Genomic DNA, 144,179 nt, shown 5'->3' with positions numbered 1-144,179 from the left:
GGGGGAGTAGGTGCCTGTAGTTCAGTGGTTAGGGCGCCAGCCACATGCACCAGGGCTGGTGGGTTCCAACCCAAGCCCAAGAGCTAGAGGTTGCTGTGAGCTGTGATGCCACAGCACTCTACTGAGGGCGACAGAGTGAGACAGAGTCTTAAAAAAAAAAAAGACAATAGGTGATATTAGTAGAATAATGGTTACTTTGATGATATGTTTTCTTTAATGATTCTCTTAGTAATGTATTACATGAAATTACCTTTTCATGTTTAAATATTTTGCATTCTCAGAATGAAGACTACTTTGATGTTACTTCCTATCAGAGAAAATTAAAGTTTTCTAGGTTTGTTTCCTTGTGTTCCCATTATAAAAATTATCAAGTTTTCCTTGTATTCCCATTATAAAAACTATTAAGTTTTCCTTGTATTCCCATTATAAAAACTGACATAGGTGCTGCCCGTAGCTCACTTGGCAAGGATGCCGGACACATACACCTAGAGTGGCGGGTTTAAACCCCCAGCCCAGGTCTGCTAAGCAACAATGACAACTGCAACCAAAAAATAACCGGGCATTGTGCCGGGCACCTGTAATCCCAGCTACTTGGGAGGCTGAGGGGAGAGAATCACTTAAGTCCAAGTGTTGGAGGTTGCTGTGAGGTGGAAGGCCACGGCACTCTACCCAGGGTGACAGCTTGAGACTCTGTCTCAAAAAAAAACAAAAAAAACTGTTCTACAGAATTGCTGGTCTTCTGACAATAAAGCTTGTTTGGACCTAACCTCTGTCTCTGCATATTGGCTGAACAGTGACAAGTGGCTGGATGCTCTTTGTCCAGTAACATAATTATTTTTCTTTTCCCTTATTTTCTTTTTTTTGAGACCGAGCCTCATTCTGTTGCCCTCAGTAGGGTGCTGCAGTGTCAAAGCTCACAGCAACCTCAAACTCTTGGGCTTAAGTGATTCTCTTGCCTCAGTCCCAAGTAGCTGGGACTACAGGCGCCTGCCACAATGCCCAGCTACTTTTTGTTGCAGTTGTCATTATTGTTTAGCAGGCCCTGGCCAGGTTCAAACCTGCCAGCCCCAGTGTATGTGGCTAGTGCCCTTAACCACTGATCTTGAGTGATGAGCCTCTTTTTTTTTTTTGGCAGAGTCTCACTTTGTCACGCTTGCTTGTTCCGGAAATTTCCTGAAAAGTCCATTTAAATGAACTGCTTAATCAAAGACTGTTTATTCTCTAAACATCTCAAATCTTTGCCTTTGAAATACACATCTCATAGCCGGGCGTTGTGGCGGGCGCCTGTAGTCCCAGCTACTCGGGAGGCTGAGACAAGAGAATCGTGTAAGCCCAAGAGTTAGAGGTTGCTGTGAGCCGTGTGACGCCACGGCACTCTACCTGAGGGTGGTACAGTGAGACTCTGTCTCTACAAAAAAAAAAAAAGAAATACACATCTCAAATCCCTGCCTCGATTTGCCTACCAATTCTTTTTTTTTTTTTTTTGTAGAGACAGAGTCTCACTTTTTATGGCCCTCGGTAGAGTGTCACGGCCTCACACAGCTCACAGCAACCTCCAACTCCTGGGCTTAAGCGATTCTCTTGCCTCAGCCTCCCGAGTAGCTTGCCTACCAATTATAAATTAGATCATAATTTTTATGTGACTCTAATCAAGTTCCCACAATGAAAGACCTACCGTAAGCCTGAATCTCAGCCCTTCTGAGCATCCCAGCTTCACCCTCTCTGGCTCCAAGACTATGTGAAAGTAATGCAGGTTCTTCCTTTCTTATCACAATATGAATACACTCAGCTTTTCTTTACCAAAAGTTTGTTTCTGGGAAGTTAGCATTTGACAAGGATACATTTCTTTTTTTTTTTTGAGACAGAGTCTCACTTTCTCACCCTTGGTAGAGTGGTGTAGCGTCAAACTGTTGGGTTCAAGGGATTCTCTTGCTTCAGCTTCCCAAGTAGCTGAGACTACAGGCACCCACCACAATGCTTGGCTATTTTGTGTTGCAGTTGACATTATTGTCTAGCTGGCCCAGGCTGGGTTTGAACCCACCACCCTCAGTGTATGTGGCTGGAGCCTTAACCACTGTGCTACAGGTGCCTAGCTGATATATTTTATTTTATTTTATTTATTTATTTATTTATTTATTCATTTTTTTTTTGCGTGTGGTTTTTGGCTGGGGCTAGGTTTGAACCCGCCACCTCCGGCATATGGGACCGGCACCCTACTCCTTGAGCCACAGGCGCCGCCTGCTGATATATTTTATTTTAAAAACTGCATAATCATCAGGGCCAGGTGCAGTGGTTCACGCCTATAATCCTAGTAGTCTGGGAGGCTGAAGTGGGAGGATCTCTTGAGGTCAGGCGTTCCAGACCTGCTTGAGCAAGAGAAACTCTCAGCTCTACTAAAAATATTACAGAAAAAATTAGCTGCCTGTGGGGGCGAGCACCTGTAGTCCCAGATACTTAGAGGCTGAAGTAGGAGGAGGGCTTGAGCCCAGGAATTTGAGGTTGCAGTAAGCTACAATAACACCACTGCACTGTGCCCTGGGTAACAGTGACATAGTGTCTCAAAAAAAAAAGAAAAGAAAAGAAAAAATTGGGGTGTGGTGGCTCACACCTGTAATTCCAGCACTCCGAGAGGCCGAGGCCTATGGATTGCCTGAGCTCAGGAGTTCGACCAGCCCAAGCTAGAGCCAGACCCCATCTCTAAAAAATAGCCTAGTGTTGTGAGGCAAGAGGATGGCTTGAGCCCAAGAGTTTGAAGTTTCTGTGAGCTAAGATGCTATGGCACTCTATTGAGGGCAACGAAGTGAGGCTCTGTCTCAAAAAAAAAAAAAGCTCAGTGGTTAGGGCGTCACCACATTCTTTGGAGCCGGTAGGTTCAAATCCATCCTGGGCCTGCTAAACAAACAAACAAAACATAGCCAGGTGTTGTGGCGGGCGCCTGTAGTCCCAGCTACTTGGGAGGCTGAGGCAAGAGAATCACTTAAGCCTAAGAGTTTGAGGTTGCTGTGAGCTATGACACCATGGCACTCTACTAAGGGTGACAAAATGAGACTCTGTCTCAATTAAAAAAAAGATTATGTGGGCGGCGCCTGTGGCTCAGTGAGTAGGGTGCCGGCCCCATATGCCGAGGCTGTGGGGTTCAAACCCAGCCCTGGCCAAACTGCAACAAAAAAATAGCCGGGTGTTGTGGCGGGCGCCTGTGGTCCCAGCTGCTCCGGAGGCTGAGGCAAGAGAATAGCTTAAGCCCAAGAGTTAGAGGTTGCTGTGAGCTGTGTGACGCCATGGCACTCTACCTGAGGGTGGTACAGTGAGACTCTGTCTCTACAAAAAAAAAAAATTATGTACATATAATCATCAAGATAGACCTTGACAGGGTTTAGGATATGTTATCCCCAAAATAGGCACCTTGGCATTCCTATCATTGTCCATTGAGGCAGACTATAAAGAATTCTCTGGGGGCTGGATGTGGTGGCTCATTCCTGTAATCCTAGCACTCTGGGAGGCTGAGGCGGGTAGACTGCCTGAGCTCACAGGTCCAAGGCTAGCTTGAGCCAGAGCCAGACCTTGTCTCTAAAAATAACCGGGTGTTGTGGCAGGTGTAGTCCCAGCTACTTGGGAGGCTGAAGCAAGAGAATCGCTTGAGCCCAAGAGATTGAGATTGCTGTGAGCTGTGATGTCACAGCACTCTACCAAAAGTAACATAGTGAGACTCTGTCTCAAAAAATAAATAAATAAATAAATAAATAAATAAATAAAAATAAAAATAATTCTCTAACCTTCTTCTAAAGCATTTCCTAAGACCCTCATTCCAGAAAGGTCCTGTCTATACCCAGAAGAAAGAAATGAAAACACAGAGACATAGGGAAAACTCTAAACAAAGAGGAACTAGCCACGTCCCCCAGTCTGTTACCATGGATCATACACTTTTGTCCTCCAATCACATTTCTGCACAGTTCTCCACAAAAATAGTTTTCTGTTTCTTTGAGTCTTCGATTGTGAAGGTTCTCATGTCACATAAAACTCATGTTAAGTACATTCGCATGTTTTCCTCTTGTTAATTTGTTTGTTATGGGGATGTCAGCCATGAACCTTGGTATGAATGAGGAAAAGATATTACTTTTTCTCCCTTACAGCCTTCTTAAGACAGTATATTTGAACAAAGACTCAAAGAAAGGGGTTGGCCCTAGGGGTTTGTTGGGGGAAGGTGGTCCAGGCACAGAGAATTGCCAGAGCAAAGACTCTAGTGGGTCTTGGGTCTGTCTTGATTGCGCAGAGTGAGCAACTGAAGAGTTATAAGATCCAAGGTCAGCGATGATGTGTGAGCCTGAGCATGCATGAGTGCGTGTGTACAGAGGCTGGTCACGTAGGGTCCTGCAGCCAAGAATATGTGCTCATTTCCACCTACCAGCTGCCAGCCATGTGTAATGCTCTAGACTTAAGACCCCTAGATAGAAAAGCCCACGTGGAGACTCCCAAGTGAGTTCTTTAGTTCTTTCCCCACCCAGAAGCTTTTTAGTTCTTCTATATTCCTTTCTAACTTCTAATAAAAGTCCTATCTTACCACTTGGGGGCAGGGGGGAAGAATATATGCACGTGTGTTTCCCTAAAATTAGGCCTGATAATAATTTCCTCTTTCAGGATATTACTTAGATACATGTTACCCTCAATTTTACTTCTCCCAGTATTTTGTCTAATATTTTACAGGCCACAGCTTCCTTAGAATTTTCTCACCATTATCTTTGCACATTTAGCCCGGTCTGGACTCCGAAAATAACCATTTTCTCTCTCAAAAAGCACTTAGTGAACATGGTTACCATCACAGAAGCTGAGAAGTAGTTTCAATATGAAACCGTTGGCAGCCAGGTCCCCACGCAGGCTGCGTAGGCCTCCGGCACAGTGTCTTCTGGTTACAGAAGACAAGAATGAACAAGAGACATTTCTATTTGACTGGGAAGATTGCATTAACTTTAGAGAAATGAGAGTTGTGGAACAAAAGAAGAAAACAGAAAACCAAGAAGCCAGAGTGTCTAGGATTAAGTGCTTAAAAATAGAGAAAATAACCTCAAAATGAAAGGAGGATGGGCAGCAATTGGAGAGAACAGAAAAGTCTAAAGATTTTTCTAAGCAGGTAATTTTACAGTATTTAAATATTATTAAATATCCCATATTTAAATACAGAACAGAACAACACTGATGAATGACATTCTGGCTAGTTCTAATGAAATGATCTAAGTCTGGGCAGCACCTGTGGCTCAAAGGGGTAGGACGCCCACCCCACATACTGGAGGTGGTGGGTTCAAACCCAGCCCCAGCCAAAAACTGCAAAAAAAAAAGATCTAAGTCTAGGATAATGACTAAAATCTCATCTTGACTGATACATTTTTTTTTTTCTGAGACAAAGCCTCAAGCTGTTGCCCTGGGTAGAGTACTGTGGCATCACAGCTCACAGCAACCTCCAACTCCTGGGCTTAAGCGATTCTCTTGCCTTAGCCTCCCAAGTAGTTGGGACTACAGGCACCTGCCACAATGCCCAGCTGTTGTTTGGTTGGAGTTGTCGTTGTTTGGCAGGCCCTGGCTGGATTCGAACCCAGTAGCTCTGGTCTATGTGGCTGATGCCTTAGCCACTTGAGTTACAGGCACCCAGCCAACTGATACATTCTTTAGTGATTTAGTGAAATCCTAAAAAGGTCACATTCATCTCCAAATATGCTGACCTGGAGCAGATCTGATCTAGTGGGTAATACAAGACTCATTCCAGAAAGTTCAACGGTGAAAAGGTTAAAAAACATCCTAGCAATTATCTGTCAAAAAGTTTCACAAAGGCCTCTGGGCAGAAACATCTAATTATATCAGATAAAAATGCAACACTATCAAGATAAAAATATTCCCTATGCTACAGACTGAATTTTTGTGTCCCACCAAAATTCTTATGTTGACTCTTAATTTTCAATTTCATGGTTTTAGGAGTTGGGATCTTTGGGAGGTGATTAGGCTATGAAGGCAGAGCTCTCATGAATGTGACCAGTAACCTTATTAGTGTGACGTTGGATAGGCTTTACTTGTAAGTGAGAGATGTAGATAGTGTTTGCATGTCCTTGCTTATGGGAGGTTAGCAAAGAATTTTGTTTTGTTTTGTTTTTAAGACAGAGTCTCACTCAGTTGCCCTGGGTAGAGTGTCATTGCGTCATAGCTCACAGCAACCTCAAACTCTTGGGTTCAAGTGATCCTCTTGCTTCAGCCTCCTGAGTAGCTACCCTGTTTCCCCGAAAATATCCAAATATAAGACCTTACAGGAAAGATAAGACGTCCCCTGAAAATAAGACCTAGTGCATCTTTGGGAGCACACCTTAAAATAAGACACTGTTTTATTTTCGGGGAAACAGGGTAGGACTACAGGCACCTGCCCCAATGCCCAACTATTTCTTTTTCTTTTTTTAGAGATGAGGTCTTGCTCTTGCTCAGGCTGGTCTCAAACTCATGAGCTCAGGCAATCCACCCACCTCAGCCTCCAGAGGATTACAGGTGTGAGCCATAGCACCCAGCAAAGAATTTTTTATTTTTTTTTATTTTTGGAGACAGAGTCTCACTTGTTGCCTTCGGTAGAGTGCTATGGCATCACAGCTCACAGCAACCTCCAGCTCTTGGGGATAGGCTATTCTCTTGCCTCAGCCTCCTGAGTAGCTGGGACTACAGGTACCCGCCACAATGCCTGGCTATTTTTTGTTGTTGTCGTTGTTGTTGTTGCAGTTTGGCCGGGGCCGGGTTCAAATCCGCCACCCTTGGTATATGGGGCCGGTGCCCCACTCAGTGAGCCACAGGTACTGCCCAAAGAATTTTCTTAATCATCTGTGGGGACAGTTCTTCATAGGCGCCTGAGGCTTTTATCTTCTCTTTTGCACAGGAGGTGTCTCTGGACTTTGATTTTCTTTTCATAGGGGAGATATGCCTGCTCTCAGAACTCCTGCCAGAGCTTCAGGGCAGGCTTGGAGAGTGACAGGGGTGGCTAAACCCTAAAGCTGGTGGCAAGGAAGCAATCTTAATGGTATTGGGTGAAATCCTCTTATATAGAGAAAAAAGAAGGTGAAACTACATCTTTTTGACCAGTAATGCCTGAGAAAGCCCCACTATCCTGAAGAATCTATCCTTCCGGCAAGGAATGGTGGCTGGCGCCTGTAATCCTACCACTCTGGGAGGCCCTGGCGGGTGGATTGCTTGAGCTCGGAAGTTGGAGATTAGCCTGAGCAAAAAAATAGAAAAACTAGCTATAGTCCCAGCTACTAGAGAGGCTGAAGCAAGAGGATCACTTGAGCCCAGGAGTTTGAGTTTGCTGTGAGGTATGATGATGCCATGGCACTCAACCCAGGGCCAATGGAGTGAGACTGTGCCCAAAAAAACAAAACAAAAAAAAAAACTCTTTCCTTCTTGAAAATGTGCGAATAGGGCGGTGCCTGTGGCTCAGTGAGTAGGGCGCTGGCCCCATATGCCGAGGGTGGCGAGTTCAAACCCAGCCCCGGCCAAACTGCAACAACAAATAAAAATAGCCGGGCATTGTGGCGGGCGCCTGTAGTCCCAGCTGCTTGGGAGGCTGAGGCAGGAGAATCGCGTAAGCCCAAGAGTTAGAGGTTGCTGTGAGCCGTGTGACGCCACGGCACTCTACCCGAGGGCAAGTTTGTGAGATGAAAAGTTCTAAAGAGTTCACAACTATGTGAATACTTAACACTACCCAAGGGCATGCTTAAAAATGGTTAAGATGTCAGGCCTTACACTTGGGAAAGATAGCCACCACCTGCTCTAATCATGTAGACTTACTGCAGCCTGGTTTCTCTGTTACAATAAAATTACTTTAGACTCAAAAAAAAAAATGGTTAAGATGGTGGCTCAGCGCCATTGCTTATGGCGCCAGCCACATACACCGAGGCTGGCGGATTTGAACCCAACCCAAGGCCAACTAAATAATGACAACTGCAACAACAACAACAACAAAAATAGCTGGGCGTTGTGGTGGGCACCTGTAGTCCCAGCTACTTGGGAGGCTAAGGCAAGAGAATAATTTAAGCCCAAGAGTTTGAAGTTGCTGTGAGCTATGATGCGACAGCACTCTACCCAGAGTGACATCTTAAGACTCTGTCTCAAAAAAAAAAAAGAGGTTAAGATGGTATATTATGTTATGTGTATTTTACCACAATTTTAAAAAAAGGAGGGGGGAGGTAGAGATTTCTGAACAGCACACAGAGGTGCTTGGGCTGAATATACCAGTTGTTTTTCTCCACGGGAGAGGAGACAGGAAGTATGAGATTCCTGGATGATTAATGAGATGTGTGGGATGGAGAGAGATGTCAAAGGATTAGGGCACTGTCTCACGTTTTTGCTTCCAAAGAACTATACCGTGTGAACTATTTTATGTCATTTCAACTTTCCCTAAGTGTGTTTTTCCATTTTCCTGATAAGGTTTTATCCTATTCTCAGACATAGTTTTTGAAAGCTTACAATCCATGAGGCCAGGCCCAGGGCCTCTTTTCCTGCCCTTACAGGAGATAAGGTTCCTGTGAGGAAGATAGCACAGCACACAACTAACTTGTGGTGACTGTCAGACATCAGAGACTATAACAGGTCTGTGACTTACGCTGGAGGTCAGGAAGGCTGCTGTGATCATAGTAGTTTAAAGATGGCTGTAAATTCCTTGCCCCTCCTCCCATGTAGAGGGGGGTTCTATCTGCCCTCCCTTCAAATCCAGGGTTCTCCTGTGACTTCTTTAGGCCCACTGAATATAGCATAAAATGGGGCTTGTCATTTCCCGGGCAGAGCAGTAAGAGATCTCACATTCCTGCCTTCACTGCTAGTATTTTCCCTTGGAAATTGGTTGCCATGTGAAGACTATCCTAAGATCACCAGGCTGTGAGGAAGCTCAGGTCAGACAGGTACTGGAGGAAGGCCACATCCAGACACAGGCCAGTACCAGACCTGGGAGCCCAGCCCAGCCCAGCCACGTCAATGACCTCAGCTCACTCTACAAGGGGCAGAAGTGCCTAAACCTGTCTCCTAGAGCCTTGGGCAAATACAGTGGATGTTGTTTTAGCCACTACATTTGTGTAGTTTGTAACACCATAGCTAACCAAAACCTTGAAGAAGTGATCTTAGGTTGACAGAGGAGTGGTGTTTGAGTTTTGGCACGTGGACAAGATTCCTAACATTGCATCACAGCGGTGGTTATCAAACTGTGCTTTCTAGAACCATTTTTGGACCTCTAAGGAAGAGCAGGGAAAGGAGAAGTGGCCTAGCAACTCGCAGTAGAGTGAGAGGCAATAGATCTATTTGAGAGTCATGGCTGCAGTGGCAGTGGGATGAATTTATAACATCTGAAAGCAAAAAGATTTGAAAATGGCTCATAAGGAAATTAATATAATCCAATGCATTCTCTTGTTTGGGTTTTTTCTTTCTTTCTTTTTTTTTTTTTGAGACAGTCTCACTATATTGCCCTTCGTAGAGTACTGTGACATCACAGCTCACAGCAACCTTCAACTTTTGGGATTAAACAATTCTCTTGCCTCAGCCTCCCAAGTAGCTGGGATTACAAGCGGCCCACCACAATACCTGGCTATTTTTTGTTGCAGTTGTCATTGTTGTTTAGCTGGCCCAGGCCGGGCTCAAACCTGCCATCCTCTGTGCATGTAGCTGGCACGGTAACCACTGGTACTATAGGCACCGAGCCTGTTTGGTTTTTTTCTTTTTCTTTTTGAGACAGAGTCTCACTTTGTCACCCTTGGTAGAGTGCTGTGGCGTCACAGCTCACAGCAACCTCCAGCTCTTAGGCTTAGGCGATTCTCCTGCCTCAGCCTCCTGAGTAGCTGGGACCACAGGTGCCCGCCACAACGCCCGGGTATTTTTTTTTTATTGCAGTTTGGCTGGGGCTAGATTTGAACCTGCCACCCTCAGTATATGGGGCCAGCACCCTACTCACTGAGCGACAGGTGCCACCCTCTTTTTCTTCTTCTTGAGACAGAGTTACTACACTCTGTCACCTGGGCTAGAGAGCCTTGGTGTCAGCCTAGGTCACAGCAAGGCTTAACCTCCTAGGTTCAAGTGATCCTCCTGCCTCAGCCTCCCAAGTAGCTGAGACTACAGGTGCCCACCATGACGCCTGGCTTACTTTTTTCTATATTTAGTAGGGACCATTTCTCACTCTTGCTCAGGCTGGTCTCAAACTCTGAGCTTAAGGGATCCTCCCACTTCAGCCTCCCAGAATGCTAGGATTAGAGGCAGAAGCCACTGCACCTGGCCTATTCTCCTGTTTTGTGTTACCAGCTTATCTATAAACATGTAAACTTTTTTTTTTTGAGACAGTCTCACTTTGTCCCCCTGGTAGAGTGCCGTGGCATCACAGCTCACAGCAACCTCAAACTCTTGGGCTTGAGTCAATCTTTTGCCTCAGCCTCCCTAGTAGCCGGGACTATAGGCACCACTACAATGCCCAGCTATTTTTAGAGATGGGGTCTTGCTCTTAGTCAGGCTGGTCTGGAACCAGTGAGCTCAGGCAATTCACCTGCCTCGGCCTCCCAGAGTGCTAGGATTACAGGCGTGAACCACTGTAACCCGGCCTAAACATACGAACTTTTCATCTCTTGGGTACCTCTCTGGTCTATGGCACCCAATTCTTTAATTCTAGTTTCCTGGGATTGCTATATGCCTGCTCCCAAAAGCCCTACTGCATGGATGGGGTGCCAGGTGCCTATAATCCCAGTTACTCAGGAGGATGAGGTGAGAGGATCACTTGAACACAGGAATTCAAGGTTACAGTGAGCTGTGATCTTGCCATTGCACTCCAGCATGGGTAACAGAGTGAAACTTTGTCTCAAAAAAAAAAAGAAAGAAAAAGAAAAACGCCTAGCTGCAGCGGGACATTATATTGTGTCAAAATGGAAGAATTTTCTGGGCTCAGCGCCTGTGGCTCAAGCAGCTAAGGCGCCAGCCACATACACCTGAGCTGGCGGGTTTGAATCCAGCCGGGCCCGCCAAACAACAATGAAGGCTGCAACCAAAAAATAGCCGGGTGTTGTGGTGGGCGCCTGTAGTCCCAGCTACTTGGGAGGCAGAGGCAGGAGAATCGCTTGAACCCAGGAGTTGGAGGTTGCTGTGAGCTGTAAAGCCATGGCACTCTACCCAGGGTGACAGCTTGAGGCTCTGTCTCAAAAAAAAAAAAAGAATTTTTTGGAAGACCTGAAGGTCTGCTTCTACCAGCCACAACACCAGGCCCTGTTACCCTCCAGAAGGTCTCCCTTGTAAGTCAGGCCTTCTCCTCCATCTTCCTCGGGAAAGAGGCTTAGAATGAAAAGAGATAGCAGACAGCCTCTGTGTTTTTTTTTTGTTTTGTTTTGTTTTTTTGTAGAGACAAAGTCTCACCTTATGGCCCTCGGTAGAGTGCCATGGCATCACACAGCTCACAGCAACCTCCAACTCCTGGGCTTAAGCGATCCTCTTGCCTCAGCCTCCCAAGTAGCTGGGACTACAGGCGCCCGCCACAACGCCTGGTTATTTTTGGTTGCAGTTTGGCCGGGGCCGGGTTTGAACCCGCCACCCTCAGTATATGGGGCTGGCACCTTACCACTGAGCCACAGGCGCCGCCTGCCTCTGTGTTAATAACAATCACTTCTATGTAACACACACATCCTGAGTCCTAGTATTCCATCTTTGACATCACAATGACATGAGGAAGGAAGGATTAGCTCTAGGTCATAGAAGTGAGACCTGAGGCTCAGAAAATTTAACAATCTTGCCCAAATTTATACTGCAAGTAAGTGACAGGGCCAGGAGTGAGCACCTTAAAGAAGGGATCTCCTGGGCAGCGCCTGTGGTTCAGTGGGTAGGGCACGGGTCCCATATACTGAGGGTGGCAGGTTCGAACCCAGCCCCGGCCAAACTGTAACAAAAATAATAGGGGGCATTGTGGCAGGTGCCTGTAATCCCAGCTACTCAGGAAGCTAAGGCCAGAGAATCACTTAAGCCTAGGAGTTGGAGGTTGCTGTGAGCTGTGATGCCACAACACTCTACTGAGGGTGATAAAGTGAGACTGTCTTAAAAAAAAAAAAAAAAAAGGGATCTCCTAGTATGTGCTCAAACCACTCATGAGAAAGGCCATCTCTCTAGTGGCGGGCATACATATTGATTCAGATAAGGTGTTTCTTTTAAAATGGGGGTAGAGGGGGGAAAGAGTTAGTACTTGAAATTCTGCTATCCTGACACAAATAGCCTTTTCTGAAATGATCAATCTAATTGCTAATGGAATTCAACCATTTATAGACAGCACATGCTTTGTATGTGGTGCCAAGCGTTATGAGCCAGGAGACCTAAGGTCCACTTCCAATATGAGCTGGAACTCTGCTATGAATGGCTTTATCATTCAAAGTTTTCAGACCCCAGCTTCTGTCTACTTTATTAGATTGAGAACAGTTTGAGAGCAGGGATTGTTCTGGTATTCTCTGTATCTAGGACAGGGCCCCAAAATGTTTGAGGGCAGAAAGACGAGGGAAGGAGAAAAGAAAAGGAAGACGGGATTTATCACTCCACACCTGTCATGGGGTTAGCAACAGGAATCAAAACAGTTTGCAGGGATTGCTGAAAAGGTTTGATGTTGGACTGGGTGGCAAGCTGTTTAGGCGGAAATGGGATCTGTAGCAAGGGCCTCTTTTGCATCAAGGAAGGGTACAGAAAACAAAATTGACACTCACATACGATCGATCGCCTTGGCAACCTTCCCTTTCCCCTTCTTCTTTCCAGAGCAACTGATACTACAAAGTGACAGAGAGGTCAGCAAGAGGAAGGCTGACAACAACACTCTTACCTGACTGCTTCCTTTTTGGTTCCCTTTGTGGATGGCAAAGAACGCAGAGGTTGGAGCTGCCCCTGGCACCACCTGGAACTGCAAGTTAGTTTTGTGCGGCCTAATTCACCTGGTAGACGTTCTTCAGTGTCCTCAATTCTTTTTATCTTTGCAGAGCTGATCCCATTTCAGGGTTGTGCCAGGTTTTAAAGTGGGAACATCAGCTGCAGAGGACAAAGGAGTCAAGCTAATAAGCTCTCCAATTCTGCTTCTTGCAGACTGCTTCAGTTTTGAAGGTGAAGGTGTTATTTTTAGAATTCCTACTTGCTTTCACCCTGGACCCTGGAGGATTAACTCCTAGCGTATCCCTTAAATTTAACCCATGTTTCCCCTCTGGTTGCTCCTGGAGAATTGAGTGCTGTGAAAGAATTCCAGATAGAGACCAGAATTTTTTTTTTTTTTTTTTTTTTGAGACAGAGCCTCAGGCTGTCACCCTGGGTAGAGTGCCATGGCATTACAGCTCACAGCAACCTCCATCTCCTGGGCTCAAGGGATTCTCCTGCCTCTGCCTCCCAAGTAGCTGGGACTACAGGCATCCACCACAACGCCCGGTTATTTTTTGGTTGCAGCCATCATTGGTTGTTTGATGGGCCCGGGCTATATTTGAACCCACCAGCTCAGGTGTATGTGGCTGGCGCCTTAGCTGCTTGAGCCACAGGCACCAAGCTGAGACCAGAATTTTGAAAAAATCATTCTCGGGTGGCGCCTGTGGCTCAGTGAGTAGGGCGCTGGCCCCATATGCCGAGGGTGGCGGGTTCAAACCCGGCCCCCGCCAAACTGCAACAAAAAAATAGCCGGGCGTTGTGGCGGGCGCCTGTGGTCCCAGCTGCTCGGGAGGCTGAGGCAAGAGAATCGCGTAAGCCCAAGAGTTAGAGGTTGCTGTGAGCTGTGACGCTACGGCACTCTACCCGAGGGCGGTACAGTGAGACTCTGTCTCTACAAAAAAATAAAACAAAACTGTAAAAGAATCATTCTCCATCCGCTTTCTCCTTCCCTGTCTATCTCTTCCTCTCACCCTCCCCCCATCCCCATTAAAATTGTCACCATCAAACTCCTGCCTTCTTTGGGAGCCAGTAGCATTTTGAAAGAAACCCTAAATAATGCTTACAGTCCATTTGAACTCTTCTGGTGTCTGTAAAGAGTGACATCATTGGATGTCCAAACAGATGATAGCATTAGTCACTGTATGTCATTAAAATTCAGAAGTGGGGGTAAAAGGGTGAAGGAAGACAAAGCTCAGCATTTGGGGAGTTTATTTAAAACTTTTGTGGTCTTTCATAGAGTAGTGGATGAAGTCACTGCAGACTTATAAATCAACAAAATACTTTTTAAAATGTAACTTCACTCCGTGGTTATTGCTAAATTACCCTGGACTGATCTTGAAATAAAACACAAAGAGGAAATTACAATTTTCCTTCATCAAGTTCAATCCTGTGAGTATCTTTCAGATAAATCAAGAGAAAAATACAAATAGTTATATTTTGGGAATCTTTGTGTCTAAAACCATAGACCATGGGAATAATGAAGTTCCTAATGTATACTTATCTGATTAAATTGTCTTTGTTTTAAAAAGATGTGACTATGGCGACCAGGAAAGGAGCCAAAAAAGAGGTTTGAGATTAAATGTAGAACCTTAAATTTGACCTTGCAGTGAAAGCAACTGTACACTATCCTGGTGATAGGGACATGAAAAGCCCTGACTTCAGCAGTGTACAATTCATCCATGTAACAGAAAAATGCTTGTACTCCCTAATTGAAATAAAATATTTAAAAAAAAAGAAAAGAAAAGAAAAATGGATGCATTTGTTGACATTCCCCAAATTGGGTGATATGTTTCTAACATTGTATAGATTCTGGTTATGATGCCTTGTAAGGTGGTAATCATTAAAATTTTAAGTAAGCATATCTTATCCTTTAGTCTTTTAAAGCAGGTTTTAAATATCTGAGTCTGACAGGGAATTTTAACTATTTATTCTTTTTTTTTTTTTTTTTGTAGAGACAGAGTCTCACTTTATGGCCCTTGGTAGAGTGCCGTGGCCTCACACAGCTCACAGCAACCTCCAACTCCTGGGCTTCAGCGATTCTCTTGCCTCAGCCTCCCGAGTAGCTGGGACTACAGGTGCCCGCCACAACACCCGGCTATTTTTTGGTTGCAGTTCAGCCGGGGCCGGGTTTGAACCCGCCACCCTCGGTATATGGGGCCGGCGCCCTACTCCTTGAGCCACAGGTGCCGCCCCTGAGACAAGAGTCTTACTTGGTCACCCTTGGTAGAGTGCTATGGTGTCTTAGCTCACAGCATCTTCAAACTCTTGGGTTCAAGTGATCTTGCCTCAACAACTGGCTAATTTTTAGAGACAGGGTCTCACTCTGGTTCAGGATGGTCTCAAACTCCTGGGCTCAGGCAATTTACCTGCTTCGGCCTCCCAAGTGCTGGGATTACAGGCATAAGCCACCATGCCCATCTGGTTGTTAAGATCTTTTTTTAAAAATTTATTATTAAATCATAGCTGTGTACATTAATGCAATCTTGGGGCACCATACACTGTTTTTATATACCATTTGACATATTTTTATCACACTGGTTAATATAGCCTTCCAGGCATTTTCTTAGTTATTGTGTTGAGACATTTACACTCTACATCCAGTAAGTTTCACATGTACCCTTGTAAGTTGCACGGTAGGTATGATCCAGGTTCTTAAGATCTTGAAAGGGTAGGGTGCGGTGGCTCACACCTGTAATCCTACCACTCTGGGAGGCCGAGGTGGGTGGATTGCTGAAGCTCAGGAGTTTGAGACCAGCCTGAGTGAAAGCAAGACCTCTTTTCCACCAAAAATAGAAAAACTAGGCAGGTGTTGTGGTGGGCGCCTATAGTCCCAGCTACTCAAGAGGCTGAGGCAAGAGGATTGCTTAAGCCCAAAAGTTTGAGGTTGCTGCGAGCACTCTGCCAAGGGTGATAGAGTGAGACTCTGCCTCAAAAAAAAAAAAAAGAAAAAAGAAAAAAAGAAAAGAAAAAAATAATCTTGATGAAAAAAGTGTCTAAGGAAGCCAGTGTGAAAAACTCAGATGAAACATCATTGATGAGACCTTGAGACATACGTCTGTCCACCCTGGTCCACCTCTGCTCATATGCTACAGAAGGAAATGGTAGCTGAGAAACACATATCCCAGTGCACTCTGTGAATGAAGAGAATGCTGCAGTGGTGTAGGACAGAAGGCACTGGCTCTTTCCATTTAAGCACATTGTATAGTCCTTTACTAAGTTTAAGGCTTGTCTAAACAAGTGTAAACACACACACAAACATCAACTTTCTTATTCTTCTGTTAAGCCAAAAATAAGTCAGATCTGCTTGAAATGATTTAATAGCTCCCATAGCCCTCAGGGTTTAGTCTGATCTCCTGGCAAAGCTGACTCAGCCCTGCAAGAGCTGGCCCTGCCCTGTCTGTTCCATCTGCGTCCTCAGCCCCTTCCTCCCCTGTCCCCCAGGCCTGCCCCATGTTGGCTTTGAGCGTCTTGAATGTACGTGATCTCTCTTTACACCTCCAAGCCTTTGCTTTTTCTGCCCCTTTACCTCCATGTCTGCCTCCTCTGACTTGTCCCTCCACATTTAGTCCTGACATCCCCTCCTCCTGAAAACCCTCCCAACTACGCCCTTGCTCAGTCAGGAGCAGTACCTAGCCAGGGTGTGCCCAGGTAAGCTGTCCATGACCATGTCACAATGTTATAATAAATAGAAACCATTCTTTTTTTTCCTGTTTAGCATTTCTTTTATCCCAGTACAAAACCTGTCACAGAGGGCCAGGCTCGGTGGCTCCTGCCTGTAATCCTAGCACTCTGGAAGGCCAAGGCAGGTGGATTGACTGACTGAGAGCATAGGTTTGAGGCCAACCTGAGCCACAGCAAGACCCTGCCTCTATTAAAAAATAGCCATGTGTTGTGGTGGGCATCTGTAGTCCCAGCTACTCGGGAGGCTGGGGCAAGAGAATCATTTGAACCTAAGGGTTGGAGGCTGCTGTGAGCTGTGATGTCACAGCACTCTACTGAGGGTGACAAGTGAGACTCTGTCTCAAAAACAAAAAACCTGGGTGGTGCCTGTGGCTCAGTGAGCAGGGCGCCGGCCCCATATACCGAGGGTGGTGGGTTCAAACCCAGCCCCGGCCAAACTGCAACAAAAAAATAGCCGGGCATTGTGGCGGGTGCCTGTAATCCCAGCTACTTGGGAGGCTGAGGCAGGAGAATCGCCTAAGCCCAGGAGTTGGAGGTTGCTGTGAGCTGTGTGACGCCACGGCACTCTACCGAGGGCCATAAAGTGAAACTCTGTCTCTACCAAAAAAAAAAAAAAAAACAAAAAACCTGTCACATAGCAAATGCTTAATGTACATTTGATGAATGAATTGTTTAATCAGAGTTTGTTTCTAATTTTGTTTTCTAGACATATTAGCTTAGTCACTTGGATGCCAAAGTGGGTGAGGACTAATAAATCTTAAATAGTTTGCTTGACAAAGACTACTTTCCTTATAGTGATTTGGCAACCTGAAAATTAGTGAGAGATAGTTATTGAAAAGACTGTCAGGCCGAGCGTGGTAGGCTCATGCCCATAATCCTAGCACTCCGGGAGGCCGAGGCAGGTGGATAGCTTAAGCTCACAAGTTCGAGACCAGCCTGAGCAAAATCAAGACTTCCGTCTTTACTAAAAATAGAAAAAATTAGGCAAGAGGACAGCTTGAACCCAAGAATTGGAAGTTACTATGAGCTATGATGACATCATAGCACTCTACCCAGAGCTACAGCTTGAGACTGTGTCAAAAAAAGAAAAAAAGGGGTGGCGCCTGTGGCTCAGTCGGTAAGGCGCCGGCCCCATATACTGAGGGTGGCGGGTTCAAACCCGGCCCCGGCCGAACTGCAACCAAAAAATAGCCGGGCATTGTGGCTGGCGCCTGTAGTCCCAGCTACTCGGGAGGCTGAGGCAAGAGAATCACTTAAGCCCAGGAGTTGGAGGTTGCTGTGAGCTGTGTGAGGCCACAGCACTCTACCTAGGGCCATAAAGTGAGACTCTTGTCTCTACAAAAAAAAAAAAAAAAAAAAGATTGTCAAATTGGATTCTGATTATGTATTGTGAATCATTCATTTAACCTACGAATGCTTTAAGTTCCCTTTTCTAGGCATAAAAATAAACTGACTAAAAATAATAAAGATAAGATTTACTGTGGATATAGGCTGAACATCCCTTTTTTGTTCCAAGTGCTACAATCACAACCTCCAAATTTATCACCAATACACACACACACCCAGAGTCACCTTAACAGATTTATTTAAGACAAAATTTTTTTTTTTTTTTTTGTAGAGACAGAGTCTCACTTTATGGCCCTCGGTAGAGTGCCGTGGCCTCACACAGCTCACAGCAACCTCCAACTCCTGGGCTTAAGCGATTCTCTTGCCTCAGCCTCCCGAGTAGCTGGGACTACAGGTGCCTGCCACAACGCCCGGCTATTTTTTGGTTGCAGTTTGGCCGGGGCGGGTTTGAACCTGCCACCCTCGGTATATGGGGCCGGCGCCTTACCGACTGAGCCATAGGCACCGCCCTATTTAAGACAAATTTTATGGATCATAGAAAGGAAAGCTAAATACAGTGATAGAGACACACTTAATTGGCTTATGAGGATCTCTTCTGATCTCTTCATACAAACCAAGGACTAAAAATGAGGCTGGGTGCAGTGGCTCACACCTGTAATCCTAGCCCTCTGAGAGGTCAAGGCAGGTGGATTGCCTGAGCTCGGGAGTTCAAGACCACCATGAGCAAGAGACCCCCGTCTCAGGCATTGTGGTGGGCACCTGTAACCCTGCAACTCAGGAGGCTGAGGCAAGAGGATTGCTTGAGCCCGAGTTTGAGGTTGCTGTGAGCTATGATGCTAGGGCACTCTACCCAGGGTGACAGAGTGAGACTCTGTCTCCAAAGAAGAAATGCATCAAAATCATCTAAGAAGGCAAAACTTCTGAAGTACTCCTATTGTATTTAGTCATGTGGCTTATGTCAAGTACAAAGTTGTTAAGTCAACAGGTAGAAAGAAGAATTATTTCAGGAAGATTATTTCAGGCAGCTGATTATATGCCCTTTGAAGTAATGGGATCAATGGACTCAAACTGGGGAGTTTAAGTCCCTGATTTCCACTACCACTTGATAATTTTCTGTGTAATTTATTGGAAAGTGACAAATATGGTTGAAAATATTATTAGCTGGAATCTTGGCCTGTTTTGGTAAACATCAGATAAAAAAGTCTTTTTTTTTTTTTTTTTGAGACAGCCTCAAGCTATCGCCCTGGGTAGAGTGCTGTGGCATCACAGCTCACAGCAACCTTCAACTCCTGGGCTTAAGTGAGTCTTCTGCCTCCGCCTCCCAAGTAATTGGGACTACAGGCGCCCGGCATAACGCCTGGCTATTTTTCGGTTGCAGCTTGTCATTGTTTGGCGGAGCCGGGCTGGATTCGAACCCGCCAGCTCAGGTGTATGTGGCTGGTGCCTTAGCCGCTTGAGAACAGGTGCTGAGCCAGATAAAAAGTCTTAAGGGTGGGGTGGCGCCTGTGGCTCAGTCGGTAAGGCGCTGGCCCCATATACCGAGGGTGGGGGGTTCAAACCCGGCCCCGGCTGAACTGCAATCAAAAAATAGCTGGGCATTGTGGCGGGCGCCTGTAGTCCCAGCTACTTGGGAGGCTGAGGCAAGAGAATCACTTAAGCCCAGGAGTTGGAGGTTGCTATGAGCTGTGTGAGGCCACGGCACTCTACCGAGGGCCATAAAGTGAGACTCTGTCTCTACAAAAAAAAAAAAGTCTTAAGGGTGGAGCCTGAAAGTCTAATTAGACATTAAAAATAAATGGCTTAATAGCAAGCATAATGAGTAATTTCAGATGAATATAAGGAACACTTTACCTAAAGCGATTCTGTTTCAGAAAAAACAAGGATATAGATCTGGCCTAGTATTGTTATGGAATCTTTTCCCAACAAGGCATAGTGTGAAAGAGCATTGAAACAAGAGTCTTAAGACTTAGTCCCACGGAGAAGGAAGGACAATTGGCAAGATCTCACCTAATGTCCAGAAAGTGAGGGTGTGCGGCACATCCCCTGGGTGAAAGGCTCAACTACAACTTGAACTTTATATTAGAATTGAAAACAATGTACCCTAACCATTTGTGCCCTCATGCGAATTTGAAATAAAGAAAGAAAACAACAGTCCCAGTTTTGCCTTTGTGACCCTGGCCAAATCTCTTCACTTTGAATTTGGTTTTCCTTATCTACAAATTGGAGTTGGACTTTTTAGTCCCCTACTGCTCTGTGTTAGATTATTACATATCTAGATAAAGGCAACCAAGTGTTTTTGGTGACACCAACTACCATTTAAACAAATAGCCTTCCCTTATCTGAATAGAGGAGGAGGTTACAGGAGTCTCTTGCTGCCTCGCACCCTGGGGAGTGCAGAGGAATTCCAAACAGCAGCCGCTTGGCTGACTGATTTGTCCACAGCCAGTTCTGGGTTCATATTGTGGGAGATTTTGGAGGCAGCTGGGTCATGTCACCTTGACCCAAACTGGTAACATGGAAGGGCAGCCAGATGTGTTAGTAGTTCCATCACCCTCAGGAGGGAAGAGAGGGCTCATTCAGGTTATTTGTTCTACGTGGGGAGCCCAAGACCCTTCAACTGGCCTCAACCCCACCTGTCCTGACTCTTCTGTTTTTCCCCCACCCCGTCCTCACTAGTATAGCTGGCTCCTTGATGGCTCCTATGGCAGGAGTCAGGTGCCACCCTAACCCTTCTGCATGCATTTTTCTTATTGCCAGGAACCTGGTTTTTGGCAAAAATGCCTCCCACCCCTGTGACCAAGTAAAGAACCCCCAAGCCTCGGCACCGTGGGGAAGCTCCCAGACAGGTCCGGCAATCACTGGGCACTCTCGAGTTCTCCCAGTGTACTCACCGTGGTTGGTTTAGTGGGGCCACAGACTGCAGTTCTGGCCCCTGAATGCCAGTCAGTTGAGAGGCTTCAGGAGGACAACTCATATTGCCATGTCTGCCCGAGACGGCCTGAATACTGCTGCCATCTTTAAAAAGAGAGAAGGGCAGGCTGACAGGCTGAGTGTGCCCGGCTGAGCAGAGCAATGGCAACCACCTGGGTCCTGAGCGGCTTTGTTTATCAACCCCGGAATCCCTCTGCCTCTACCTCTTGAATCCTTCTGCAAGATTACAATCTTTTTTTCTTGCTGTTTGAGTCAGAAGCATCTTGATTTTGCTCATGCTGGCACACTTGAGAGGCAAAGAAGAAACCCCATTTAAAATTAAAGTGAGGAGTCAGTTCCTCCACTTAGAAGTTGTTACCGAGGAACAAGTTACTTCAGAACTTAGGGGCCTAAAACAGCATAAGCCTATGTCCTCTCTCAGAGTCTGTGGGTCACAAATTTGGGAGTGGCTTGAATGGACAGTCTGGCTTAGATTCTGTCCTCTCATGGGGTTGCAAACAGGTGTCAGCTGGGGCTGCCATCATCTGAAGGCTTCACTGGGGCTGGTGGACCTGTTTCCAAGGTGGCTCCCTCACATGGGTGGCCAGTGGGTGCAAGGCATGCTGTAAGCACCAGTTCCTTTCCATCTGGGCTTTTCCACAGAGCTGCTTGAATGTTCTCAGTTTTACAATACAGGTTTTAGCTGAGCATGAGGTTTGTGCCTATAATTCTAGCACTGTGGGATTCACATGAAGCCAGGAGTTTGATATCAGCTTGGACAACATGGTGATACTCTGTCTCTAAAAAAAAAAAAAACAGGATATAAGCCTGTAGTCCCAGGGAAGTGGAGGTAGAGGTGGGAGGATCACTTGAGCCCACACTACTGAACTCCACCCTGGGTGACAGAACAAGATCCTAAATCTCAAAAGAAATCCCAAAGAGGGCGGCGCCTGTGGCTCAGTCGGTAAGGTGCAGGTCCCATAAACCGAGGGTGGCGGGTTCAAACCCGGACCTGGCTGAACTGCAACCAAAAAATAGCCGGGCGTTGTGGCGGGCACCTGTAGTCCCAGCTACTCGGGAGGCTGAGGCAAGAGAATCGCTTAAGCCCAGGAGTTGGAGGTTGCTGTGAGCTGTGTGATGCCATGGCACTCTACCGAGGGCCATAAAGTGAGACTCTGTCTCTACAAAAAAAAAAAAGAAATCCCAGGCTCGGCACCCATAGCTCAGTGGGTAGGGCTGGGGGATTCCAAGCCGGCTCAGGCCTGCTAAACAACAATAACAACTGCAACAGAAAAAATAGCCAGGCATTGTGATGGGCACCTGAGGTCCCAGGTACTTGGGAGGCTGAGGCAAGAGAATCTCTTAAGTCCGAGTGTCTGAAGTTGCTGTGACGCCATGGCACTCTACCAAGGGTGACATAGTGAGACTGTCTCAAAAAAAGAAAGAAAGAAAGAAAGATGACTGCTAATGAAAAGATAGATTACTCTACTCACAATCCCAAGATAACCCTTGACTTAATGCTATTATTGCTGGCCTGCTTGGAAACTCCTTATACCCTATCTAGTATTATAATTGCTTTTTTTTTTTTTTTTGTAGAGACAGGGTCTCACTTTATGGCCCTCTGTAGAGTGCCGTGGCCTCACACAGCTCACAGCAATCTCCAACTCCTGGGCTTAAGCGATTCTCTTGCCTCAGCCTCCCGAGTAGCTGGGACTACAGGCGCCCACCACAACGCCCAGCTATTTTTTGGTTGCAGTTTGGTCGGGCCCGGGTTTGAACCCGCCACCCTCGGTATATGGGGCTGGTGCCTTACCGACTGAGCCACAGGCGCCTATAATCGCCTTTCATTACAAAAAAGGCCAAAAGAATACCCAAAGAGCAAAATTACATGATACTCAGAAATAAATATTAAAATGTTATTTTCAATGACATTGGGCTTCATGGAACATAAACTTGACTACTGGACCTTAACCAGATGGCAGTTCATTTTTTTCACTTTCCCATGAAGACCAGAAGCTGTCCAAGGCTGGTGAGGTGACCTCACCTCATCAGGGACCCAGGCTTCGGCTTTCTGTCTTGCCCTCACGGTTACAAGGTGGTCTCTACACCTCCACGTGTCACCTCTGTCCTCTAAGCAGGAAGATGAAAGGTAAAGAAGAAATGCATGTGTGAACTTTTTAGGAAGCTCCTCTAAAGTCATCTGTTCCCATTGTATTGGCTACAACTATGACACACCCATACACCCTCAGCACTCATAGACCCAACTAAAATGGGTTCTGTTGGGCGGTGCCTGTGGCTCAGTGGGCAGGGTGCCAGCCCCATATACCAAGGGTGGCAGGTTCAAACCCAGCCCTGGCCAAAATAGCCGGGTGTTGTGGTGGGCACCTATAGTCCCAGCTGATCCGGGAGGCTGAGGCAAGAGAATCGCCTAAGCCCAGGAGTTGGAGGTTACTGTGAGGTTTATCTACCGAGCGATAAAGTGAGACTGTCTCCAAAAAAAAAAAAGGGTTCTGTTAATGAGGAAGAAAGGGAGAATGGATGGTAGCCAGCAGCCTCCATGACAGCGCTCACCTGCTCAAACCCCAAAGAGTCTCACAGAGTGCACCAAGGCCACCTATGGGACTGAACCAGTCACACAACAAATGAAAAGGGCAAAGAAAAGACACGGAGAGCCTATCTACACTAGCTTTGCTTGTTGCATGTTAACATGTGTCATGTGAAAGGGCAAACTCTGGCTAGAATGTCTATACTGAGAATGTCTGCCCTTCTGAGAAGTTTCGTTACACTTAGATACGTCATTACTTTCCAAAGGAGGCATAAACACGCTGCATTTCCCAAGCTTCTTTAACCACAGAGGGTTTTCACAAATTTTCCTGGAGCATCTCGCTAAATTAAGTTCCATGGAACTTTTGCCAAGAAACCTTGATATCTACATACGGTGTCAACTGTCAGCATGTTTTCTAAGCCCCCTTGTGAGGAAAGAATAAGTATGTTCTTAAATCAATCGGCTAGACCTATTTTTATCAAGGGTAAGGTGATGAAAATAGGAGCAGTTGGTGAGTCAGAGTTTGGGGGTGGTGCTGATCTACCTTCTGGGAACTGTGCGACCTTGACAGGCCCTGTGGCCTCTCTGGAGTCTCCTATTCCTTATTTGCAAAGCAACATCTGGCCGATCACCAGGATGCATCCCAACAAACCAAAATTCTGCAATTTCACAGCTCCTAGAAAGGTCCAGAGGGAGATAAGAGAAGTAAAGACGAAGATTTAAGTTTCAAAAAAGGCTTTTAAAGTCAAGAATACTTTGAGGGGGAAAAATAATTTAATGAATTTAAGGAATGAAAAATGTGGGATTGTTAGTTTCCTATGACTGCTACAATAAATTACCACCAAATAAATAAATTTGGTGGCTTAAAAAACCCCAACAAGTATATTATCTTACAATTCTGGAGCTCGGAAGTCCAACAAACACAGTCTTGCTGTCTCCACCAGAGGTGCCTGCAAGCCTGCATTCTTTTTGCAGGCTCTAAGGGGAGAACGCATACCCTGGCATTTTCTGGTTCTTGCAGGTGACACACATCCCTAGGCTCACACTTCTATCCTCCATCTTCAAAGCCAGCATCTTTTTTCTTTGAGACAGAGTCTCGAGCTGTCACCCTGGGTAGAGTACCATGGTGTCATAGCTCACAGCAACCTTCAACTCGGGCTCAAGAGAGCCTCTTGCTTGGTTTTTCTATTTTAGTACAGATGGGGTCTCACTTTTGCTCAGGCTGGTCTCCAACGTCTGAGCTCAAGCAATCCACCCCGCTCAGCCTCCCAGAGTGCTAGTGAAAGACTTGGGACAGGACCCCCCACTCTGCCCTGCACGATGACGACCCCAATCAACCGCAAGAGATGGCGCTTGATGCAAACAGCAAGAGGATTTTATTCCAGCATGCTGGGGCTTGACTCGCAACTCTTTTAGGAGCCGAGGAGTCAAGCCCTGAACAGCAGGTTTTACAAGCTTATAAAGGCAAAAACCACAAAGTAGGGAGGAGTAGCAGACATAGCAGGGGCTTTAGGGAGGGGTAGCAGACATAGGGGCTTTTCCAGATAAGAAGAACTCTGGTTCATTACTCATCTGTCTTAAGACGAGATCAGCAGTTAAGCATTTGCTTAGCTTTTTTCTTTCAGAACCAGTTACCAGGTTATCTGCTTCAGCTCGGGGCTATTTCCTAGGACAGTTACAAAAGGTCACATTCTTATGGTAGGGGGCGAGGGGTGCTGCTACATATCTGCCCCCCTCCCCCTTTTTGGATTTGGTAGTACTTTCCTTCACTAGGATTACAGGTGTGAGCCACTTCGCCTGGCCCAAAGCCAGCATCTTTGCACCTCTCTGATCACAGCTGGAAAAGGTTCTCCCCTTTTAAAGACCCACGTAATTAGATTGGGCTCACCAGATAGTCCAGAATAATCTCCACATATCGTCACATCTGCAGTCTCCTTTGCCATGTGAGGTGACATATTTACACATTCTGGGGATTAGGACATAGACCTCTTGAGGGTAGGGGGTATCGTTTTGCCTGCCACATGGATGAAATCTATTTTTTAAAGAAGTATAGGTCAGGTGGTGCCCGTGGCTCAGTGAGTAGGATGCTGGCCCCATATACCAAGGGTGGCAAGTTCGAACCCACCCCCAGCCAAGCTGCAACAAAAAAATAGCCATTGTAGCATTGGGGCGGGTGCCTGTAGTCCCAGCTACTTGGGAGGCTGAAGCAAGAGAATCGCTTAAACCCAAGTGTCTGAGGCTGCTGTGACACCATGGCACTCTACCAAGGGTAACATAGTGAGACTCTGTCTCAAAAAAGAAATAAAAATAAAGAAGTATAGGTGGTATTGAGAATTTAAAAACATCTCAAAAAATTTTAAATGAGACTTAATAACACTTGTTTTTTGTTTTTTTTTTTTAAAGGAATGATCATGCCTTTATTTATTTATTTATTTATTTTTGTAGAGACAGAGTCTCACCTTATCGCCCTCGGTAGAGTGCTGTGGCGTCACACAGCTCACAGCAACTTCCAAATCCTTGGGCTTAGGCGATTCTCTTGACTTAGCCTCCCAAGCAGCTGGGACTACAGGCGCCCGCCACAACGCCCGGCTATTTTTTTGTTGCAGTTTGGCCAGGGCTGGGTTTGAACCCGCCACCCTCAGCATATGGGGCCAGAGCCCTACCCGCTGAGCCACAGGCACCGCCCGAGACTTAATAACACTTGTATGTGACGCAAACAGTACAAAGAGGTAGATGGGGTTGATATGAACAAAAATCCAAGGAAGGAGATAAATTATGTAACAACACAAACAAACATAGGATGATGCTAGTTAACAGTGCTGGGAGCATGGTAACTTTGTGGAAAAAGCCAAAGGCAAGAGCAAGGTCTAGTATGGGATTTTTTTCTCTGTTATATAGTATACCTTCACAAACAGAACTAAAAATCTAAAATCACATTATTCAAAAAGCAAGAATGCATTCACATTAGCTAAATGGGCTGTGAAGGATCTTGTTTGATCTTCCCAGGTGAAAGGGGGTAGGAAGAACACAGAATGGCCTACAGTCATCCCAGAGCTCAGATGTCTGGAGGATTTATAGGAACCTGGGGGAGGTGAGGGCAGCCTGGCCTTGTGTAGTGGCTTCAAGATGTGTAACAAAAAGAAGCCGTCTCACTATGTTGCCCAGGCTGGCATGCAGGGCTATTCACAGGCACGATCCCACTACTGATCAGCCCAGGAGTTTTGACCTGCTCCGGTTCTGACCTAGACCAGTTCACCCCACCTTAGGCAACCTGGTGGCCCTGTACTCCCAGGAGGTCACCATATTAAAGCCGAACTTAGCTTTAGCCGAACTTAAAGCCGGACACCTGATCGGCATAGCGTACGACATCCCAGAACTCCTGGACTCAAGCGATCCTCCTGTCTCAGCCTCCCAGGTAGCTGGGACTACAGGAGCTTTTTTTTTTTCTTTTGAGACAGAGTCTCATTTTGTTGGCCTGGGTAGAGTGCTGTGGCAACCTCACAGCAACCTCAAACTCTTAGGTTCAAGTAATCCTTTTACCTCAGCCTCCCAAGTAGGTGGGCCTACAGCTGCCTACCACAATGCCCCACAAGGCTTTCTATTTTTCGTAGGGACAGGGTCTCATTCTTACTCAGACTGGTCTCAAACTCCTGAGCTCAGGTGATCCACCTGCCTTTACCTCCCAAAGTGCTAGAATTACAGGTGTGAGTCACCTCACCCAGCCAACAAAAAGGAACTTGACATTTCCATCCAGTTGAGAGCAGGCTCAGGATTGAGGGTGCTGAGGTGTCAGTCAAGAGAGTAAGAGCCAGGGCTGGGTGCCATGGCTCACACCTGTAATCCCAGCACTCTGGGAGGCTGAGGTGGGCAGATGGCCTGAGCTCAGGAGTTCAAGATCAGCCTGAGCAAAAGCGGTGCCTGTGGCTCAAAGGAGTAGGGTGCCAGCCCCATATACCAGAGGTGGTGGGTTCAAACCCAAGCCCAGCCAAAAACTGGAAAAAAAAAAAAAGAAGAGAGACCCCATCTCTTAAAAAAATAGGTGGGTGTTGTGGTGGGAGCCTGTAGTCCCAGCTACTCTGGAGGCTGACGCAAGAGAATCTTGAGCCCAAAAGTTTGAGAAAAAAAGAAAAAAGAGTAAGAGCCAGATCCAATCGAAGGGTGTGCAACCTTGGATTTTCTCAGCCCTGGCTTTGTTGCCGTGGTGGAGCAGATAGTTCTTCATTGTGTAGGTCTGATTCTCTGCCTCATAGGAAGGTTAGCAGCATCCCTGGACTCTACTCTTTCCTCCAGATTGTGACAACCAAAAATGTCTCCAGGAACTGTCATATGTCTGGGTCAGGTGGTACAGATCAAAAATCACCCTGCTCTAGAACCACTGGTATAGAAAGAACGGCTAAGGGGAGCAGCAGGACAGAAAGTGGGGTCCACAAGCCTGGAGAGATTCTTTGAGGCTGCAAGGACACAAAATGATAGAACCTTTTTTTTTTTTTTTTTTTTAATGATAGAACCTTTTTAAGAGAACTTTCAGCCAGGCACAGTGGCTCAGACCTGTAATCCTAACAATCTGGGAGGCTGAGGCAGGTGGATTGCTCAAGCTCAAGAGTTCGAGACCAGCCTTAGGAAGAATGAGACCCCATCTCTATTAAAAATAGAAAAACTAAGGGTGGTGCCTGTGGCTCAGTTGGTAAGGCGCCGGCCCCATATACCGAGGGTGGCGGGTTCAAACCCGGCCCCCGCTGAACTGCAACCAAAAAATAGCCGGGCGTTGTGGTGGGCGCCTGTAGTTCCAGCTACTCGGGAGGCTGAGGCAAGAGAATCGCTTAAGCCCAGGAGTTGGAGGTTGCTGTGAGCTGTGTGATGCCATGGCACTCTACCGAGGGCCATAAAGTGAGACTCTGTCTCTACAAAAAAAAAAAAAAAAAAATAGAAAAACTAGCTGGGCATTGTGGTGGTTGTCTGTAGACCCAGCTACTTGGGAGGCTGAGGCAAGAGGATTTCTTGAGCCTAGAAGTTTGAGGTTGCCGTTGAGCTAGGTTGAGGCCACAGCACTCTAGCCTGGGGTAACAGAGTGAGACTGTCTCAAAAAAAAAAAAAAAAAAAAAAAAAAATTCCTTTTGCTGGAACCCATGGGCTGGAAGAAGCCACCAGGAATGTTCAGCTGGTAGGCATGTTGGTCTCTAACTTGGCCAAGGCAGGCTGCAGGCCAGGAGAGGTCCAGTATAATTTTTTTCAAGGGTTGTCCTCTAACTGTAATGCATTTGTTATGTGAGCACAGGTTTCCAGAGGCAGTTCACCTGGGCAGGTGATGTGCTTGTTTGTGCTACAAACAGCTTGGGTCGTATTATATTACCTGGCTGTTTCACTCCATCTGGGTTAACTGCCTGTTCTCCAGAGCTCTGATTTGTGAGCCAGAAAAGGAGGATAGTGGAGAGACTCAGCCATAATCAGGGCCACCTCTAGCCTATTTCTATGAGAATTAGAAAAAATGCACCTCTAGATGGATGAATGAGAAAAAGATGTCCCCTCAGGGTAGGTCAGGAACTGTAACTAGGAGAGCAGATGGCACCTTGTCCCCAGCCCTGGCTGGGAGCACAGAGGTGCATGCTGCCCACTCAGCCTGGTGCCCTGAGTGGGCACCTGCAGAGGCCCTGTGGGCAGCCTCCATTGAACCCTGTACCTTACACCCTGCAGGGCGCAGGGGCCTTGAGAAGCAGATGTGACCCGTGGGGCAGCCCCCTAAAAGACCCAGTTTTGTCTCAGCTTGTTTCAGCCTTAGTCCTCAGCATGTTCCCCCCACAACCCCCTGTTAATTTAAAAGGCAAGGTTTCAGAATAGAACAGGGAAGTTCTCTGAGTTCCCCCAACTACCTAGCAATGGCTAAACAATGGTGAAAAACTTGCCCCAACCCCAACCCCCTAGCAATGGGTAAACAATAATGGACAAATTACCGACACAAAGTTTCCGGGCTACTGTATCTCCCAAGCTGTCTCCGTGCCAACCATTACGATACGCCACGCAGTTGCCACGCTGTAGCCCCCTGACTGTAACCCCACCCCTGAGCTAACCAGGCACGTTCCGCTTTTGTTTCTGCTTCCTTGCATGGCAACAAAAATGGTATAAAAGTCCGCCTGCCCCTCTCTTAGGGGCCGTTTGCCCTTTGGGCAGCAACCCGCCTGCACAGGTGTAATAAATCACCGCAGTCCCCTGAGCAGGTGTAATAAATCACCATCTGATTTATACCTTAAGTGGGGTCCGAGTCTTTTTTCCAGGTGGCACATAATTACAACAGGGTAAGGTAATTTGAGAATACTCTAAGGGAGGAGACCAAAAGAGAGCCACCTAGAATGGCTGGACTTTGTTGCCTTCAGTCAGATGAGCCTATTTATTGATAAATTTAGGACCTAGGACATATGTGAGGAGAGGTTTGTGGAGATAAACAAGAGCATTCCTGGCCAGGTGAGGTGGCTTGCGCCTGCAATCACTTTGGGAGGCCGAGGCAGGTGGATTGCCTGAGCTCACTGGTTCCAGACCAGCCTGAGTGAAAGCAAGACCCCGCCTCTAAAAATAGCCAGGTGTTGTGGCGGGTGCCTGTAGTCCCAGCTACACGGGAGGCTGAGGCAAGAGAATTTCTTAAACCCAGGAGTTTGAGGTTGCTGTGAGCTGTGATCCCACGACACTGACCAAGGGCGACAGAGTGAGACTCTGTCTCAAAAAAAACAAACAATGGGTGGTGCCTGTGGCTCAAAGGAGTAGGGTGCCGGCTCCATATATGGGTGGTGGTGGGTTCAAACCCAGCCTGGGCCAAAAACTGCAAAAAAAAAAAAAGACAGGAGGCGCCCATAGTTCAGGGGGTAGGGCACCGGCCATGTATACCAAGGCTAGTGAGTTTGAACCCAGCCTGGGCCAGCTAAAACAACAATGACAACTGCAACAAAAAATAGCCAGGCGTTGTGGCCGGAGCCTGTAGTCCCAGCTACTTGGGAGGCTGAGGCAAGAGAATTGCTTGAGCCCAAGAGTTTGAGGTTGCCATGAACTGTGACAGGACAGCACTCTACCGAGGGTGACAGCTTGGGACTGTCTCGAAAACAACAACAACAACAACAACAACAACAAAAATAAGAGCATTGTGCCTGTGAGTGGAGGCAGACCTCTAAGAGCCTTCCTAAGGCTCAAACACTGATGGTCAGAGGCTGTTAAACACACCTAGTTCAGGAGTGAATTCCTGCACGCTGGAACTAGCAGTGATAACCATCTTCCTAGATAGGTAAGGTGTCATGCTGCCACGGGACAAAAAAACATTCTGAATGTTTGTTCAGTCCAGACATTTCCCGATGTTCTGGACAGAGACCTTGAATTACAGAGTCAAACCAGCCCTAGCATTAGCAGAGTTGGAGCGGATAAGATTATGAATGGAAGTCTAATATTGTGTTAATAATAAACTCTGTTCTATCCTTGTACCTTGGTAAAAATATCTTCAAAGCAATAAAAATGGGGAAAAATAAAATCAATGGTTTTTATATGACTGAAAGTTGGCAAAAATAAAAAGAACTGGACTTTTAGTTCTGGCTGACACGTTTGAATGAGCAAGAAAATAAAGACATACACCTCCTGTATTAATATATTCACCCATAAGATTAAGGTTGCCTGCTTTCATTTCAGGAAAACTACAATTATGTTGTTATAATCAGTATTTTCTTTTTTTTGTAGAGACAGAGTCTCACTTTATGGCCCTTGGTAGAGTGCCGTGGCCTCACACAGCTCACAGCAACCTCCAACTCCTGGGCTTAAGCGATTCTCTTGCCTCAGCCTCCCGAGTAGCTGGGACTACAGGCGCCCGCCACTATAATCAGTACTTTCATATAATTTGTATTCTATTGACATTAACACCAAACTAGATTACGTTTCTTGAATGTTAGTTTTGGTGGTTTTTTTTTTTTCAATGTAGAGAAACTTTTCTCTGCTGAGCCAGTAGCAATTGAAATTACCATTAAAATTGTTTGTTTTTTTTTTTGAGACAGAGCTTCAAGCTGTTGCCCTGGATAGAGTACCGTGGCATCACAGCTCACAGCAACCTTGAACTCCAGGGCTCAAGTGATTCTCCTGATTCCACCTCCCAAGTAGCTGGGACTACAGGCACCCACCACAACGCTCGGCTATTTTTTGGTTGCAAAGTCATTGTTGATTGGCGGGCTGGGCTGGATTGGAACCCGCCAGCTCAGGTGTATGTGGCTGGCACCTTAGCTGCTTACGCCACAGTCACCGAGCCTATCATTAAAATTCTTAAAGCAGCTGGGCATGGTGGCTCCTTTAATCCTAGCACTTTGAGAGGCCGAAGTGGGTGGATTGCTTGAGCTCAGGAGTTGGAGACCAGCCCGAGCAAAAGCAAGACCCCCATCTCTGCTAAAAATAGAAAAAACTAGCTGGGTCTTCTGGTTCTCTCAGAAAGAGACAGAGTCAGAGCGGCGCCTGTGGCTCAGTGGGTGGGGCGCCGGCCCCATGTGCCGAGGGTGGCGGGTTCAAACCCAGCCCCGGCCGAACTGCAACAACAAAAAAATAGCCGGGCATTGTAGCGGGCGCCTGTAGTCCCAGCTGCTCCGGAGACTGAGGCAAGAGAATTGTGTAAGCCCAAGAGTTGGAGGTTGCTGTGAGCCGTGTGACGCCACGACACTCTACCCGAGGGCGGTACAGTGAGACTCTGTCTCTATTAAAAAAAAAAAAAAAAAAAGAGGCAGAGTCTGGGTGGCGCCTGTGGTTCAGTGGGTAGGGCCCCAGCCCCATATACCGAGGGTGGCGGATTCAAACCTGTCCCCAGCCAAATCTCAACAAAACAAAATAGACGGGCGTTGTGGCAGGTACCTGTAGTCCTAGCTACTAGGGAGGCTGAGGTAAGAGAATGGCCTAAGCCCAGGAGTCGGAGGTTGCTGTGAGCTGTGTGATGCCATGGCACTCTACTGAGGGCGATAAAGTGAGACTGTCTCTACAAAAAAAAAGAGAGAGACAGAGTCTCACTATGTTGCCATCGGTAGAGTGCTGTAGTGTCACAGCTCACAGCAACCTCAAACTCTTGGGCTCAGCGATTCTCTTGCCTCAGCCTCCCAAGTAGCTGGGACTACAGGCACCCGCCACAACGCCCAGCTATTTTTTTTTTGTTGTTGTTACAGTTTGTCCGGGGCCGGGTTTGAACCTGCCACCCTCGGTATATGGGGCCGGCACCTTACCAACTGAGCCACAGGTGCCGCCCAAAATTACAAATTTTAAGAGAGGAAAAACTATATTAAAATTGTAATATGTCATATATACTGATAATATATACTGTATCTTGTATCTCTTATAATTGCAGAAGGCAAATGTGCTTGACCATTACAATTGTAATACAGTTTTTCCCTTTCTTAAAATGTGTGTACATGTTTTGGGCACCCTCTGTATGTGCAGACTTACACATGCACATGAACTGTTGAGAATATTGGGCTAATTCATGGGTAACTCCAGAATCATAAACTGGAACATGAAGAAAAACAAGACTGTTGCATTGAGGCCATCAGAGAGGAAGATTTTGGAAAGCTGATTTTTCCCCTCTTACCGAGGAGCTCCTGCCACCCCAATCTCCCTCACTCCCCAAGGCAGCATCTGAGTCCAATGTCAGCACAACCTATAAACTTTCACAGCTTTGGGTTGTGGTTACCTTTTTTATGGAGAACATAATGTAAAAGATGTAGAGGTTCCCCGAATGGCATCAGTCACCAGTAATGCTCAGGGTTACAGATCCCACAGAGCCAGTGCTGAGTGCCTTGTGACTGAGGGCCTTCGGTAGTGAGAGGCCCAGGGCCCCTCCTCACCCAGCTTAAGGCTGCACTATTTTTTTTTTTTCATATGATGCTGGCGCCCTACTACATTGAGCCACAGGCATCACCCTTTTTTTTTTTTTTGAGACAGAGTCTCACTTTGTTGCCCTTGGTAGAGTGCCATGGCGTTACACAGCTCAAAGAAACGTCTAGCTCTTGGGCTTAGGCGATTCTCTTGCCTCAGCCTCCCAAGTGCTGGGACTACAAGTGCCCACCACAGTGCCTGGCTATTTTTTTGTTGCAGTTTGGCTGGGGCCGGGTTTAAAGCCGCCACCCTTGGTATATGGGGCTGGCACCCTACCCACTGAGCCACAGGCACCGCCCAACCTGGCTATTTTTAGAGACGGGGGTCTCGCTCTTGCTCAGGCTGGTCTCAAACCTGTGAGCTCAGGCAATCTACCTGCGTCAGCCTTCCAGAGTGTCGGGATTACGCAAGTGAGCCACCCCTCCTGGCCCTCCAACACTCAACTCCTTTACCACCACCTTGGAAATGATACACATATTACAGTCAACCATTTCTCTAACACAGTTCGTTGCGTCTATTCAGTCTCTGGGTCATTCAGGTTTATTTGCAGATGTTGTCAAGATGAATCAGAAATCTTGGGAAACTGTCCTTGGAGAAGGATGAGCCATGGTCAGAATGCTTTGTTATTAGTTTCTTTTTGCTGATTTTGAATTCCTGTGAAGGCTACCTCACTGTCCTGGGAGAAATATTTAGAAAGAAAAGTTTGTTTTCTTTCTTTTTTTTTTTTTGTAGAGACAGAGTCTCGCTTTATCGCCCTCGGTAGAGTGCCGTGGCCTCACATAGCTCACAGCAACCTCCAACTCCTGGGCTTAGGCGATTCTCCTGCCTCAGCCTCCCGAGTAGCTGGGACTACAGGTGCCCGCCACAACGCCCGGCTATTTTTTTGTTGCAGTTTGGCCGGGGCTGGGTTTGAACCCGCCACCCTCGGCATATGGGGCCGGCGCCCTACTCACTGAGCCACAGGCGCCGCCAAAGTTTGTTTTCTTAAGACTTAAAATATAGGGCGGCGCCTGTGGCTCAGTGAGTAGGGCGCCGGCCCCGTATGCCGAGGGTGGCGGGTTCAAACCCAGCCCCGGCCAAACTGCAACAAAAAAAAAAAAAAAAATAGCCGGGCGTTGTGGCGGGCGCCTGTAGTCCCAGCTGCTCGGGAGGCTGAGGCAAGAGAATCGCGTAAGCCCAAGAGTTAGAGGTTGCTGTGAGCTGTGTGACGCCACGGCTGTCTACCGGAGGGCGGTACAGTGAGACTCTGTCTCTACAAAAAAAAAAAAAAAAAGACTTAAAATATATTCTCTGAGCTCACCAAACTATCAGAGCATAAACCCTGGTTCTGGGGATCACATGATTTGGAAAATAAGCATTTCCTTCCTCTTCTACTTTGTCCTGTCTTTTGGGACTAGACAGGATGGTGCTTTGCTGTTGGCAAGCCCTGAAGACAGCGAGTGTTAAGAGAGAAGTGTGTTTGTGTGTTTATTAGGGTCTGGATGAAGTGCTTACTTTTGTTTTGTTACCCTTTATTTTCTTTCAAAATTGAAACCCCATTTTACAGGTAGAAACTCTGAGTCTTGGTGAATCTAAAGGATTTTCTCTAAGATGACGCTACCAGACAGACTAATTATAAACGCTATGTTTGTCTGCTCGAGAAACCATTCCCTTTAGTGAAAACGAGGGCTGTTGTACAATGAGTTTTGAGGTTCATTTTAAAGCGAGTCACGTGTCTTTCTCATACTCTGACCCAAATATGCAACAGGGATTCAAAGATGCACACAAAGCAGACCAAGATCAGTCAAGAGGCTTACATTTTGTAGGTTACGGGAATGCAAGCCTCGCTTTTTCAGCCACTGCAAGGCCTCATCCCTTGGGATTCATTTTGTGTTCCTGCTAGTGCTGGGGAGGCTGCCAGGAGGGGGCCCTCAGTCCAGAGAGACTGGACCTTGGGTCACTTGTCCTCTCTGCACCCAGGTTCCCAGAGCAGTAAAGAGATGCTAATCTAACCTCTCCCCTTTGATTGAGGGTGGAGGTTTGAAGCCTTGATCCAGAATGTTCTCTTGAGGGCTGGTGGTGAAAGGAAGGACAGAAACAGCTTTGCCAGTAATTCTTAAAGCAGCGCAGGGCTGAGGAGGGTTAGGACAGGCAGAAGGCACTGGCAGCCTAAAGAAAATGGAAGTTTACCCTGAATTTCATTTTTCTTCCATCCAAGTCTACTTCACTCAATCGCTGGGCCCTAGGAAGCTTTCCGCCTCTCTTCTCCAAACCAAAACCTGTTCCTAGAAAATAATTTGGTAATTTTATGCATGTCATAGAGATGGGACAAAGGTCTTTGGCAAGCACTCACATTGGAAGCCTTCAAGCAAAAGTAATGATCTCTGTGCAATTTTGGTGTCAGAGAGGACGAGTCAGAGACCTCCCTGGGGGCAGGGAGCATTGGCGCTGACGGGGAAGATCAGTTCCAGGCATTGCCAGGAAAGCAGGCAGAAGTCATTAGCAAGGCATCCAGCGCTCAGTGAAATAGACAATGGAAGCTAAGGAGACAAAGAGCAGAAAACCCAAAACAAAAGCTCAGGTTGAAAGTTATCTGCTTTTTCGATCAAGTAAAAGATAAAGAAAGGGAAATGTGCAACATTCATTCATTCAAGTGAAATTTTATTTACAGTGTTTGAAGGTATCAAAGAGATAGTGTGGATCTGCATGGAAATTCCCCTCAGGCCAGTGGGTGAGGCTGACAATAAACAAGTAATTACCTGGGGTTGTGAGTGCTTGGAAAAAAGTGAAACAGGGAAAGGAGAGTGAGGGAGCGGGATGAGGTGAGCAGGAAAGGCTTCCTATGGATGGTTGCCTGATTTAGCAAGATATGCTGTTAAATTTGGGTTTCAGATAGACAATGATATATATATATATATATATATATATATTTGAGACTGAGTTTCACTTTGTTGCCCTCAGTAGAGTACTGTGACATAGCTCACAGCAAGCTCAAACTCTTGGGCTCAAGCAATCTCTGGCCTCAGCCTCCCAAATAGCTGGGACTACAGGCACCAGCCATGACGCCTCGTTAGTGTTTCTATTTTTTTTTTTTTTTGTAGAGACAGAGTCTCACTTATGGCCCTCAGTAGAGTGCTGTGGCCTCACACAGCTCACAGCAACCTCCAACTCCTGGGCTTAAGCGATTCTCTTGCCTCAGCCTCCCGAGTAGCTGGGACTATAGGCGCCCGCCACAACGCCCGGCTATTTTTTGGTAGCAGTTTGGCCAGGGCCGGGTTTGAACCCGCCACCCTCGGTATATGGGGCCGGCGCCTTACCAACTGAGCCACAGGCGCCACTCTAGTGTTTCTATTTTTAATAGAGATGGGTCTTGCTCTTGCTCGAGCTGGTCTCCAATTCCTGAGCTCCAGCAATCCTCCTGCCTTGGCCTCCCAGAGTGCTAGGATTATAGAGTGAGCCTCCGAGCCCCACCAAGGATGAATAGTTTTTCAATGTAAGTATGTCCCATGCAATATGTAGGACATACGTGTGCTAAAATATTATTTATTATTATTATTTATTTTGAGACAGAGTCTTAAGCTGTCATCCTGGGAAGATTGCCATGGCAACCTCCAACTCTTGGGCTCAAGCAATGCTCTTGCCTCAGTTTTCCTATTTTTAGTAGAGAGGGGTCTCACTTATTTGCTCAGACTGGTCTTGAACTCGTGAGCTCAAGCAATTCACCCTCCTCAGTCTCCCAGATTTGAAGCCTGAGCCACTGTGCCCAGCCCTAAATATTATTCATTATTTATCTGAAATCCAAATACAACTAGATGTCCTGAATTTCATCTATAACTCTACTCCTATTGATACAGGACAGGTGCCATGGTGGGGCCCCAGCCAGCTCAGCCGAGCTGAGCTGGAGGACCTACCGCCTCGCCTTGGCTGTCTTGGTGCAGCGGCAGCCGGCAGAGGAACCAGCGGGCTGGAGCGTAGGCAAGGGGGAAGGCCTCCCACCCCCACCAGAGGCTTCCAATAGCCAAAGGGACCGAACAACTGGTGGGGAGACACTGGCGCCTCAGTGTCTCCTTCTCTTTACGCTTATGACTGAAAACGGAACCCCCATTTCCTATGCCTAGGTCAATTACATATAAGTTTCCTAGGCCTCAATTCCGTGAATGGACTGTGTCCATTCATTAATACATTCGTTCACCTTGCCCCAGCGGCAGACTGTGTCCATTCATTTCCTGGCCAAGGAACCCATGCACATATATATATATATATATATATATATATAGACCGAGAGGGATGAAAAAAAGAGACGGGGAGAGAGACAAAGAGAGCTTTTCTCCCCTACTTGGGTTTTCTCTCCGGGAGCTTTAGTGTTTTCGTATTCTTTTCTGTAAATAAATTCTGTCTTACCACTGATCTGTGGTCCATGGATTTATTCTTCAAATCACTGAGACCAAGAACCTGAAACTCCGGTATCACTATGAGGCCCCAGAATGAGGTGAGGGTGTGTTCCAGAAAGTAGAATGGTAAGTGCAAATCTCCCCAGGAAGAAATGAATTTAGCTTGTGCAGGAAGAAACCCCCTGGGGCTGGAATAGAGGGAATGGTGCTGGTGAGGTGGAGGTGGGCAAGTGGTAGAGAGGACCTAGCAGAGGAGGGCAGGGGCCAGATCTTGTGGGGCTCTGGGCCAATGCGAAGAGTTTGCATTTTATCTGATCTTTGGAGTTTTAAAGACAGCTCTCAGCACTGCAGATTATTTATTTCCAGTTTAGTATTATGTTTCCCAAAAAAGGCTCTACTGACGTTGTTTTAAAACCAGACTTTAGCCTGTAGTCCCAGCTACTCGGGAGGCTGAGGCAAGAGAATCGCTTAAGCCCAGGAGTTGGAGGTTGCTGTGAGCCGTGTGATGCCACGGCACTCTACCGAGGGCCATAAAAAGTGAGACTCTGTCTCTACAAAAAGAAAAAAAAAAAAAAAAAAAACAGACTTTAGAATGGGAGAGTAGGTACCCCTGACCTGGGAAGGGTGATATCTTCCCTAAATCAACAAAACCTCTTTCCTCTTCTTCCACTCCATTCACTATTGTCTTTCCGATAATCATTTCACCTAACCATAAGAAAAGAGCTAAAAATTCCATTGAGAGAAGAGACTTAGGAACACAAATTTTTACTAGTAAGGTAAATGACTATTAGTGTTTTGTAAGTGAGCAAGAAAAAAGCTTCTAATATAGATCAAGGGAAGATTAGAAAAGAACATAAAGGGGGCGGCGCCTGTGGCTCAGTGAGTAGGGCGCCGGCCCCTGTGGCTCAGTGAGTAGGGCGCCGGCCCCATATACCGAGGGTGGCGGGTTCAAACCCGGCCCCGGCCAAACTGCAACCAAAAAATAGCCGGGCGTTGTGGCGGGTGCCTGTAGTCCCAGCTACTGGGACACTGAGGGAAGAGAATCGCTTAAGCCCAGGAGTTGCAGGTTGCTGTGAGCTGTATGAGGCCACGGCACTCTACCGAGGGCCATAAAGTGAGACTCTGTTTCTACAAAAAAAAAAAAAAAAAAAAAAAAACAAACATAAAGGGAAATTTGAAAGCATTGATGTCAAAAGCTGGAGGCCTGGTCAGTTTGCCTAGCTGTGACCCTAAGCCTGAGTAAACTGCAATGCGATTCTCCCGTTTTCTGCAATAAGATAGACAAGAGGGGGGCGGCGCCTGTGGCTCAGTGAGTAGGGCGCCGGCCCCATATGCCGAGGGTGGCGGGCTCGGACCCAGCCCCGGCCAAACGGCAACAAAAAAATAGCCGAGCGTTGTGGCGGGCGCCTGTAGTCCCGGCTGCTCGGGAGGCTGATGCAAGAGAATCGCGTAGGCCCAGGAGTTAAGAGGTTGCTGTGAGCTGTGTGATGCCACGGCACTCTACCGAGGGCGGTACAGTGAGACTCTGTCTCTACAAACAAAAAAAAAAAAAAAGATAGCCAAGAGGCTCTTCTAGAACGGAGATTCATTAGGAACCAGGCTGGTTGGGAATTCACACTGCCAGATGGCAGAGCAGTCAAAATATTTAGCTGTAAAGCCCACACTGTTTTGGAAAAGGCTGAACTTGCATCCCTACCACAGACCTCAGTGGGCTCCCGTCTGATAACGTTTCCTGCTTCCTCTGTTTCCCCCCCCAACCCCCGCAATTGAGTGACTCACTGCTCGTCCTTGGCAGTTCACTCCTTGTGGGGTTTTATCTTTCTGAAAGAGCCTCCTCTCTTGTCTTCTATTAAAAGATACCCTATATTGGGCGGCGCCTGTGGCTCAGTGAGTAGCACCGGCCCCATATACTGAGGGTGGTGGGTTCAAACCCAGCCCCGGCCAAACTGCAACAAAAAAATAGCTGGGTGTTGTGGCGGGCACCTATAGTCCCAGCTACTCGGGAGGCTGAGGCAAGAGAATCGCCTAAACCCAGGAGTTGGAGGTTGCTGTGAGCTGTGACACCACAACACTCTACCGAGGGTGATAAAGTGAGACTCTGTCTCTTAAAAAAAAAAAAGATACCCGATGTTAAAAGAAGAGTGCTGATTGTGTTTCTGTGAAAATAGCCCTACCTTACTTCCCATGCAATGTGGAGTTATTACTGGGTAATAATCTTGTTAGGGCAACAGAAGAGTGACCATGCTCTCCATTTGACAGATGGGGAAACTGACTCTGAGAGAACTGCCTTGCCCAGGATACAAGGGTTGTAAGTGGCAGTACATGAACTTGGACCTCTGATTTGTGGCTTTTCTAATAGACCAGGGGCCAGGCAGTTCATTTGAAGAAAATAAAAAGACTTGAGCAAGACTGCGCAGCTTTATGCCACTCTCTAAAATCAGTGTTCTTTTTCTATAAAACCGCGATATAGCAACCAAGGCAGTAGCTGTAGCAAAAAGAGCTTTTCTCTCCCTTTTTTGAAAAGTCTTCATTTCAAATAGGTTGAATCACAAGGTGATGAGCTAATAGATTCTTTCACAAAAATGTTTAATGATCTTCTCCTTCATACAAATAATACAGGGTTAGTTCGGTGCCTGTAGCTCAGCGGCTAGGGCGCCAGCCACATACCCCATGGCACTCTACGGAGGGCGACATAGTGAGACTCTGTCCAAAAATAATAATAATAATAATAATAATACAGGGTAGTAAGTTGGTGCCTGTAACTCAGCAGCTAGGGTGCCAGCCACATACACTGGAGCTGGTGGGTTCAAACCCAGCCCAGGCCTGCCAAACAACAATGACAACTACAACCAAAAAAATATCTAGGCGTCGTGGCGGGCACTTGTAGTCCCAGCTTCTGGGGAGACTGAGGCAAGAGAATCGCTTACGCCCAAGAGTTTGAGGTTGCTGTGAGCTGTGACGCCATGTACTCTACGCAGGGCGACATAGTGATGCTCTGTCTCAATAATAATAATATAGTTTTATGTGTTGCACACAAACTTTAAACTTTTGTGTGTTGCACATAAACTTTATGGTCACCCCGTATAATAAATATTTATTCAAGAAACTTTTGAAAATATTAGAAAAATACAAAGGGGGCTCGGCGCCTGTGGCTCAAGCGGCTAAGGCGCCAGCCACATACACCTGAGCTGGCAGGTTCGAATCCAGCCCAGGCCTGCCAAACAACAATGACGGCTGCAACCAAAAAATAGCCGGGCGTTGTGGGGGCACCTGTAGTCTCAGCTACCTGGGAGGCGGAGGAAGGAGAATCGCTTGAGCCCAGGAGCTGGAGGTTGCTGTGATCTGTGATGTCACGGCACTCTACCCAGGGCGACAGCTTGAGGCTCGGTCTCAAAAAAATAAATAAATAAAAATAAAACACAAAGGGGAAAATAAAAATCATGTAAAGTCCTCCTGCCCACATGCATGTCACCCTGATTTTTTCAGCTGTTATGAGAACAGGATGAGCCTGCTGACATGGAAAGATATATGCATCTTTCCTGTCTTTTTTTGATACACACATCACCCTAGTTTCACAAAGGAGACATGTGGCATAATCTGGTTGATAACCTGCTTTTTAATTTAGTATTTCTGTGACCATTTGTTAAATTTTTTCAAAAGTGTGTGTGTGTGTGTTTATTGAGACAGAGTCTCACTTTGTCACCCTCAGTAGAGTGCCATGGTGTCACAGCTCACAGCAACCTCAAACTCTTAGGCTCAAGCGATTCTCCTGCCTCTGCCTCCCTAGTAGCTGGGACTCCAGGCATCCACCACAGTGCCCCAGCTATTTTTTTTTTGTTTAGCAGGCCGGGGCGGGGTTCAAACCCACCAGCCCCAGAGCATGTGGCTGGCACCCTAACCCCTGAGCTACGGGCGCCGAGCCTCCAAAGTGTGTTTGATCACAGCATACTGTCAAACCTGTCAGTGAGGCATCTTACTTTGTGTAACCTATTGGTACTTTGAGGGTTAGCAATTTTTTGATTATAAACAGCCCTAGAATGAGCATCCTTGCCCTATAAAAGTCTAGTGATGTTTTCATCCAGTGATTTGTCTGGGTCTTGGTTTGAGAAAAACTGAAAATGGAGAAAGAAAGAGACAAAGTTAGCAGACATTGTGATTTTTGTCTGTTGGAGAAGGGAGAACAAGGCCACCAAGCAGGTTTCTCCTCTGTAAAGGCCATTTCCTTCCCTTGTACTTTAAATCCTATTGTCTCTAGCTTTAGCAAAAAGTTATTTCTCAGGGAAGCAAAGAGATGATGTCGCAATATCTGAACTTGAGCCCATAAAACTCATGGGCAAATCACTGCACTGTGTCGCCTGTGGGCACATCCCGGGGACCCAACTGTAACCACTGAGAAGTGGTAATTCGTTTATGGATAATTCACAATGGTGTGACCTACGGATTTCTTTAATTTCTTCAGTGGACTGAGCTATCTTTCTACTCCCTTCTTATTAGGAGCTGTTTGTTAGTTCTTATGATGGCTGGAAAACTCTGGGTGATCATTATCCCCAAACTATACTGAACAAAACAGGGAAGCAAGGTCATAAAATCAAATAAGGCTAGAGACTGAGTGCCCTTAAAAAATAGCTCATTTGTTGCAGGGTTCTAAAAATAGTTTCCAAGGCCGTCCTTGACCTTCACAATTACCTTTGTCTTCAGTTCTAAATCTGAATGGCACAGAGCAACGGAATTTATACATTAAATTTATAGGAAAACAGAAAGCTCGTTAATTCTTAACATTGGTGGGATTTGACTGCCATCAGATGCCCCATCCCCAAATATATCTGGGTCCCCTTTTCTGAGGTGATTGTAAGCTGTCTTACAACCCCTGAGCTATTAAAAATACCTCCTCCTTCACAAATGAGATAAGGTTACAGTGTCCCCCCAGGGAGGGTGTGGGCAACATCTGCATTAATCAGCTCGTGATTTGTTTTTGTTTTTTTTTGAGACAGAGTCTCACTTTGTTACCCTCAGTAGAGTGCTGTGGCATCACAGCTCACAGCAACCTCCAGCTTCGGAGCGTCACAGCTAACACCCACCTCAGACTCTTGGGCTCAGGCAATTCTCTTGTCTCAGCATCCCAAGTAGGTGGGACTATATGCGCCTGCCAAAATGCCAGGCTAGTTTTTTCTTTTTTTTTTTTATTGTATTTGTCATTGTTAATTTTTTAGCTGGCCCAGGCTGGGTCTAAACCCACCAGCCTCAGTATATGTGGCCAACGCCCTACCTACTTAGCTACAGGTGCTGCTGATTTTTATTTATTTATTTAGACAGAGTCTCACTTTATCGCCCTCAGTAGAGTGCTGTGGCATCACAGCTCACAGCAACCTCCAGCTTCTGGGCTTAGGCAATTCTCTTGTCTCAGCCTCCACAGTAGCTGGGACTATAGGCACCCACCACAACACCTGGCTATTTTTTTGTTGCAGTTTGGCCAGGGCCGGGTTTGGACCCACCACCCTCGGTATATGGGGCCGGTGCCCTACTCACCGAGCCCCAGGCGCTGCTCTAGGCTAGATTTTTCTTTTTTAGAGACAGGGTCTTGCTCTAGCTCAGGCTGGTCTCGAACTTGTGAGCTTAGGTGACTGCCAAGACCACCAGCCTCAGTCTCCCAGAGTGCTGGTATTATAGGCGGGAGCCACAGAGCTGACCAGCTCATGTTCACTCATTCACAAATTCATGTATTCAAATAGTTGAGATTCTCTTAGGTGCCAGGTGAAAGACAAAAGCCCTTGTTTTCCAGGAGGGAGACAAGTAAATAAATATATAGCACAGTGAAAATGTTACAAAGGAAAATAAAGCCAAGTAGCAGACTTTGTGTGTGTGTGTGTTGATACTTTAGATCTGGTAGTTAGGAAAGGCCTATTTGGGGAGGAGGTGGCATTTCAGTGTGGGTACAGGCCAAGCAAGTACCAGGGGATGAGGACAAAGGTCTCAGATGGAAGAGGCTCCTCCAGAGAACCAGGCAAGAGGTGAAGGTGGCTTTTGAAAGTAGGGAGCAAGGAAGAGGCAGGAGGTGTGAGAGTCACCCGGGCCTGCCGAGAGGGCCCGCAGGCCGTGGAGAGACTTGGATTTTATTTTCTGTGAAGTAATTGTCTAGAGGTGACCCTGAGGCAGAGGGAAGCTAGTGACGCCAGAGTTACCTTGGTCCTAGTACCCCAAGAGCTAAGGCACTACAGACTCGTATAGTCCCTGACCTCAGCAAGGATGACCTTGGTTTTCCAGCAAGATGGAAGTATTTAGATTGGGATTCTGAGAGAATGTATAGGTCCTGGGAGAAGGTCCCTGTGGCTGCCAGCACTACCCTCCTGGAGGTTTTATAATTCAGGCGAGCTCTGGCATTCCGGGGGGACTTTACATAGATGAGGTTTTTAACGGAAACAGACTTTATTCCCACTGTAACACTAGCAGGTTGTTATGACCTTATATATCTATCGTTACACGAGGACCATAATTCTATCTATGAATTGTCCTTGTAGGTCATGTGATCTTACTTTCTTGAATTCTAGATAACCACGGTGAGGTTTAGGAGGTTAAGTAACGTGGCACGTTCAGCATGGTTATTGAGTGACGGAAGGACTTAAACTCAGGTCTCATTGGCTGGAAAGTCTATTTTTCACATTGGGCACCACACTGTCTAATAATTCCTGAATTCTTCCATTTATTCCTCAAAAGGTTTATTGAAGTGGGAGGGAGATGGGTGAAATCACACCTAACAGGCCCAGTGCACACTATCTGGGTGATTGGTACACTCATATTTGACTTAAACTGAACAAAAGCAATTCATGTCACCCAAATATTTGCGCCCCTGTAATATTCGGAAATAATGAAAACACCCCAAACATTTATGGAACATCTGCTGTGTGTTCAGTGCTGTGCTGGACACACACCAGGGGAGCAGAGACAAATACGAGACAGGTCCTGCCCTCAAGGTTCTTAGAATTGAGGGGATTGTCCAGAATCTCAGGATGAGTGAGACGGTAACACACCCCCCAAGCCCCCACTTTAGATTTCCTGAAAGGGAGATTTGTCTTATCCTTCTCATTAAAGAACTTTGCCAGCTGCCAGGCAGGACATGAGGTCACTGTGTGTGCATCTGTCATCACCATGCACTGAAATCATTCGCTGAGCCATTTGTCCTGAGTTGACATTGAAACTACTGTTCAGTTCGATTTCACTTAAATTTTGAGTGAAATTAATTTCACTTAATTATCCCTTTAAAACATGTTCAGAGGCCAGGTGCCGTGGCTCACGCCTATAATCCTAGCACTCTGGGAGGCCGAGGCTGGTGGATCAGTTGAGCTTAGGAGTTTGAGACCAGCCTGAGCAAGAATGAGACCCCGTCACTACTAAAAATAGAAAAACTAGCCAGGGGTTTTGGTGGGTGCCTGCAGTCCCAAGTACTTGGGAGGCCGAAACGGGAGGATGCCGTGAGCCCAAGAGTTTGAGGTTGCTGTGAGCTATGATGCCACATTATTCTATTCAGGGCAACAGAGTGAGACTCCCAAAACAAACAAACAACAACAACAAAATAAACAAAAAACACGTTCAGAGATCACACTATGAGGCAAGACTAAAAGGAAAATTTTTTTTTTTTTTTTTTGGTTTTTGGCCGGGTCTAGGTTTGAACCCGCCACCTCCGGCATATGGGACCGGCGCCCTATCCTTGAGCCACAGGCGCCACCCCCGGAAAATTGGTCAACATAGAAGATTGCCTGTGGCTTGGGGGCAATGCCAAAGGCACAACAGTTCTCACACGAAGGACACGAGAGCGGGGGGAGGACAGACAACTCTGTCCGAGGCTTCAAGATAACTTTCTAGAGATGTGAAACTCCAGTGGTACCTTATTCAGTTGAGGAAAATATGAACTACCAATTTAACCACATAGCTAAAACTCCCAATGTCTTTCGACGTGCCTAAAACTTACCTATGCATGTCTAAGAAGAGATTATTCTCAACATCAGTACCCTGGTTGTTTCCTTCACAAACGTTCCCAATTACTTCCCAACGTCTCTATTCCATGAACTGAATATTTCATTAGATGATGTAGACTTCAAAAATAAGGTGGGCCAGGTGCAGTGGCTCACGCCTGCAATCCTCGCACTCTGGGAGGCCGAGGCAGGTGGATTGCCTGAGTTTACGGTTAGAGACCAGCCTAAGCAAGAGCGAGACCCCGCCTCTAAAAATAGCCAGGTGTTGTGGCTGGCGCCTGTAGTTCCAGCTACTCGTGAGGCTGAGGCAAAAGAATAGCTTGAGCCCAAGAGTTTGAGGTTGCTGTGAGCTATGCTGCCACGGCACTCTACCAAGGGCAACAATGTGAGACTCTGTCTCAAAAAAAAAAAAAATACTAATGTGAAATCCTGTTGGTGTCACTACAGGCAGACCATTGTCCTAGTTAGAAGGGATGTCACCACCATGATGCGAGTCCCTGTGGCCAGGATTGTGTCTAGAGGGGCTGCTTGAAGGGCTCCTTTCTGTGGCATCACCTTGCACCATGAGCTCTGGTGTCACCCTTACCTTAGGCAGGTCATTGATGCTCTTTGCATTTCAGCTTCCTCATCTGCAAAATGAGGAAGACAAATGCCAATGCCGAGACGTGATGAGAAAAGCACCTCTGTGTCTCACACTCAGCAGACCTGTCCCAGGAGTAGATCAGGACTGTGTCAGAGCCCTACTTTGGAATCACAGATTGTTCAAGATGGAAGGGACTGGAGCATTCCTACAACCCTGTCACTTATAGAGGAAACACCCAGAGAGTCCTGATGTGTCTCAGCAGAATTACGTGCCATTTAATGCTCTAATACAGTATTTTTATTTTGAGACAGAGTCTTACTTTGTCACCCTTGGTAGGGTACCATGGCGTCACAGCTCACAGCAACCTCAGATTCTTGGGCTCAAGCAATCCTCTTGCCTCAGCCTCCCAAGTAGCTGGGACTATAGGCACCTGCCACAACGCCCAGCTATTTTAGAGATGGGGTCTCCCTCTTGCTCAGGCTGGTCCTGAACCTGTGAACTCAGGGCAATCCATCCGCCTCCACCTCCCAGAGTGCTGACATTACAGGTGTGAGCCACCTCGCCCGGCATGTAACACAGTATTTTTCAAACTTTTGTATCCTACAGCACACTTGATACTTGAACCTATAGTTAAACTTCCTTGCCACACTTAAATTATGTTGATAAAAAAAAAAAAAGAAAGAAAGAAAAAAAGAGTAAGGCCGGCTCATACATAACTTTTTTTTTTTTTTTTGTGATTTTTGGCCGGGGCTGGGTTTGAACCTGCCACCTCCGGCATATGGGACCGGCGCCCTACTCCTTGAGCCACAGGTGCCGCCCACATAACTTTTTTTTTTTTGGCCGGGGCTGGGTTTGAACCCGCCACCTCCGGCATATGGGACCGACGCCCTACCCGCTGAGCCACAGGCGCCGCCCAACTTTTTTTTTTTTTTTTTACAATGAATGAAACTGAGGTTCAGAAAAGGGAGATAACTTGCTTGTGAGTCCACAGCATTAAACAGCAAAGACTTTATTCTAATAGGTGTCTGTGCCACCTGTAAGCACACACAGGCCGCTTTTGGAACCGTAGGGTGCTCTGTCTGTGCCCTGGGTGATGCATCCTCTCAAACACAGTTCTAACATCAGGGTATAATTTAGGGTCTAGCTCGAGGCTATCACAACTTCCTTTTTCCCTTGACCTTAAGAAAGCTTAAGCAGCTTTGGGGCCAGGCACCAGGGCTCCTGCCTGTAATCCTAGCACTGTGGGAGGCCGAGGCAGGTGGATTGCTTGAGCTCACGAGTTTGAGACCAGCCTGAACAAGAGCAAAATCCCTGTCACTAAAACATAGCCAGAGGCTGGGCACAGTGGTGGCTCATGCCTGTAATCCCAGCACTCTGGGAGGCCGAGGTGGGTGGATTGCCTGAGTTCACAGGTTTGAGACCAGTTTGAGCAAGAGGGAGATCCTGCCTCTAAAAATAACTGGGTGTTGTAGCATGTGCCTGCAGTCCCAGCTACTCTGGAGGCTGAAGCAAGAGAATTGCTTGAGCCCAAGAGTCTGAGGTTGCTGTGAGCTATGATGCCAGGGAACTCTACCTGGGGAGACAAAGTAAGAGTCTGTCTCAAATAAATTAATTAATTAAAATAAAAAATAAAATATAGCCAGGTGTTGTGGTGGGCACCTGTCGTCCCAACTACTGGAGAGGCTGAGGCAAGAGGATCACTTGAACCCAACCCAAGAGTTTGAGGTTGCTGTGAGCTATGGTGCCATAGCACTCTACCCAGGGTGACAAAGTGAGACTTCGTCTCAGGAAAAAAAAAAAAAAAAAAAAGGGGCAGTGCCTGTGGCTCAATCGGTAAGGCGCCGTCCCCATATACCGAGGGTGGCGGGTTCAAACCCGGCCCCGGCTGAACTGCAACCAAAAAATAGCTGGGCGTTGTGGCGGGCGCCTGTAGTCCCAGCTACTCGGGAGGCTGAGGCAAGAGAATTGCTTAAGCCCAGGAGTTGGAGGTTGCTGTGAGCCGTGTGATGCCATGGCACTCTACCGAGGGCCATAAAGTGAGACTCTGTCTCTACAAAAAAAAAAAAAAAAAAAAAAAAGAAAGAAAAGCAGCTTTGTGTGCTTAGGATTTGGATTCTGATGCTTATAAGGCCTTAGTGTGACCTTTGGCCTTGGTTAAAGTATATTTAATGCTGTCCTCCTGCAGCAGAGGCCAGAGCTCTGCGGGAGGAGCACAGGGAGCCGACTGGGGATGTTTTGTCTACCCCTTTCATGAGGCAGCCTTCCTTGAGGATTGAGAACCATAATAACTCATGAGGGAGCAGGGAGAGGGCCCCAGGTGCTGATGCCTGCTTACACACAGGCACCTGTTTCTCTGGGAACACTGTCAGAGGTTGCTTAAAAGTGCCCGCTTGGTTAAAACATTGTTCAATTCATCAATCAAGGGAAATCTACAGAGAACTCCCATTATTTGAAGAAAGAATGCATGTTGGTAATACATGTTGACATGGTTGTTTCTAAGCCTACACAGAATCCCACCCACGACTCCTTCCTTTACGTACCCCTGCAAGTGTCATCTATCTCTTTGGTGAGGGGGAACTTCCTGATGAAGGGTTGAGGCCTCTTCTGAATCTGCCCTAACTGACAGGTGACTCCCATCAGTTTGTAACTGATACCCACTGGGTCCCAGGTCCTGTGAGCATCCCCTCTGCTCCTCCCTGGCACTGCTGGGGAGGGGAGCAGGAGAGCAGGGTCCACTCTTTGCTTATTATACACAGCTCAGTCTTCTGAAAACCATACGATCAGATCTCTTCCACCACGTTATTGATCACTAGATACCACCCTGCCTGCTCCTGCAACTTCTGCCCTGAAAGTTGTCCATGACCTTAGACCAAGGGCCAAGTCCAGACACCCTATGCAAACTATGGCAAAAACAAGCCTGGTAACTTCTTCCATTTAGCTGAGTGCCATTAACATACTGGGGAAAGAGAGAAGATAAAGATCACAAAAATATCAGGGTGACAAAAAAGGATTTTAAATGTATGTCTGGAACAAGAACTAATGTCAATGTGCAATGCTAAAGAAGAATAAATAGCAAGCTACGGTAACCATATTTTGCTCCACTGAGGACAATAATCTCCAAATTAGAGTGCAGAGTGGCTGGGTGTGGTGGCTAATGCCTGTAACCCCAGGAAAGCCACAGTGGCAGGATTGCTTGAGGCCAGGAGCTCAAGGTTTCAGTAAGATATCACTGCACTCCAGCCTGGGCACAAGTGATGCTCTCTCTCTAAAAAAAAAAAAAAAGTCACTGTCCTATTTTCCAAAGGAGGAATAAAGTAAATTCTAAAAATAAAACTCTGGCAAAACTGGGAATATGGATGGAGAACATTTTGACTCCTAAGAATTGGTGATTTCTTCTCTAATTCAACAAAGAAAATGTCCTATCAAATTAACTTTCTCCCTCTTTTTTGGACAGGATTACTAGAGTTGCTAACCAGGGAAATAACGGAACAACAGCTTATAGTTGAAAGAGACCAGTGGGATGGGTTAAGCAGATCACAATCTTTATTATTATTATTATTTGAGACAGAGTCTCACTCTGTTGCCCAGGTTAGAACTTGCTGTGGCATTAGCCTAGCTCACAGCAACTTCAAACTCCTGGCTTCAGGTGATCCTCTTGCCCTAGCCTACCGAGTAGCTGGGACAACAGGTGCCTGCCACAATGCCTAGCTAATTTTTCTATTTTTAGTAGAAATGGGGTCTTTTGTTGCTCACTCTGGTCTGTAACTCCTGAGTGCAAGCAATCCTCCCACCTCAGCCTCCCTGAGGGCTAGGATTAAGGTATGAGACACCACGCTGGGCCCAGATCAGAATTTTTTTTTTGAGACAGTTTCACTATGTTGCCCTGGGTAGAGTGCTGTAGGGTCACAGCTCACAACCTCAAACTCTTGGGCTTAAGTGATTCTCCTGCCTCAGCCTCCAAGTAGCTGGGACTATAGGCGCCTGCCAGAATGCCTGGCTATTTTTCTGATGCAGTTGTCATTGTTGCTTAGCTGGCCTGGGCTGGGTTTGAACCTGCCAGCCTCTGTGTATGTGCCTGATGCCGTAACCACTGTGCTATGGGCGCCAAGCCAGCCAGAGTAGAATCTTCAAGGTAGCAATTGCCACTTAGTTATAGATGTAGTTCCAAGGTCCTTATATACATTTGGCATAGTAATCTGTTCAATCCTCATGACCCTATAATGTAGGGACTAACATAATTCCCATTTGGCAGATGAGAAAACTAAAGCAAAGTTAAAGCAATTTGCCTAAAGATGACACAAAATATTAACTGAGGCAATGTAGCCCCCAAGCTGTTCTCCTGTTTATGTTACACTGCCCTTCTACCATGAGCAGTGAGAATGCTAAAAATGGGGGAAGCAAGGAATTCTCCCTTTTTTGCACAGGAATGAGCAAAGTGCAGGAACACATGTGGCCTTACTATGCCCTCTTCCCCACTCAATCTCCCCAGGGGAGGAGGGAGGCTTTGTTGAGGTTGGGAGATACGACTGAACATGCTTTCTTGGCCTGCTAAGGTCATCAGGGTAGAATCTGCCACTGCAAGGGGAGCTTATAGGTTAAGATAGGTAAATTTAGGGCTAATGTTCAAAATATTTTAATAACCAATTCATCACCAGACCAACAATTAGAGCAACCATTATTGTGCCATAGTGCCAGTACTGCTAAGTTTGGGTCCACAGGCTTATCAGCCAGGGTGACGAGAGCTCTCTCACTGTGTCAGCTTCATCCAGTATTCTCAGTAGGAGGTGTGCTATTTTTGTTTCTGCTGGTCTGATTTCAGTGTCTTATTTTTTAAATTTGTTCTGGACTTAGAGGGGAAAAGACAGGGATATAATTAATTACTACTAACTCTCTAACAATCCTCTTGGCACCTTTTGGATAATATCCCAAATACTACACGCAATTTCAGGTGACATTTTTTTTTTTTTTTGAGATGGAGTGTCACTATGTCGCCCTCAGTTAGACTACTGTGGCGTCACAGCTCACAGCAACCTCAAACTCCTGGGCTTAAGCAATTCTCTTGCCTTAGCCTCCCAAGTAGCTGGGACTATAGGCACCACCACAATGCCTGGCTATTTTTTATTGCAATTGTCAGTGTTGTTTGGCAGGCCCAGGCTGGATTGGAACCTGCCAGCTCTGGTGTATGTGGCTGGCGCCCTAGCTTCGCAGCGACTTTTGCACTCTACAATGGCATAGTTCAGCAGTTCAAACACAAGACTATATGGTCTGCCAAGCCTGAAATATTACTTTTTTTCTTTGAGATAGAGTATCACTATGTCGCCCTGGGTAGAGTGCCGTCGTGTCACAGCTCACAGCAACCTCAAACTGTCGGGCTCAAGCGATTCTCTTGCCTCAGCCTCCCAAGCAGCAGCTGGGACTACAGGTGCCCACAACAATGCCAGGCTATTTTTTGGTTGTTCAGCAGAGGCCCGGGTCGGGTTCGAACCTGCCAGCTCTGGTGTATGTGGCTAGCGCCCTAGCCGCTGAGCTACAGGTGCCGAGCCCAAGACTGAAATATTTTCTATCTGAAAACCTTCTCAGGGTGGGATCAACGGAAGGCAGCAAAAAGGAGTGGGCTTAGAAGTAGGACGGTCAGTGGGGCCGCCTGGAGGAGGCAGAGCAGAGTATCAGAGTGGAACTCCCACCATGCCTTATGCAAATTTCATTATGTGCTAAGCAACAGTGTAAGCTTCCAAACAAGTTCTCAGAGGGTGAAGAAAGTGGATTTTCTCCAGTCTTTCAGAATCAGAACACATAAACAAAGTAAAACACAAGCATAAGTAATCAAAAATGTTTTAATGATTAATGTTGAGACACTATTTAACAGTGTGGGTATATCCAGATGAGCTAAGCACACTGACAGCACACTATAGAATGTTACAGTTTCTGTACTGAAATATGTAAAGACATCTGCAAATTAGTACCTAGGAATGAAGACAGACATTTATAAATATACACATTCTAGGTTTGATAAGGTAAATGTAAACAGATGTCAAGACTCCTTTCAAACAGAAAACCCACAAGACTAATAGGAGAACCACTGGCTCCCTATAATATGAATGTGCAAAATTAAAGCATGGTAAACTGATATTTACATAAATATCAAACCAACAATTAGTTTATACATTGTCAATGACCTTCTAAGATGCGTGATGAGTGGTTCGATAAATGTATTTTTACCCCAACAGAGAAGGTATTCAGAGGCTAAATCCTGACGCTTTAAAATGACACACGTAATAGTCCACATCTGTTTGACCACTGCCTCAAGTGTGAGAGACATGATTTTATGATAAGCAGTCTGCAGTCTGTTATTTTTAAACAAGACATTCTAAACAAATTTTTAGATTCTAAGCAGAAAAAAATTACAGGTACTATTAGATTTACATGGAACAAGTTAACTCTATCCGATTTATCAGTTCTCTTATGCTGTAGCTCTGTTTAATTTTACCTTAAAATTTTCTTTTTCTTTCTTTCTTTTTTTTTTTTGAGACAGAGTCTCACTTTGTTGCCCTTGGTAGAGCTCTATGGCGTCATAACTCACAGCAACCTCTAACTCTTGGACTCAAGAGATCCTCTTGCCTCAGCCTCCCAAATAGCTGTGACTATAGGCACCTGCCACAACGCCCGGCTATTTTTTAGAGATGGGGGTTCACTCTTGTTCAGGCTGGTCTCAACTCCTGAGCTCAAGCAATCCACCTGTCTCAGTCTCCCAAAGTACTAGGATTATAGGTGTGAGCCACTGTGCCCAGGCTTACTTTAATATTTTTTAAGGTTCTTTATCTCCCCTTTGTTAATTTTGGTAAACTAGGCACATTTTAAAAGGAAGTTTGTGTCAAAACAGACAGCAGTACAGAAATCAGTTCAAAATTGGACGCTGGAAACCAGTTTCTCACTGCCTATGTATCTGATACTGTCAAATGATAAGGATTCAATCTCTTCTGAAAAGTATACATCTTCTCTTGCACTGGTGGAAAGCAAAGCAGACTTTTTGTTTTCTGTATAAAAACACTTAGCACTTGGAGAGAAATTAAAAAATGGCCTACTCACTCTACACTCTTCCTAAAATCTTGAGGACAAAGAATATATATTTAAGTTTCATCAAGACTGCTTTAGAGCCCTCTCCCCTTTTTTACATTATTAATAGTGGCACTCAAAATAAAAAAATAAGATCTGTTAAAAAGTTAAACTGACTGTTCCACTAGATTTGAGTCAGCCTGATTCAAAGCCAATATTATAAAACTGAAGGTGCCGTTTCTGATTTCACATCTACAAGTCACTTGAAATTATATGTCACACGCTAGTTTCATAAATCACGGTCTTTGATTTTTCTAAACAGAGTTATCACAAGTGAATACAAACTTGAAACATACCCTAATTTAAATTAATAAGCTTTTGGCCCTGCTTTTTAAATTTTAAGGCATGTGTGTTTCTCTACTGTAACAACATTGTACAAATTTACATTTACAATCACATGCATGATCTACAGTAAAAAAAAAAAAAGTTTGGATTACAGTGTTTTTAAATTGTGAATCACAATTCAGCACCTATCATGTTATAACTAATAAGGCAACAGCAGTGTTGTATACTACAACAATACTCCCTTTCCACAGTCTAGCGCAGGGTGGAGGTTGATAAGAGCCCAGAAATGTTAGAAATCTTAATCTACTTGTATAATCTGTATATGTTTTCTAAGGGTTTTGAACTGATGAAAGGGGTCCTACATGAGTCACACTAGTGTAGGCTGGACTAGTTACAGCAGCTGTTAATGAGCATCGGGCACAACTCGTATTGTGCTTACAATCAGATGACGTGGTTTGGAGGTTTTCAACTCTTGGATTTCAATCCTTCCTTGGCTTCCTTGGCTTCACATTGTTTTCCAGGTAAGAAAAGCTGTTGGTGTGTCCGTTCGCAGCAGCCACGGACCCGTTCTGGTGGTCCTTCAGGTGGTCTTTCCTCCACGAGGCCCCCTTCCTGTTGTAGGTCTGAAATGCACAGGGGCGGATGGTAGCCACATGACTAGGAGGTAGTGTTCATTCTGGGCAGCTTTACTGGGAATTGCCTCCCTAATCTTAGGCTTCATTTCCTTTTATGATCAAATTTTACCAAGAGGAAACTTTATGGGTAAGTAACCATAACCAAATTTTTTTTTTTTTTTTTTTCCAGTTTTTGGCCGGGGCTGAGTTTGAACCCACCACCTCCAGCATACGGGGCCAGCACCCTACCCTTTGAGCCACAGGTGCCGCCCCAAATGAATAAATTCCTTTTTTTTTTTTTTTAAGCAGTTCTGGCCAGGGTTGGGTTTGAACCCACCACCTCTGGCATATGGGGCTTGCGCCCTACTCCTTGAGCCACAGGCTGCGCCCCATAACCAAATTTTTTTGCCACTGCTTGCAATCACTCTTTCATTTTCTTGAGGCTTGTCTTAGGTAAGTTCACTGAGTGATAGGTGACAGGAGAAATAACTATTTGAAACATTGCACCGAAACTTTAACTTACACTTTACTCTGCCTTTTTAGTATCTAGATGGCAGAGGACAGGGGTTAAGTGGCCAAATTGTTCCCCCTCCTGGCAGAGGCTCTCTTGACACTCACATCCCTTCATTTCAAAATTTCCTGTTTGCCTCAGTGACAATTTCAGTCCTCATGTACAAAGTGCTATGCTGCAGGAGGCAGTCAGAGCAAGCATGGGTCCGGCTCTATTGGGTTCTGGCCATACACCTTCCTGGTGTATGTCCCACAGCGCAGCCACACCACGAAGCCCAGCAGCACATGACCTCAACCCAAGTTCAACACACCACATACACGTGCCTGTGGGCACAGGGGAGAGAAGCAGCTGAGCTAGGACTCCTGGCCTCTGTCCTTGCGTCTTCCTCAAATCAGTGGGCAGTATGGCCGCCAGGCCCTGCTAAAGAAGCAGAGGCCCACGTCACCCAAGGGTGACAGGTGGCAGGAGAATAAGCAGTGGCTGCAAAGTGGTCAGGCTCCCCCGGAGATAGTCTGCCTGTGTGGACCTTTCTGTGAGCAGAAACCTACATCATGCATCACGTGCCTGGGAAACAGCTGAATCCCCAAACTTGAGCAGTAAATGTATAAGAAAACTGGGGAAAAAGGGCAGGTCTCTATATGTAAGGACTGTGACAGAAATTGCTTCTGAAATTTCAATTAGCCACAACGTTCAGCGTAGTAGGGCTCAGAGAAGCATTGTAAGATCCTGCTGAACAGTTCCGCACTTCCTGTGTGAACCCCAACACTCCCCTGCCTGGGATCTAGAACAGATTTTATGGTCTTCTAGTTAGCTGGAAGCCCTTGAAGGCAGGGCGGCCCTCTTCACTGTGACTCCAGTGCCTGGCACCAGAAGGAGAGCCACAGGTCCCTGTTAAATGAACAGACGAGGGCCTTTGCTGGTAGAGACCCAGCGAAGGGGAGACTCACCTGAATATAGAAGTTTGTGAAGAGAGCAATCAGGGAAATCATGTATCCGATCTGGAAATACAACCAACCGAGAGGGAATGTGCACGGCCAGATGACCCCACAGCTGGTCTGGACGATTGTCAGCACAAACTGAAGCTGATGAAGAAAGGGACACGGCTGAGCAGGGACAGCAGCTCCCATGTCAGATGGACTTTTACCCAGCAACCCCCAGTTTCTGAATAAACATCTAAGAACCTTCCTACAAGCCACTGCAGTCATTTCATAAACCTGATGCGTACACTTGGTTTATCCCAGATTTTGTTTGTCCTATAGATACAGATCTTCCCTCTCCTGTGCAAGACACTTAAACTCCCTTCTCTAAAATTCAAGGCCACCTTATTGAGAGATGCAGGGTTTTTTGCTTTGTTTTAAACATTTTTTTTTAATGAGAGGAAGGAAGGGTGAGGGGTGTTTTGTTTATAGGAAACCGATGACCTCACTGCAGGATGTATAATCTGGCTGGATACTCCCTACTCCTGAGCCATCCATATACTCTCCTGGTTTGGTGAAGGCTCATGAATAAATTTAAACTATTACTGGCAAACAATGTGAAAGTCCATAGAGTATTTCTGATGAGTAAACCTTGAAAAGCATGTGAACTGCTAGAAGAAACAGGGAAAAGGTGTTAAAGTAAGGTGTGGACACTGAAGATTTGCATCTCCAGGAAGATAGCAACAAAGGGCTGGGTTCTGGCCACCCTCTTTCTGGCAACTCTAATGGTTTCTATAGCTGCTGCTTTTTTTTTTTTAAAGTGACAAGGTCGCACTATCTATGTTTCCCTGATCTGGACTTGAACTCAAGTGATCCTCCTGCCTCCGTCTCCCAAGTAGCTGGGACTACAGCCATGAGCCACTATACTCAGCTTTTTTCCCTTCTCTTTTATAACATTAGTACTCTGAGTTGAGAAGTAACTGGGAGTGGTACTTAAAATAAATCCTGACAAACTGGTAATCCTCTATCTCAAAGCAGCTCCTCCGGTCTGTTCCTTTAAACTCTGCTCCTGCCTGGGCCACAGTGGTGCGGTACAAATCGATCTCCACATCATTTCTCAGGTATAACAAGGAGGTTAAAGAACAATTTCCCTTCCTCACAGATGGGTGAGAAAAAATTAACAAGGGCTGTATAGCAGCTGGCAGAAAGGTGATAATGAAATGACAAACACGTAAGTAGCTAAGATTTTTCTCAGATCCTTTTTTCCTCCAAATTGTTATTTTTAAGTACTGAAAAAGCACAGTTCACTCAGAGGAATCTAAATCAGCTTGGTTTGTTTAGAAAAACAGGTTGATAAGGGCAGGGTGAGGGGTTAATCTGCACCCCTCAGTCAGCTAGTTTTGGCCTACTGCCTCAGTGTCCCCATTGATAAACTAGGGACGGTAACATGAGGTCAGGCTACTGGATTGATCCACATAAAACTGCTTACTTGGCAGGAGTGCCCAACACGCAGTGAACACTTAAATGTCAGTATGTAACACGAGCACTGGTAGTTCAGTAGCTAATGAAAGAATTCACGAGGGGAGAGGAATTTGGGTCTACAATGTACTGACAACTGGGGAAGGCTTACGAAGGGATAGGAAGAAATAACCATTAGGTGCACAGTGAACTGTGACATCTGAAGCAGAGCGGTGTCGCCTCTTCCCAACAGGTGCTCCACTACCCAAGGCCTAAGGGCTATCACCCAGCACCTGCCTTGGCAAGTACACTTGCTGCCTAATCAGCTCCAAGCACCCCAGACACGTGCTACTTACTCCACAGCTCCTTCTGCAGCTCCTGGGACACAGATAAGCAGTGTCCACCTGGGATTACAGACTCTAATTAGGACACCTGTGTATATACAGAGGGTGCAAAAAAATGTACGTGCAGGGCGGCGCCTGTGGCTCAAAGGAGTAGGGTGCCGGCCCCATATGCCAGAGGTGGCAGGTTCAAACCCAGCCCCAGCCAAAAACTGTGGAAAAAAAAAAAAGTACGTGCACATATTTTAATAAAGGAAAAAACTGTATGGACATTCTAAGTCACATTTGACTTCCGCAATTACAAAAGATACAAGATACAATATACAAGATAACAAATGTTATTGGTATATATTGAATATTATAATTCTTAAAGTTTTTTCCTTTCTTAAACATGTATCTACTTTTTGGCACCCTCTGTACACACACGTGCATATGTGCTATACACAAACTAAGAGCAAAGAGCTGATCTTGAAGTCAGGAAATGAGATTCTAGTCCACTTTCTTCGATTCTAGCTGTTATGTCCCTGGGCACAGTTTTACCATCAATTAAAAGTAAGAAAATTTGCCAGAGAAAGACCCTGTCTCTAAAAATTGCCAGGTATTGGCATGGGCACCTACAGTCCCACCTACTTGGGAGGCTGAGGCAAGAGGCTCACTTGAGCCCAAAAGTTTGAAGTTGCTGTGAGGTATGATGTCATGGCACTCTACCCAGGGTGACAAAGTGAGACTGTCTCAAAAAAAAAAAAAAAAAAAATTCTGTTTCGACTCTATCCAAGTAAACATAAAAGATGTAACGTCTCAATCGTTTCTTATGGAGTTGATACACATTCTTCTTAGTAAAGTATCTCAAGAATGGAAAAAAAATATCGCACTCAATACTGATATGAAACCAATACATAAACTACATGCCCACAGGAAAGAAAATCACAAGTGTAGTCTAACATGCAGTTAGTATAGGTGGGGAGAGGAGAGGGAGGGGAGAGGAAGGAGGGGCAGGGAGGAGGAGGGAGGGTGACCAGGAGGATCTCAGCTCATGTGCACAATGTGAAGGTGTTCACACGCCCCGTGGGTGAAGGGCTCAACTACAACTTGAACTTTACCTTAGAATTGAAAACAATATAATGTAAACATTTGCACCGTCATATTAATTTGAAATTTAAAAAAAAAAAAAAAAAACAGGAAAATTTCCTGATCTGCCTAGTTCAAGAAGTGTGATTAGATCAAATGAGAAGGGTGGAAGAGGGCCACGTGAGATGCTATTAAACACCAACTAAGCCGGGAAGAGGTCCGCGTCCACCAGGGAGCCGGTCCCGGGGACAGAGGCCGAGGCACTCACCAGCTGCCCCTGAGTGATGTACTTCTTCCACCACAGGTACGGGCGCATGGAAGGGACTGAAGACAGGCCGTAGTAAGAGTACATGAGGACGTGGATGAAGCTGTTCAGGGTGGCACCAAAATAAGCTGCAGCAAAAGGGGATTAGGGAAGGAGGACGCATCAGTGCTTGATACATTATAGGTGGCAGAAAACATCCAAGATTCTTTTTGAATCAGAAAAAGAGCCGCTTTCCAACAGGGGCTGGCAAACACCGCAACAGTGGGCACTGTACAGATGCAGAACTCCCCGAGGCAGGCGGCCAGCAGGATGCTCCGAGCCCTGGCAGGGGTCAGCAGGGGCTCCCAGGTGGACATCTGACAACAGCAGCCCCGATGGCACCTGCGTCAGCACTTGTAGGCTTTGCTGCCAGAGCCCTCTCAGCTCCTGAGGCAGCCGCTTTTCTTTATGTGCACAACCATCTCAGATAGATTACAATGCAGGCCGAAAGAAAACATGCTCAAAGCTGGATGTTTCTACATATCTGCTGAGATCTAGAGAGGCCTCTGAAGTCACCTTCTAATTATTCCCCAGTACTGCAGTGCTGAGGTCATATATTTTTATGAATAGTAGAGTCCAGAGTCCAGGACCTTAGGGATGAAAGATCCATTTTAGCGCATGATTCTCAATTTCCAGCAGGACTACTGTTTTTTTTTTTTTTTCCTCCTTTTTTCTAGACACTCTATCTTCTTTCCTGATAGTCAACAACCAAACACAGCTATCTGGCTTCTCCCAGAGCAGTCAGAGGTCCACAAGGCTGATGCCAAGGAAGTTTCTAACCCCAGCTGTGATAGTAACTGTGACTTTGCGAAAGTCATGTCCATTCTCTAACTCAGTTTTTCCTGGGCCGGCCTAAAGTCGGTCCTCCTGCAAGTTCTCAGAGAACTGAAAGCACCCTTCGCACCAAGGAGGGGCATGTTTCTATTAGAGCTAGGTTGGCTAACGCACAGCTACGAGCTGTGATGGAAGGAGGAAGGGACCGAACACAAAGGCCCGAACTTGACCAACCCTTATGGGGCTTCAGTTTCCTCCCAAATTCAAAGGAGCTATATTTGCAAAGTGTTTTTCTAGTTCTAGAATTCCATCCTCTGTGAATCTGGGTGGGCTGAGGTAATTTTGGGCAGACAGTGTTCTCACAGAGGAAAAACATCCATCAATAGAACCAAAGGTTCTCAAATCCTTCATTGATGACAGGAGTTTTGATTGAAATGGTTGTTAAAACTCCTAAGCTGAACCTGAAGGTGACAATTTAATCTCCAAAACATATTAAGAGGCTTCAGACTACAGGAGTATTCCAAAAAGCAGGTGCAACCTTCTAGCATTTTTAATGAACTTTGGTGCTTGTCATAGAAGACCTTCTGATCTGATAACCATGCTTGATGGCACGAGAGGGTCACAGGATTCCTAGGACACAACTCAGTGAAATGTGTCCTTCACAGTCAGCTTCCTTCTGCAGCACTCAGCTGATGGAGCCCCTCCATCTCCAGGGCCTGCCCCTGTCAGGCAAACACCTTCTGCACCAGAGAAATGAGGAGTAGAAAGAGCCTGGAAGAGCCGCCCTCTGTGGCAGAGAACACTGTCCCCATTCTCTCTTTTCCCCAGACCCTGGGCACAAAGTAAGACCCATTTCTTGATATGCCCCTGACTGGTATCTCCCTCATCTACCCAATCAGCACAGAATGTTTAGTTTCCTAGAAAAGGTTTCATGTATATAGGCCACACAAACTATCATTAAAAGCAACTTGGAAGGCTGGGCGTGGTGGCTCACGCCTGTAATCTTAGCACTCTGGGAGGCCGAGGCAGGTGGATAGCTTGAGCTCACGAGTTTGAGACCAGCCTGAGCAAAAGCGAGACCACATCTCTGCTAAAAATAGAAAAACTAAGGCAAGAGGATCACTTGAACCCAAGAGTTGGAGGTTGCTGTGAGCTGTGACGCCATGGCACTCTACCCAGGGTGACAGCTTGAGACTCCGACTCAAAAAAAAAAGAAAAGAAAGCACCTTGGACACAAAGCTCAAAGGCTTGACCTAGAAACCTATAGAAACAGCACCTTATCTAACAGCCTCGGTTTCAACTCAGCTTCCCTATCCATACGTGTTCCCAAAGGTCCCCTCTAATAATACTCACAGTGGCCACAGGGGACCCAGTTCATCACAAACCACCAGATGTTTAGCATGGAGGCATGGTGGTAGACGTGTAGCACTGTGATCTGGTGGTTGTTCTTACGCAGGATGAAGAAGAAGGTGTCCATAAATTCAATCAGTTTGGAGAAGTAGTACCACCAGAGGACACGGATGATCTAAGGGGAAGGGCCAAAGATTTAAGGCTTATCCCGCATGCTTCTCTGGACTACCCCCTCTGGCACGTTTCACTACCATTCCAGAATCCAGTCTCAACTGGGAGAAGCCCAGGTGCCCCACTGGCTCTGAACATCCTTCAGCTGCCATGAATTTGGGTCACTCTATCCAGGTGCCTTTCACCAAAGAACATGACCAGGTGGGGCAGTGGGATGGGTTTGAACTGACAACAGAGAAGATTTCAACGAGCCCCTGACACCCTTCAAGACTCTAACAAAACAAACAAACAAAAAAAACCCCAGGAAGTTCAAGGCTTAAAATCTCCAAGGCTGTCTATTCCCAAAGGCCACCTGAAAAATGCTTTTGATTTCAGGGGCTGACGTAGGGCACAGAAGGAATGATCCGACCTGAGGCATAGAGGGAATCAGAAGCTGCAGCTGAGGTCCCTGCTCAATTAAGTATGTCAAACAGGTGCTTTACGGAAATGACTTCCCATGCTGCTGAGCTTCAACTGTCAGCCTTTGACATTAAAAAAAGAAAAATCATCTTAGAGTGGAAGTTGGACTCTATCTTTAATATCACTACTCAGATCACACGGAATGATTTTGAAAATTTAAGACATTGCCTTTATGATCCCATTTATGTAAATGTAACAGGAATACAGAGAAATGCATGTATCTTTTTCCTGTCAACTGTTAACAGGTGTTATTTATACGGAGAGGGATGCTTTCTCTTTCATTTTATACCTTTCATGCTTGTTCAAATTTTCATAACACTTGTACATATATATTGTCTTTTTACCTTTCTGAAAATGTCAATAGGAATTACCTTGGGCAGTGAGGTTATGGGCCATTTTGTCATTTGCACAATTTCTTTAAAAAACCAACACCTATATAAATAAATACATATATACATGAGACCATACCTTCGTATCTGATTCTCCTGCGCTGCGTGTTCCCTGACAGAAGAAGTTGTACCTGCCTTCCCATACTCCTGTTACTAACTAGAAGAGAGGAAAGAGCCAGTTACCAACAACATCAGCACCACATAAAGCCCTATTCAATTAAATGTCATTAGCTGCAGAATCTGTGAAAATTTACCTTGGCCTGTGCTGAGCAAGTTTGCTCTGAGAAAAAAAAAATAACTGCAGGCAAGTGTGAACAAAGGGCAAGTTTTAATGACTTGAGCCTCCATCTCAGGAGGGGTGGCCACTGTCATCGATTAAGTGGTGGGCCTGGGAGTCACACTGCCTCTTTGCAGAATCCTCAGTCTGTCATCCCTTGGTCCTATCCCAAGTGCCCAGACCCATCCGATCACAGGTTCCCCGTCCTGCCCCAGCAGCTTGGGGCTACTTTCCCTGAGCCAGCACTACTCAAACTTGAGTGTGCAGCAACTGAATTAACTGAAAGGCAAGTTAAAACCAGGATCCTGGCAGGTGTTTTTGAGGGCCAAGATTTTGTATTTCTAATGAATTCTAGGCAACACTTCTGCTGCTGATCTGGGGACCACACTTTGAGAACCACTGCTGTATGCAGAGGGATATTTAGTCCAAGTTCACCTTCTTCATTATCTCTTGTTGCTGTTGCATCATCGGGATCCCTGAATTAGACTGAGCAGACTGAGGAAATTGTGTCCAGACTCCATGAAGCACAGCAGATAGGGTGGTGTCACAGAGGACCCCAGAACTGGGGGGCAAGCTCTTTGCTATGGTCCTACAGTTATCACCAGCTCTCACTGAAGGGGCCTCAGTTTCCTCATTGGCACAAGGGAGGACCCACTCTAACAATCCAGACAGAAACCTCAGTCGGCCACCCCTGTGCTTCTCCACACTGTCCGTTCCAGATACCTAGGAGATGCAACCCTTTGTCTAAGTAAATCGTGGCTCGTCACTCCTCCTCAGCTTTCTCCTGAAGCCTAGGGCCACTTTATGTTTTCCTGGTGACCACATAGTGACAGCTGGGGAGAAAGCTGAGGTGACTTGCCTGACCTCATCCTAGACCTAGCAAAAGGAACTGGCCACTGGTCCTCAAAGTGGGTTCCCCGGTGCAGCAGCAGCAGCATCATACAGGAACTTTTAAGAGATGCACATTTATGGCAGGGCGAGGTGGTTCACACCTATAATCCTAGACCTCTGGGAGGCTGAGGCAGGTGCATTGCTTGAGGTCAGGAATTTGAGACCATTCTGAGCAAGAGAGAGACCACATCTCTACTGAAAATAGAAAAACTACAGGCAGCGCCCATAGCTCAGTGGTTATGGCACTGATCACATGCACAGAGGGTGGCAGGTTCGAACCTGACCTGGGCCAGCCAAACATCAATGACAACTGCAACAAAAATAGTCAGGTGTTGTGCTGGGAGCCTGTGGTCCCAGCTACTTGGGAGGCTGAGGCAGGAGAATCGCTTAAGTCCAAAAAGAGTTTGAGGTTGTGAGATGTGATGCCATCGCATTCTACCGAGGGCAATATAATAGACTCTTGTCAAAAAAAAAAAAAAAGAAAAGAAAATAAAATAGAAAAACTAGCCAGATGCGGTGGCAAGTGCCTATAGTCCCAGATCTTTGAGCGACAGAAACAGGAAGGTCGCTTGATCCCAGGAGTGAAGGATGCTGTGAGCTAGGCTGACACCATTGTAGCCCAGGTGACAGACAGTCTGTTCCTCCACCTACCAAAAAGAAGAAATGCACATTCATGAGTCTACCCTACACCTTCAGAATCTAAAACTCTGAGATTAGACCATCATCAAGGCAGGGCCTCAGAATCCTGGATGTCAGACCCCTCTGAGAATCTAAGGCTATGGTTTTCAAAGTGTAGTCCCCAACCAGCAGCATCAACACCATCCAGGAACTTGTTAGAATTCTAACACTCCTAGGCTCCACTCCCAGACGTGCTGTGTCAGAAATCTGTGGGTTTGAAGCCTAGCCCTGTGCTTTAACAGGTGATTTTGAGGCAGCCAGAGTCTGAAAATCATTTCCTTAAAGCTGTGGTTCCTATTTTAGCTGCATAACAGAATCATCCTGAGAGTTTTTAAGAATCTCAAAGGCCCACCCTGCCTTTTTGTTTGTTTGTTTTTAACAAAGCTCAAGATATCAATGTGTAACTAGGATTGGGAACCACCGGCTTTGTGCTCCTAAATTTCAAATAAGAAATGGTTGACCTACGAGTAGCATTTTAGAAAAGATGTAACTCGTAGAGCTACATGACTCAAGAGCCTTCTGGGTACACTCCCCAACTATCCTTGAACACAAGAGTTTAGCTTGGTGAGCAACACAGATTCCCTGGAGGGAACAGCAGGTGATTACAATATATAATAGTATCCCCACCCTGACCTAGAAATAAATGCCAAAATTGGGTGTAAATGCTGCATTCACATTGAGCTTCCTGCCCACTATCTGATTTTTCTTTTGTTAACTTACTTTGAGCTGTTAACTTTCTTCTGCTTTGTCACTTTCTATGTATAAAAAAGTATTAAGAATTAACAGAGTTTTCAAGGCCAAAAAAATAGCATATTTTGTGATGAGAAGAGCCACAGGCCAGGAGGAAGATGTGAATGCCAGGCTGGGCACTCAAGGCAAGCCAGCTAATCTCCCTAGGCCTTCACTGTTTTCACATTAAGATGATAAAGGTGGACTAAATTATCTATAAAGAGCCTGTTTCAGTTTTACTCGTTTCTTTTAAAATTCTTATGATTTCATACTTTAAGTATTTTTTTTATTATTAAGTCATAGCTGTGCGTTTCGTTTTTTTTTTTTTTTTGAGACAAAGCGTCACTCTATTCACCCTGGGTAGAGTGCCGTGGTATCACAGCTCACAGCTCCAACTCCTGGGCTTACGCGATTCTCTGGCCTCAGCCTCCCAAGTAGCTGGGACTACAGGTGCCTGCCACAATGCCTGGCTATTTTTTGGTTGTAGTTGTCATTGTTGTTTGGCAGGCACGGGCTGGATTCCAACCCACTAGCTCTGGTGCATGTGGCTGGCACCTTAGCTGCTTGAGCTACAGGCGCTGAGCCCAGTTTTGTCCTTTTCAACTGGAATGCTCTCTGTGCCCATGTATCACCAAATCCAGCTCTCAGAATCTTACTCATCCTTCAAAATTCAGTTAAATTCTTTTTTCTTCGTGACTGCTCTCTCGAGCACTACTGCTGAAGTCCGTTCTTCATTGAGGCTCACTCCTCCATGATGATAGTTACTGGCTCCCTTTAAGCCCTTTGTTTTTTTTTTTTTTTTTCCCATTTTTTTTTTTTATTGTTGGGGATTCATTGAGGGTACAATAAGCCAGTTACACTAAGCCCTTTGTTAAGGGTCCGTCTGGGCACCTCTGTAAGCTTTCAAAGGATGTGGACCAGGACTCACAGGGAGCTGCTACACAAGAGGTGCTAAGCAAGTATTTGAGAAACTAATTTGAGAGTTCAAGGAACCCTATTCCTTTCCTCCAAATCTAGGCCTGATGTTTCATTTGCAGCAAGAAAACGTAAAGAGAGCTTCATTTCATTTCTGCTTTTCGAATGGAGAAATTAAAATATCAGAAAGTATTTTTTTTTTTTTTTTTTTGTCGAGACAGAGTCTCACTATACTGCCCTCGGGTAGAGTGCCGTGGCGTCACACGGCTCACAGCAACCTCTAACTCCTGGGCTTAAGCGATTCTCTTGCCTCAGCCTCCCAAGCAGCTGGGACTACAGGCACCCGCCACAACGCCCGGCTATTTTTTTTTTTTTTTGTTGCAGTTTGGCCGGGGCTGGGTTTGAACCCGCCACCCTCAGCATATGGGGCCGGCGCCCTACTCACTGAGCCACAGGCGCCGCCCGATCAGAAAGTATTTTAATGAGGCCTGAATTTGATGGTATTCATCTGAATTCTGTTCAAACTCCACACTGGGGATATGGAAATTCTCCAATATCCCTGGCTACAGGAGATAAATACTAATTTAATACATGAAGAACCAAGGCCCAAATTAAAGTTTATTCATCTAAGAACCTCACCAAACCTCCATAATTGGGCTAGTACTGGAGGGCAGAGTGCTGCTCTTTCCATCAGAGGGCAACAGTGCATCTATGGGTTGTGGACCCCGGAGGCTCTTCAGTCCCATAAGGAACACATCAGAGGAGACAATGCTCTCGTCAAAGTCACATGGGCCACCCTTCCTTCAAGGGCTCAGGCCTGGCCTCTTTCCAAAGAGCCGCTTTGGTCAGTTCTCTGGAAATTCATCGAGCTGGCTGTAAGCAGACACCACAGGGTGACAGGGCCCAGGAGGTAAGACAAGATGAGGCATAGACACAGGCAGGCATCTACCCTGGGTTTCTGCGAATTGGCTCGAAAAGGGGCAAGTCTGTACTACAGTGAAAAAGCAGGCTATGACAAACAGCTTGCCACTACCCACACAGTTCTCCACACCACCTCCGACTCCAGAACAACCAAGGGAGCATTGTTACTGAGGCCTTTTTCCAAGAAACAAAGATGAAGACAGTACCACCCCTAAACCATATGTGTTTTTTCCTTCCTGAGAGTACAGCGAACCTTCATTAGGCCCAGAGCACGCGGAGAGCTATAATTAAAACCGAGCTAAAAGCTTTTTTTCTCTCCTTCTGAGACAAATTCAATAACCAGCGGTGGCTTTGTGCATCTTTTCACTGAAAGAAGGAAATTGAGGCAAGTATCACACAGCTGGGTGTGGATGATGCAATTCATGGAGTGAATCATTTTTAATGTGAGAGCTCACTTCTCCCATCTAACCACACTTAACCACAAACAAGGTGCAGCCTTTAGCACAATAATCATTTTCCATGGCACTTTTGAGAATGCTACCAAAGTCTCTTGAGAAACAAGGTCATTTGAAAGGCTTAAAGAATAAAAAAAACATCATCCTTGGTGGCCCTTATCAGTCACTCACCCCAATATCCCGATGTCAGAGCAACCAGATAACCTCTTTCCAAAGCATGGCTGCTTTTAGAGATAAGAGCTTGATGAGCTGTGTGCTTCCTACCCCCCAAGCAGAGAAGGAGTGAAAGGTAGTGAGACAGACAATCCGCACTTGAATTCTACTGTGTCACGGGACCCCCCTGGGCACCTCTCCCCGCAACACCACCCAGAGTATGGAGGGTTGACACTTTTCACTGCTCTCATTTTTTTTTTTTACATGAGTCTTGAGTATGCATTTTTGTAGGTCTGGTATAAGCTCATATTTTTAATGAAAAAACAGAGATGAAGAAGTGATATGGGTGACCCAAGGTCACACAGCTTCTTGTGTACTCCTGACTCTCAGTCCAAATGCACCTAACTAGCAGTTCTTGACCTTCTTCATCTGCTTTTAAATCCTTAGTGAGGGGCGGTGCCTGTGGCTCAAGGAGTAGGGCGCCGGTCCCATATGCTGGAGGTGGTGGGTTCAAACCCAGCCCCGGCCAAAAAAAAAAAAAAAAAAATCCTTAGTGAGAACATAATGGGATGCTCCATCCACGAAGAGGTCTGTGGAAGAGGAGACTTCTAGTTGCATCTTTTTCTTCAGCAGATGTCTGGTTTAAAATTAACCATCAGCTACTCCAAATTTAAAAGTACCTATTTCCTTTAGCATTTAGCTGGCCAATCTTGGCAGCACTGTCATGGAACAGGGCCAGGTGAAAGCGTTTTTTTTTAAAAGTGAGATAGAATCTCGCTGTCACCAGGCTGGAGTGCAGTGACGCAATCATAGCTCACTGGGGCCTCAAACCCCTGGGCTCAAGATTCTCCTGCTTTAGTTTCCTGAGTAGCCAGAACTACAAGTATGTGCCACCATGCCCGGCTAGCAATGGGGGTATCACTATGTTGCCCAGGCTGGTCAAAACTCTGAACAAGCAATGCTCTCACCATGGCATTCCACACAGCTGAGATGACAGGTGTGAGCCACCATGCCCAGCAACATGTGTGTATTTTCTTTTTAAGCAACATACAGCTTTTTAATTTCAAATACTTCACGCCCGAAGTGTAAGGACGGCCATTAAGATATTTTCACACCCACGACCTCTTCAAGTGTTTTTTTGTTCTCCTTTTGACAAGGAACACCTTTGGGTTATACTGAATGTAATACTCTTGGCTAAGTCATAAGGACAGGCGCACACTTGAGAAGTCTTTAGAACAAAGCACAAAGAAACAGTTTGTCCTCAGCCCAACCTGAAATGGGTGTGTGGCATTTTCCCTGAACCCTGCTTTCTTCAGCTAGCAGTCATTTTTCTCTCACTATTCAGGCCTCCCAGAACTTTCTCCCATAGGAAGTGGATGGTAGTTATGCAACGAGCATTAAATAAGTGAGCCCAACACTGGGCGTAAGGTAGGCACTTCATAAGCCTTTGCTAAGATTTTAGCCAAATGTTCAATATTTCTGCTTCCGGGCGGCGCCTGTGGCTCAGTCGGTAAGGCGCCAGCCCCATATACCGAGGGTGACGGGTTCAAACCCGGCCCCGGCCAAACTGCAACCAAAAAATAGCCGGACGTTGTGGCGGGCGCCTGTAGTCCCAGCTACTCGGGAGGCTGAGGCAAGAGAATCGCTTAAGCCCAGGAGTTGGAGGTTGCTGTGAGCCGTGTGAGGCCACGGCACTCTACCGAGGGCCATAAAAGTGAGACCCTGTCTCTACAAAAAAAAAAAAAAAAAAAAATATTTCTGCTTCCAAACACTTGAAGGCCAATAACTAGGGCTGAAAGGGGGTTGTTCCAATTGTGGAAGGAAGCCCAGCCAAAGCATCCCTTGATTCTTGCTTTACAGAGTTAAGTCTGCTTTAGTTCTGGATTTGTAGAGTGATGTGCTCCCTGCTAAACCAGCTGCAAAAGCAAGTTACCAAGATGTGCCGTCAGTTTAAGGGAGGGAGGACTAGCCAAAGTTGCCAATCTCAATGGCTCTTCTCTACAGAAGGCATTTCTTCCCCTTCCCTCGGGCGAGAGGGAAGGATGTCTGGGACGCATCCTGAGAGGTATTCTCTCAGGGCAGTGCCAGATACACTGTTCCCTCCAAGAACTTTCTTTCTGAGCAAGGAATTTCAGCTGCAAGGAAACAAAGAGTGAGGAGTACTATGGGCAACGATCAGGCCTTTCTTCTAAGTATCAATCTTAGCACGTTTCAACTTCTCTATGCCTTTACTAAATGGGAAAAGGGAGACAAGCAAACGTCTTTTTTCTAGCTATTTTGGTAAATAATTTTAAAACAAAATTCAACAATCAATCGCCAAGTCATTTGAGTTGTTTTTCCAAATCCTATTTTCCCACAATCACATTATCTATTTTAGGAAAGGCTGAAGGGAAAGAAAAACAACAAGACAGTTTAGAATATTATGTTTCTAAAGCAACTGCTATGTGATTCCGTCAGAAGACCTTCAAAGCCAGAGCCTGGGGAGATGCTTAATAGCCCCACAATTATTACAGAGAGGTCAGAAAGCACAAACAGAACAGCTAGCCCATCAAATGCTAAATTTCTTTTATCTTTCCAAAAAAATAGCATCAGAAATTTTCAAAAGATTCCAAGAAAAAAATAACAACTCTGGTTGTGGCAATGTAGCAAACTAAACGAAAGAACCAGCTCTCCCACTATAAACATACAAAGAGAAATGCTATATAAAACACACCAAAAAACTCTAATACTGAGGCTGGGTGTGGTGATTCTTGCCTATAGTCCTAGCACTCTGGGAGGCTGAGGTGGGAGGATTACTTGTGCTCAGGAGTTCGAGACCACAATAAGCACAATTGAGACCCCCATCTCTACTAAAAATAGAAAAATTAGCTGGGCGTTGTAGTGGGCACCTGTAGTCTCAGCTACTCGGGAGGTTCAGGCAAGAGCCCAGCAGTTTGAGGTTGCTGTGAACTAGGCTGATGCAACTTCATTCTACCCCAGGGCAACCAAGAAAACTCTAATACCATCAATTCCTACCCAGAAGGTGAGTTTTGTTTATCCACTCCTCCCAAAATTATTCTTCAGAGAAGAGCAAGTCAGCTTACTTTCATGTCCTTTGAAAAACCTCTTTTGTTTGAGGAAGAAACGTTTACCTGTTATGATCCTGGGCAATGCTATTTTGGGATATTTACATACAACAACCAACAAACCTTTGTTGCTGTCTTAAGAGGTAAAGAAATTGAACATAGATTTAATAATTATTCCAGGCCAGGCACAGTGGCTCATGCCTATAATCCTAGCACTCTGGGAGGCCAAGGTGGGTAGATTGCCTGAGATCACGGGTTTGAGAACAGCCTGACCAAGAGGGAGACCTCACCTCTAAAAAAATAGCTAGGCAGGCTTGGCGCCTGTAGCTCAGAGGCTAGGGCGCCAGACACATACACTGGAGCTGGCAGGTTTGAACCCAGTCCGGGCCTACCAAACAACAATGACAACTACAATAAAAAAATAGCTGGGCATTGTGGCAGATGCCTGTAGTCCAGCTACTTGGGAGGCTGAGGCAAGAGAATTGTTTAAGCCCAAGAATTTGAGGTTGCTATGAGCGGTAATGCCATAGCACTCTACCAGGCAACATGGTAAACTCGGTCTCAAAAAAAAAAAAAAAAAAAATAGCTGGGCATTGTGGTGGATACCTGTAGCCCCAGCTACTTGGGTGGCTGAGGCAAGAGGATGGGTTGAGCCCAGGAGTTTGAGGTTGCTGTGAGCTATGACACCACGGCACTATACCAAGGATGACAAAGTGAGGCTCTGTCTCAAAAAAAAAAAAAAAAAAAAAAAAAAAATTGATTATTCCAGAGGCATGACCTCACATAAATGGATGTAAGAAAACTTTTAATGGAATACTTTAAAAAGCAATACACCATTGGCTAAGTTCAGAGATCATTCATACACCTGTATCATGGGGGAAGACAACCAATGCCTCAATAAAAAAGAATAGGGCGGCGCCTGTGGCGGGTTTGAACCTGGCCCGGGCCAGCTAAACAACGATAACTGCAACAAAAACAACAACTAGCCTGGTGTTGTGGCAGGCACCTGTAGTCCCAGCTACTTGGGAGTTTGAGGGAAGAGAATCACTTAAGCCCAAGAGTTTGAGGTTGCTATGAGCTGTGATGCCACAGCACTCTACTGAGGGTGACACAGTGAGACTCTGTCTCAAAAAACAATAAATAAATAAATAAATAAAATGGTAGAAATGAGTAAGTTTAGTGGGGAAGGTATATGGAAAGCCAAGACAGACCCACAGCTAAAGCTCTCGCACCAATCAAGTGAGCCAAGTTGTGAATGCAAAGGAAACGTTCCTAAAGGAAGTAAAAAGTGCTACTCCAGTGAACACACAAATGGCATCAAAGCAGAACAGCTTACTGCTGATATGTAGAAAGTTTGAGGGGTCTGGGTGGAAGATCAAACCAACCACAACATTTCCTTAAGCCAAAGCCTAATCCAGAGAAAAGCCCTAACTCTCTTCAATTCTTTGAAGGCTGAGAGAAGTGAGGAAGCTGCAAAGCAAAAGTCTGAAGCTAGCATCCTTTGGTTGGTTAATGAGGTTTAAGAAAAGCAGCCATCTCCATGACATAAAAGTGCAAGGCAAAGCAGGAAGTGCTGACAGCGAAGCTACAGCAAAAGTCATCCAGAAGAACCAGCCGAGACCCTGAAGATGGCTGCACTAAACCAACGATTTTCAAAGAGACAAAACGGGCTTCTACTGGGAGAAGACGCCATCTAGGACGTGCACAGCTAGAGATGTGGGTTAAAGTTGGTGACTTGAAGCTGGAAGACAATGCTCATTTGCCACTTCAAAACTCCTAGGGTCCTTAAAAATTATGCAAAATCTACTTTGTGCTCTATATATGGAACAACAAAGGCTGCATAATAGCACATCTGTTTACAGCATGGTTTACTAAATACTTTAGGCCCAGTCCTGAGACCTCCTACTCAGAAAAAAAGCTTTCAAAATATTACTGCTCACTGACAGTGAACCTGGTCACCAAAGATTTCTGATGGAGATATACAAGGAGATTAATGCTATTTTCATGCCTGCTAACATAACATCCAGGGATCAGAAGTAATTTCAATTTCAAGCCTTATTATTTACGAAATACATTTTGTAAGGCTATAGCTGCCATAGTGATTCTTCTGATGGATCTGGGCATATTGAAAACCTCTGAAAAAGATTCCCCACATTCTATATGCCATTAATTGCCATGTCAGTTGTATTTAACTTAGGCTAGTTTTGAGCCCTGGGCCTTGTGAAGCAAATACAACTTGAATGTCTCTTGACCTACGTTGACCCAATAAAACATGGGGTTTTTACCTTGGGGTAAAAAATTTTTTTTTCTGGAATGGTCATCAACGTGTTAAGAACTATGGCTCAGTGAGAACTATGGTGCCGACCCCATATACCGAGAGTGGTGGGTTCCAACCCAGCCTTGGCCAAACTCCAACAAAAAATAGCCAGGCGTTGTGGTGGGTGCCTGTAGTCCCAACTACTTGGGACGCTGAGGCAAGAGAATTGCTTAAGCCCAAGAGCTGGAGGTTGCTGTGAGCTGTGATGCCACAGTACTCTACCGAGGGCGACAAAAATGAGACTCTGTCTCTCAAAAAAAAGAGAACATTTATGATTCACAGGAGGAGATGAAAATATCCACATTAACAGAGGATGGAAAAAGTTGATTCCAACCATGGATGACTTTGAGGGATTTCAGACTTTAATTAATGGAAGACACGGATATGCAGATGTGGTAGAAATAGCAAGAGAACTAGAATTAAAAGTGGAGCCTGGGGCGGCGCCTGTGGCTCAGTGAGTAGGGCGCCGGCCCCATATGCCGAGGGTGGCGGGTTCAAACCCAGCCCCGGCTAAACTGCAACAAAAAAAAAAAAAAAAAAAAAAATAGCCGGGCGTTGTGGCGGGCGCCTGTAGTCCCAGCTGCTCGGGAGGCTGAGGCAAGAGAATCGCGTAAGCCCAAGAGTTAGAGGTTGCTGTGAGCCGTGTGACGCCACGGCACTCTATCCGAGGGCAGTACAGTGAGACTCTGTCTCTACAAAAAAAAAAAAAAAAAGTGGAGCCTGAAAATTGGCTGAAATGCTGCAAACTCATGATAATACCTGAGCAGATCAGTTGCTTCTTACGGATGAGCAAAGAAAGTGGTTTCTTCAGACAGAATCTACTCTGTGTGAAGATGCTGGGAACACTGTTCACAGGACAACAAAAGATTTTGAATTTTCTTTTTTTTTTTTTTTTTTTTGTAGAGACAGAGTTTTACTTTATGGCCCTCGGTAGAGTGCCGTGGCCTCACACAGCTCACAGCAACCTCCAACTCCCGGGCTTAAGCGATTCTCTTGCCTCAGCCTCCCATGTAGCTGGGACTACAGGCGCCCGCCACAACGCCCAGCTATTTTTTGGTTGCAGTTCAGCCGGGGCTGGGTTTGAACCCGCCACCCTCAGTATATGGGGCCGGCGCCTTACGGACTGAGCCACAGGCGCCGCCCAAGATTTTGAATTTTCTAAAGCTTAGTTGATAAAACTTAGCTGATGAGGGGTTTGAGATGACTCACTCCATTTTGAGAAGTTCTACTATGGGTAAAATGCTATCACACAGCATCACATGAAGAGAAATCTTTCATAAAACGAAGAGTCAATTGATGTAGCAAACTTTACTGTTGTCTTGTTTTAAGAAATTGCCACAGCAACCCCAACCATCCACAACCACCACCTGATCAGCCAGTAGCCATTAACTTCAAGGCAAGACCCTTCACTAGAAAAAAGATGATGACTCTCTGAAATCTTAGGTGATTGTTAGCATTTTAAAATTAAGGTATGTCCACTATGGTTTTTTTTTTTGAGACAGAGCCTCAAGCTGTTGCCCTGGGTAGAGTGCTGTGGCATCACAGCTCATAGCAACCTCCAACTCCTGGGCTCAAGCTATTCTCCTGCCTCTGCCTCCCAAGTAGCTGGGACTATAGGCGCCTGCAACAACGCCCTGGTATTTTTTGGTTGCAGCCATCACTGTTGTTTGGTGGGCCTGGGCTGGATTCAAACCCGCCAGCTCGGGTGAACACCACATGCGGCACCACGTCCCTGGTGGTGTTCACCTTAGCTGCTTGAGCCACAGGTGCCAAGCCTGTCCACTATGTTTTAAAGACACACTGCTAATGGCCACTTGATAGCCTACAATCTACTGTAAACATAACTATATAAGGACTGGGAAACAAAACAATGTGTGTAATTGCTTTACTGCAATATTCACTTTACTGTGGTGATAGGAAACCTCACCAGAAATATCTCCAAGGTGTGCCTATACCTCAAAATAATACCATGCTAAAAGAAAATGAATTAAATCCCCCCATTTAAAGATAGGAGGACTGTCAAATTCAGTCATTAAACTGTATGTATAAACGTGACCATAAAAAACAATCACATTTGCACAAGGAGACATGTCTAAAAGCATTCAACACAGCACTGTTAGCTGGAAACGACCTGTTTGTCCATATACAGAAACAGATTAAATAGCATAATAAATTCTAATGCTGAAATAATACAAATTAATTAAACTAATGAATTAAATCTGTAAGACTCAAGATGAATTCATCTCAAAATATGTTGACTGAAAAAATCTATTTGAATAGAGTATAATTAGTATATCATTCATGTCAATTAAATAAACCTGTTTCAGAATGTAGTATATATTGTCACACATACACCTGTGGTAAAAGTATGAAAATATATCTAGAGGGAAAAAACACATGAACTTTATAAGGACATCATGTCTCAGAAGGGGTTGTACTTTAGATGAATTTCTGTAATGTTTTCATATCAAAACAAACAAAAATCAAGCCATTGAAATGTCAACATTGTTAGGTACACAGATATCATCTATATATATGAGTTTATTTTACATCTTTTGAAATGGTTCCAAAATTACAAGTTCCAATAAAAACTGCAAAAAAGGAAATAAGTATGGATTTATGCCAACCCAGATACATCTATCCAGCTATCAATTTTTTTCAAAATTACATTTTAAATGTTCTGAATATTTTAATAATTCTCACACTGTTCACTATACAGTTCTAACTGCAAGGAAAGAAACATACAGATACTCAAAAAATAATCCTGTCTGTGCCCACGATTTGTCTTTGACTGCTAAGAACCTGGTTCTGGCATTTGCTTTTTCCCTATCCTCATACTCAGAATACCTTTGGAAGAGCAATCAGCCATAGTAACGATGTGAAGGAAAAGAAGGGGAAGAGGCCTTTTTATTCTTGTAAGCCAGGGATCTGTGAGTATGGTTGGGGGACGGACTGTCAAGGGCACATCGCAGGAGCTTTCAAATCGAAGGGAATGTGTCATATTCTTTGTAACAAAAGAGAGACCAAAAAGGCTGCGGGAAAAAGAAAAAAAAAAAAATCACTGCTCTAGAGCCAAGTCCTCTCCCTCGGACTCTCACGACTTTCAGAGAGTAACTAGATCTTGTGCAGTGACCTCAGAAGTGAGATTCTGCAGCAGAGGTGGGCTCAGGTCTGAAGGGAAGAGGGAGTTTCAAGAGGAAGAGGCTCAGAAGAAGGAAAGAGCCTGATGTTGGAGTCTGAACAGAGTGAAGCCTGAAGGACAGGATAAGAAAGGCCAGAGAGCTTCCTCCCAAGAAAGGAAACGGCAGTCCTTTCTTTGGATACCATGTCCCTGGTGGTGTTCAAAACCATGTGCGCTGCACAGCACTCGCCCTGCTTTCCCGGCAGCTGGTGCTGAGTCCAAGGTCAGTGTGTGAGGCACAGGCGGGTAAGCAGGGATGCTTCTTTGTGGCCTGTAACCAACCACACACACAATTAGATCCTCTCTGCCTACGGTTTAAGAGGTCAGAAGCACAGTGGGAGCAGAGCAGAAATATTAACAACTGTTCCATGTCAGGACAGAGCTGCCTAAATCAGAATACCTATAATACCCTAACAAAGAAGATCAAAGGGTTTTGACAGCTTGCTGGATAGGTGGGGAAACCATGGTTGTCCATGTCAGAGGTTCTCAATTTGGGGATTGGGGACAAGAAGAAAAACACATGGATAATTTGATAAAACAGACTTCTATTCAAATGAAATATGCCCTGAATCTCGTGGGGTAGAAAGGCCTTTAAGATTTACGGTTGCGGGCAGCGCCCATAGCTCAGTGGGGTAGGGCACTCGCCACATACACCGAGGCTAGTGGATTTGAACCCGGACCAGGCCTGCTAAAACAACAATGACAACTGCAACAAAAAAAAAGCTGAGTGCTCTGGCAGGTGCCTGTAGTCCCAGCTATGTGGGAGGCTGAGGCAAGAGAATCAGTTAAGCCCAGGAGTTTGAGGTTGCTGTGAGTTGTGACGTCATAGCACTCTACTGAGGGTGACATAGTGAGACTCTGTCTCAAAAAAAAAAAAAACACAAAAAAACTAACGCAAACTAAGTTCCTTCTCTCTTATAACTTGTAGTTTTATTTCTAAACCTTCACCATGGACTCTGATGTGAGACAACCCCAAATATAGTAACAAAAAGCTAAAAGGTTTGTCATAAAGTCCTGTAGTTTCAAATTAAAACATCCTACTACTCAATATACTTCAAATCAAGGATCTATAACCTTTGAACTGGAAATAAACACTAAGTTAATGAGATGATTAGAAGTAATACCTCTTCTTTCCTTTTTCCCCCCTACCAAATTGTACAAACCGTGAACAAATCTATATTCTACATTTTAAACTGAGTTTCACAGTTTTAAAATTAGAATTTAGTTATTTTCTTTCTAGTAACCTAACATTTTGGTTGACTACCCTTTCATTTCTTTCTTTCTTTTTTTTGAGACAGTCTCAAGCTGTTGCCCTGGGTAGACTGCCATGGTGTCACAGCTCACAGCAACCTCAAACTCTTGCGCTTAAGCAATTCTCTTGCCTTGGCCTCCCAAGTAGCTGGGACTACAGGTGCCCGCCTGTTTTTTGGTTGTAGTTGTCATTGTTGTTTGGCAGGCCCGGGCTGGATTTGAACCTGCCAGCTCCAGTGTATGTGGCTGGCACCTTAGCCACTTGAGCTATAGGTGCCGGTCTCATTTCTTTCTTGTTTCCTTTCTTTCAAGACTTCTTCCTGTTTCCTTTAACTGACAGTTAATTTCATTTGTATTAATCCAGAACTTGCCCAAGGCGGTTACAAATTTATACCACAGAAATAAACAAAAATACCAATGACTACTTTATTTATTGAGACAGAGTCTTTCTTGCCCTCAGTAGAATGCGATGGCGTGGTAGCTCACAGCTACCTCAAACTCTTGGGCTCAAGCAACCCCCTTACCTCAGCCTCCTGAGTAGCTGGGACCACCATAATGCCTGGCTATTTTTAGAGACGAGGCCTTACTCTTAAGTTGGTCTCCAACTTGTGAACTCAGGCAATCCACCAGTCTCGACCTCCCAGAGTGCTAGGATTACAGGCGTGAGCCACCTCACCTGGCCCTGACTACTTGTTTAAAAACTTCTTTATAGATCCAAATATGCAGATAAGCAAAAGGGTAAATAGAGGTGAGTAATAAAGCCCATGCACAGATGTGTGATCACGGGGAAATGACTCCAACTGCTAGGACAGTTCTCTAAAATGAGGGCCCAACCAACTTGGCCTCACAATGTCTTCACTGTGCTGTAAAATCTCCGCCTGCTCTTCTGTATCTTAGTATTCAGTGGAGTAGAGATGCTAAAATATTAACAGAAAAAGAAAAATCTGTACCTAAAATGAAATTCAAAACCTGACAAAGGACACATTATAAATGTATTACTGATAATTTTATATAAACACAGGAATAAAAAGTCAGACAAAAACCAAATGTAAATATCATCTACTTTGGAGCACCAGGGCCTTATTTTCAACTCTGATATATCTGATCTGGATATACATTAGAACCTCTATAAGCTCACCACCCAAGGAACTGTAACAAACTGGTCAACACATGGAAGTGGTCAATGTAAGGAACAAGGCCTACTGTACTGATACATATAAGGTGGTGCATAACTGGTCTATGAAAATTAGATCAACTCAAGGAAGCAGTCAATGTAGGGAGGTGTCAACTATGGAGGTTTTACCATATTTTTATAAACTTGATTTAATTTAAGCAATGATCACCTCCTTATCTATTACCCCTGTACACACTCTAAATTATGAATCAGAAATGCGATTTTTTCTCCTATGTTTGTTTCTTAAATCTCCATATTCAGTGCTTAGACATGGCTTGAAGTCATCTATCATTCTTACCAAGCTGTCAGAAAGAAATCTATACTTTATACAGTGTGTTCAGAACCCTTTAATTCTACTCAGATGAACATGGAAGCAATTTATATGGCAATTTTCTTCCCCTCTTTAACAGGGAATTATCTATTTAAGAGAAGTTAAATTATGAAGTTATAGCTAGTATCTCTGGAAAAGCATATTAAGGCAGATGCTAAATTTCTCTAAGAATTAATCATCACTTTAAATATTTTCCTCTAGAACATTACTATGTGTAATCATAAACTCTATGAAAGTTTTCTTAAAGAAATAACTCTATTGTCTGTCAATTATGGGTATGTAAATAGCTCACTCTAAAAAAACACCTGCCAGCTTGCTGTGGTTTTGTCCCTTGAACACTGAGAGACGTGGACAGTGCTGGGGCCAGGAGTCACTCCTGTGCACTTCCCCTGCCTCCAGTCCTGCAATCTCCATCCTGGAGGCTAATTAAACTGCCTTCATTCTAGAATAGGACAGAAAAAAAGCAAGAAAGGAGTTGTAAGCATTTCTAAGCATAAAAGTAATGCTGGTAGTATCTACCATTCTAGTCATAAAATCTATACTTTGGTTTATGAAACACACATGGGAGAACCAGACACAGATGTCTCATAGGTACAACACCTTTGATGCTCAAATATAGTGCTTACCATCGGCTCATACAGCTGGGCGTGTCTACACTCATGCAAACCACCACATGCAGCCACAGAGACACCACTACAGCCTGAGGCTAATGGAGAACTCATTTTTTTCCTCTCAACACCAATTTTAAGATGCACACTGATTTCTCCTCTTTTCTACCCCCCTATTCTTTTCTTTACTACTTCTTGGAGAATTAAGGCCATGATCAAAGGTTGAAAACCTTAGGCCTGACTGCTTGTTTTATATATGGCTTAATTCTCTACCCCAAAGGACTTAGCAATAAGCAATAATTTGTGTAAGCCTGAAAAGTGTGTAGCCCTTCCCCCCCAAAATACATACAAGTTGCACCTTTCCTCTTCCTTTTAAAGGTTATAGTATTATCCCTTACAAAGTAGGGATAACTGAAATGTTGATTCCAATCTGCCTTTCATTTTTATTTAAGCTATAACATTTGCTTTTGAGATCATCAAATCTGATTTTTCAGTCATGTCAAAGAAATCACTGAGCCTGAACTCATACAGACCATTTGAATCCTAAATGCAGATCTCACTGGCCATTCTTCTCAGCTTTTATAAAAAACTGAGATTTGACAAGTTATCAGATCAGGAAAGAGAAGCTGAGGAGCCACAAAACATACCAAATACCAACTATTGCTCACTTCCTTCCTCCCCCACTGCGAACAAGAAGCAAGTGCTTATTAAATGTTTAATAAAATGCTCGCATATGCTTTTTACATTTTGTTAATTTTCTACTCTGCATTTTGCTTGCATGAGAGTATTTTTGAAAATATTTTAATTCTGAATATCCTATGAAACATAAATGACAAAAGAATCAATAGCAAAGGCTTCTATTTTAGATATTCTAGGCATATCTGTATAAACAACTCCTGACATTTTGGAAAACTGATTTTAAAACATACTCAAAATGTATTAACAGACTTGCTCATCCAGTTCAATCCCCTTCCTAAGTGACGGCCTTTCCTCATTTAGGAATACAATTTAGGACAGCAATATTTAAGTGAGAAGAAGGCTGTGTTAACCTTTGACCTACCTCACAGAACATATAGAGAGACAGCAGCGTGAGTCCAAGGTTATACACCACTAAAATACCCCGGCAAGAGAACGGCTGTCTATTCTTCATGTATTTTGGTCCCAGCCATACAATTAGTAAATATATGAGGGAACAGATAAATGTAGGTATGTAATTGTCCAGAAGAAACCATCCTTTTACTCTGGTATCTGAAAAACAATAGAGTAAAAACTAGTGATTAACAAGGTAAATATAAAAATAACCACTTTTCAAACATTAAAAAAATTTCTCTAACAATTTTATAAAAGTCACCTAGTATTAACGTTCCTAATCTTCACAAAGCAACCAGAAGAGGAGGATTCTGCTAAGTAAAATCAGAATAATAAAGACATTCTTTCCAAAGAATTTAAGCAACTTAGGAGAAAGCTAAGTTTCTTACTAACTGGATTTATTAACCAGATTTGCTGGATCACACATGGGGTAATGAAACCCTAGAAAGGGCAGTCGGTGAACTCTGAAGTTTTGCTTCTCAGCCAAGTGTCAGCAAGTCTGCACAACGTGTGCAGACTCAGAAAATGTGCCATTTAGCCAGGTTAGAGACACTGCTGCTAATCAGAAAGGCAGCATCTGCTAGGAGTGTAATGGTTAACAGCACAGGGACAATGATTAAGAAACAAACACAAACATGACCGTGAAGCAGCAATGATCACATCAATGACTGAGGCACAGTATTTTTTTTTTTTCTTTTAGAGATAAAGTCTCAAGTTGTCGCCCTGGGTAGAATGCCATGGCATTAGAGCTCACAGCAACATCCAACTCAGGCTCAAGCAATCCTCTTGCCTCAGTTTTTCTATTTTTAGAATCACTTATTTGCTCAGGCTGGTCTTGAACGCGTGAGCTCAAGCAATCCACCTGCCTTGGCCTCCCAGAGTACTAGGATTACAGGCGTGAGTCACCACGCCCAGCATAAGGTACCGTATTTAAGGAACTAACTGAGGAGCTACTGGTAGCTTGAGAGAGAAGACCTACATTGAGTCAAAGAACCCATGGAGTAGGAGACACCTGATCCATCCCCTTTGTTGGGCAAGGTGGAGAAAGGAGAGGAACACAGGTCAAGTAGCTGGCAGGAGCGAACTGACCACCTCTCCTTGGGTGGCAGTGATCTCCATGGCACCCAGATCCTCTCTGTATCATCTGTCCCCTGAAGAGTTCTAGCTTCATCCTCTGGCTGACCTCCAGGGGGCCACCTCTGCAGCACGTTCCCCTTTGCATTCTGCCATGATGATCCCCCAAACCTATAGCTCATGAATGTTACCTGCCTGCCAAAGCCTCCTACTCTGGAGCTTAGAGGTTCATGCAAGATTCACCTCCTGAATCTTTGCAGATGCAGCATCTATTGGGGTTCAAGTCTCTGCCCTTTGCCCTTTCTTTGACCCTCTGGTTGTACCATCTTGCTATTCTCTCCAATATTTTCCCTTTGATCTCACAGGTCAAGCACATGTTCAATGGTCCACTTGGGGAACTGATCTCAGCCTTCCTTTCTTGCGGCCCCCCAAACCGAGGGAGAGGCCCTCCATAACCCCCCCCTCCTAAGTTGTACTAGGATGGTAGAGAGTGCTATTACTAGGTCTTCAGAAGTTCTCCAGGGAAGGAGTCCTTCAGGAAGTGGCCAGTCCCAGGGACCTCAAGGAGGAGATTCTTAACACTTTTTGTATTCAGCTCTGGGCCTTGGCAGTTAATTTTAATAAAACAAGTTCCTACTTACAACTAACATTATACTGTTACATAATTTATGTGTTCATATTTATCACAAACACAATAAATACACACACATCTTCCATTTCTTTTTACTTAAAGCTGTTTTACATCTTACTTTATTTATTCTGTAATAGATCTTCACCTTTCCAAATTGGCAAGTATCCATCCTTCCACACTGCTAAGTGCTTCCAGGGCAGCAGCGCCCCCCTCTCTCCCACCTCTCTGGTGGCTGATTCAGGCCTCATCATGTGAGCAATTGAGCCACTGAGCTTTTAGTGATGACAGCTGGTAGAGGTTTGAGGACCAGCTTCCATGTTCTTTAACCATGCAAATGAGCAAATTTCTTAATCCTTCACTGGAAACGCTGCCTGGAGCCACCTCAGCCATTCTGCAATGGTGGCAAGCAGGGACCTATTCTGCGGAGAGAGCTGCTAATACACTGAGGGTAGCAAGTAGAAAATGACTAGGGGCAGGATCAGTTTTACTCATCTTGGTTAACAATATAGAGCCCCTTGAAATGACTGAAGAATTGCCCTACCTAGAAATGTAAGCTAATAATTTTTATTATTGTTCTAGTCATTTAGAGTTGGATTTTCTATCCCTTACAGCTTAATAAAGGCAGTGTCCCAACACAAGTACATATAGATGGATCTATCAATAACTTGTTCTTTTCACTGGGCCACATAATAATTTACTTAACTTGTCCCCCACTGATGGGTATCTAGATGATTTCCTAACAAACAATTTGGTGAGGAACAGCTTCAACATGTACATATTTATATAAACGCTCAAGGTCACCTATAGGACAGTCTCAGGAGTAGAACAGCTGGGTCAAAGGGCAAATGCATCTGAATTTCAATAGAAGGCACACCAGCAATGGAGAGAGTTTGTTCCAATTTAGACTCTTTTCCCTTACTCTATTATCACAGGTGAAGTGACACATATTTCAGAGACAAAGATGGATAAAGTCCTTTTTTTGTTTGTTTTTGTATATACGTGGGTGTTTTAAAGATCATGAGCAAAACTGAATCTTTTTATCTGTTTAAAAGCCATTTGTAGTTTTTCAATGAATCTATGAATCCAAAATCTTTCTTCTTTATAGGTAAGACATTAAAGGATGTTATAGGTGACATCAAAAGTAGGTAATGTGCAGCTGATTTACTTCCTGAAAGGTAATAAAAGATTAAGAGAAATATCCCAACTGAGTCCGCAGGTGCTCATGCACCAGCTGACATGACACAAAGTGAAAAGATAATTCAAAAGCCCTTAACATCGTCAAAAAGCAAGAGTTTAAACTTCAGTTGCCACAATGCATCCTGAAAATCAGTTTCTTTTAGAGACCTCTAAGAATTGAGAAAAACAACGGTGCATCTTACAAGGGTACATGTGAGGGCGGCGCCTGTGGCTCAGTGAGTAGGGTGCCGGCCCCATATGCCGAGGGTGGCGGGTTCAAACCCAGCCCCGGCCAAACTGCAACAACAACAACAAAAAAATAGCCGGGTGTTGTGGCGGGCACCTGTAGTCCCAGCTGCTCGGGAGGGTGAGGCAAGAGAATCGCGTAAGCCCAAGAGCTAGAGGTTGCTGTGAGTCATGTGATGCCACGGTACTCTACCTGAGGGCGGTACAGTGAGACTCTGTCTCTACAAAAAAAAAAAAAAAAAAAAAACAAGGGTACATGTGAAATTTACTAGGTATAGAATATAAATGTCTTAACACAGTAACTAAGAAAATGCCGTAAAGGCTATGTTGTATATAAAACCAGCACATTGTACCCCATGATTGCATTAATGTACACAGCTATAATTTAATTAAAAAAAAAAAAGAATTGAGAAAATCATAACCACTGATAATGGTGAAATTCACAATATCCTCAGGCTGCAAACTTTACCATGCAAATTGATCTCCAGTTAAAGTCAGCTGAAGGCCACCTACAGTGGCCCTGTCTCTGTCAGAGGACTTCTCCTGTTATCCAGGATTAAAGTGTTAGTCTTATCATAGAAAATGGTCACATTTTCTAGAATCTCCTCATGCAATATTTATAAGTAGCTATAAGCAGGGGGAGGGGTGGTGCTGCCGGAAGGTAAGCAAAACCAAAAACCATCTTACCTCGGGTACCTAGCAATGCTTTGAAATAGGGACTAAGTGATGCATCAAAATTTTCCATTTTAAAACCTATTAAGAAAAAAAAAAGATATCGATTAATCTCTACTCAGAATGCTTTTATACTTTTTCGCCCCCCCACAAAAGAACAAGAACAAATTCTTTTCAAAGAATATGCTACAGACAAGGTCAAGTTCCTCATGTGAAAAGAAATTGTTTTTTAGCTCACAAAGTAACTTATGTACTAGTTCTCATTTGAAAATCAAGAAGAGAGACATAATCCCGTGAATTCACTTTTTAAATGAAGTGCCAGGATTCTGAACTATTTTTCTCAGGTCCATAAAAACTCTTTCCTGAGTTTCTGTGAAGCTGAAAGAGTGGAACTAACTGGATTGAAGGTGGCAGACAGGAAAAGATCCTGTCTGGGTGAGAACTGACTTGAGGTAAGAAAGACAACAAAGATAGGAGGAATCAGAGCAGGGAATAGAGTGCTGCAGTAAAAAGATGGTTTCTTCTACTTGCTACTTTTGTTATTATTTTACAGTACTTCTTGTCTACAGTAAAATATCCAAATATTAAAAATGAAAGAGGGGGGGATACAAAAAATCTCATTGCTTCCCTCAATGACAAATCTCTGACAATCTCTAAGTCTTGCTGTAACAAGGAATCTAATGGTGGCAATATTTCTTGGGTACACTTCCAGAGACTTTTTCTCTCTTTTGAGCACAAAAGAGGTCATGCTAAATGGATATTTTTACAATTGTGGGTTACACAACCCATTAGGACATGATCAAGTCAATTTAACATTAAAAACTTACAAACTGATCATAATAGAGAATCAGAGTGCTTTGCTCTAAGTGAGAATGAATACTGCTTCATAAAACTTTTATTTTATCCTATTTATAAGTATAATGAATGCACTCAGCTGTGATGCTAAATAATATTCTCACTGTGGTGGTGGGGGGGAATGTCAAAGTAAAAAAAAGTCACTCAGAATAAAACTCCTATAACAGAAGTGTAGAAGTGTACATATTACTTGCTTGTTCTCACTTATTAAAATGTCTTGAAGATGGTAGTTATAGATTTACCTTAATCTTTTCCCCCATTTGAGATTTAGATTTAGCTAAGCATTGCATTAACTCGATTTCCTATAGGGGACATAATTTCCAACTTTTCTGGCCATTCCCTTTTAGAAATAACCACTCACATAACTTCCAAGGGCAAAGGCGAGATTGGTTTTATTAACTAAGCTGTTATCATTTAGCAACATTCCTCCTTCCTTGGCTTGCCACAGCACAGTGTCCATATTCTTGGGCTAATTTGGGGATAAACCATTATAACTATGAAATTATCTAATGGCTCTAATAGTTGCAATTAAGCCAATCTAGCCTGAGGTGTGGTAGAAATAAGAGCCCTCAATGACACAATTTTTTATTTTTGAGACAGAGTCTCAAGCTGTCCCCCTGGGTAGAGTGCCATGGCATCATCATAGCTCACAGCAACCTCCAACTCTGGGGCTCAAGTGATCCTCTTGCCTCAGTTTTTTATTTTTAGTAGAGAGGGGGTCTTGCTTTTGCTCAGGCTGGTCTGGAACTCCTGAGCTCAAGCACCCACCTTGGCCTCCGAGAGTGCTAGGATTACAGGTGTGAGCCATCACGTCCAACCCCTGAATGACACTTTGAAAGTAGCTCACAGGTTCTGTCCTTACTACCCAAGGGGACTCAGGGACAGGGCACTTGGAGAGTAATGACTCCCTCAATGTGGGGCTGGCAGCCAAAAAAGCACCAGTTGCCACATGCCCACATATGTGCCATCAACTAGGTCAGTCACCTTGGACCCTCAATAGTTATACAACCCTAGTACTAGGTCACTTCTACAATTCAACAATTACATTTTTAATGTACACAGTTTTGCTGTTCAAGGTTTTGGATACCTGGGGTCAACTGTGGTCTGAAGAGACTAAATGGAAAATTACAGAAAGAAACAATTCATCAGTTTTAAGTCACGTGCTGTCCCACTCTGTCCCACCTGAGACACAATCATCCTTTTGTCCAGTGTGTCCCCCTGTCTACGCTGCCCGACTGTTAGTCATTTAGCAGCCATCTCGGTTGTCAGACCGAGACTGCTGGAGTACTGCAGTGCTTTGTGTTCAACTCACCTTTATTTTACACAACTGTTCTTTTAATTAGCAGTTATTGCTATCAATCTCTTATTGTGCCTAATTTCTAAATCAAACATCATCAGTATGTACATACATGCATGTACAGGAAAAAACAAAGTATATCCAGAGTTTGGTATCAATGGCAGTTTCTGGCATCCGCTTGGGAGTCTTAGAAAGTATCCCCCACCAATAAGGGCAGACTAGTGGACTGTATTCCTAAGACCATTGTGGTCCCCCTAATACCGATCCTCTTCAGGAGATTCCTGAAAATTCTGGTGAAGAAAATGGGTTTAGCTTTACATTTCTTTCTTTCTTTTTTTTTTATGGTAGAGTATTACTATGCCACCCTCAGTAGAGTGCCGTGGAGTCACAGCTCACAGCAACTGCAAATTCTTGGGCTTAAGCGATTCTCTCGCCTCAGCCTCCCAAGTAGCTGGGACCGCAGGCACCTGCTACAACACCTGGCTATTTTTTTTTTATTGCAGTTGTCATTGTTGTTCAGCTGGCCCAGGGTGGGTTCGAACCCACCAGCCTTGTGCTAACCCATAACCACTGTGCTACGGGCGCCAAACCAGCTTTACATTTCTTAAAGATAATTCTTCTTTTAAAAGACTACATGCTAACACTGTCTCCAAAAGAGAAAAAAATAATAATAAAAATAAAAAGACTCCATGGTTAAGAAAAAATTATCTACTAAAGGGCATTGTAAATTCTGAAATTAAAAATAATAATTTTCCTATTTTTTTTAATATTGAAAATCATCTAGGAAATCTGAGTTTTGGAAAATAACCACTATGTTTTCATAAAATCAAAATCACACACGAGAGGATCACTTGAGCCCAAGTTGGAGGTCGCAGTGAGCTATAATGCCATGGCACTCTACCCAAGGCAACAGCTTGAGACTTTGTCTCAAAAAAAAAAAAAGAAGATTTGAGGGCCTAGTGGCACCCACCTGTAGCCCCAGCTACTCAGGAAGTGAGGTATGAAGCTTGAGACCAGAGTTCAAGGCTGCAGTGAGCCATGATCATGCTACTGCACTCTAGCTTGGGATACAGAGCCAAGACCCTTTCTCTATTAAAAAAAAAAAAAGTCACACATAATTTCATCTGTTATGGAAAACGGTTTCTCTTACACACCCCGGGCTGCATCCAAATAGCCAATCAAGAGGAAATAAGCAGGAACAAGGCCATAAAAGCCAGGACTATTTGACTCATTACCTGATGGACAAGTTGCTTACCAGGGACAGAATACCTTTACTACAAGACATTTTAAAATCCAGATGCCCTTAGGCCAGGCTCAGTAGCTCATGTCTGCAATCCTGGCACTCTGGGAGGCTAAGGCGGGTGGATTGCTTGAGCTCAGGAGTTTGAGACCAACCTGAGCAAAAGCAAGACCCTGTCTCTAAAAGAACAGCCAGGCATTGTGGCGAGCACCTGTAGTCCCAGCTATTTGGGAGACTGAGGCAAGAGAATTGCTTTAACCCAAGAGCTTGAGGTTGCTGTGAGCTGTGACACCACGGCACTCTACCCCAGGGTGACTGAGACTCAAAATGGATAAATAAAATCTAGATTCTCTTATCTGATGGGTAATACCAACTTACATGTCATATTATATGTACAATAATGAGGTATTAAGCATGAAGGAGCTTTAAGCAGGTATAGAGACCTATCACAGGCTGGCAGATTAAACAGTTCAATGCTGGACTCTATTAGATAACTAGGGTTTGAAACCCATTTCTTCCACTTATTAACAATCTAACCCTGGACAAGTTATCTAATCACCTTTTTGACTAATGAGAAAAACAATAAGAACCCCTATGTTATTTAATACACGTGAGGCCCTTAGAGCAGTGCCTGGCATCTAGTAAGCCCTACAATATGCCTGCCCAAGATCGACTTCATGAGGAGGAATACTGTCAACCACCCTATGGCTGTCCCAGCTTCTCCACAGGGGCACTGCTGGCATTCTGAGTGAAATAATCGTTATTACTTTGCACACTGGGGCCATTAACTGAATGCTATCAGTGAGTTCCCAGTCACTGTGACAATCTACAACATCTACTTCTAAATTGCAGCACACCCCCGTGGGGGACCAGCAGAAGGGGAGGGGGGAGTTGACAATATTTCAGGAGAAGAGCTTGTCAGAGGCATTACCTAATGTGAAATACACGAGTAAAAGGAGCATACTAATTAAACACACAAATATCGAGCACTACGTGTGCAAAAGATTGCTGAACAGGAGTAAACATAAAGGAGTAACCTGGTGACCCAGAAGAAACAAGATATTCACAGTAGGGAACAGAAGCCAGGTGCAGTAAACCAAAATGAAGTCCAGTTTTCAAGCAATTAGCTGTTAGAATGGCACACAGTAACACAAGCTGCATGTCTACATTTAGTATCATGCCATGAAAATAAAATTCAAGTAACGGTGTTCTGGCCCACATAAGAGAAAATCAATTCAAAGCAAGATGGGGAAGGGGGGAGGGAGAAGGAAGGGGAGGTGGGGGGAGGGAGAAGGAAGAAGGGGAGAGAGGAGAGGAGGGAGAGGAATGGGTGTGCTCCTACTTAATGGGCACTCTCCCAAGGGTATATGGCATACCTCCTGGGGTAGGGACACATCGGGAACATACCTAACAAAACCAACATTAGAATCAATCATTTCATTTTTTTAACTAAGGTTTCTCAGAGGGCTGGAAACAAAGGTGAAGAAATGTGTAAAAATGACAGAATTTAGACAGGTGGGGTGGGGGTGAGGAGGGAGAAATTATGGACTGGGGAAAAAACAAGGCAGCCTAGAAATTTTGATAAATGACCTACTCCAAGGACAACAGTCTAGGATATAGTCCAATTTGAGAATCTAGGCTAACATCACAGCAACAGAAAAACAGCTTGATGAAACATAAGGCAAACTTTCAGTCCAAGAGTTTTACACCAGCAGCAGGCTACCAAAAGGGACTGTGGAATCCAGTATTTGGAGATGCTGAAGAATCCTGTTACAAGCCATCTGTCCCGAACAATATGAATGTAAACCCATCTCAGAGGCCTAGTGGTAGCTGGCAGGAGTCTTTATAAAATGAAATGTCTTCTCTACAAAAGCACACACTAAGAAATGGTTTTTGTCAAAAACGGTGCACCTGTTCTTAGACTGTATTTCTTCTCAGCTTAAGAATTCTTAAGTTGGCCGGCCGCGGTGGCTCACACCTGTAATCTTAGCACTCTGGGAGGTGGAGCCAGGCAGATCGCCTAAGCTCAGGAGTTCAAGACCAGCCTGAACAAGAGCAAGACCCTGTCTCTAAAAATAGCTTGGTGCCTGTAGTCCCAGCTATTTGGGAAGCTGAGGCAAGAGAATCACTTGAGCCCAAGAGTCTGAGGTTGCTGCGAGCTGCAATGCCTTGGTACTCTACTGAGGGCGACGAAGTGAGACTCTGTCTCAAAAAAAAAAGAAAAAGATAGCTGGGTGTTGTGGCGGGCGCCTGTAGTCCCAGCTACTAGGGAGGCTGAGGCAAGAGAATCACTTAAGCCCAGGAGTTGGAGGTTGCTGTGAGCTGTGTGAAGCCACGGCACTCTACCGAGGGCCATAAAGTGAGACTCTGTCTCTATAAAAAAAAAAAAGAAAAAAGGATTCTTAGGTTTAAAGAACTTTCCACAGTCAAACTTAGGAACATCCTGAAATAGCTAGTAAAACACTCTCTGAAAGAACAGATATGTGGGAAATAATGACGACAATAATTTTTCAAAGAGCTACTTGTTGTTTCTGGAATGTCTGTGGATAAAAAGGGACAAGAGGTGGGCAAAGGCCAGCCCTAGAGCACAGGCCCCTCATCAGGAGAGTCCTGATCCACGAATCCCAGGCCTGATTCTGGGCTGGACTCTGATATGTTAAATATTTTCCCTAAACTTCTCTCTACCACACCTACATACTGGACATGTACTATAATCTTCTAAGACAAGGTTGGTTGTTTTTATAGAGGTTACCAAGAGACATCTCCATCAAAGGTTTCCTTTCATCACTTCCTCAACACGATGCCATCTTTCTGCCTAGCCAGTCACGTATCTAGTGTCCCTGGATACCGTGCACTCACTTTGTCCTTCACACCACACGCTTCCCAGGTGCCTGTTACCTGCCAGGCACTGAGGCCCTAAGCCCCTGGGATTCCAGGACCATAAACATGTATTAACTGCACACATACCTGGTATGATCTGAGGAACAACTGTTTGTAAGAAAAAGTAAAGCAGTCATGGAGTGGGGATTTATTTTTTTAAAAAATAGAGAAGACTGCCTGAGAAGGCAGCAACAGGTAGAGGCCTGAGTGCAAGCCATGTGTCCATCCAGGGAAAGACAGGTGAGTACAGTGGCCCTTAGCCAGGGCAGGAGCGGGCAGCACTGTGGGAGGCCTTCTGCCCCCCAGTACCTGCTCAGCTCCCAGCCTGTTCTCAGTAGTGGACAGAGGTCAATCACACAGCACATTTTGTGGACAGCATGCGGCAAACAGGCTGGGAACAGAGGAGGGTGCCAATCCTTAACTGCTCATACTGCCACTGTCCCTTCCTCCCCCTCCCCCTCCCAGGCTGTAGACTGTAGCCAACAGTGTGCCCTTTTCATTCTCATCTCCCTTGCTGGGCTTCATCTGCTGTGCTGCATTAACAGCACAGAGGTATCAGCAAATGAATTTTTCTTTGCTGGCTGGGCCCATCTGCCCTGCTGGGTAAATTGGGTACTTGCTGAGTGGTCTGTGGGCTGAGCTATATGCTTTGTACTTTCCTAAAGGAACAGGAGGACACGGGGCTGAGCAAAACTCTTGACACTTTGCCTAGTGATCTGGAGTTAAGGGAACGGCATGATCCCACTTTGCACAAGATGCCCAACCACACTGCCAGGTCTGTAGCTGACATGACTGCCGCAGTCTCCATCTTCCAGGGTGTGTGTGCCAGTGACATCATTCTCAATAATCTGAATCACTCTATAGGCTGCTTGGGTGAGCCAGGCCAAGTGAGAACACAGCTGCTCTGCACAATTGTACTAGCAGGGACCAAGCCCAGGCACTGGTCCGGTGGAGAGGAGCTTTGGTCCTACATGCAGCAAAAGAATTAGCCATTCTTCAATCTGGCTGGTTCCCCACACATTGACAGGACAGGAGACAAGGCTGGGGTGGTCAGCACCTCCCAGGATCCAGTCCCCACTGACACCAGGCCAAAGCATTGCATTCTCTTTAACTAGGAGTCTCTGACCTGCACTCAACAGAGGGGGCCTCCCAAAGTCGTAGGTCATGCAAAGAATAGTAATAGGACCCACTGAAAAACCACCACAGTATCCTAAAGCTATTCACTAGTCCAGGAGCCACATGCGGAAAATGACAACAGTAAAAACGGAATAAAGGCAGTTATTAGATTTAAAGAATTTCTCTTTAACGTACATTTTCCAAAAGATGCACATAGTTGACAGTCACTTCCCACTGTGAAAGTATGGAATGTTTTTGATCATTATATGTCTCATTTCAAAGTATCTCACTATGAAAAAACTGACCAGGGCCAGCCATTCTCTTTATAAACTACCCTCCATTTATAAGGACAGCTAAAGAGGGGACATGTCCAGGTATTAAGAGTTGAGCATACCTCCATGTGAATCATGTCCCCATGTACACCCAAAGATTAATTCTGTGTCCCCAGGCTAGTTCCTGCTGTATATATGAAGTGTTTTAGGATCCCTAAACCTGAATTCAAGAGAAAGCTCAGAACAACCACTGAAGGAAATACAGAAACCTGGAAATACTGACATGAGCATAACAGAGAGCAAAAAACAAAGCCCCGAAGAGAGCCCTGCTCAGGCAGAAAATCTGTGTCTACTCTCCACAGTTAGCTCCCTTCAGGAACAGCACATGCCCTGGGTGAATCACGTGGGGAGATTAAGTAAACATTAGTGCTCACTATGAACTAGTAACATGCAGCATTGCTGGAACTCTACAATGAAAAAAGATACTACAATAAGCTTTACAGCAGATCAGTCCCCTCCTCTTCCCAGGGAACCGGGTAGGGTGGTAACAATGGCATGAGAGCAGCTCCGCTGCTGGGGATGATGAGAGGAAACCGCAGTCACAGTTACACACAGGTCTCAGTGAGAGTGCACATGCTAGCCATCGCTTGGCTATTTCTACCCGCAACAGGAAAAAGAGGTAAGAAAGATGCCCAGCAAATGCAAAGTATTGGGATCATAAAAAATGTCACTGAAGAGTTGATACATGAATTACAGTAAACAAAGTTTGTTCTCTAACCTCACAATCAGGCCATTCACTGATTCTGAAGCAGTAAAGACCTGTAAGGTCAAGTCTTGGTTTTTCTGGCTTCTAGGGTAACATTAGCATGTAGTGGTTAGCTTGTTTGAAAAGCTCCCTTTCCTGTGAAATCAGTCCTTTGGGTTTAAAAATGTGTTTATTTGCAGAAATTTAACTACTATCTAGCATAACAACTTCTTCATCATATCCTATTTTAATTGTCAGAGTTCACCCAGAAATGCGTCAATGTGAGTTTACAAACCCCCACGCTGCAAGGGGCCAGGATATTTCCCTGCATATTTCTTCTCTTTTCTCGTATGTATCCATCCCTTTTAGCAGTCAATTTGTGTTAAGGAGGCATGGGAACACTGTTAACTGGCTGCCAATTACACAAAATAACAAAAAACTAAATGGTGCTTTAACTTGGTAGTCACAACACTGATCTTGAGTTTAAAAAGGGTTTTCTAGATTGAGAAAATCAGCTCCCAGAAGGAAGAAAATAACCACACCCTGCACAGGAATGTTAAAATACAAAATGGTGACATAAAGACATAAGGGAAAGAACAGCCAAGTACTAACAAAGCTTCCAGAGATGAAAGCAACCTGACAACAGAATCCCTCCACAATGCTGGCATTTAAATAAATAGCTCTGGATTAGCTCTTGGCTCAGCAAGGGTGGTACATCTGTGTACTGTCATTCTAACAAGCTAAGAATTTGTACTTACTTACTCTTCCCCCCTCCTACAGAATTCCTGTACCTTTTAACGTCCATTCTAAGGGCTTAACAAATGCTTGTTAATACTCCAATTAAGTCATTTTTTCCTACCATACACCATACTTGGAGAAAAAGAACACAGCCCTATTTGGGGTCTTAAATAAGTAACTGCAAAACCAGGGAGGCACTGATGTTCTATCCACAAAGCACTGCCACGGTTAGCTCCATGGTTAAAGGTGAAACCACCTCATTTTAGCATAATGGACAATCTGGGGGTGGATTTAAAATGTTGCAACAATCAGTAATTCCCTTGTACGAAGGTAAGATTAAATAGTCAAAAGAGAACTCTCTGTCTCCCACACCTTCGCTGCCACCCGTTAATTACAGCATTACTATAGCCATGGCTGGAAAAGGCATCTTTGTAAAGCAGCAGAGAGTGACTCAGCCACCGGCTCTGCTCTTCAGTGAGTCCCTGTGGTCTCCTTCCTCCCTACTTGTCCATGTCTTAATTCCAACTCTTGGCCCAGATTGGATGTTACAAAGCCTCCCTCTTCCTCTCCCCTCCCCACCCCAGCCCCAGCGTCTTACAGCTTTGCTGTCTGGACAACTCATTTTTTATACAGCAACTTCACCTTTCACAGGACTGGACACTTCTGAGTTCAGGCATTGTGGGAACATACTCCACACCTCCTTAGTTAGAGCCCAGACTCTTCAAGGGTAGTCCAATTTGTTCTATGAGTACGATAACTATTTACTGGTGATACTATAAATGAAGTATAACTGCTATTACAAAATAAAAAGGAGGGGAAATGGCACACAGGCACCCACAATGACAGCTTCTTAAAACATGAATTAAATCCTAGCTATAGAAGGCATTTCCGCAGAAAAAATTTCCTCAATGCTAGTGACATGGAACTCTTTATCAACAATATCGTAAGTAAAAGCATTTTGTAAGGGGTGAAACCATTAAAAGAAACAACACACACATACACACACACCTTACCTTAATATTCAAGTGAATTTTCCACTCGGAGACAGATGTCTTTTTCTAGTCTTGAAGAGACATATATTAATAAGCTTGATCTAGGAAATTTATATGTAGAAAACTTTTTCAACAGGGGCAAGGGGAGAGTAACACAATTTTAAAATTCTATTCTAGGGGCCCGGGTGCGGTGGCTCATGTCTGTAATCCTAGCACTCTGAGAGGCTAAGGCAGGAGAGTCCTTTGAGCTCAGGTGTTTAAGACCAGCCTCATTAAAAGCGAGACCCCCGTCTCTACTAAAAATAGAAAAATTAGCTGAGTGTTGTTGTGAGTGCCTATAGTTCCAGCTGCTCAAGAGACCAGAATAGGAAGATCACTTGAACCCAGGAGTTTGAGGTTGCTATAAGTAGGCTGATGTCATGGCTCTCTAGCATGGGAAACAGAGTGAGACTCAGTCTCAAAAAGAAAAAATTTAATCTACGGGAATTCTTATTCACAGCAAAAGGACAGAATGTACCATCAAGTTCAAAGTTCTTTCCCCCAGCTCTCAGCAGAGTTTAACCTTTAGGACAAGAACCCTACACACCAATCCACATAAACATTTGGAGGGGGCTAACACTGTAGTAAATTATTGTCATAGAGTTTAAGTATCGAAAGCTGCCAACTTAATTTTCATCTGAAATCAGAAGAAGAACTGGTGATAATTTTTACTTGGGTGAAGTACACTCTGTCATTTGGAAAAAGAGAACAATAATTCACACAAAGAATGCTCTTGCTGGTGGGTGAAGGCCAGATTGCTGCAGATGGACTTGACAATAATTAATCCAAGCCCACAGGGCTGTAGTGAAGCAGGGTAGAAGATTCATCAAGTGCAGGAAATGGGTCGTCCCTGGTTTTATTTGGGTGCACACAGTGATTCTCAGAATGACTGCTTGCTCTTCATGTTACCAGCCATTCGAGAGGCCAGTGTCTGAGTCCACAAATATAGCACTTACCACCCAAGAGAATGTAACAAACTGATCAATCTAAGGAACGTCTATTGACTACATGTGATGCATGTCCTGTCTATGAGGATTTATTAGGTCAACTTAAGGAGGTGGTCAATGTAGGCAGGTGGTCAGCTATGGAGATTCTACTATATTTAATGAGTATCTACTATGCACAAAGTAATATGCTAGTAGGAAGGGACAGTGACAGAGACAGACATGCCCTCTGCCTCGTTAAAAATTAAAGTAGTAGGGTAGCACCTGTGGCTCAAAGGAGTAGGACGCTGGCCCCATATGCCAGAGGTGGTGGGTTCAAACCCAGGCCCAGCCAAAAACTGAAAAAAATAAATAAATAAAAATTAAAGTAGTAAGCAGTGTACAAACAGACACCTGTAGGTCAATCACTTTTGGGTAGCAATAGTTAAGAACACACATAGCGAGCCTACGTCCAAACCCCAGCTCCGCCACTTGCTAGCTGTGTAACCTTGGGCAAGTTATTTACTGTTTTATGTCTTAGTTTCCTAGACTGTAAAAAACGGGTAATTATAGTAACTCTTCCTTATGTGATTAAATGAGTCAATACATGTAAAATATTAGAATAGTGAATAGCACACATAAGTGCTGCAAAATGTTTTTATTATTACAATTTCAAAGACCTTTGGCACTGATCACTTCTATGTTCAATGTTTATGAAAGAGTTTTACTGTACCACAGAGTTCCTTATAAGGCCCGTGCCCTCACCCATACCTCACAGCTCTGCTATTCACTATTTGCATGGAATAATATGCCATAATGATACTTGAGAATTTGGGGATGTGTAAAAGACTCCAGATAAATTTCTCTGGAATGTCACTGACTTCTCTTTAAGAGAGGAGCAGATTAGTGTCTGTCCTATATAGAGCATAAATAGTACTTCTTTATCTTTTTATGTCCTTTTTGTACTTGTAGCAATACACGGTAGATGGTAAATACATTTACTTATTTACTATAACTGAAGAGGAGGCTGAGTTGCAAAAGGTCAGAGACTGGGTACAGCCAGAATTTGAACCCAGGTTGCCTACTCCATGGCCAACCACTTTTAAAATACCCAGTAAGGTCTTTCAAAGAAGTATCTTCATGTATTTATTATGAAGATGATGACGACAATATATATTAGTATTATTTGAATTCATATAGCTTTACTTACAAGAATCAGATAAAGAATTAACATGATTTTAAATGACATTATCAAGAAGAAAAAAAAAACCAGTTGTGTTCACCTAAGATGCTTGGTAACAGAGCTCTTGGCAAGCAAGCTATTAAGACCTACACAGGAAGTAAAAGGGCAGCAATCCTCTTCAACCTCATTTTCATACTTTTATCACTTCTGCCATATCTCAATCAGTGATAACACTACAAGCTTATTATTTAAGAGTTGTAATTATCATCTACATTGTAATTATGAGTTCATTTGTCCACATCCTCATTAGGCTCTAAGCTCTTCAAGGACAAAATCCCTGATGTACCCACTTGTATCTCCAAAGATTAGACCTGTGCCTGATAGATTGTGGGCTCCTGGTTAAAACACAATGAGTGAATGCCTTCGTGCCTTTCCAGAGTTTCTAATCAATCGGTTCCCAAATCTATCCACTCTGAGAATCACCTAGGAGCTCTAAAAAACAGATTTCCGTGACTCACTCCTAGAAATTCTGTGAAATCTGTCTTTTTGCAAGTTCCTTAGCTAATTCTGAGCAGCCTGCTTTAGGAACCACCACTATATTTATAAACTGGCTTTTGGACTCTAACAAAATTCTCTGCAGCCTTGTAGTTTTGTCACCCAGATGTATCCATATAACTGTATTATACTGACAGAGCCTAGACTTGGACAGTAGTCTTAAGAACAAGCTTTTTTTGGTTTTGTTTTTCTTCAATTCCAACAAATTCTGTTCTTACTCCCTAACTCCACCAGCTGGGAGGGAAAAATCATTGCCTTTCAAACCATCCCTCACGCTGAAATAAAACCGCAATAAGGGAGAGATCAGTTCTCATATTTTTCAAACACGGTGTTACATAGTATACATCACATATAACCAGCATGCATTAAGTAGTGTAAGCTCTTTCCCCATTCTGCAAAGTTGTAAAAATACCACCACCTACTAGTAGGGGAGACCCTACCACCTGTCACCACCTCCTGAGCCAAGAGTCAGTGGTGGCCACCTTGGTAAAGCTCGCTGAGGACAGGGAGGACATCTACTGTGCTCCCTGTAACCCCCAGCAGCTGTTCTTGGTACAAAGATGGAATTTATCAACTACTTGTTTAATCATGTCAAACTGAACACAGACGCTGCTGAGTGGCTGCTGCTAATCATGGCACAAAATTGGCCACAGGCAATTCTGTATACAACTTGGAAGGAGGTAAGGTGGGCAATGGGAAGAACGTGGTCACGGCTGAGAGACGGGGCTCTGGCTTCCATTCTCATCAGTCCTGAGCCGAGCCACTTTCTCCTGATTTAGTTTCACTACTTGGACTATGTGGTCTTAAGCTTTCCTCCAAGGAATTTGGTACCTGTGAGAGGCAGCCTCTGAGGAGGGCCCCAAGTCTCCTCCTCCTGATTATCATACTCTCATGTAGTGCCCTCCTGTGTTGAACCAGGGTTGTGTGTGAGACCAACAGAATACAGCAAAAGGGACAGTATTACTTCTGCAACTGGGTGATAAAAGATATGGTGGCTTTCACCCTAGTCAGCTGGCCTATTTTGCCTCTGTTTCTTGCATAACTTAGCTCTGGGAAAGCCAGCTGTCAGGTTGTGGGGAGTTCCAGGGAGAGCAGCCAATGTGGCAAGAAAAAGGCTTTCTGAAAGGGCCACGTGAATGAGCACAAATCTACGGGCCCAGTCAGCTTCAGAGGCCAATGGGCCACTGCTGCAACCTCAGGAAAGCCCTGAGCCAGAACCACCCGCCAATCCCCTCTGGGATTCCTGCCTCTCAGAAACCATACATGTTTCTGCACTTTAAGTTGCTAAATTGGGGGGATAACTTGTTACTCAATAATAGGAAATAGTGAAGTCAGTGGGGCTGTAAGAAGGAAGTCTTTTTTTTTTTTTTTTATTGTTGGGGATTCATTGAGGGTACAGTAAGCCAGGTTACACTGATTGCAATTGTTAGGTAAAGTCCCTCTTGCAATCATGTCTTTAGTCTTTTTTTTTTTTAAGACAGAGTCTCGCTTTGTAGCCCTCAGTAGAGTGCCATAGTGTCACAGCTCACAGCAACCTCAAACTCTTGGGCTTAAGCAATTCTCTTGCCTCAGCCTCCCAAGTAGCTGGGATGACAGGTGCCCACCACAATGCCCAGCTATTTTTTAGAAATGAGGTCTCGCACTGGCTCAGGCTGGTCTCAAACATATGAGCTCAGGCAATCTACCCACTTCAGCCTCCCAAGTGCTGGGATTACAGGTGTGAGCTACCGCTCCTGGCTGGAAGAAGTCTTAAAATTCAACTCTCCGTCCCCTTGCTAGCCTTCTTTTTGGTTACTACATGTTCCCTTTACCTTGATTTAACTGGAACTCAGAAGAGAAATGAAAAGTCTCATTTCTAAAGTATAAAATTTGGTTATGAAAACAATGTAACATTTTTATTACTGGCCGAAGACAAGGGATCTAACATTTATTGAGTATATACTTGTGTACCTACAGAGTCTTTTCAGAGACTCAAGAAATTATCCTTATTTTCTAGATATAAAATTTTGGAAATTTTAAACAACTTGGTCAAACAAATAGAGCTATTTGGTTAACTCCCAAGTTTATATGAGTTAGTGTGACCAATTAGAAAATTTCCAGGCACTCCAGGAAGAGTAGGTCACGTTACTTACTATTAAGTAGCATACAAAAGTTAAATTACTTTGGAGTTGGTCCAAAATTTTTGCTCCGTGGGAATCACCATACAGTTGATTTTTAAAGTACCTCTTAAAGCTATCTCGTTTGGCAGGTTATGATCTGCAACAAATTTTGTCACCTACTAAAATGAAAACCACAAACCTCTCCAGTCTTTATCTCACAGTACACCCCAGGAAGACAGTTTTTTTTTTTTTCCTATAAAAGAAGTAAACAATTGCTATTATTATGATACCTACCAGCATGGAAATTTTTCAGTTTAAGAGATTCTATAAATTTGTTTCAAAATAGCAACTGAGGCTTGGCGCTTGTAGCTCAAGCGGCTAAGGCGCCAGCCACATACACCAGAGCTGGTGGGTTCAAATCCAGCACCGGCCTGCCAAACGACGACAACTAAGCTACAAAATAGCCGGGCATTGTGGCGGGCGCCTACAGTCCCAGCTACTTGGGAGGCGGAGGCAAGAGAATTGCTTAAGCCCGGGAGCTGGAGGTTGTTTTGAGCTGTGATGCCATGGCACTCTACCCAGGGTGACAGCTTGAGGCTCTGTCTCAAAAAAAAGCAACTGAGTCCACAAAGGACATCAGTTACTCACTCTGGGCCTCAGCAGACCTTCCAGTGCTGACAGATGATCAGGCAGGCTCCTTATAGAACTCCACACCACTGCTCTGGCAGGAGAAGCAGGCAGCTACAGTTTTCTCTTTTCTAAAAGCTCGGAAACAGAAACCGACACTACTGAGAGCCTCAGCACAGGTGATGCTCCTGTGACTGTCACACCTGCAAGGTCAGTGAAGTAGTGCCGCCAAAACAACTCTGGCCTTTTCTCTTTTTATAGCCGGGCGTTGTAGCGGGCGCCTGTAGTCCCAGCTACTCGGGAGGCTGAGGCAAGAGAATCGCTTGAGCCCAAGAGTTTGAGGTTGCTGTGAGCTGTGATGCCACAGCACTCTACCAAGGGCAACGTAGTGAAACTCAGTCTCAAAAAAAAAAGACCCAGTGGGAGCTGGGGTACTGGCTCACACCTGTAATCTCAGCATTCTGGGAAGCCAAGGCAAGGGGATTACTTGGGCTCAGGAGTTTGAGAACAACGTGAGCAAGAGCAAGACCCCGTCTCTATTAAAAGTAGAAAGATTAGCCAGGCATTGGGCACCTGCACTCCCAGCTATTCGGAAGGCTGAGACAGGAGGATCACTTGAGCTCAGGAGTTCGAGACCAGCCTGAGCAAGAGTAAGACCGTGTCTATTAACAGTAGAGAAATCAGCCAGGTATTGTGGTGGGCTCCTGTAGTCCCAGCTACTTGGGAGATGGAGGCAGGAGGATTGCCTAAACCCAAGAGTTTGAGATTGCAGTGAAGTAGATTGATAGCATCGCACACTAGCCTGGACAACAGAGTGAGACTCTGTCTCAGAAATAAAAATAAAAAAATAAAAGACCCACTGGGATGGTTATAATCATAAAGACAGACAATAACAAATGTTGGTGAGGATACAGAGAAATTAAAATATTCATATTTTCCCTAGTAGTAGGATTGTCAAATGGTACATCTACTGTGGAAAATAGTTCGGCAGGTCCTCAAAAAAAGTGAAACACAGAGCTACACAGAGCAACAATTCCACCTCTAGGTTTGTACCCCAGATAAATGAAAACAAATGTCAACCCCAAACCTGTATACAAATATTTATAATAATTTTTATTATCTGTAATAGTCAAAAAGTCCATTAACTGATGAATGAATGAATAAGTAAAATGTGGCACAGCCATACAATGGCCTATTACTGGCCATTATAAAGAGTGAAGTACTAACACTTGCAACAACAGATGATACTGGAAAACACTGTTACATGGAAGAATCCAGATACAAATGGCTACGTACTGTATGATTTCATTCATAATGTCCAGAACTGGCAAATCCATAGGGACGGAAAGTAGATGAGTGGTTGCTTCAGGAAAGTGAGGAATGGGAAGTGACCAATAATCATTTAATGAAGTTTCTTTCTGAGGCAGTATAAAAAGCCTCTGGAATTAAATGCACTCAAAAAAATATAAACTAAACTTTTTAAAAAGGTTATTTTAAAAAGCTTTAAAAGTATGTATATTCAAGCCCACTTCTAGAAATCTATACTAAGGAAATAAAGCAGGTGTGCCTTAGGTTCATCTGTAAGATTGTCAACACAATATATTCATAACAGCAGAAAAATGAGGGACCAAGGGCATAACCTTTAAATATCCATGTAGAAGTGACTGGCTAAAGAAATCATGGTTACAAGCATACAATTAAAATGAAATTATTATGACCGGGCCCAACGGCTCACAGCTATAATCCTAGCCCTCTGGAAGGCCGAGGCGGACGGATTGCCCAAGCCCAGGAGTTTGAGACCAGCCTGAGCAAGATCACAACCCTGTCTCTAAAAACAGCCAGATGCTGTGGTTGGTGGGAGCCTATAGTTCCAATTACTCGGGAGGCTGAGGCAAGAGGACAGCTTAAGCCCAAGAGTTTGAGATTCCTATGAGCTATAATGCCATAGCATTCTACCCAGGGTGAGCAAGTGACCAAGTTAGACACTGTCTCAAAAAAATAAAGAGGGGGGGAGGGGAAGGGAGAGAAGAATTATTGCACATTTATTCCAGAGAAATAAAAACTTGGTTTCATACCAAAATCTGTATATGAATTTCACAGCAGCTTTATTCACAATAGCCCCAAACTGGAAACAATCAAGATATGCTTCAGTGGGTGAACAACTAAACTGTAGTCCATCCATATATGGAACATTACTCAGCAATAAAGAACAAACTGTTGATAGATGCAACAACCTGGATGAATTGCCAGAGAATTAAGCTGAGTGAAAAAAACCAATCCATTTATAAAACTTTTTGATATGGCAAAATTACAGAGATGAAGAAGAGATTAGTGCTTGCCTGGGGTTAGAGATGGATAGTGTGAAGGAAGAAGAAAAGAGGACGCAGTTATGAAAGGGCACCATATGCCAACATCTGGTTGTGATACTGTACTCACTGGGGAAAACTGAATAAAGAGCACTTCAGATCTCTGTATTATTTCATATAATTGTAGTTGTAAAACAACTGTAATTTAAAAAAAATCCACAACAGTGAGAAAAACCAACGAGGTCAAGAATTTGATCTTTAAAAATTTAACCAACATCTTCAACCCAAACACATGTGGTGGTGACTCTTTGGGCATCTTGTTCTATAACTGCATTTTATTTTATTTTTGAGACAGAGTCTCACTATGTCGCCCTTGGTGGAGGGCTGCGCTGTCACAGCTCACAGCAACCTCAAACTCTTAGGCTTAAGACAGTGGTTCTCAACCTTCCAAATGCCATGGCCCTTTAATATAGTTCCTGTGGGTCGCAACCCATAGGTTGAGAACTGCTGGCTTAAGAGATTTTCTCAGGCGGTGCCTGTGGCTCAGTGAGTAGGGCACCAGCCCCATATACCTAGGGTGGTGGGTTCGAACCTGGCCCTGGCCAAACTGCAATAAAAAAATAGCTGGGTGTTGTGGCAGGCGCCTGTAGTCCTAGCTACTCAGGAGGCTGAGGCAAGAGAATCGCCTAAGCCCAGGAGTTGGATGTTGCTGTGAACTGTGACGCCATGGCACTCTATCCAGGGTGATAAAGTGAGATTCTGTCTCAAAAAAAGAAAAAAAAAAAAAAAAAAGATTTTCTTGCCTCAGCCTCCCAAGTGACTGGGACTACAGGTGCCCGCCACAATGCCCAGCTATTTTTTGTTGCAGCTGTCATTGTTGTTTAGCTGGCCTGGGTCAGGTTCAAACCCGCCACCCTCAGTATATGTGGCTGGAGCCATAACCACTGTTCTATGGCGCCGAGCCCTTGTTCTGTAACTATAAACGAAGGTTAGTGTTGCAAAGAAACAGTCTGAACTATGACTCCATTCATGAAGGTTTTAACTACTCTCCATTTTCACAGTAGTCTGATTCTGCTTCCTAGTAAACATTTATTTATCCAGACTACTCAGGTTATGAAGATGCTGTTTTGATCAGTCTAATGTTCCACTTCACTTCAAAGGATCACACATCTCATACAGAGACCAGTTTTCAAAGGGTAAGAAAATTATGAAATATACCAAATATAACCTTCCTGAATAAAACATAATCTTTGATGACTGAGAACCATTTTATGATCTTGAAGTATTCCAGAGCCAGAATTATAAATGCCAAATCTCATTTTATAGTGTGATAGATGAGTAGTCAGAGATAACTGGGATAAATCTATAAATCTATTATGACTCTAAGGCTTTAATATAATAAGTTCCTATAATCTGTTTCCTTGCCACTTTCCTTCCTCATAAAGGGAGAATACTTAGGTTTTAAAATTGTCAGATTCCAGATGTTTCTGATAATGAGAAAGAACAACAGCTTATTGTATTATGAAAAACAAATACTGTGCTTTCTTCCATCTTTTGGGTCATCCATCATCTTGTCAATGGAGAGAAAGGGGTAACGCAGCACTTTGACTATGTGGATGCTCGTGACTTGCCAAGCTACAGGGTGAGCAGCATCAGGCTGGTGCTCTGCTCTGGGCTTTTTGCTGCCTGTCAACAGGAAGGTGCTGTTCAATTCCCACAGCTCCTTAGAGCACAGTGGACATGTTCCAGAAAAGGCTGAGATGACTTCTGTAACCCTCCCTGGAAATTCTCCAGCAAGATTATATCTCTTTTTGGCAGGGCTTCTCTTCTTTTCACGAAGAGCTACTTTTAACAAATGTGCCACTGTGTTTAAAATCCCCTTGACAACCATTAAAGGTGAAATGCTGAGAATTGGGCCCTAAGGTGATTACATTTTAGTGGAACTACAAGATTTTAACAAGTCGCATTAATGTAACTGAATATTATTCTGACTGGCTAATAAGATTTTTCCTTCAATTCTCCCCAAGCACCACTATTCAACTCTAAGCTGTCATAGAAGCTATTTAGCTGTTAACAAAGTGAAGGAAGGAAAGCCAATGATCAAATTAACATGCAGACAATTAGGTGGCCACCTGCAGCCAGAACATCCAGGGAGAAACACCAGCAGGTCCCTAAATGGAAATTAAGGACACGGTGAAGAAAAAAAAAAACCTATTAATGTATAAAACTTAATGAAAATTCTTTCCTAGAGAAGTCAATCAGGTGAAAATTTTAGGCAAAAAATTTAGATTGTAAAATAGTATGTATCATTAATGGCTCAACAACATGCTTTTACTGAGCACCAAATGTGTTCAAGGAATCATATGTTAAGTGATAGGGATAGAAAACATGGTCCTTTCCCCCCTAAGCTTAGATATCTGGCTGTTTTCCAGCCGGGACCCGTGTTTTCAGCTTGTTTCAAAACAGAATTTCAACACAAATTAACAACAGTTCAACACACCCACTTGAAAGGCCGGAACACTTAACTGGTGATGGGGACAGAGGACAGATATGAAATGGTACAAAATATCCTACTTTGATTTGGAAAAGCTACCATATATTTTCCTATGTACAAGTCAACAAAAGAATTATTTGAAAAACATTAGGCCGGGTGGCACTTTGAGAGGCTAAAGCAGGAGGATCATTTCAGCCCAGGAGTTTGAGACCATCCTGGGCAAAACAGCAACACATCATCTCAACTCCCCAACCAGCAAAAAAAAAAAAAAAAATTTAGCCAGGGGCAATGCCTGTGGCTCAAAGGAGTGGGGCTCTGGCCCCATATGCCAGAGGTGGTGGGTTCAAACCCAGCCCCGGCCAAAAACTGCAAAAAAAAAAAAAAACCCGTTTAGCCAGATATGGTAATGCACACCTGCAGTTGCAACTACTCTGAAGACTGAAGCAGGAGGATCCCTTGAGCCCAGAAATGTGAGGTTTCAGTGATCTATGATGAATGCCACTGAACTTCTGCTTGGGCAACAAAGTGAGATCCTATACAAAAAAAGAAAAAGAAAAAGAGGAAGAAATAAAATAATGTGACTATAATTTGGTTCCTGGTGAGAGTGGTGAAGGCTCTCCCTGGCTCCCAGATAGCTGTATCCTCTCTTGGGATGGGAAATGCTCGTCTTTCTACCTCTTCTTATAAACACACTAATACCATCACGGGGCCCCCTCTCATCTAATTACGCCTCCCAGGCAACACGCCCTCCTAATAACACTTTGGAGGTTAGGGTTGCAACACAAGAGTTTTGAAGGAACAAACATTCAGTCCATAACACTGGTAGTTTTCCATGCAAGAGGTAAAGGGAATGACTATTTACAGAGTCTAAAGAAAAGTACCACTTTTAACAACCCTACTTGCTAAGGTGAATCATTTTCATTCATTTCATTTAGTCAAGTTATCAAATACATGATAGCAACTTTATGAAAAGGTTGTGCTTTAGATGTCCATTTGTAAATAAGTCATCTGGGCTTTGGAGACTAATTCTCCATAGAAATAATGTTATGTTAGTACTTAACCTTGTATGAATCCCACATCAACTGTCAAAATCTAATTAAAGCAAAAGGGACCATTTCCCTATCCCCAAATGACAAGAAATTTGGATAAAAGTGACATGTACAGAGTCCCCCAAATCCTAGTAGTCCCCAGTCTCAATGCTAAAATTCTTGGAATCTCCAGACCAGACTTAAACTACTTAACTTATAATAGAGTAGCACCATTAGGACTCAGCTTCTCACTAATTCTATGAGAAACCGTAATAGTTGAATTATAGTTCTCTGGGCCCTGACACTATAATAGTATATATTGTGATACTACTGTGGGCAAGCCACTAAACCTATACAGACTTTAGTTTCCTGGTCTATAAACATGGGAATAATAATCCTTATAGCTCATGGGGTTGCTGTGAGGATTCAATGAGATTATATGATGAACTGGGCATAACACATAAGCACCTCAACTGACAGCAGCTATTTTGTGGGGTTTTTTTCTTTTTCTTTTTTCTGAGACAGAGTCTCAAGCTATTGCTTTGTGTAAAGCGCTGTGACATCACAGCTCACAGCAACCTCCAGCTCTTGCCTCAGGCCTCCAAAGTAGCTGGGACTACAGGTGCCTGCCACAATGCCCAGCTATTTTTTATTGTAGTTGTCATTGTTATTTTAGCTGGCCCGGGCTAGGTTCCAATCCGCCAGCCTCGGTGTATGTGGCTGGCACCATAACCACCGTGCTACGGGTGCCAAGCCTATTTTGGATCATCATCAGTAAATATTCATCAAACATACATTTAACGAACTGCTGCAGGCACTGGAGACACTGATATCCACAAGACCATAAAACTGCCTTCCAGAGAAGTCAAGGGCTAGTAAGGGAGGGGGAAATGGTAAACAACTATGATAAAGAAATCGAGGTGTGCAGGGTATCTAGGGGAATAAGGAGGGATCAGTCAAGTCTATACAGAGACCAGTGGGTCAGGTGAGGCATTGCAGAGAGAGTCATGTTCAGAGCTCGCCAGTGGGGATCAGACAGGGAGAGGAGGTAAGAGAAAAGTGAAAAATGACATTGGAAAAGGCCTCCAGTGTTTGATTTTCAACTGGACGGGAAGTAGAGTTTGCAGAAAGGGACACGAGTGTGGGCAGAAAGGAGGCTGAAAAGGTGAGACTAGTGTCTAGTCAGTTAGCAAACGACTGCAATTTCCCCAGTGAGAGGATGGGGGCTCGCATAAGGCAGGTGGGGGAGGGAATGCGGGGGACACACAGGAGAGAGGTAGTCAAAGGGAGGGAGCAGAAGTCCAAGCGTCTGGTGTCCCTCACTGCACTCTGGATGGGGGGACCGTTGGGTGAGTCAGAGAGCACAGGGGTGAGCGGGCAGGCTGGAGGAAGGAGGAAGGAAAGTTCTGCCCACCTAGAACTTTACTGCTTTGCTCTTGATTTTATTCAACATAAATCAGTTTCATAGTTTCACATGCATAAGTTTCATAGCCTGAACTAGGAGGAATACGTTCTGAATTAATGTAGTACAAATTAGTGAAAACTCACTGTACTGACATGGTCTCTTATAAGGAAAAGATATGAAAGATGACTGTACGTTAAGTTCATAATGTTAGTGTGAGAAGTTCAAGCTTCAGCAGGACCTAAGCCACACATCTGTTTAGGGACTTATGTACTCTTGTCTTAAGAAAACATTAAGTCAGCTGTGCTCTAGTAACAGAGTTACACACTTTGGGAGGTTGAATTATTAAGCAAGTTGATAGTTCCTTCCCTAAATGCTCTACTAAATGACTGAATGCTTACAAAGTAGCTTTCAAAGGGCCTTCTCCCATCATATTAACATCTGTCCAGATGTGGTAACTGTTCAGCAGCTAATCTAGCCCACCATTTGAATGATAGTTCCCCCCCCCTTATTTTTAAGTCTTTTTCTTTGCAGATCATAATGATTGTAGAAACAATCTTATTCAGTCCTTACTATGTGCCAATCTTTATGCTGTACATTTATAAGGATAACCTCACTTAATCCTCACACAAGACCTCTCACAGATGTCCTTTTCACAGATGAGTACTCTGAGGCAGAGAACAATTAAGCCACTTATCCAAGGTCACGCTAAGGGTAGGTACACTGACCCCGGACCCTATTCTTTTAACCACACATTCTACTGTCTCCCCATGTTACAGTAAAAATGAAATGTTTCTACAATGTTCCTTATAGAAAATTTGCAAAGTAGAGAAAAAAAATTGTCTTATTTTGAAGTAAAAACAAAAGCAACCAAGAGTGCAGCAGAATCCATGTTAACCCTTCTATACCACTTACAAAGGGAGTGCTCGTAGGTGAGTACATCTCTAAGAACCTTAGTCTCCCCACTTGGAATAGTCCCTTCAAATAAGACAAGAACACCTAATCAGATGAGATGGTTCATATAGAGCATACAAGAGTAGTGTGGAGCTATGCTACTATTTCTATAATATATAAATAAAATACAAACAATTTTATTTTTTCTATTTTTTCTAGGCTTTAAGAAGCCACATACTTGCGATCTTAAATTTCAAAACCATAGCAATCGTTTTTTCAATGGTGAACTTTTCCTTTTTTTCTTTTTTTGTAGAGACAGAGTCTCACTGTACCGCCCTCGGGTAGAGTGCCGTGGCGTCACACGGCTCACAGCAACCTCTAACTCTTGGGCTTACGCAATTCTCTTGCCTCAGCCTCCCGAGTAGCTGGGACTACAGGCGCCCGCCACAATGTCCGGCTATTTTTTTGTTGCAGTTTGGCCGGGGCTGGGTTTGAACCCGCCACCCTCGGCATATGGGGCCGGCGCCCTACTCACTGAGCCACAGGCGCCGCCCCTGAACTTTTCAATATATCTAAAACATCTCCAACATATAAAAAAAATTTTTTTGTATGATGTCTTTAAAATCTACTGTGTATTTTTTTACTTATAGTTCATGCACCTGGGCACTAAATTTTCATTGGAAATACCTGATCTGTATTTAGGTATCATAAAATTTGCAGTTAAAAAAAACAGATTCATATACCCAAGTTGTTCTAAGCACATTTACATTCTCTAACACTTGAATAACAATTTTATTTTATTTATCTATTTATTTATTTATTTATTTATTTTTGAGACAGAGTCTTACTATGTCACCCTCGGTACAGTGCTGTGACATCACAGCTCTCAGACCCTCAACCTCTTGGGTTGAAGTGATTCACTTCCCTCAGCTTCCCAAGTAGCTGGGACTACAGGCACCCACCATAACACCCAGCCATTTTTTTTGTTGTTGTTGTCATTGTTGTTTAGCAGGCCCAGGCCAGGTTCAAACCCACCAACCTTGGTGCATGTGGCCAGTGCCCTAACCACTGAACATGGGTGCTGAGCCTGAATAACAGTTTTATATTAAAATTAAAATGAAATGAAAAAAACCTTACTTTCTCAGTCACTCTTGTCACATTTCAAATGCTCAGTAGCAATACTTGGCTAGCAGCTACCGCAATGGAGAGTGTGGCTATTACATGCTCTTGTCCCCAGGTGTTACTTCAGATTTTTTTTTTAAATGTGCATGAATTTTTGCCTTATTTCTCATTTAGAATATAATTAACATTCCCTATTTTCATCTTTATTACTTCCAAATTCCTTTCTTCCATCCAACTCCCCTCTTTCCAAGACATGCCTGTTTATTTGGTACACCTGGAGCTCTCGCTGTGTTCATAGTACATGCCAGTTCAGGATAGATAAGATTAGTCCAGGCCTACATCCCTCTCTTCAACTTCTATTTCAATATATTATTCAAACTCTGCTTCCCTCTATTTTAATCATGTGTGGCCCTTGATAATCTTTATTTATTTTTTTTTTTTTGTAGACGGAGTCTCACTATGTCACCCTCGGTGGAGTGCCTCACATCACAGCTCACAGCAACTCTTGGGCTTAAGTGATTCTCCTGCCTCAGCCTCCCAAGTAGCTGGGACTACAGGCACCTACGCCCTGCTATTTTTCTGTTGCACTTGTCATTGTTGCTTAGCTGGCTGGGGCTGTGTTCGAACCTGCAGCCTTGGTGTATATGGATGGCGCCATAACCACTGTGCTATGGGCGCCAAGCCTATTTTTTTTGAGACAGAGTCTCAAAAAAGCTGTTGCCCTAGCATCACGGCTCACAGCAACCTCCAACTCTTGGGCTTAAGAAATGCTCTTCCTTCAGCCTCCCAAGTAGCTGGGACTACAGGCGCCTGCCACAATGCCCAGCTATTGTTTTGTTGCAGTTGTCATTGTTGTTTAGCTGGCCTGGGCCAGGTTTGAACATGTATGTGGCCGGCGCCCTAACCACAGAGCTACAGGTGCCCCCCCTTTGTAATTTTTATAAACACTTTCTATTTTCAGGGTATGTTTATATTATCTAGTTTGATCATTGTAACTATAGAAAGAATATCTGGTATTAATCCTACTTTACAGGATAAGGAACATCCAGAAGGCAGTTCATGTATTTGCCCAAGTCAACAGACATGAAGCAGAACTGGAACTCACACTCTTCGTCCCAGCGCCTTTTTCACTATACTGTGACACAATACCCTTCAGAAAAGGCTTCACAGACTATCAGACCCCATCTCTTACAAGCCCCCTCCAATCTTACATTGAATTGAAGGCAGCCTTACAAAGTTCTCAGGATTAAAAAACAAAAATACACACCTCTGGTACTATCTCAAATTACCTGAAATAAATAAATAAATATATATATACACACATACACACACACACACACATATATATATATATATTTTTTTTTTTTTTTGCCGGGTATGGGTTTGAACCCGCCACCTCTGGCATATGGGACAGGCACCCTACTCCGTTGAGCCACAGGCATGCATACATATATATATGTTTTCTTTTTTTTTTGAGACAAACTCACTCCATTGCCCCGGCTAGAATGCTGCGGCATCAACCTAGCTCACAGCAACCTCAAACTCCTGGGCTCAAGCAATTCTGCCTCAACCTCCTGAGTAGCTGGGACTTCAGGTGCCTGCCACAATGCCCAGACTAGTTTTTCTATTTTTAGTAGAGATGGGGTCTCGATCTTTCTCAGGATGGTCTTGACCTCCTGAGCTCAAGTGATCCTCCTGGCGTGGCCTCTCAGAGTGCTAGGATTGCAGGTATGAGCCACCAAACCCAGCTCTGAAATTAAATTCTGAGAAGTGGGGTTGCTACCCCAAAGTTTATTAAAAAATGATCGAAACGGGTGGCGCCTGTGGCTCAGTGAGTACGGCGCCAGCCCATATACCAAGGGTAGTGGGTTTGAACCTGGCCCCGGCCAAATTGCAACAAAATATAGCCGGGTGTTGAGGTGGGCGCCTGTAGTCCCAGCTGCTTGGGAGGCTGAGGCAAGAGAATCGCCTAAGCCCAGGAGTTAGAGGTTTCTGTGAGCTGTGATGTCACAGCACTCTGCCTAGGACAATAAAGTGAGAGTCTCTTAAAAAAAAGGAGGTGGTAGGGGGCAGTGCCTGTGGCTCAAAGGAGTAGGGCGCCGGCCCCATATACCAGAGGTGGCAGGTTCAAACTCAGCCCCGGCCAAAAAAAAAAAATCGAAACATTCATTTTAGAAACAGGATTCTTGAATTCATTTAAATCACTGTCCTGCAGTGAGGTGGCCAGGAGGACCACCTCCCTGTGTTTATGTACATACATGAGACAAATGGGAAAAGAGATTATAAAGGCAATAGCCAAGTGAACTCTTCCATCAACTGGATTCTCAGGCGACTTGGGCAGAGGCTCAGCCATGCTCTGATAAGCATCAGACCAGAGAGCTCCCTGCCTTCTAGCTCATGTAAGATCCAGGGAGTGTACACCAAGCTGACTGCCCATACCATGCAATTAGGCCAAAGGGTCTTTCACGTAATACTGCAAAATTCCTTTCCATTTTACCAATTTACATTCCCACTTGCAAGGTCTATGTAAACAGTCATGTAAAAAGTACCAATGCCAGAATCAGGTTATCTCACAAGGGGGAAACATTTTATTTTTATTTGAGACAGAGTCTCATTTTATCACCCTTGGTAGACTGCCGTAGCATCACAGCTCACAGCAACCTCAAACTCTTGGGCTTAAGCGGTTTTCTTGCCTCAGCTTCCCTAGTAGCTGAGACTACAGGCACTTGCCACAACCCCTGGCTACTTTTTTGTTGTAGTTTTTGTTCGACAGGCCCGGGCCAGGCTCGAACCCTCCAAAAGGGGGAAAATTTTTTTTCTTGCTAATTTAGGCTAATATAAAATGTTCTGAGAATGTTGAAAATAAAATTCATACAGAAATCCCAATGGCTGAATAAATAAACACTGAACATATACTCTAAAAATTTGTGTAAATAAAGGCTCTTTCTGGGCTGGGTGTGGAAGCTCACACCAATAATCCTAGCACTCTGGGAGGCCTAGGCAGGAAGATTGCTTGAGCTCAGGAGTTCAAGACCAGCCTGAGTGAGAGTGAGACCTGTCTCTACTAAAAATAGAAAAATTAGTAAAGAGTTGTGGCAAGCACCTGTAGCCTCATTATTCAGGAGGCCGAGGTAGGAGGATCCCTTAGATCCAGGAGTTTGAGGTTGCTGTGAGCTAGGGTGATGCAATGGCACTCTAGTCTGGGTGACACAGTGAGACTCTCTGTCTCAAAAAAAAAAAAAAAAAAAAAAGGAAGTATTTCTGGCTAACAATCATAACAGAAAAAATGAATAGCGAACTCTGTGTCCTTTGCTTTCAAAAGGATTTATTTGTGAATATAAGCTGGTGTTTGCTAATTAGTTCCTTGTTATTCTTTCTTTTGAGTTCTTGGTAAATTGTAAATGGAATTGTCTGCATTCCACAAAAATTCCCCTTCAAATGAAGGAGCTAAGTCTGGTTACCAATTTCTAAAACCTCCAAAAAGTATTGTGCCTCACATAAATAGCAATCCTTGAAAATAAGTACATATTTTTAAAAGCACAGTTCAAGCATTTGTTAAGTATCTATTTTGTCTAGGGACATGAACTCTTGGTTTTTTAAAAAACAGACCCTTAACAAACCCAACCACAAAGGGGCCCTGTAAAACAACACTAAATTCAGTCCTGGTGAGAGAGGCTCAGGAAACTTTATTTTAAAAAGCCAAAATGTTTTATGTATTTAAGAACTTGAAGATGACTCCTTCTAGTTGTTTTTTTTTTTTTTTTTTAACTATATACGTAACACTTTCCATTTTTGTTAATCTGTGGCTGAGTCAGTCAAATCTGGTTTATATCATTAGTATTACTGTAAATAAAGCAGCATAAAACAGCTTGATTTTTCCAATCCCTTGTGGAGGCACTAAGTGAGCAGTTAGAAAAATATTTTGACTTGCTCACAGTGAAATTTTATATGATTGTCAAAGGACACAAATGAGAAACCCCTAAGCGTCTTTTCGCCTGAACTTTTTGGCTCAATCACCACATCAACAATAAAAGAAACAGCATAGGAGACAACAGTTTCAATTTAGAATCAACCAACTCCTATGTGGGTCATAAAATCCTCCTGATTACAAGTGGTCCACTATCTGAGAATTAAGTCACACTGAAAAGAAAATTTAACCGGCAAAACGTTGGGCAAGCACTTGGAGTAAGTTACGGTTTAACAGGATGAAATGGCATTATCTATGGCCTAATTTGTCCCAGCATCAAACAAAGCTCGCATCATTATGGATTGCAATGCTTTGCTAATAAGTTAAGAGGGTTTCATTATGAAACCATAATATTCTTTCTTTATCCAGTCTCTTGCATCAGGACTGTAACATCATTAAAAACAGAAAACACACCAAGGATAATAATCTTAATAGCTGCTAACAATGAACACTTAATTTGTATTCAGCATCAAACCATGCAACCACGCAGTGCACACATACTCTTTAGTCTTCTCAAAACACCAGCAAAGAGTTATTTTTCCCCTATTTTACAGAGGAAATGCAGCCTCATACATGAAAAGTTATGGAGCCTGTACTTGGTGAAAACTGGATTAAAATCCTGGCTGCTGGCTTTACAACCTGAGCTTTAAACTGCCGCTCATGCTGAGATGAGACTAAATTTAACTTAGCCAGGAAAACATGAACATGCATCAAACTAGCAACCTACAGACACCTATGATTACTCCCAAGTCCCAAGTGGTAATCTAAGGTTATGTGAGAAACAACTTGTGCCCAAGACAACCTAACACCAAGACAGTGGGGCACCAAATAGAATGTCAGTGAGTCAGTGCTTACATTCATTATGATGCTTATGTGACACACTTGATTTGGGTTTTCTTCCCTATTCAAATGAATCATCAGGCAGATTTTGTTGTCCTGGAAACAGAATAAATGAAGTTATATTAATTCTCAGGTATTAGGCCTGCTGAGAAATATCATGAAAGCAAATATAGTAGTAACATGATTTCAATAAGGCTATGACTAAAAAGTCTCAAACATACTTCTTTTCAGAGTGTCCAGAAGGATTAACAGGACAAGAAATGACAAATGTGCCTACTGCATTCAGCACCCGTAGGTTTTTAGAGCCATAATGAGTAATGAGTTTTTCCCATAATCCTTTTAAAATGTGAATATGGAGCATCTAGGAAATCAGGTACAGATCTATCTCTATTCAAAGATATTATAAAGTTCATGTAATTAAAATACACATTTAAAAAACATAGATTAAATAAAGAATTAAGGGGGGAAATACGAGCAATGATTTGGGGATAACTTCCTATCTTTATATTGAGACAAAAAGAGAAAGGCTATGAAAAATGTTAAAAACCATAATTTCTTCATCTCCAAAGTGGGTCAAAGAGGAGAATTAGTTTGCGATTTGATGTAAAAAAGAACTTCCAGAGAGATTTGCAAACATGAGAAAGCGCCTGAAATGATCTCTCTTCAATGGCTAGAAATACAGATTAATCTGAGGCCAAAGACTTTTTTTGACACTGTTATCACTGTCCTGAGTAGACTCCAACAAAGTAGAAAATGGACCATGTAGTCACCTAGTCGCCTTGACTTTGCCCCGCATCCTAAGATGTATTCTCCAATGCAGATATCCTATTTTTACTGATGCGTTTCAGGTAGGTTGGTTCACAACTTATTCTCCAAAATGCTGCGTGTCATACTCTATTTACTACCATGTAGTGACCAAATTCACACGTGTCTAGATGTCTTATCTAAGTACGGGACAATTTATGGATAAATACAGAAAAGGAGAACCACGAAAGTATTATTCTACAATCTAAAACACAACTCAGACACCTATTACCACGTCTTAAGCTAAATGCACGGTACTTATGTCCAAACATCGTTTTTCTGAAAGTATCCATATTTTACCTATCATTTATGGGAAATTATGACGGTCATGTACTGTATGTAGCTATTTATGTGTGTCAACTATTTACAGGCATTCTTGTGGATGGAATGACTCTGAAAGAGTTTACAACTGTCCAATACAACCGGAGTCACATACTCACAGAAAGTTAATAACATCACACTAGCACCCAGTAAGGAAGAGGCGAGCCAAGGCATCTGGAGAGGCTTTCCCAGAGGAGTGGGGCTTCACCCTCACCTGAGAGTTTGACAGGTGTGCATGAGTAGGCCAAGGAACTGCTACCCAGAGTGAAGGTGGGAGTAGGCTCACACTCTAGGAAGAACTGCAACACCCGGTGGGCCTGAGAAATGGCTCAAACTCTACCTCATTAAACAGCCACACAATTGACTGTCAGGTGTCCACCTTCCACTCCACTGAAAAGCCAAGTCAGCAATGATTTATAGTACATTAAAACATGAGGACACTTCATAAATATGTTAGGTGAATTAATTCTAAGCAGAGCATCAGGGAAGACTTCATACACGTGGCATTTGGCCTGCTTATTAATGCCTTTGCAGGGTGGAAGACCTAGGAGACAGAATGCTAATTGGGCATTTCAAGCAGAAGGCAGAGCCTGAAGAGATAAGGAGGCAGGAAAGGATACAATAGACAGAAAGGCGGAGGGAGGGGTAGGGTGTCAGAACTGAGTCATCTCTGAACCTGTTGGAGCTATCTACTAGGTACCTTATAAACATCCACTTCTTGCCATGGGCACACCGTCCCACACCAAGGCCCATTCTTCCACTGGTGTCCCAGTCAGCTTTCAGCCTAGCTCTCACCTCCTCCTGCCCATCTCCACACTGCACCAGTGCTCCATCTCCTGACTGAGGACAGAGGACCATCTCTTCTGTCCCCTTGCTCTCTGGATATAGTCTCCAAGTCCTTAGAGACCCCATCGCACCTTGGCCCACACTTGCTTCCTAGCCCAACTTTGGCCGCCCTCCTGCTCATGGCCCGCCAAGCCCACCCACTTCCTCTCACCTTCTCCAGCACATTCTCCTCTCAGGCAGATCCCACTTCAGGGAAACTCCCTTACCCGCCTACCTCACTTCCCTCCTTTCTTTGCTGTAAGCCCCCGCTGAAAGATGGTGTCCTCCAGGGAAATCTTCCTTAATTCCTCTCCCAGAGCCCCAGCCTATGTGAGGTCCCTCTGTGTACATTCATACCCCAAATACAAATTATTTTACATACGGTTGACATCTGAGTCCTTGAAGGTATGTTGGATGAGGAGGCTGGAAAGAGACTTGCACCCCACACCTGAAGAACAGCGATTTGGCCTTAACTGCCCTCACCAGAGGAAGCAGAAGGAAGCCGAAGGTCTGCTTTCCTCATATGGCTGAGAGAATTTTCTTTTAAAAGCTTTTCTTTCCAGCTCGGCGCCTGTGGCTCAAGCAGCTAAGGTGCCAGCCACATACACCTGAGCTGGTGGTTTTGAATCCAGCCCCGGCCCGCCAAACAACAATGATGGCTGCAACCAAAAAATAGCCGGGCGTTGTGGCGGGCGCCTGTAGTCCCAGCTACTTGGGAGGCAGAGGCAGGAGAATCGCTTGAGCCCAAAGAGTTGGAGGTTGCTATGAGCTGTGAAGCCATGGCACTCTACCCAGGGCGACAGCTTGAGGCTCTGTCTCAAAAAAAGCTCTTCTTTCCACCAACCTGCTTCCAACTAGTGGGAGGTACTCACAACAGGAGCCCTGCACCATCACCCAGCAGGGCAAGGTTGCCGAGCTTTACACCTCCTTAGAAAGTTGTGTGTCCACTGCTTATTGCAGTGGACAGTTATAAGTCACTCTGATCTACAAACAGAAGAGATGATCCCACTTTACATGAGCTCACGTTTCCACATGTGACCTCTAACTTGGGACCCCGTCCCCACCATGTGTCCACTTTTGAAGTAAGACATCCCTCTCCCTCATAATGCAAGTTCCCACCCACCCTCTCCTCCTCCTGCGCCTTTACCAGCAGTCAGTCAACCTGATCTCAACAGCTACATGTAGCTAGTGACTACTATATCGAACAGTGCAAACTATATCCCATTAAAAAAAATCAGTCTCTAGAAATAAGGTAGCTTAATTGTACAGATACCTGAGTCAAGTATCAGAGAACCTGAGGTTATAAACATCTTGAAAGTATTCCCTGCAGTAAAATCAAGAGGCAGCTAATGGTCTATTTACAGTCCCCAAAGTAAAGATCTATCTGATCCAACATTACGCAGAAAAGGCCAGAAGAAGCTTTTTGTACCACATGGAATTAAAGGTTAAATGGTTACATAAAGCAAGATGGAGATGTGAGCCATGATGCAGCAAATTTTTATAAGAACAAAGGCACTGTCCAAAATCAACACTAGGAAAAAAAGGACAAGTAATAGCTATCGAACAGGCATAAATGAAGAAATTAGCTATTTTTAAAACTATTCCAAAACTCAGCCAACCTGAAAACTAGAATATTACAATGTACAGACAGCAAAGAGAAAGTGATGAACTAAAAAATAAAATGAACATCTAAAAAGTCATTCATGTTACACTGAGACCTTATCTCTTCATTTACTTCAATCCATTCCTGCTTTGGATATTATTTTAAAAATTAACGTACTGCCTTCCTATAGAGCACCAACCCAGGCAACCAGTGCTGTGAGGAGGACATGGATTTACTTCTAAATTATTATCCTATCTCCCTATGGAGGGCTACCATACAATATGCACATCTGACAAACTACTTACAGAGTTCAAATGTGAAGGTGCCACACGTAGCCTACAAGTATAAATCAAGAAATGTACTTAGGACACAGGGAATCAGAAGGCAGTTACTGGGAAATAAAACGAAAAAAATGCTTAATACCTAAGTAGAAGGGTTCTCTTTCTTTAAAACTACAATACATAGGACCTATTAGTACAAGGATTATCAAAGTGTAGTCCAGATACCCCTTAAGGGGAGCCTTGGGGTTCTGTGAGATGAAACTACTTTCACAGTACAGCTGAGAATTTATTTTTGCATTTTCATCTCTGTCACCATTATAAAACCTTTTCCAGAGACTGCAGCAATCTTTTTTATTTCATTATTAAATCATAGCTGTGTACATTAATGCGATCATGGGTCACCATACACTGGTTTTATAGACCGTTTGACACATTTTCATCACACTGGTTAACATAGCCTTCCTGGCATTCTCTTAGTTATTGTGTTAAGACATTTACATTCTACATTTACTAAGTTTCACATGTACCCTTGTAAGATGCACCGTAGGTGTAATCCCACCAATCACCCTCCCTCTGCCCAGCCACCCTCCCCTCCCTCTCCCTCTTCCCCATATTCTTAGGTTATAACTGGGTTATAGCTTTCATATGAAAGCCATAAATTAGTTTCATAGTAGGGCTGAGTACATTGGATACTTTTTCTTCCATTCTTGAGATACTTTACTAAGAATATGTTCCAGCTCCATCCATGTAAACATGAAAGAGGTAAAGTCTCCATCTTTCTTTAAGGCTGGCTGCAGCAATCTTAACACACTGACTAACACACTAGAAAAAAAAATTTCCTTGGGGCCACAGTGTTTTGTTATATTAGGACAAGACAGGTGAAGAGGTGTGAGTTATACGTGAGTCTCCAGGCTCTAAACCAGTGTAAGGTAAATACAAGCAGCCCCCAGGTTACAAAGGAGACAGTTTTGTAGGTTTGTTCTTAAGATGAATTTGTACCGAAGCTAGACTGTGTACATTTACCTATTACCTGTAACAGCATCCATTCTTAAGTGCTAGTCGTCCATCAGTCAGGTACTTGTAACTCGGACACTTAACAGCAATAGGCTCTGTTCCTAAGTGTGAGTTGTAAGTAAGCTGGATGTTTGTAACTTGAGGATTGTCCATATAACTCACATGGCAGTTAATGTGTTAAGCCAGATGCTTAAGAAATTGGCAGAAATGTCAAACAATGTCTATTTTCACCAAACTTTTTGTTTTGAAAAACATATTCTTGAATAGGTGTTTATGTTATTGTATAATAGGTTAATTTTTTAAGGTATATTCATAATTATTTTGCAATTATCAGTATTATAAAATAATTTAAAATTAATTTCTAGTAGGATAAATACCAACAGATAAAATCCACATGAACAAAAGCTCTCTGAGGTTCTCAATAACTTTTAAAAGTGAAAACTAAAGTTCGGGAGTTGTATTAAAAGCTGCATATAGAATTCTCCCCCTCTGTATAGTTTTACTTCTAAGAAGACATATATGTTAGCTTCTCAACTGAGAAGGCAAATATCCCATATACATACACACATGGAAAAGAGTGAGTCTTTTTATAGACATCTTCTGAGAAACACATTGTAAGGTGATTTCGTTGTTGTGTAGGGTGCTCTTGATGCAAAACTAGATGATGTACTACAAATAGATGATGTACTACATCTACAAATAGACTATATGGTCCAGCTTACTGCTCCTGGGCTATAAACCTGTACAGCACCTTGCCGTGCTGAATCTTACAGGCAACTGTAACACGATGGTTAAGTATCTGTATATCTAAACAGATCCAAACATAGAAAACGTATAGTATCAACACAGTATAAGAGAGAACTGGTGGTACAGGGCTGTACCACCAGTTATAACTGTATAGGGCTCTTACCATGACTGGAGCTTGCAGGATTAGAAGCTGCTCGGGTGGGACAGTGAGTAGTGAGTGAATGTGATGACCTAGAACAGTGGTTCTCAACCTTCCTAATGCTGCGACCCTTTAATACAGTTCCTCATGTTGTGGTGACCCCCAACCATAAAATTATTTTCGTTGCTACTTTATAACTGTAATTTTGCTGTTATGAATCATAATGTAAATATCTGATATGCAGGATGGTCTTAGGCGACCCTTGTGAAAGGGTCATTTGACCCCCAAAGGGGTCACAACCCACAGGTTGAGAACCGCTGACCCAGAACTTTACTGTACACTATTGTGGACTGCATAAACACTGCACACTTAGGCTATGCTAAGTAACAAAGATTTTTTTTTTTTTTTTTTTTGTAGATAGAGTCTCACTGTACCGCCCTCGGTAGAGTGCCGTGGTGTCACAGGGCTCACAGCAACCTCTAACTCTTGGGCTTATGTGATTCTCTTGCCTCAGCCTCCCGAGCAGCTGGGACTACAGGCGCCCGCCACAACGCCCGGCTATTTTTTTGTTGTTGCAGTTTGGCCGGGGCTGGGTTTGAACCTGCCACCCTCAGCATATGGGGCTGGCGCCCTACTCACTGAGCCACAGGCGCCTCCAACAAAGATATTTTTCTTTCACAATAAATTAACTAGCTTACTGTGACTTTCTTACTTGGTAAACATACACTTCTATAGCACTAGCAGTGTAGTGAGTTTGTTTACATCATCCTCACCACAAACACATGGGAAATGCACTGCCCAAGGACATGAAGATGCGTACAGCTTCACTGAGCAACGGGATTTTTCAGCTGTTATAATCCTAGAGGACAAACACTGTGTATGTTTCACTGAAACATCATTACGCCACTCATGACTGTATTCAATTTTAGTAGTTAAATACTCAAATACTTGAAGTTTGCTAAAACATTTTGCTAAATTTTGTGAACATTTGGGAAATGAGTTAATAATAATGAATACAATTTGTAATAAATAGCTTGTAATTAAAAGTATTCTATGACTTTTTCCTCGCTTAGCGATGGACGCAAACTCTTTGCGCTCTTTCCTTCCGCTGCTGCCCAACTCTCGGTATAACTGGCGCTATGGGTTTTGGAGACCTGAAAGGCTCCACCGGCCTCCAGGTGCTCAAAGATTACCTGGTGGACAAGAGCTACCTTGAGGGGTATGTTGGCAGTGTCTGAAGCAGTCTCTGGCTCCCTGCCCGCCAACTTGTGTCATGCCCTACGTTGGTATAATCACATCAAGTCTTATGAAAAGGAAAAGGCCAGCCTGCCAGGAGTGAAGAAAGCTTTGGGCAAGTCCAGCCCTGCTGATGTGGAAGACACTAGTAAAGATGATGACATTGATCTCTTTGGATCTGATGATGAAGAGGAAAGTGAAGAAGCAAAGAAACTAAGGGAAGAGCATCTTGCACAGTATGAATCAAAGAAAGCCAAAAAAACCTGCTCTTGTTGCCAAGTCTAGATGATGAGACAGATATGGCAAAATTAAGAGAAGTGTGTCAGAAGCATTCAAGCAGACGGCTTGGTCTGGGGATCCTCTACACTAGTTCCAGTGGGACATGGAATTAAAAAACTTCAAATAGTGTGTAGTTGAAGATGACAAAGTAGGAACTGATATGCAGGAGGAACGGATCACTGCTTTTGAGGATTATGTGCAGTCTATGGACGTGGCTGCTTTCAACAAGATCTAAGATCCATCTGCACTTAAATAAAAGTTTGAAAGATAAAAAAAAGTACTCTGTGAAACAAGTTTTTAGTAATTTCCTACTGACTGATCGAAAAAGTATATAAGGTATGGTGTGTGTATTAAGAAAAATTCAACAGGGCGGCGCCTGTGGCTCAAGGAGTAGGGCACTGGTCCCATATGCCAGAGGTGACGGGTTCAGACCCAGCCCTGGCCAAAAACCACGGAAAAGAAAAAAAAAAAAAAGAAAGAAAAATTCAACAGGACCAAAAGAATAGCAGTGACTTGATTTTCACATTACTGCCGGCATAAAAACTGCGAAAATTTCTTTAACTACAGCAAGACACTAAGTCCCCTTCCAAATGACGACATTCCTCACGGAAACTTACTCAGCAAAAATTACAATCTTAAATCATAAATAATGAAATAATGTGGTTCAATCACATTAGGTAGTACTGCAAATAGAGTATATTCAATTATCAACCACTACATAAATGCTGAAGAGTGTTTCCATACACAGAGAGAGTGGGGGAAAGAGATGGGGGAGGAGGGGGAAAAAGAATGATAGCTCAGAATCAAAGTCGAAAATTCATTTTCCTAATTTCAACTTGCCACAACAGACTTTTACAAACCATTTTTTCCATTTGCCATCATCTTAGTCAATTTTCACCCAGTACTAGTTTCTTTGGCTTATTTTGCTCATCAGTTCAAATTGCATCATGTACGAAGTTCTTCAAAGTTTGTGCCACCTTCCCCCAGAGCTGTAGCTACAGGCACTATCTGCCCCTACATCACTAGCTGGACCTCAGCTGACTCCTTAAAGCTGACTCCTAGCTGAAGGAATAAAAGCAGGTCAGCAAGGGAGAGAGGGGAGACGAAATAGAGAGGAAGAAAATTACATGACACTCCTTGCCCCAAATAAGATTTGAGAGCGACATTCCACCTCTCCAAGCACACCTTTCAGGGTTTAGAGAGAACAAATCCTTTGTGAATCTTAACACTTCCCTGCTATAAAGGTGCATTACATATCCTCATAAGTTATGAAGAAACTCAGTGCCTTTAAACTAGAGCTCTGAGCATTCATCATCAGGTCACCATTATAGAGCAGACATTTGCAAATTTCTCCCTACAAAATGCTTTGCTTTCTTAGTTTGGAAAACGTAACAGAGAAATGTCTATAAAACCAGGAGGACCATCTCATTAGGGGAAACCAACTTGATTTGAAGAAAGAAGGGGAATCATGACTATTTACAATGGATAATACAGCTGAAATGTTAATGGTACCCCCAAACAAGACTAACACTTTCTCCTCTCTCCATCTTATGTCTAAACCAGTTTATGCTGCATTTGTTTTATGCTTTCAGGACGTTTTGGGGGCTTTGTCTTCTAGGGATACTGATTAATGTAAATGACAATTCACAATTTAACACACACAAATCTTATTTTTGTTAAATCAAAGGACAAAGGGAAGGGAGAATGGATAGTTAAGTTGGTCAGTTTGAATGAATAGGAGGATCTTGTTTCAATTTTCTTTGCTTTTCTGGAGAATGAATACAGGGTGGACATAAAGCTCATATGCAATTTAAAATAGTTTAACACAGTAAACTGCACGTGAACTTTATGAACATCTGTATAAATAATGATAATTGTAAGTAAATTCCTGTGTGGCTTATAGAAGTCATTACGTTTTATCACCTATCTAAATAGCATTTAATTTTTTTTTTTTTTTTTGAGACAGAGCCTTAAGCTGTTGCCCTGGGTAGACTGCTGTGGCATCACAGCTCATAGCAACCTCCAACTCCTGGGCTCAAGCGATTCTCCTGGCTCCGCCTCCCAAGTAGCTGGGACCACGGGCGCTCGCCACACGCCTGGCTTTTTTTGGTTGCAGCCGTCATCGTTGTTTGGGGGGCCTAGGTTGGATTCGAACCCGCCAGCTCAGATGTATGTGGCTGGTGCCTTAGCCGCTTGAGCCAAAGGCGCCGAGCTAGCATTTAAATTTTTAAATATTCAGTACAGCCTTCATTTAAAAATCTTTCTTTTCACCTGTAAACTCAAATTTCATGGCACAAATGATATCACGTAGAAGGACAGTGACCAAGCAGTGATAAAAACACCATCAAGACAGGCAAAAAAACAATGTGGCACCACAGAAAAGATCTCTAATGTAATTACATTCTATGTAGTTACTTTCTCAGGGAATAGGCTGTACTTTTAATCACTACAACCAAGTTAATTATGCAGAACAAAGGACTTTTAGGATGTAAACAGGTCAAAATAAGTGTCTGATGACAAACTGACATTTTAAAGATGGATGTGAACATAATATAGCAAGGAGCATCCACTTCTCTTTTTTTTTTTTTATTAAATCATAGCTGTATACATTAATGCAATCATGGGGCACAATGTGCTGGTTTTATATACAACATAGCCTTCACGGCATTTTCTTAGTTACTGTGTTAAGACATTTATATCTACACCTAGTAAATTTCACATGTACCCTTGTAAGATGCACTGTAGGTATGCAGAATACAAATGTCTACATACAATAACTAAGAAAATGCCATGAAGGCTACGTTGAACAGTTTGATTAGAACATTTCAGATTGTATATGAAACCAGCACATTGTACCCCTTGATTGCACTAATGTACACAGCTATGATTTAACAATTAAAAAAAAAAAATAAAAAATAAAAAACGATGCACCATAGGTGTGCCACTTCCCTTTTTCTAGCATAAACCAGCAAGTTTTGTTTGGGACTCTGCCCTCCCCAACTCATTCCACTAGATCTGACAGTATGTGAAGCTTGTGCCCTGGACTGACTGAGTGACAGAGGCAGAGAGACCAACCGGAGCCACAGAGGCTCTCAGGAAGAAGACCTGCAGCACAGGGTAAAATACGCAAGGGAGGGCCACAGAACTGTTAATTTTTATTAATTTATTTTAATTTACTTATTATTTAATATTAACTTATTTTATTAAAAGGTTTTGAGGGCACAGAGAATTCAAATTGCAGCAAAAAAACAGGTTAAACACTGGGGAAAAAATCTATTAATTTTAATGCATGTGACATACTGGACTCAGAAGAGGTTGCTGAGACCCTTTCACTAAAGAAATTTAAAGGGTATAGAAAAATCAGGACCAATGACACCTAATCCTGCATCCCCAATCCCAACCTCCACTCACATATGGTGCACGTGAACCTCAAACTCAACAAACCCAAAACTGACCTCCATCACAATCCTATATTTCTGTAAAGATACAGGGGCCTTCTAGCAAGCCCCATAACCTTCCCAGAACCCAGACCCAACAGCAGGATACACTCCTCTCTCTGCACTAGACACCAAGCCCATGAGGCTTCAGGTCCTGGTGATGGCTTCAAAAGGCCCACAATGTCCTGTTTTCCCTAATTAGCACATTTGGTGGTGACACAAAGGGAAGCGTTGATAAACAATTTCTGGTGCTACTCTACAGCTAGCCGTGTGACCCTGGGCAAGACACGTAAAATCCTGATCTTGGTTTCATTACGTGTAAAGTAAAAAGACCAAATTATTTCTATATTCTTAACCTCCATGAGATTAACAGGATTTGTACCCACTTCCCTCTATCCCCAAAGCCACTCTCCAGGTGGGGCCACGTCTCAACTGGATTAACATACTCCCTTCCAGTGGATCTGTCCTGTCCTCAGTCTTGTATTTGCTCTTCACCCCAGAAACCATCTTTCTAGATTATTCACCTGCAGAAATCTGCTCAAGACTCCTGGGAAAATATCCAAATTCTTCCAGGCTGCCCCCAGGGCCGATATGATCAGACCCCAGCTTCCCTCTGTGGTTTGCCTTGCTGACTTTCAGTTCCTCACATGTTCCTCCATCCTCCAGCTCCCCAGCTCCCCCGCCTCTCAGAGCTCTTGATGCATACTCTGTCCACTTCTACCAGACAGACTACTACTAAGTCTCCAAGCAGTCTTTCCTCTTCCTCCAGCCTGACCTGGGTGTCCTTCCTGTTTCCCCCTTTAGCACACCTTCGCCACCCTGTCACGAGCCTCATCATTGTACTGTCGATACATGTTCATTTTGCTGGGGTCCTCCCTCAGACTCTCAGTCCTAGGTGGGTGGGGACTATCAGTCTTGTCCATGACCTGCAGTGCAGACTGGTGGTTGGTGCCCAAATTGTACACACGGTAGCGGGACTTAGCTGTACAGGGCCACCTAGAATCAAGATGAGATATTCCAGCCTCTTGTAACTTTGGTGACCACATTTTTAAGTTATAGCCAGTTGAGACATAAGCAAATCGTCTAGGGGCAGTTTCTGGGAATTTAGGAGAAAGCATCATTTGTGCTTCTACTTTCTCTCTTTGTCCAGTTTGCTGCCTGGGGGCCGAGGCTGCCACACTCCAAACTTGATGTACAATGAGCTAGAAGAAGCTTCAGGAGGGTCATACGAGCCCTGAACCACCCATCTAGCCTTTTGTAAGAGACACAAACTTCTACTTTGTTTTGGGGTCCCATTATGGCAGCCTATTATTTTGGCATCTCTATCACCTATAGCCAAACCTAACTACAACATACATACCCATATCTGCAGTACCAATAATTACCTGTTGCTCCAAGTATATACCTCATCTTTCCCATTGGATTATAATTTTTTTGCTGGTAAAAAGACTATAAGGTTTCTCTGTAGGATCCAATTATCAGAGGGTAAATGAGAAATGCCCAATAGTAAGTGGATGTGAGTGATTGATAAATGCTGACCAAGTGGCTACTGAAGCAGACAGGCTCTGTCCAACCTATACCATCTATTTTAAGGGGGGGGTCCACGTTGCTGCCAACCAAAATAAGTTTAAAAAGAGCACAAGTTCCCACTGTAATTTCATCGTGGAATAGTTGATTGCATATATACCATAGGTGACTATTCTTTCCTTGAGCACAATGCCACCAGGCTGGTCTACTGCTGGTGTACTCTACCTGAAAGCTCTACAAGGCAACACCCAGGTATGTGAGGCCCTTTAAAATAACAGCACATGTCTCCTATATGTCCGCACAAGTAGGATGTCTGTGATCTGAGGGCTGCTGTTGCTGATCTCTCTGAGCCCAGAAGCAGGTGAACCAGATTTCCAAAGTCCCCTCCCCAAGAGTGCTTCTCATTTGTGAAGCACTAAGAGTTCTCAGGCTATCGGGGAATACTCAGCTTCACCCAGCCATTAGCACAGATTACAGAACTGATTATTATCTGAAAGTGCGTAAGCAGTTAGAGAAACATTCATGCAAACAATTGCTGGATATCCATACTACATGCTAGTCAGTATGTATGTGGATCACTACAAAAGTTTTGAGACAGACTGTGTTATGGTCCATTATTTCACTTCCAAGAAACATAGCCAATAGCGTTCTTTCTGATTTACCTGCCCAGGTTTCAACACAGCTTATCAGTGTTACTCAGACTTCATTTGTTTGAGTCCGTGAAGATTTTAATGTTTCTTGATTTTTGTATATCTCAAAACTTTTCATAATGACTCACATACACAGAGATGAACATGCCAGACCTTATGCAAAGCACTGAATAGGTACCACGTCACTTAGTTTTTAGAAATCAAGAAAGGAAAGCACTGATCATTTTTGCTTTAGGAACAAGGAAACTGAGATACATACAAGATAGGTGTTGGGATCAAGGCCACATAGCCAGGAAGGGATGGGGACATCTAATTCAGCCAAAAACATCAAAGGTTAAGGTATGAGGGGTCAACTTAAGAAGAACAGAGCTTTTTCAGCAACTGTTTTGTTCTTGTGTTTTTTTCTTTTTTTGTAGGGAAACTGTTAAAACACAGCTTTTGCAGAGGACAGACAGGAACAGACAAGGAGTATTTGGGGGTGAAATTCTTGGTGTGTTCAAAGTGAAGGGTGTATTACATACAGGCAGGCAAGTGGTGGGACATGACACTAGATCAAGGACAGCCCTGAAAAGGAAGTAAATGAAGTTTTTAGGGTAGAGTACAATGATCTTACTATGTGAGAAGGCAAGGTGGGCAAGAGAGCAGAGCCCAGAACATGGGGGAGAGCGCAAGGAACCAGAGAGAAACTGTAGTCATCCAGGTAGGAACTGATGTGCTCTGAAGGCTAGGGCAATGGAGATGGGGGCAGCTGCAAGAGACTGGGAGGAACCTAAGTGGACAATACTTGGTCATGGCAGCTGAAGAAAGTAGGAAGGAACCCAGCTATTGCTTATGCTTGATGGCCCAGACAAATCGGTGGAGGTGGTGCTCCTGACCGTGTTGGCCCAGGAGAGGTATGTGAGCATCCAGGTGAATCAGCTGAAGAGAAGTTATGAGTCTGGAGTTCAAAATGGATTAGAAATAAACATCTGAGATGAACAATGGGTGGGTGCGTGGGTGGATATTTGAACCTATGGGCAAGTTGATCTATCACCTGGTGAAATTTGATATTCCAACAGTACTTTGCAACTATTTACCTAAATTTGGAATCTTGGGAGGCCCTTTAGAATGTGTCCCACTTCTCAGACTATAAACTCAGACCTGAATTCTGTACCAGGGGTTGATGAAAAACACCTACCAAACTGTCACTAGACATAGCAACTTTCATCAGCCAGCCCATTTCAAACCTTACTACTATTTGTAATGGAAATAGAAAGAAGCTGCTCTGAAAATGAAACCACCACAGTATTTACAGCATTCTCCTAGGGACACTGGAGGTCTTAGATACTGGGGAAGCTCCCACCTGTTTCATAGAGCAGCTACCTTCTTAGACGAAGCACATACTTGTAGAGAGAAGACAAATTCATGGCCAAGGCAGACAACAGACACCAAGATGGTATCAGGCCTCTAATGGTTCTTTTTTTTTTTTTTTTTTTTGAGACAGAGTCTCACCATGTCGCCCTGGGTAGAATGTTGTGGCGTCACACAGCAACCTCAAACTCTTGGGCTCAAGTGATTCTCTTGCCTACACAGCCTCCCAAGTAGTTGGAACTACAGGCACCTGCCACAACACCTGACTATTTTTATGCTGTAGTTGTCATTGTTGTTTGGCAGTCCCGGTGTATGTGGCCAGCGCCCTAGCCGCTTCAGCCGCCGAGCCTCTGGTTCTTTTAGAAGACTTGGCTAATGTTTCCCAACTACAAATAGCTGGGAGACAAATATCCAGAAAGCTGTTAAGCAGTATTTTCTGCCATGGGCAGCTATTTATAATTTTTATCTGCTTGCAGTTTCTTAACTGATATGATTACTTAAATAATCAAAATAAATTATCAGGTGAGGGAATTACCATTTGAGTTCTCCAAGCTAAGCTGTACAAAATACATAAAGGTAGTGTTATACCTTCAGCTGAAATTCAAAGAGGGTGGAGAAATATAACTAATAAAGATTAGTAATACAACCCCTCCAAAAGAAAATGTCTTAAAGAAAATGTCTTAAAAGATTCTAATTCAAACTGTGTACCATAAATAAGTCATATAACAGGAAAACACACTTCTTAGGGCCAGACTCAGTGGCTTACGCCTGTAATCCTAGCACTGTGGGAGACCGAGGCAGTTAGATTGCTGGAGCTCAGGAGTTCGCGACCAGCCTGAGCAAAGAAAGACCCCATCTCTACTAAAAATAGAAAAACTACATGAGCATTGTGATTGGCGCTACTGTAGTCCCAGCTACTCAGGAGGCTGAGGCAAGAAAATCACTTGAGCTCAAGAGTTTGAGGTTGCTTTAAGCTGTGACACCACAGCACTCTACTGGGGATGACAAACTGAGACTCTGTCTGAAGAAAAAAAAAAAAGCCCACACTTCTTTAAAAATTTAAATCTAAACACCCACGTTTTTAACTGTTGTTGGTGTGGGGGTAAATGAGTAGGAGAGGCAGAGTCAACAGTAAGTAAAAAAGAAAAAAACCCTCCTACAATGTGGCATTTAAAAAAGGCAAACACAATCTAGTAACCAGGTATTCATCTCTTCTATAGAGTATGTCTAAAGCCAATAGTTGTTTTATCACCTGTTCAGATTCCATGATAATATATAAGGTATACCGTGAATTTTGTGAGTCTCCTATTTTAGGTATGATGGTACTTAGAGCCACCATAATGATTTCAGACTAGAGATCTGCATCCAAAAGGAAAACTCAGTTCTGAAAGGGTCTAAGAATCCCAAGAGAACTGAAGGTGGTAGGAAACTTGCCTTTATCCCAAACACAGAAGCCCAGTACAGTGCCCCTTAATGCGGCCTATATTATAATAGGTATCATCAAAAATACAGTCACATACCGTATAGCAATGTTTCATTCATATATGGACCACATATATCACGGTGGTCCATAAGATTACAAGAGCTGAAAAATTCCTATCAGCTAGTGATGTCAAAATGCCGTCTACTGCGTGTCTGTGTTGCTGCTGGTATGAACAAACCTACTGCACTGCTGGTCATATAAAAGTACGGCACATACAATTATGAACAGCACATACTTGGTAATGAAGGACTACGTTACTGGTTTATGTATTTACTATACTATACTTTTGTATAGTATATTCCTTCTAATTATTAAAAATAAAATCTGTACAACAGCCTCCTCAAGCAGGTCTTTTAGGTGATATTCCACAGGAAGGCATTGGTACCACAGAAGATGACAGGTCCATATGCATGGCCTCCACCAATGGGACAAAACATGTGGAGGTAGAAGACAGTGAGTCTGAGGTTCTTGATCCTGTGTAGGCCTAGGCCAATGTGTGTGTTTCTGTCTTATTTTCTAGTTTAAAAGTTTAAAGAACATTTTAACATGAAAAAAGGACTGGGTGTGGTGGCTCACTCCTATACTCCTAGCACTCTGGGAGGCTGAGGTGGGTGGATTGCCTGAGCTCAAGAAATCTCACTCTGTTGCCTGCACTAGAGTACCATGGCATCAGCCTAGCTCATAGCAACTTCAAACTCCTGGACTCAAGCATTCTTCTTGCCTCAGTCTCCTGAGTAGCTGAGACTACAAGTGTATACCACCACCCCCAGCTAATTTTTTCTATTTAGTAGGGATGGGGTTTCACTCTTGCTCAGGCTGGTCTCAAACTCCTAACCTGAAGTGATCCTCCTGCTTTGGCTTCCCAGAGTGCTAGGATTACAGTGTGAGCCACCAAACACTGCCTTCTTTATCTAAAACCAAATGCAAAGATCACCATTTAGGTCTGACAGGCATACAGCATAGCAGGATGGTTAAGATCAGACCTTATAATGAGCCTGCCTGGGTTTGAAATCCTAGCTCTGAAGAGACTTTACTTTTCTCTACCTTATTCTTTTTTTTTTTTTTTTGAGACAGTCTCACTATGTTGTCCTCGGTAGAGTCCGAGGTGTCTCAGCCTCTCAAGTAGCTGGGACTACAGGCGCCCGCCACAATGCCTGGCTATCTTTTTTTTTTTTTTTTTTTGCTGTTGTTATTGTTGTTGTTTAGCAGGCCTGCGCTGGGTTCAAACCCACCAGCCCCCCTGGTGTACGTGGCTAGCGCCCTACCCACTGAGCATGGGAGCCAAGCCCTACCTTAGTTTCTTCATCTTTAAAAATGGGGTACCTACTTTGTGGGGTTTTGTGAAGCCAAAATGAATATTACGTGGAGTGCTTTAGAAAAGTGCCTAGTGGCTCAGCGCCCATAACACAGTGGTTACGGCACCAGCCTCATACAGCGAGGGTGGAGGATTTGAACACAGCCCAGGCAAGCTAAAAACAACAATGACAACTGTAACAAAAAATAGCCAAGCATTGTGGCGGGCGTCTGTAGTCCCAGCTACTTGGGAGGCTGAGGCAAGAAAATCACTTAAGCCCAAGAGTTTGAGGTTGCTGTGAGCTGTGATGCCACAGCACTCTACCCAGGGCGACATAGTGAGACATCTCACCAAAAAAAAAAAAAAGTGCCTGGTATGCAGTACTGAGCAACTATATTCAGAACCCACAGAACAGCCTCATTCTTTTTAAATTTGTAAAGTATTCCACTGCCCAGCTATAGTAGAATTTATTCTTTTAAAGGACATTTACTCTAACTCTCCCCATCTTTTGTCATTATAAATAATACTTCAGTGAGTATCTTGTTAAGACAGAGAAATTTTTTTACTATGCTAATAAAATTAATTCTGGGCCCCACCCAACTTTCATGCATTATACTGACAGTTCCAACACCTTAAGTAGGCACAGGTACTATCACCTCCAACTTCACATCCTGAAGTCCTGAAGAGGTGGAGTAAGTTACCTGCTGAATGAAGCCCACATAGCCTAAGTGGCAGAGTGCAAAGTCCACACAGGTGCATGGCTGTTAACTCCAAGTCTGCTAATGCAATCTGCTTCCTATTGCTTTCCTTACTTAAAAGCAGCACAGTAGACGCTCTTTGAAAAGCACCCGAGATGTATAACAGATAAATACTCAGAAGCTCCAAAAGAAGCCAAGTCAAATTTTCAGAGGTACTTATCAACTCACACACAAAGCTGACTGAGGTGTCAACAACTTCTGTGAATATTAAGTAATTTATTTCTTCTGCCAAAGACTGAAGCAGAAGTACCCAGAACACTATCCCTAGGGACATACACCACATATGCAAACTCCCAGGAAAGCAAATGAATGATTACTGAATTTGGTACCATGAGAACTATTCTTTGGGGAAGGAGAAATTCATAACCATCATTTTATCATAGCATTTGCTATGCCAAAACCAAAGGGAACAAGTACTCTGGGGTTCAGAAACGCAAATAAAATACAGACCTGAGTGGTCAATTCTCCATCAAGGTTTTAATTTAGTCTATTTAGTATGGGCCTACAAAAGATTAAATCTTAACAGGATGAAATTGCTGACCTGCAGAAAAGGAAGGGGCAAAAGTGGGACTTAATAGAGAGTAACCTATAACGAGCATGTGCTAACAGAAGGGCACTGACCTAGTATAACCACAGGATTAGAGTAAAAAAAATAAATCACAGGTGTATTTCAAGAAAATGGTTATTCTCCCCCATTAAACAAAGCATGACAGTATCGGCATTAGGAATCTTAAAAACAATTTTTTTCCTAAATCCCAGTAAGCAAGAAGATATCAAACAAAAGTCTAACTTAAGACATGAAGAATACTAAGCATACTCTTGCCTGAACAGTCACAAATGCACTTCACAAAGAACTGGCAGGGAATGAGGGAGGAGGGAGGGTGGGAATTTAGTCTTTCTAAAAACTCACCAAGTACAAAATTTTAAATCCAAGGGACTACACAATTCTAAAAATGAATGCCTATAAGTCAACTAAAAATGTTCCCATGGAGGAAACACGCCAGTAGGAGCCAAGAAGTTTGGTAATGATAATATTTTTATGGGTTAAAATTGGGGTGAAATGTGAGCATGGAAAGGGGTGAAGAGGTTCCTGTTACAAAAACTCAAAATTAAGGTCAGATTAGTTTCTTGAACAACTCTTGAACAATTTTGCTAGACCAGAACCTCTCCAGTAGGCATATTTTAATCTCTTAAAGAGAAAACCGGTAGCACTTTGTTTCTGCTGCTGCAATCTCTATCACTTATTTTGACATCTTGTATTTCTCAGACCTAAATGATCTCAATTTTCATTCTCTAGCCCTGGTCAAGCAGACACAAAGCGGGGGTGGAAGGGTGGGGGAGAAGCAAAAACAAAAATTAAAAAATGTTAATCTTTCATTTTAAAGAAAGAGACCAATGCCCACAGTTGATTTTCTTACAGTTCATGGCAAGTTAAGACAAGAAACCACAGCTGCCAGCCTCTCTCTATACACAAACGAGGCACTCTACAAACAACCATGACTTCACATCTTCTCAAATTACTTCAGTTTGAATAAACAGGCAAACATGCATATGTTTCCTATACTCTTGTAGCATGAGGCTATGTGTATGTTAACATCCATTCTGTGAGCTGAGGTAACCCAGAGGGTAGAAGCAGCCCAGAAGTCTTGGTTCCTACCCCTGGCTCTGCCTGTTGTTACTGGCAGTATGATCTTTAGCAATACTTTTCTTTTCCCACCAATGACACTTCGTTGAAAGGTGTGGGAAGTATCCCAATTTCTACTAAGTGGTCTTAAGATACCACTAATTATAAGCTAAATCTCTGCCCAGATGTTAAAATGAGAAAAACTGTGTCTAAGAATGCATGTAATATGCTTGAAATGTGTGTTTGGAGAAGAGAAACCCAAAATTGAAGAGGCTGGCCATGAAGAACCAGAACCTGAAGAAGGAATGGCTTGTCTGGATATCTATTTCCTCGGCTGTTAGGATATTTCCATCTGATCACAAAGCTTCCTCCATTCTCTGTGACACCATGTTTTTTCTTCCACTCGGCCCTATAATGGTCTTCTGTTAGTGGCCCTCGAATCCAGTTGGTTTCCAGGTCCTATACTGGACACAACCTCCTACAATTAGCTCTCTTCAGTTTGTACTCAGAGCTGTGGCTCCAGGTCAGGCTCCTGCCCTGCCCTGGCCCCCTGTAACAGCCTCTCGGCCTCTCCACATTGCCCCCTCCGTCCATGCCAATCCATCCCACACACTCTGGCAGCACGCACAGCGCACTCCTCCTTGTTCAAAAGCTTAGTGGCAATCTGTTACCAAACACCTCAGGAGAGGGAGCAGGTTAAAGGGTCGAGTCAACCTGAGCTGGAAGGCTTTGTGACTTTGGGCAAATGTCTAAATCTCCCTGAGCCCCCGATTCCTCACCTGAAAAATGGGAATGCTTTAGTTCCCATTAATAATAAAGGTAAGTCCTTGTGAAGTGATTAATGTGGGGTCTGGCAATAGTAATAGTTCAAATCAGTCAGCCATTGCTATTAAATCAATAACTTGTCTAACCTTTCCTTACACTTTTGTCCTCTCTACCAGCTTCCACCACTGTAGTACTTACCTTTTGCCCAATGATTCCACACTTGTTTACTCCCCAATTCCCTCTTGCCTAGAACACTCCCACTCCTGCCTATCAATGAAGACTCCTTTATGTAATGGAAAGCAAAACTCAAATGCTGATTCAATTCAACTTATTTTAACCCAATCACCTATTAGGTCCTTACAGTAGAAACTGCAGCTGACTTCCTGTGTTCATGCAGGCCCTCCCTGAAGGTACAGTAGGCAAATAGGTGAGGTGAGATTCCCCTCTGGTTTAAACCCTGGTTCTGGGAAGAGTCTTAGCTTATCAGATTTCCACTGTTCCAGTTATTGCTTCATGCAACCAAGGCCTAAGCCAAAACACCTTAAGGCTTTGGAAGGTGGAAGGAAGGAAAGTCTCCCTGTGTGCCTAAGGTGGCAGTTGCTGGCAGTCATCTTGCAAAGTCAGCTTAAGGATGCAAGTGGCATCTAAGAGACTTTGAACAAAGGGGGCAAAAGACCTTTCTCAGGACTTTTCAGGTCAGGCTTTTTCACTGCCCTGCCTGGCCAACTGTAGGAACCAGTAAGCCCATCTGAGTTGGGTTATCTGTTTGCCAGCCAATGATATGTCCAACATGGATAGTTCTGCCATAAAGCTTTCCCAGATAAAGGTAGCCAAGTACTAAAGAAATCTGTTTTTGACTCCCTTTTGGTCCAAAGTGTAGATTAAGTTTGGGCATACAAGGCTTAAAGAGCCAATTAAATCAGGAAGCCCTCCATGATCAGGAACTGTGTCACTACTCATCTTGGTAGTCAACCCCCTCCACCCATACACATTAAATATAGACTTGATAACTAACAAAATCAATGAATAAACAGAACAAATTAAGTATAGGATAGAGGGAAAGGAACAGATTGGAGAGATGACATCTTGTTAGTTTTGGATTCGTTTAAGATGAAACCTCTTAAGCACAAGGTAAGATTTTTAAGTTACAGAATAACAGAGCTACATAAATGGCACACAGGCCACTGGACCAAGAATGCTAGCAGTACAAAGGAGCAGGGATGTTGTAGAAGACAGAATTAAGTGACATCTCTAGGCCTTAGCTCTCAATTCTTCAAAAAGTGGGGATGAAACATCTCACAGGGATGTTGTAAGGATTACGTCTGGAAAGCAATCGTTAATAGGTACATGTTCACATCAATAGTACCTGAAATGGAATGCATATGTGAAAACACTTATTTATAGGTTAACTAATAAAAGGATTATCCCATTTGTAACAGAAGAGTTGGGGGGAGCATAGAGGAATAATAATAATAATAATAAAAAGACAAAATATTTTAAAGGAGAAGGATATGTCTGGGAAAGAAAAAGGCAAAACTATCTACTTGCACTCTCTACTATTTACTTAGGCACCAAAGTCATCCTATGGAAGGTAAATAGTTTTGCCTTAATTTATTTCAAGTTGGAAGTAAGACCCCAAGGATGGATGTTCACCTCTAGAAAAAGGCAGATAAGTATAAATTATGCTGACAGCAAAAAAAGGTGGTAGTAAAAAAAGATTTCTGCATACATAAAACATCTAAAAATTAAGGGCTCTAATCAAAAAGAAGCTCTCTTGGTATCAGAGAATGAGAAGAAACATTTATCAAACCACCACTTGACAGACCCAATGCTGAGCTCTTTTGTTGTATCATTTCTCGAAATCTGTAATAATTCTGCAACATGGAACCTCTATTACAGACAAGGAAATCAAATCAAGACAAGGAAAGTGTCTGCAGCACAAGATACTCTTCTTGAAAACTCTGACAATCAAATTTTAGTATGCTTTCTACTTTCACTTTTCAGCAAAGTTCTCTATCCTGTAAAATTACCCATCTGTAACCATCATTAACATTTTCCCTTTTGTCTTGTTAGAAATGGAAAGAGAAAGAAAAGTGCAAAAGGAGAAACAGAATAGAAAAAATTCATGGCAATGAGAAGTTCTCATCTAAGGAAAATGAGTAACATTTCTTTTTCAAGCGCAGAGCTTTCTTGGAGAATCCCAGGCAGTATCTGAGCTGCTGGGAAAATGTTCGTCTCCAGCCACAGATGGAAAGCTGAAGTTTTTGCCACGGCCATCTAACGCAAAGCCGCCTGTCTGCATCTGGTAGATTATCAAATACTGCTGGCTGAGACGTACAAGCAAAAAACAAGTGCAGGGCCGGGAGCGGTGGTTCACGCCTGTAACCCCAGCACCCTGGGAGGCTGAGGCGGGCGGATAGCTTGAGCTCAAGAGTTCGAGACCAGCCTGACCAAGAGACCTACCCCACCCCCACCCCATCCTTCGTCTCTGAAAGTACCGAACTTTTGGGCAAGTAAGTGCCTGTAGTCCCAGCGACTCGGGAGGCTGAGGCAAGAGGGTCACTTGAGCCCAAGAGTTTGAGGTTGCTGTGAATTATGACGCCACTGTCACTCTACCAAGGGTAACAAAGTGAGACTGTCTCAAAAAAAAAAAAAAAAAAGCGCAGAACAGGTTATCTGCCAAGTAGTTAGAAAACCAAGTTACAAAACCTAACAAGCAACATCAGCTCTTCCGTACAACCCTATAAAGCACTTCCTGCCACGGGTCCCGTTATTAAAAAAAAAAAAAAAAAAAAAAGGCTGCTCATCTCTCCCCCACAATTCCCCTCCGTAACCTCTCGGTTTCCCAACCAGCTAACGTCCAAACCCGACCTCCTCCCACTTTGCAAAACTCGGCTAAAGGCATTCTCCAAATGTGCAATCAAGGACCTTAACTCACAATCAGAGGAGAAGAAAACGCCAAGTCCAAATGCACGGAACAGTTGCAAGACCGCTCAAAAAGAACAACTCTTGCTCTAGGCACTACTTCCCCCATCGGAAGCGGGGGGTGGGGAGTCTTACTGGCGTGGAAACAGTGAAAGGGCACTTTTCCTTACAACTCCCAACGCCACATACAGTACAGCCACCCGGCCCAGGGCCGCTCCACATACATTACAGCCGCCCGGCCCAGGGCCGCTCCCGCACCGCGCGCCTCCCCAGCCGCCCGCCGCTCCCGCCTCTCCCGCCGCTCCTGCCTCTCCCGCGCCCAGACTCCGTGAAAGGGCCGCCCCGATCGCCCTCGAGTCCCCGCCCTCTCGACTACCCACCAGCCTCATCCTTCCCCGAGTAAGGAGGGCTTCAGTTATCTGGTTTCAATAAAAACCGAGTGGTCCCGGGTTAGCAAGCTTCCCTCCAAGGGGTAGAGGGAAGGTCTGAAGGTTAAAGGAAACAGGGAGAAGAGAAAGAAAAGGCCGGAAGGTCCTCTCTGTGTCCCCAACCCGCGCGCGACCCCACACAAGCTCTTCGAACTCACTCAGGTTTTGTTGCCCCCAAAGAAAGAGCGCTCTCAGAAGGCGCTCCCCCGGACCTGGCACCCACAAACGAGTTCGAGTTCATCCAGGCAGGGCGGAAGGACCTGGGCGCACAAACCCATCTCCGCTGCCCCCTGTCTGGTCGCAGGGTCGTGCCCCGGCAGCGCCTGTCAGAGTGCCAGGGTGCCCGCGTGTGGCTTCCACCCGCCGAACAGGTGCGACAGCATCACGGGGAAGTCTCAAGCCTCCCTACCCCAGCCTCGGCGGCCAGACGAGCCGTTCTGCCCGCCACGGCTTTCCTTGAGCCGGACGAGCCGGGCTGCCTCCCGGACCTGCCCAACCGGCAGCGCGGGCCGCGGAGGCAAGCTACTTGTCCGCGCCGGGTTCCAGACCTAACGGCAGTTCGCAGCCCGCGTCCCGGCCGCGCGCTCGCGCGGGTGTCATGGCCGAGCGGCGGCCCCAGGCGAAGTTTCCTAGAGCTCACGGCTTACCGCTTGGCCCGAGGGGTAGGAGCAGTTTTGAGGAGCGGCGGCGGCAGCAGTAGCAGCAGAAGTGCCCGTGGCCGGCCCGGCAGGGGAGGATGTAGGAGGGAGGCGCCGGTAGCAAGGAGCCGCCGCGATGGGAAGAGGAAGGCGCCGGGTATCTACAATCATAACGTGGGCTGACAGTGACGTCACAATGGCGCGGCCAACCAATCGGGGCCCGAGGGATGAATCAAGCGCTATGATGTCATGCAGCCCCGGAGCCAATCGCGGGACAATAGAACTTTCGTGATTGTAAATTCCAGAATCCGATGCAGTAGAGAGCAGTCGCTGGGGTTGGTCTCTTCTGGTTCACGTGTCTAGGGGCAATTTTTATCCCCTTTTTTCCTAATAAGCCTGCGTGGAACACAGAGCCTGCGCAATAGCAGCTGTGAAGTTCACGATGCTCTGAACTCTTGGTTCTTTTAATGCCAGGCGTGCGAGGATTCTGGAACCGCATTTGGGCGGCAGAAGCCTACTCTCAATCCAGTTCTTGAAAGGGTTAAATGCCAAGGAGACCACGTGAGCGAAGGTCTGCTTTTGAACAAGATAAAGCAAAAACAAAAAATCACTTATAACTGTTGTTATAACCATAACTCCCTTGCCATGGATTTACAGTGCGTTTGTTATTCTTAAAGATTTCTGATTCTTCTTTAGAGCTTTCTACTCTAGAAATTATTCTAAAGACCCGTACAAGGAGGAAAGATGATGGGGTGTCTCTTAAGACCTTTAGGACTAAGGGGGCTTGGGGCACAAACAGAAGATCCTTTATGCTTTTCATGGTTATTCGGATAATTTAAGGCCTTCATTAGCTAGATATCCTACTGCTTCCTTGTTTCACTCCCCAGAAATTTAGCCTTTCTTCTTTTATGCCCCTCTTGCCGTATTTCTACTCCTGTGTCCGCTGATCTAATAGCCACCATTTATTTTTATAGCTAAATTTGTTTTGTATCATTGAAATAACAATAATTATACAATGTAAATTTATAGATACATCAACTTATCAGTTAAACATGTTTTTATCAACTAAGAAAGATTTTCCAATTATGAATAGCCACCATTTAATTTAGGCAAATTTATTCATTTATATATTTACATTGTAATGTTTTTCATGTGCCAGCTATGTTCCAGGCATTGGGCCGTTGCAATAAAAATCCAGGTGTACAAATTATACAAGTAGATAATTTTGGGGGGGGGGGGGTTGGCCGGGACTGGGTTTGAACCCGCCACCTCCAGCTTATGGGGCCAGCGCTATATTCCTTTGAGCCACAGGCGTCGCCCACAAGTAGATAATTTTAACATACACAAATAATTGAGATTATTACAGTCAATTGCCATTCAGCTCCACAAACATTGACTTGATTTTGCCAGACACTATGTTAGGTATAGAAATAAAAACAAAACAACTTTAAGGACCCCCTCTGCCTGAAAATGACACAATCAGTAAACAACTACAGTGTAGTAAATGCTACAATGGAAATCAAAATAGGCAGATTTACTACGAACTTCAAAAAAAAAAACTTTTTTTTTTTTTGAGACTGGGTCCTACTCTGTCGTTCTGGGTAGACTGCCATGGCGGTATTGTCATGAAAGCTCATAGCAAACTGAAAGTCCTGAGTTCAAGGATCCTCGTCTCAGCCTCCTGAACAGCCCGGACTAATAGGCATGTGCCACCATGCCTGGCTAGTTTTTCTATTTTCAGTAGAGACAGAATCTCATTCTTTCTTAGGCTGGTCTAAACCTCCTGAACTCAAGGAATCCACCCACCTCAGCCTATCAGAGTGCTAGCTAGGATTACAAGCCTGAACCACCGCACTAGCCGGATTTACTAAGAACTTTAAAGCAGCATGTGAAAACCACACGCTGGTAGCATAGACAATTTTGGCAAGGTATCTTCTTTATTCTTCACTCTTCTGCCAGTAGCCCAAGGCCAGAGCTGATTCATCTCTCTCTCGTTCTATCTAAATTCTGTCTTTCCAGTTTTAAAAGTTTCAAATTTAACTCAAAATTCAAAAAAATCTCAATTTTTACACCACATGTAATTGTTCTTATTGTGCTTACCTATCAATAAAATGACAAAATGACAAAATATATGTTATGACAAAATATCTGCATTTATGAATATATGACAAAAATATCTGCTTTTATTTTTATAGGCATATAACTCTCAAGCTATCTGTTAAATATTAAATAATTTTTTTCCTCTCTTTAAGATAAAAATAAATAGAAAGTTTTACCATTATGGAAAACAATGTGGAGTTTCCTTTAAAAACTAATACTAGAACGACTATATGATCCAGCAATCCCAATGCTGGGTATCTATCCAAAGGATGGGAATTGTGTATATTGAAAACATATCTGCACTCCCATGTTCATTGCAGCACTGTTCATAATGGGCAAGGTATGAAATCAACCTAAGTATCCATGAACAAATGAATGGATAAACAAATTGTCATATATGTAATGGAATAATACAGAGCCATAAAAAAGAATGAAGTCCTGACCTTTGCAACAACATGAATAGAACTGGAGAACCTTATGTTAAGTGAAATAAGTCAAGCACAGAAATACAAATCTTGCATGTTCTCATTTGTGAGAGCTAAATACTAAATACTAACTTGACCTCACGAAGACGGAGAAGCAGAGGCTCAAATGGGTGACAGTGGGGGTGGACTCAAGTGGGAATGATAAGGAGTGCAAAAATATAGTTAGATAGAATGAGCAATATTTGATAGCACAACAAAATTACTACAATCAACAATAAGTTAGGGTGTACTTTAAAATAACTTGAAGAGTAGAATTCGAATGTTCCTTATACAGAGAAATGTTAAATGCCCAATAACCCTTATTTGTTTAATTCACATTGTATCAAAACATTACATGTACCTTATAAAGATATGTAACTACTATTTACCCATAATATTGAACATTAAAAAAATTTTAAATAAAAATAAAGTTGACCTATGTATCTTGGTCTCCTATAGCATTTCCATTCTGCCTTGTAGCTGTTTCCTGACTGTGTCATCTTGCTCAATCCATGGAGTGCACATACTCCATTTTATTTTATTTTATTTTATTTTATTTTATTTATTTATTTTTTGTGTGTAGAGACAGAGTCTCACTGTACCGCCCTCGGGTAGAGTGCCATGGCGTCACACGGCCCACAGCAACCTCTTAACTCTTGGGCTTACGCGATTCTCTTGCCTCAGCCTCCCGAGTAGCTGGGACTACAGGCGCCCGCCACAACGCCCGGCTATTTTTTGGTTGCAGTTTGGCCGGGGCTGGGTTTGAACCCGCCACCCTCGGCATATGGGGCTGGCGCCCTACTCACTGAGCCACAGGTGCCGCCTCACATACTCCATTTTAAAGATCACTGCTTTAGGTAGTAAATTCCACTGGAAGGGGAAACATGTTGAATTTTTGCTCATTATTTATCTGCAGGTCTTAGTATAGTCCATGGTATATAGAAAGAGCTCAATAAACATATTTTGGATGAGTAAATGAGTGAATTCTTGTTTTCCCTCACCATCACCATTAGCTCCCTGGTTGCTTTCATTTTCAGCTTTTTTTTTTTCTTTTGAGACAGAGCCTCAAGCTGTCACCCTGGGTAGAGTGCCATGGTGTCACAGCTCACAGCAACCTCCAATTCCTGGGCTTAAGCAATTCTCTTGCCTCAGCCTCCCAAGCAGCTAGGACTACAGGCACCTGCCACAACGCCTGGCTATTTTTTGGTTGTAGTTGTCATTGTCGTTTGGCAGGCACAGGCTGGATTCGAACCCGCCAGCTCTGGTGTATGTGACTGGTGCCTTAGCCGCTTGAGCTGCAGACGCCGAGCCTCAGCTCTGGACTTCTAACCATCAGTCAGATAGTCATGTCCCACAATTATTAACACCTCTCAAACACAAGCTCCTATTCTCATTCTTCCTCCAGCCAGAGGCAACTGGAGTTTCCAGTATATATATAGTATATATGTGATTTGTGGGGAGGAACTTTCCTCTACCCCAGCTAGTAATTTTACACTCTGTGGAGTGTGAACTAACTTGACCACAGTCTGAATTATTTCATATTTTGGCATCATTGCATTCATGAGTAAAGCTCCAAGAAAAATAGCAGAACTGAGAGGACTCCTCAACTTAATTGTGAATATTTTTTCCAAATGAAAACAATACCTAGGATTCTATGCCAAAGTTCAAGGAAAATGTTTCAGGTCCGAATCAGATTCCTGGTCAATTGTGTTCTGGGGACTGTGCTGAAGCCATCCATTCCTGCCCATTTAACCTACCTGCCCAGTGTGAACCCAGACAGAGAACAGTAACAAAACCCTCTAACTTTTACCTGTTTCTTTACAGCATCCACATGGTAGTGCCCCAGGAAATAGTTTGTTGAATTATAGTATCTTCATTAAATACATTACTATTTTCTTCCTTTTCCTCTTTCTTTTGTTTAAAGTTCTGGTAGCATTTTTCCCTTTGCTCTTAGTTTTCATCAGTGAGACTAAATCTCCTCCAACCACACAGCTCCAAGTGTATTAGAAGTTTGCCTCCTATTGCTTTTTTTTTTTTTGCAGTTTTTGGCTTGGTAGGGTTGAACCTGCCACCCCTAGTATATGGGGCCGGCACCCTACTCTTTGAGCCACAGGTGCCGCCCTCCTATTGTTTTTAAAAAAGAAAGTAATGTCCTGGGAAATTAGTTTTATTGTTATAGTAGCTGTAATTGAATTAAAAAATACAATCGGAAGTTTCATTAGAATGCAGTTCTAATTAGTGAAACTGTTGTTTCTTTAGGATGAATTCACATGTCATAAAGCAACCTGCCTTTTAAGATAAGAAGCCTATGTTTGCCTCTGGGCATTTCGAAATTGACTAAAATATAGGCCAAGTATCAGCTTTTTTTTTTTGTTGTTGTTGTTTTGCAGTTTTTGGCCAGGGCTGTGTTTGAACCCACCACCTCTGGTATTTGGGGTGGGCACCCTATTCCTTGAGCCACAGGCACCACTCCAAGTACCAGCTATTTTGTGCTAAGGATGGCACTATGCAGTCTCTTTTGGTTTCTACTTTTTTTTCTTTTTTCTCCCTGCAGTCTTACTTTTTCCCTTCTATTCCGTGTTTTCTGTTATCTTGCTGCCTGGAATTTCCCTTGGCCTGGCTTGTCTTTGTTGGAGGCAGACAGAGATTAAAGGAAGTTTCCTTTTCTCCTCAGACCTTGGAGTCCTTTCTGCACTTCCATTGTTACTTTGCTTCTTCTCTCCTTCATTACTGCTAAACGATTCTTCCTGCAGTTTCTCTGTCTGTCCTTTAGTGTTCATTTTGATAAATGTGAACTACTTGAGGGCACTGCCCAGGCCTAGTCTGCTGTGTTGTTTTCTGAATGGCTAGCAGAATTTCTAGCAAATAGTAGATTGTCATAAATATATGGTAAATGAACAAATTGTACTATTTCTGGATAATCTAGCCTTTTCCTCTCCACTTCCTTTTACTCACTTTAGTACTCTATCCAGCAGTGACTAGGCAAAGAAAGAGGTCTGCATCCTCAGTCTTTTTTATTCACATTTGTTTCCTATGTGGTAACCCCCCTTTGGTGCCTTTGAGTTTCACGCTGCTGACTCCCAAACGTATTTCTCCAGCCCACACTTTCCCCTGAATTCTAGACTTACATATTTAACTGCCTATTAATGACTTCTCTAAATGAGGTGTATTCATAAATAAGGTGTCTAAAAGGCATCTTAAACTAAGCATAGCCAAAACAGAACCCTTGATTTGCCCCCAAACCTGATCCTCTCACAATCTTCCCCAGATTTGCAAATAACAACTGTATTCATTCGTTTTCTCAGGCCAAACACCTAGGTTACACGTAGCGCTTCTTTTTCTCACCTCCTAAATCCAATGCATCAGTAAAACCCTACCACTTTAACTTCAAAATATATCCAGAATCTGTTTGCTTTTCACCATTTCTACTACAACTACCTGGTTTAAGTCATTATCAACTGATGCCCAGAATTTTGCACCAGCCTCCTAACTCGACCTCTACTTCTGCCTTTGCTTCCTACGTCTATTCCCAAACTAGCAGCCAAAGCGATCTTCTGAAAAACACAGACAAATTATGTCACATGTCTGCTCAGCATCATCTATCAACCTCTTATCCCACTGAGAGTAAAAGTCAAAATCTTTATAACTGCCTGTAAGATCCTTCATCATTTAGCACTTTGCCATTTCCTTGACCTTCTGAAGCTACTGTCTTCCACGGACAATCGGCTTTTTATTTCTCCATCAAACCAAGCACTAAAGTGCCTCAGGGCCTTTGCACTTACTGTTTTCTCCAAGCCTGGGTTAGCATAATCTAACCCAGAAATTTCTAAGGGTTATGCCCTTGCTTCATTCTGGTTATTTTCTCTGTGAGTTCTTTGCAACACCTCCCTCACTGCCTCTGACATTCTAAAACACTTTCCCTCTGCTTCGTGCTTCTCCTTAGCACTGTCCAAAATACTACAGATTTACTTTTTAGTATTTGATTGTGTCTCTCCATCCTCAACCTGAAGCTCATTGAGGGCACAGACTTTGTTCTGTTCACTGCTGTATCCCCAGCACTTAAAACACTGCCTGACACTTAGTAAGAGTTTAATAAATAT

General features: G+C 44.0%; 1 protein-coding gene and 1 pseudogene across 8 annotated transcripts; one reads left to right on the top strand and one right to left on the bottom strand.

The window, feature by feature from the left end:
• Nucleotides 1-52,004: 52,004 nt before the first annotated feature.
• Nucleotides 52,005-137,838, bottom strand: ELOVL5 (ELOVL fatty acid elongase 5). 8 transcript variants are annotated; one of them, XM_053601495.1, is made up of 8 exons: nt 137,525-137,653; nt 83,789-83,854; nt 79,946-80,133; nt 62,019-62,096; nt 60,924-61,095; nt 58,761-58,885; nt 55,656-55,790; nt 52,005-54,206 (listed from the first exon to the last, which is right to left on the bottom strand). In XM_053601495.1, the coding sequence occupies exons 2-8, from the start codon at nt 83,844-83,846 to the stop codon at nt 54,063-54,065; spliced, it is 900 nt and encodes a 299-aa protein (XP_053457470.1). In that variant the 5' UTR covers nt 83,847-83,854; nt 137,525-137,653; the 3' UTR covers nt 52,005-54,062. The 8 variants fall into 8 exon arrangements, with proteins under 8 accessions (XP_053457470.1, XP_053457472.1, XP_053457469.1 ...); XM_053601497.1 differs by lacking the exon at nt 137,525-137,653 and adding an exon at nt 137,036-137,447; XM_053601494.1 differs by lacking the exon at nt 137,525-137,653 and adding an exon at nt 136,463-136,680.
• LOC128593475 (elongation factor 1-beta-like) lies at nt 119,880-120,886 on the top strand (annotated as a pseudogene).
• Nucleotides 137,839-144,179: the final 6,341 nt, after the last annotated feature.

The sequence above is a fragment of the Nycticebus coucang genome, chromosome 9 (assembly GCF_027406575.1).
Source record: "Nycticebus coucang isolate mNycCou1 chromosome 9, mNycCou1.pri, whole genome shotgun sequence".
NCBI classification, from domain to species: domain Eukaryota; kingdom Metazoa; phylum Chordata; class Mammalia; order Primates; family Lorisidae; genus Nycticebus; species Nycticebus coucang.
The sequence above is the reverse complement of the archived record's forward strand: the minus strand, read 5'-3'. Positions and strand labels throughout refer to the sequence as shown.

Coding starts and splice junctions, on each gene's coding strand:
- ELOVL5 (XM_053601495.1), bottom strand. CDS start 83,846: ATGGAAAATTTTGATGCATCACTTAGTCCCTATTTCAAAGCATTGCTA. Junction 62,097..79,945: donor CTCTCTATATGTTCTGTGAG/GTAGGTCAAAGG, acceptor CCTCTCTTCTAG/TTAGTAACAGGAGTATGGGA. Junction 58,886..60,923: donor CTGGGTCCCCTGTGGCCACT/GTGAGTATTATT, acceptor CTTTTGCTGCAG/CTTATTTTGGTGCCACCCTG.